At 47.1% G+C, this 101079-nt stretch overlaps 4 protein-coding genes across 7 annotated transcripts; 3 read left to right on the top strand and 1 right to left on the bottom strand.

Annotated features, from left to right (window-relative positions):
* Window positions 1-3059: 3059 nt before the first annotated feature.
* Window positions 3060-9989, top strand: GPATCH4 (G-patch domain containing 4). 3 transcript variants are annotated; one of them, XM_081335898.1, is made up of 8 exons: window positions 3060-3111; window positions 3759-3953; window positions 6732-6805; window positions 7295-7387; window positions 8663-8767; window positions 8877-8971; window positions 9077-9127; window positions 9538-9989. In XM_081335898.1, exons 2-8 carry the CDS (start codon window positions 3839-3841, stop codon window positions 9797-9799), a joined length of 795 nt encoding a protein of 264 aa, XP_081192024.1. In that variant the 5' UTR covers window positions 3060-3111; window positions 3759-3838; the 3' UTR covers window positions 9800-9989. The 3 variants fall into 3 exon arrangements, with proteins under 3 accessions (XP_081192024.1, XP_081192025.1, XP_081192026.1); XM_081335899.1 differs by lacking the exon at window positions 3060-3111 and adding an exon at window positions 3167-3394; XM_081335900.1 differs by lacking the exon at window positions 3060-3111 and having other exon boundaries at window positions 6403-6805.
* A 1425-nt stretch (window positions 9990-11414) lies between these two features.
* On the top strand, window positions 11415-21573 carry GOT2 (glutamic-oxaloacetic transaminase 2). The gene is made up of 10 exons (XM_081335897.1): window positions 11415-11598; window positions 12097-12253; window positions 13181-13309; window positions 14287-14346; window positions 14443-14604; window positions 14899-15003; window positions 17084-17234; window positions 18061-18226; window positions 18739-18889; window positions 20087-21573. The coding sequence occupies exons 1-10, from the start codon at window positions 11528-11530 to the stop codon at window positions 20207-20209; spliced, it is 1275 nt and encodes a 424-aa protein (XP_081192023.1). The 5' UTR covers window positions 11415-11527; the 3' UTR covers window positions 20210-21573.
* A 287-nt stretch (window positions 21574-21860) lies between these two features.
* SLC38A7 (solute carrier family 38 member 7) lies at window positions 21861-30617 on the top strand. 2 transcript variants are annotated; one of them, XM_081335627.1, is made up of 11 exons: window positions 21998-22028; window positions 22544-22846; window positions 23375-23573; window positions 23916-24060; window positions 25539-25637; window positions 25758-25815; window positions 27226-27340; window positions 27456-27603; window positions 27674-27873; window positions 28378-28432; window positions 28516-30617. In XM_081335627.1, the coding sequence occupies exons 2-11, from the start codon at window positions 22607-22609 to the stop codon at window positions 28616-28618; spliced, it is 1362 nt and encodes a 453-aa protein (XP_081191753.1). In that variant the 5' UTR covers window positions 21998-22028; window positions 22544-22606; the 3' UTR covers window positions 28619-30617. The 2 variants fall into 2 exon arrangements, with proteins under 2 accessions (XP_081191752.1, XP_081191753.1); XM_081335626.1 differs by lacking the exon at window positions 23375-23573 and having other exon boundaries at window positions 21861-22846.
* Window positions 30618-41170: 10553 nt separating this feature from the next.
* LOC308672665 (fatty acyl-CoA hydrolase precursor, medium chain-like) lies at window positions 41171-84610 on the bottom strand (the record flags this gene model as incomplete). The annotated part of the gene is made up of 13 exons (XM_081335720.1): window positions 41171-41425; window positions 41510-41582; window positions 45404-45553; window positions 47833-47980; window positions 49870-49959; window positions 59306-59446; window positions 64646-64753; window positions 65364-65468; window positions 68827-68980; window positions 75061-75194; window positions 75860-75989; window positions 78536-78740; window positions 84547-84610. The coding sequence occupies 13 exons, from the start codon at window positions 84608-84610 to the stop codon at window positions 41239-41241; spliced, it is 1689 nt and encodes a 562-aa protein (XP_081191846.1). The 3' UTR covers window positions 41171-41238.
* Window positions 84611-101079: the final 16469 nt, after the last annotated feature.

Raw genomic sequence — 101079 nt, 5'->3', positions numbered from 1 at the left:
CCGTTGAGTGGGGAGCCACAAGGCTTAATAGTCTCTTGTCTCTTCAACATGATCCTAAGAGACCTCTGTACTCCTGGCAGATGCTCCAAAGCCTGGTTTCCCCTTCGAGTCCAAAACTGGATGTGCAGCCACTTTTTTTATTAAGAACTTGGGTGAAAAAGTGGAGGGCCTGCTTCTCAACTTTCCTGTTGATATCAAACCAGAAGTAGAATTCAAGGTTCACTTTGAAGGGGAAAGAAATTCAGATGAAGGGAAAGGAATTCAGACCTGGGTCGATAGAGAGCTTTGAACCAGCCAGGCAGCCTCGTCTCCACAGAAAAAAGCCTCCTTGAGCACTGCCCGCTGAACTTTTATTCCCCTCCAACATTACAAAAACTCCATCAATCTCATACAACATAGGATACATAGATAATTGGATACATAGAGAGAATTTCTCAGGTGCCTATGAGATCATACAAAAACAAGATACTATATGTGAAAGCTTTATCATAGCGTTTCCCAAACCTCCCACATGCCTGCCCGTGAGCCAGGAGAGTTTGCTTTCACTGTAACTCCGAGTGGAGGTAAATTAATGGGGGTTGAGAAAGCTGAAGGCTGAGAAACCAAATTCTTGGGAAGCCAAATTCTGGCCGTTCCCACACTCTTGATACAGCTAAACTCTAAAAGACAGAAAGTAACAGAAGTGGACAGAAAGTAACAGAATGAGACTTAACAAAGATCAATGGAAAGCTCCTCACTTTCAGAGCCAAAAAAAGTGTGTGGGGGGGAGGGGCTTAGAAAAGGTTCTTATGCTTGGATGAGCCAATTTTACCAAAGGAGAGTAATTTTTCCCAGGAGCAGCTCTGGGTCAATGCCCTCCATCCATGTGGGATTCCCATAAGAGGAGCTGCAGGCCGGGGGATCAGCACACGCTTCATTCAAGATAAATACTTCTAGGTATCCTCTGCATGAGACTACAGGCCTGGGTGCTGTTTTTTGCCTAGCCCCTCCGTATGAAGGAGCAGGCTACAGAGCACTTAGAACCCTCAGGCCGAGCATTCATTAATCTTACATGCAAAATAGAACATTGGTGGAGCAGTGGGCTAATGCCTCCTTAAGTAACACCAGCTGCCTGCAATTAGTGCAGGTTCGAGTCCCACCAGGCTCAAGGTTGACTCAGCCTTCCATCCTTCTGGGGTAGGTAAAATGAGGACCCAGATTGTTGGGGGCAGTAAGCTGACTTTGTAAAAATGCCGCTTGGGGCCCCCCGAAAGCCCTAATAAGCAGCAGGCATATACATAGAATGAAGGCTATTGCTAAGCACATTGGTTTGTGCTTCTTAGATTGTAAGCTGCCCTGAGTCTTCGGAGAAGGGCGGGATATAAATGGGATTAAAAAAAGCTGTCAATTAAAATAGATGAAAAATAAGCTGCTGAATAGAGGGCTAATTCCAATGGCTTTGATGACTTCATTCCTGCAGGCTAAAGTATCGGTTGCTGTCAATTATCAGTTCTCAACAGTGAAGATGTCTTCCTAGAGGTAGGTTGGTCTTCAGAAGGGTTCCTGGACTCTGGGGAACCTTCCCTCTTTTTGGAAGCAACTTCAGTGGAGCATTCTTTGGCCTTTTCTTAGGAAAGGGAAGCAGGGAAAAGATGAGCTCCAGAGAACACCTAGTTCCTTACTTTCTTAATTATTTAGTTGATCATTTTTAATTTACTGGAATCACACATTTGGCACAAATTTGGCATGTTTTTCCCCCCATTTTGTTTATTGCCAGAGTCTTCTCCCTCTCTGGCCTAGCACTTTCCTCAATGGTTTTTCCTGTTTTTTCGGGGGGGGGGGGAATGTGGGGGGAGGAGCTGGTTGTAGAAGACTTCTGTAAACTGATGTTGAGATGCCCAGAGGGAGCAACACAGCTAAAACAGGATACCTGTCACTGTACACAGAAAGGAGAGAGAAAAAAATTCTTGTTATTGGGCTCCCAAAAGCATTGTGGAGCATCGTGGTGAGAAGATCCTTTCCCTGGGATGGGTGAACCAAGAGGGGTAAGGCAGGGAAGGAATGTCTGCAGGATTGGGCTCCTTCACAGAGATTTCAACAGAAGGAACAAAGCTCCTCTGACCGCTTGGCCTTCTCTGGAGATTTTCTGCCTTCTATAGGAGCCTTCTGGAAACCTCCTCAGTTCTTTGCCAGAGATCTTTAATTCACACAGGCAAATTTAGACCATGATTTGAGCATGTCAGCAGTTTGAAGTCCCTTTACACCCACAAGAGATCTAAATCCAGCCCTCCATTGACTTTTATCTACTGCCAATTTTCTTTGACCATTAGTAGTTCAGATTCTTGTTTAGAGGTAGCATGGAATAAATTTGTACTCATTTGAACAACCTGGGTTTCTGGTTTTTTTGAGCCTGACAGTAGTTTACATCCAAAGAGCTAGTCCTCTTTGGCAACAAAATGGAAAATAGGGTATTTTTGTGAGAGTTTTGTGTTTCTATGGGTGAAAACACCCATCTGTTGTCCTCTTAGGAAAGGGAATCGGGGTGTTCCAGAGCAGTTTTATCTTTCATTCCTTATATTGCATTATAAAGACTGTTGGATTATATTTCCAATTGATGAAGAGCACATAGCATCCTCAACCTCTGAATTTAGGAGCTTTTAAATCTGACACACTCATGTGACTGTGGAACATATCTAAACAGACAAAAACCAGGCTTAAAACTAATCAAATCAATCCAGAGACATGATTTTTCTTGAGGGGCTCCTTCAGCGCGCAAGTCCAATTATTGAGGGGGGGGAACAGGTCGCTCTTTCTCCGCTTTCCTCCGAAATGGGCGGCGAGTTTGCTGCTGGGGGTCTCAGCTGCGGCCCCTTCAGGGACCGCCCTCCCCGCCACGACTCCGCGCAGCATGTATCCAATAGGCGAGCTTATTTCGGGCGTGCTGGGGTGTCCGGCCAATGAGAAGGTTTCTCTCGGGCCTATCGCATCTTCCAGTCCTTCGAGCCAATCCGAAGTCTCGTTTCTGGCAGAATCCTTGTGACAGTCCAATCAGAAGGCGGCTCCGCAGTCCCGGCCCGCCCTTCCGGCAAGCCTCAGCCCCAGTGGGGGAGCACGCGGCGGGGAGAGGCGCGGGTAAGCCGGGTCCGCTGTCGCCGGGCGCCGGGGTCGGGGGTGGGCGGGTCCGGGCAGGACTCAGGTGCCATCCGCCGCCGGAGGCCGCTTGCTGGCTGGGAAGGATGGATGCCTGGCATCCGTCGCAGGACGCGGGCCTGGTTCTTCCGGCAGCGCAGAGATGCCGGCTGAACCCGCCACGGGTGGCCCGGATGTTGATGTTGCGTCCTCTCCTCCCTTGGGTCTCCGTCTCTCTTTCTCCCTCGCCCTCCGTGCGCTGCCTTAAGTCCGGCGAAAAATGCAGGTGGGCTGGCTTGTGTCTGTGAAAGAGGATAACGGGAGACTGCACGGTTCATTCTTGCCATTTGCTTTGCTCGGAAACTGAGCAACAGAAAAAGTGCAAATCTTTTCTCCTAGAGTTGTACAGGACTTTTCTTTAAACCGGGAACCATCAACCTCTGCCTTCTAAATGAGTGGAGGATACACTGTGTTTTACAGTTGTGCCCGTGACATAAAGCCCAGTCCCTGGTGTTGCTTTGCATTCTTGGAATGAAGAGACTTTATGTTGCTCAGGCTTTCTGGCTTAAGGTTCCATAATACGTGGCTGCATGTTACAACTCTAGAACTGAGTGCCTCTCCCTAACAGGATGTGTTTCTCTTTCCAACAGCTGGTGATCACGGAGGCAGAATAAGGATTGATCTGCCTTTAGAACTAGAGATTTTCATTGGGTGCTTAGCCAATTCAATCATGAAGAGTGATTTTCTGAAAGAGGAGAAGAAGAAAAAGAAGAGGATGGCAGTGACGACAAGCAAAGGGCTGAAATTTGCAAGGAAGCAGTTGGAGAAACATGGATGGAAAAAAGGTGCAGGGCTTCACCTGTGTTAAGTTTGCCTCTCTTGGGTTCGGCTGTCCGCACTTAAGCAGAGCAGAAACGTATTTATTTTCTTTATTAATCAAATTTATATAGCTGCCCAGCTCAGCAAAAGCAACTCTGGGCAACACCCAACAAATGGGTCGCTTGCGTTCATGTCGGAAGCACCAAGACACTTCTGGGTTAAAAGAATGAGTTGGTAACACCATCATTACCCAGGGGACACCCAGTTGGGTACTCCTTTCATGTCCCCATTTATAAGCCCACCTAAGTGCTACGAATTCAAAGGTAAAAGTTTCCCCTGTCCAGTCGTGCCCAAATCTAGGCAACAGTGCTCATCTCCATTTTTTAGCCTAGGGAGCCAATATTGTCCAAAGACACTTTCCATAGTCATGAATATAAGCTGAGGTACACGGAACGCTGTTACCTTCTGACTGAAGTGGTACCTATTTATCTACTTGCATTTGCTCGCTTTTGAACTGTTAGGAGCAAATGATGGAAGCTCACCATGTCACACAGCAGCACTTGGCTTGCAGGCTTGCTGATTGGCAACCCATGAGCCATTATTTATTTATTTAAGCATGTCATATATGGACTAGAAATATATATTAACATTTCATACCCCAATAAAATACAAATGTTAAAAAGATTTCTGTTCAAATATCAATGCCTGGGCCATCTAACCACCGAAGGGCAGTGTCGTTTGGATTAAAAGAAATCAGACACGGGGCCTGGTGGATGCCCTCAGCTTTCAGCTGTCACGATGTGATCTACAGATTATTATTATTATTATTATTATTATTATTATTATTATTATTATTATTATTATTATTATTATTATTATTTATTAAATTTATATGCCGCCCTTCTCCCTAAGGACTCAGGGCGGCTCACAACAATAAAAAATTAAAAAACATAGAATACAAAGATTAAAAAAGAATTAAACAAAGAAATAAAGGACAATTTAAGCCGATAAAAACCAATTTTAAAAAACCATGATCAGTCCAGGCCTGCTTGTTAGAACAACCATGTCTTCAGGTCATGGCGGAAGGATCGAAGGTCAGGGGCCATCCGCAGCTTTTTTAAAAAGATACAAATCCTAGTGAAGATGGAATAAAAATACTCAACTTGGCAATGGAGCATCTAAGCACGACAGTAATGAACCAAATGGAATTAATAGTTGGTGTTTACATGTTTATGCCCTTTAAAAACAGAAAATTAGAATTTGAAAAAAGTTTCTAAGTTCTGTGTTCCTTGTGGAGTATCTCTAAATTTAACTTGAATGTCATACTTTTCTATGGCTTATAGAAATTCTGGGCCAGATTTGCCATATAACATGGAAAAGTCTGATACAAATGTGATAGTTAAGTAAATAAGGATCTACGGTTAAAACAATTTTCTGGATTAGATAACTGAACTTTCCATATAATTTACTCTTGCAAATTTTGCTGAGTTGGAAGGCCCCAAAGCCACAGGAAAGTGCCTCAAACCCACTGTCCGCTGTGGCATATCAGGTGCAGATTTCTGGATTTTAATTCATTAAATATGATTAAAACAAAATCCTCTTTTTGGACCTAAGGATTAACTGTTCCTGTCATTCAAAATGGAAATACATACTAGTTTGCCTGACATTGATCATCCTAGCTAGAGTAATTCTAATTCAGGATATCCCATCTCTTTCTATGGGGGGTGAGTTATTACCCCCCGTAGATAGGGCTCGCAACTTGGGAGTCCTCCTAGATTCACAGCTTTCTTTAGAAGACCATATAGTAGCTGTGACTAGGGGGGCCTTCTCCCAGGTCCGCCTGGTGCGCCAGTTGCAGCCCTATCTAGACTGGGATGCCTTATGTACGGTCACTCACGCGCTCATGACCTCTCGCTTGGACTACTGCAACGCTCTACATGGGGCTGCCCTTGAAGACCACTCGGGGGCTCCAACTGGTACAGAATGCAGCCGCGAGAGTTGTGTTGGGAGTTTCCCGATACTCCCATGTTACACCTCTGCTCTGCGAGCTGCATTGGCTTCCAGTTGTCTTCCAGGTGAGATTCAAGGTGTTGGTAATGACCTACAAAGCCCTACATGGCATGGGTCCGGAATACCTTAGGGAGCACCTGCGGCCGGCATCAACCTCCCTCCGCCCAGTACGCTCCCACAGAGAGGGCCTCCTCAGGGTGCCACCGGTCAAAGAATGCCGACTGGTGGACCCCAGGGGGAGGGCGTTCTCTGTGGGCGCTCGGGATTTATGGAACCATCTTCCGGTTGAGCTCCGGATGGTGCTCGACCTTCGCTCCTTCCGGCGCGATCTAAAGACTTACCTCTTCGAACAAGCTGGCCTGGCCTGATGGGATGGGTTTGGGTTTTATTAATGTGTTTTAACTTTTTTATTGTGTTTTAACTTATTGTAAGAGTTGTGGGCACTCACACTTGCTACCCTTGCAGCGGTCAAGATTCATGAAGTGATGGCCATCTGTGACCTTCCCAGCCAGCTTCTAACAACAAAGTCAGTGGGGAAAGCTGATTTCACTTAACTTATGTTTCACTTAACAACTGCAGCAAAAAAATCATAGAATCAGGCCCGACTCGCCTCACACAGCAATGGAAATGCCAGTCCCAATTACGATCAAAAGTCGAGGACCACCTTCAGTTGTAGGTCTAACTCAGAAATCATACTCAGAGTTGGTTCCTTGAAGAAGATGCTGCAGGTTTGTTCTTAGGTTTATTCCAATATGTTAATAAAAAAGAGGAAGGAATGTTTTCTTTTCTTTTAGGTAAAGGACTTGGAAAGCAAGAAAATGGGATCGCTGAAGCCCTAAAAGTCAAAATGAAATGCAACACAGCCGGGGTAAGGAAGGGTTAGACTTTGAGCCAACCAGTGGGAGGAGGCGGGGGGGGTCTCAGAGAGACAGTGAAACTGAAGGCAGCGTTTCAAAAGTCACCTCACCTCTTTCAAGCAAAGCCAGCCTTTTGTCCTATGTAGCATTCACGGCTCACTTTGACTATTCCTAAGCATGTTCTTGCCTGCCAGGATTACCCAAGTAAGTACAGTCCAGCCTTGAGGATCAGTAGTTTCATGAGTTATAAAATGGTTTTGCACTTGCTTATTGGACCATAGTTTAGATTTTATGTAAAGTCTGTAGAGAATTATCTACGTTTAGCATGGAACTCCTGGTTAGATGAGTGGGGACTAACTGGAGGCACACTAGAGAATCAGGTGGGTGGTGGACAGTTACTTTCTTGTTTTAGGGTTCCTTCCAAGTTTGGAAAGTTCTTAATGACTGGAGAATTTGAAGCTTGTAGGCAAGATCTGTGACCCTGCCTCCTCCTGACCCAGGTGGGGCACGACTCAGCTAAGGAGTTCACCTTCCACTGGTGGGACCATCTGTTCAACTCATCTGCTGCCAACATTACAGTAGAAGCTGGGCAGGTAAGGGGGCACTGGCTGGTCTTGACATAGTGATAGCTTCGGTTTGGCAGTTTGCCACTGAAGCTGTAAATCTTAAGCCATAGAGTGGTCCTGTGTCAACAAGACAGGTGCTAATTTGAGAACGGGATCAACATCCAAAGGTTTATGAATTTATTATTTTTTCTCTTTTTCTGTAATATATTTTGATTTTTAAAAAAACATAAATCACAATAATTGGTGAACTGTGTGTTGTCTGGATTACATTTGTAAAACAATCATTAACAATTGATTTCTATAATCCATAATCCACATAATGGTTTTAGTTGATTTCCTCTTTTCCCAAAATATCCTCTTTTGCAAACATTGAGTTAATACAGTTCTTATTGTTTTGATAGATAACAATTAAATATATAATTTTTCCCAATATTCCTAAAAATAATAATCACATCAATATTATTTCTTTTCTATCCAGTCATTCTGGTTGCCTTATCATAGATCCTGTTACAGTCCTTATTTTAATTTGTTCAAATTCTAGGTATTCTTACTGGTTAAGATTTTCTCAAAAATTAATTACACTTAAAAATTTAACTATTTTTCTATATGAACCATCTCACACTTTTACATTTCTTAAGGAATAGATAAAACAATGAAAAGAAAGGAGAGCAAGAGTAAAAAACATAAAAAATATAGCCTCCCATAGCCTCTGCCCTCCTCCTCCTTTCTCTTCTGGGTGTGCCGGAAGTGCCGATCCTGGGGCCTTTGTCTGGCCCCAGCAGCCCTGCAGCTCCTGAGGACTCAGGGCAAGTCCTGCGCTGCGCCGCTTTAGCTCGTTCCCTCCTCCTGCGAGTCCTGTGCTGCACTAGATCAGCAGGCCGGATAAAAAGACAAGGCGGGCCGTAGTTTGAGGACTCCCGTTCTGGGACCTTCCCTAGTCAGGAGAGTCATAAGGAATGCTGGTTCCTTCTGTTGGTAGTTGAAAAGGCTATAGCCAGGGAAAAACACTTCAGGGATCCCTCCCTGGGCACATCTTTTTCTACAAGCTTTGGTTGTTGAGGTAAAAATAGATTTATTGAATTGAACATAACACACAGCAATTGAACACAGCTGTCACATTGGTTGACCATTGTGTACAGTTTATTTTTTCTGTGAAGCAAGCCAATATGTACAGAAGTCCTTGGGCTTTCCACCAATATCATCTGTGCCAGGTAAATAACCTCCAGTCCTTTTCACAAATGACAGGATGTGAAAGGCTTGTTTGGGTGTAGCCGCACCTCTGAACTTTCATTCCTTCCCCAGGATGGGGTCCAGGTGAGAAAAAAATCTGAGCGAGAGGGGCCAGTCACAAGTACAAAGCCATGGCGAGCCGAGGAGAGGAACATGCTCTACAGCCGCTTTGTGAAGGTGACAGGGACTGTGGTGGAGTACCAGTGCCTGGGAGACCCTCGGGATGGGGCTTTTCCTAGGTACTGGGCAGAGTGCCAGAGACTCGTCTGATTTGCCCTCCTTGCAGGCAGCTACCCTGATATCTGGCACAGAGGAGCCTATGAACCCCGTGTCCTCCGTAGAGCAGGAAGAGGAGAAACTAGACCTCGCCACAGCAAGGAGGTAAGGCTGAGGAGGGGTCTGGAGAATTCTGGCTCTTGTCCCACCCCACCCAAGCCATGCAAATGCTGACCAGGTTGGTTCCCCCTCCCCTTCTGTCTCTTGCAGGCTGACTGACCAGGAACTGTTCCAGGCCTGTGGGGGAAGAACAGTTCACAAGTGAGCAAGCAGGGGAGGATGGACCTAGACACAGGTTTTTTTTTGGGGGGGAAGACCCAGTGCCAGGCAGTGCTGGATGGGTTGGGGTGCTACAAGTAAAGGCAGACCCTCTGAACAGATGGAGCAGGCCTTTGTCCTAGTGACACAGGGCTTACCAGGGCTGGGGTTTACCCATTGGGTTTGGCTGTCATGCTGGCCTGGCTCCTGCAGGGCCCCCACTGAAGTTCCCTCACAGAAAGGGCAGGAGAGGGCAGCTGAGTCCCCCTGCCCCTGTGGGTCTTCCTTTATCCCGGCCCCTCCTGTGCTGTTGCCAAGCTAGGCCAGCAGCTCCTGCCTTCCAATCCCGTGAACATCAAGGCAGGCTCAGTCTCATGTCTCGGTCTCATGTCTCGCCTTTGCTGCTTCTCCAGGGGCGCTCGGCATGGCATCACGATGAGGGCAAAGCTTGCCCGGCTGGAAGAGCAGGAAAAGGCTTTCTTGGCTAGCTCTGTCCAGTGGAAGGACGGGCTAGGGACGGCCCCCAGCAGCTGCCCTGACCCGCAAGCCAAGAAATGCAAAAGAATCAAAACACGGGCTGCTACAGAGAAGAACCAGGTGGGGGGGGACTGCCTCAAGGCCAAGCCCAGGAAGAAGAAGAAGAAGAACAATGGCAAGGAGTTGAATGGGCCCTAGGGAGATGGCAGGCCAAGCGTGGCAGCCAGAGGAGCAGAACGGCTGGGAGCTTCAGCCTTGCTCGAGCTGCACTTGTATTTTCAACCTCCGGCCCTTGTCCAACAAAGGACTGGCTCATCTCCACTAAGGAGTGTGTTATGTTGAAAATTGTACAGATAAATTATTTTTACATAAATAGATAATACATCTACACAATATTGCTTAATTTTCCTTAAAGGCTTGGAAGTCAGAGGCCTCCTTTGCCTATAGATTTCTTGTTCATACTGCAAGGGGGGTGTGTGTGCGCGTGTGTGTCTCTCTTGACAGCATCTCTTGCTCCCGGAAAAAATAGATTGAAGTATCAGATTTTGAAAAATAATATTAAAATTTAAAATGAAGGCAAGGATACTAAGTTTGTAAGCCGCCCTGAGTCTTCGGAGAAGGGCGGGATATAAATGGAATTAAAATAAATAAATAAAAAAATAAATAAAATTTGACAGTAAACGTTAATGAAAAGGCAGGGGGAGGGCTTTGGGGTCACTAACCAGCCCCATGGCTGCAACTTCTCCATGACACCCCCCCTCCAAGTGAAATGGCAAAGGCAGTTCTTGAGATATTTTCAAAAGTCCAGATGGAGGCAATGCCTCATTTTGGGGAGTGGGGAATATTCCAGCGGAGGGGAGGGGAAGCTTCTTCCTGCCAGGCATGCACAGTCCTTTGGCAACAGGATAAAAGATGGCGAGATAAAGAAAAGGGTTCTTTACTCCCAGCAAGTTGGTTCCCCATGTGTTTGTGATTGTTCCCCCCCTCCCAAGGCTTTTCTGTCCAATGATCCCTCATGGTGGATCCCTTCCTAAAATAGATCCTGTCCTCTCTCCCCACATGCAATCAATTTCTTATAGTGCCCTTCTGGCATTGGGGGGGGGAGGAAAGTTAGGCCTTTCCTAGGGTTTTGGAGCAAGACCTGCTGAGATGTGGTTGGTCCCAGGGCTCCCCCAGGTTGGCCTCGGGCCCTCCTTCACCCCAGAGGGCCAGCCAGTAGCTGCCGAGGGAGGATCTTTTGAGGGGACAGGGTGCCAGGTGGCCCAACCGCAGTCCCGCTCGTGTCCGTCTCTGTCTCATGCGGGCTGCCCTTTGTCTCTGCCTCTCGGGGGAAACCAGGCAGGGGCAGAACGGGGGGAAACGAAGCAGTCAGGCAAAAGTAGCCAAGTTCTCCAGTAAAATGTTTCTGTGGCAGGAACTTTGGGAAAAGGCTGGAGAAGATTCAGTGTCCCAAATCATCAATGAAAACCGGCAAGCAGCGCTTCAGGACCGGCGGGAGAGCCCCAAATGATTCTCCTCGCTGCTCTTTCGATACAGGATCGGAGTTGCCTTAAGCCGAGTGAAGGTAAAGGAGCCGCCGCGGGTTTCTCTCCGCTAGTCGTCGCCGACTGCAGGGTTGTTAAGAGAAGCGCGGCTGCTTCCTCGATTCTTCTTTCTGCCCTTCGGCGGTCGCGCGCGCTCCTTTCGACCCGGGTGCGCCAGAGCCGCCGGCAGCCCCGGAATTCATCGGTGAAACGCGGAGCCGCCGGCAGCGGCAGCAACCCTCGAGGCCAGCGGAAGGAGCGGCGCGTGCGCGGAGCGTTGAGACGCGTCTCGGAAGGAAGAGGGTGACTGCGAGACTTCCGCCCGCCCGAGCAGATCGGGTCCCGCCCCTTCCGGCTCCGGGAAGCAGGAGGCTGGCAGGATCGCGTCGCCCCCTCCGCTGCCATGGCGCTCCTCTGCTCCGGAGGCCGCTCGCTCCTGCTTCCCCGCGTGGCCGCCCTCGCGGCCCGAGCCAGGTAAGGCTCCGGCATCTCGGAACGCGGCCCAGAGGGGCCGGCCGACCGCGGAGGGGCGAAGCCAGGCGACCCTTTTTTGTCCTTCGGCGGAGCCCGTGGCGGGACCGCGGCGAGACGGAGGGTCGCGATTGGGCGGTTGGGGGGGCGGGAGCGCCTGAGCGGCCTCCGATTGGCGGCCTCGCGGGCGGCCTCTGTGCCCTTGGAGCGGAGGCGCGTGGGGGGGGGGACGGGCTCCCCGCTGCTCCGCCCGCGGCGTCCCTGGCGCGCCGCGGCCAATGGCCAGCCTGACCCCGGCGCCTGGGCCTGCCCGGCTGCCTGCCCTTGGGCGGGCGGCCCTCCGTGCCATCGGCAGCCCGAGCGGCCAGCGGGGCAAGAGGGGTGGGAGGGTGGGCTGAAGCCTGTCGCTCCTGCCGGCGGCGCCTTTCGGGCCAGCGCGCTGGCTGCCCGTCCTTAGGCGGCCCTTGCGAAGGCCCGACCTCTCCTTTCCGGACGCTGCAGCTCCTGGTGGGCTCAGGTGGAGATGGGCCCCCCCGACCCTATTCTGGGGGTGACGGAGGCCTTCAAGAGGGACACCAGCCCCAAGAAGATGAACCTCGGCGTCGGGGCTTACCGGGATGACAACGGGAAGCCCTTCGTCCTCAGCTGCGTGCGCAAAGTAAGCGGCTTTCCCCCACCGTCTGATGGGGGCGGTTCGTCTGCATTTGAAGGGTTTCTAACTTGGCCCCCGTTTCCCAGCGGCCAAAGGCAGACCGTCGGCCCCTTCCTCCTGCGTTGCTGGGCTCTGAATGAGCGCCAGGCTTCAGGAGCTCTTCTTAAGTTCTCTCTTGCCTTGGGCTGCCTAATGAGTTAAACACGGCTGAGACAAATGGGGGAGGATTATAGCCTTTACTGGTGGAACCTAATCCAGAGACCGGGAGTGGCTTGCTCCATCTTGACCAGAGTCACAGTAGCTCTCTTAGCAGCATGAATTCTCTCACTTAAGAGCGATAGAAGCCTGAATTAGACTGGTGGAATGGCTTGATTAAATGCTCAATCTGCCTGTAAGAAATCGCTGACGCGTCACCAAGGGTTTGGTGAAGTAGTTTATGTTGCAGTAGTTGAAATGAAAATTTAAGTGAGTGAAGTATGAATGGGGTGCAGGCTTTGCACTGAATAAGTGATAATACAACTTTTCTGAGAGATCTTGCTGCCAGATTAACAAAGTTCAGAGGACAAATTTGCAGATGTGAGAAGGGGGCAGGACAATCTGAATTTAAGTGTTTGGCTTTTCTGCACTGAAAGTGTCAGGAAAGCAACCACAGATGGGCATTGGCTACTTGGGAGACGATTGCCCAACTCAAAGAGTTCAGAAGACAAACCTAGCCAAGGGAATGAGAAATGGGTGTAGCAGAATGGGCCTGAGCTAGAAAAGTGGTTACTACTTAGCTATTTGGCTAATTCTTTACATTGTATTCATAATTCTACAAACTCCCCTTTCCTCCCCGTTGCAACCCTGCTTTATTTAGAATTAAGTATTGGGTGAATATATCCAGTTGACAGGTGGGAGAAATCAGTAAGTAAATTGAATGTCTTTATGGTCTAGGCGGAAGCCCAGATAGCTGCTAAGAAGATGGACAAGGAATATTTGCCCATATCTGGGTTAGCAGACTTCAACAAGGCATCAGCTGAACTGGCTTTGGGAGAAACAAATGAGGTTATACAAAGCGGCCGGGTAAGGAGCCAAATGAAATATTTATCAAGTGCATTCCAACAGCGCTGTCTTTGCTGTGCAAGATTTGGATCATTTGTGGATGAAGAGTTGACTTCTGTAGAGAACTTAGCTGAGCCTTTGAAGTCTATTATCCCCATTAGCTCTGTTGGAAAAGGTGAAAGCAACTGTATAACCCACTGGTGACAGTGCACCTAATTTTGAAAGCACTTGGCGGGTCTAGGTCGGAGAGAGTCAGCATTTCAACAGGTGAACCATCTCCTTTCATTCCGTTTGTTGGAAGAGGTAATATGTGGGACATGTAAATGCAGTTTTGTCTGAAAATGCTGAAACTCCACATTTTCCTTACATTTAGCTTGGATGTGCCACCACAAATCAATCCTACAGTTTAATGTGATATCTTGATCTCTCCTCAAAACATACTCACAGTGACTTGTGTCCATAAAAAGACAGGTTAGCTGTATCTGAGAAACCAACTAGGAGATTAACTAACCCTTAGCTCTCCCAAAGTCAAAAGTGGACCGTTTGGAGCTGTTTGTATCGCAAGAATGGTTTCAGTTTCCACATTCCCCGCTGAGACCATGCAATCCCGCCCATTGCACAAATTAAATCACCCCAAGCAAGGGCTGTCTAGCCTTGAAACTTTGTGGTGAGTAGCTTCACTCCACTCAAGTTCAATTGATATTCTCTAGTTTCATAAAAGCAGTTGAGAATTGCAGTGGTTCTTTGCACTTGGTTGAGCATGACTGCCCTCAAAGCAGAGGTCTACAACTTGTGGCCCTGTGGATTTTCTGGAACTTCCCTTCTCCAACTTTGTAACTATTAACTCGGGGAAGGTGGATTCTAGCCTCCCTTTCCTGCTTCTTTAAGGTTTTCGGCTGCGAAATAGAGAGCAGCTCAGTGCCTGCTAAACCACAACAATCTCTTTTTTTCCTTGTTGGTATCTGGATGTCTCATGTACCTCATCTGCATCTTTTCAGTATGTCACCGTGCAGACAATTTCTGGAACCGGGTCTTTAAGGGTTGGAGCCAACTTCTTGGTGAGTTCTGATTTGAGGTCTTTAAATGGAGAGAACAGGACTCCTTGAGCCATCTAGAAGCTCTGACTCAGCTCCCTCTCTTTTCTTCCTGTTTAGCAACGATTCTTCAGCTCCAGCCGTGACGTGTTCCTCCCCAAGCCTTCCTGGGGGAATCACACCCCCATTTTCAGAGATGCCGGAATGCAGCTACAAGGTTATCGATACTATGACCCCAAAACGTGTGGCTTTGACTTCACCGGAGCTTTGGAGGACATTTCTGTAAGTTCACACTTATGGGTATATAGGATGGGAGAGTCACATGAGTGGAAAAATGTAGCCTCCAAAGCCCCAGCGTGAGGCAAGGCCAACTGAAGCTGAAGTCCTGCAGCCACTTTAAAAAAGCCAAGACGGTGTGTGGGTGGTGCATTCCGTCAGCGGGGGCTCTCTTATCCAATGCACGAAACTGCAACAATGAGAAGAGGGGTCTGTCCATGTTTTGTGATAGGGGAAATTACTCTTCTCATTTAAAGGGATCGTGATCCATGCCTTTCCCCCGCCTTCTCTTTTTAAAAGAAAATTCCAGAAAAGAGCATTATTCTTTTCCATGCCTGTGCTCACAACCCCACTGGAGTGGACCCTCGTCCAGAGCAATGGAAGGAGCTGGCGGCAGCGGTGAAGGTGAGCGGCAGGGCCAGGCAGGGGTCTCCCTTCGGCCCTTGGGGAGTTTGGCTGTGCTCCTCGGTTCTCCTCTGGGACCTGTAGGGGGCAGGGCTAATGCACTTCATTTGATTTAATTATGTTGGGATTTGGTTTTTTTAAAGCTGTAGTTGGCTGTGTTGAGAACACTACAGCTGCTCCCACTGGCTGCCCTGGAGGGTCACACTCAAATGAAGTGTGACCCTTGATTTTTACTTTACAATTTAATTTTCTTTTTGTAGCTAAAATTGGCTTTTCTTTTGTTTGTATTTATTTCTCATGTTATTCTTAATACTTTATTTTACAGTTGGAAGATTTTTTAAAGTACAACCTTGAAAGGGTGCTTTGACCTGAGACCAAGGTTTGCAGCTCATGCTGCTAACAGAACTGCTTTTGGGAGGATGGTATTACGGTTGATTGGTTGTTTTCTATCTTAACCAAGAAATGGCAGACATTTACCTTTTAGAGCTGGCTATGAAACAGAATCCTTTCCCCCTTCAGGAAGAGACAGAAGCTGAGGTCTTTTAGCAGCTGAAGGAGGGAAGAGGGGGCTGGGTGGGTGGGGAAGGGCAGTGGTGGGTGGAAAGCCTTTGAGATGGGAGCATCCTGGGCCAAGGGTGACTTGCCATTGACCCACTTGTGTTTCAGAGGCCTCTGACGATAGAAGGAAGGCTGTTGGGGGGGGGAACAACCTGTTTCGTTCAATATATGGTGCTTTCAGAACAAGTTCCAAGGACCTCTGATCGGCGAACTCCCAACTGTTTGGTTGCATTGCTGAATAGCTCAACCAGGTTGACCTCCTAGGGCAGGGGTAGGCAACCTTGGCTCTTTTATGACTCATGGACTTCAACTCCCAGAATTCCTGAGTCAGCTGACTCAGGAATTCTGGGAGTTGAAGTCCATGAGTCATAAAAGAGCCGAGGTTGCCTACCCCTGTCCTAGGGAAAGGGCACAGGTGAGACTCGAGCCACTGGTCCTGGCCGGCTCCCTGATTTTCACGAACTACAGGAACAGTGGGAGTAAAGAGGCAGCTAGAGTAATGATGCAGAGACCCAGATATGAATGTAGTGGAGCCCATATATGTACCCATGTTTGGGCCTATATAGTGTGTGTACCTCTGCTCGGTGTCAAAGCAAAAACATCCTGAAAGTTCTTTGAAGTGTTTCGTTAGTCAGAACCATGACATCCAGTTTCTGTGTAGTCTCCAACTTCCGTGTTTGGAGGAAAATTACTGAAATATGATAAGGAATCAGCTGCAGAGGAGCCTTGAGCATATGCAGATTGTCTGGATCCCTTTAATCAGGATTCGGAGCAGGCTTGGGATCAAAATTATATTGGTAGCTCTGGAGGATGATTTTTTTGCCATCTGTTGGATGAGTGATCACACTCTTCTTGGTCCTGTTGGGACCTCTCGGTGCTGTTTGAGTATGGCGAAGACCTCAGTGTCCTCCTGGATTGCCTGTTCTAGGCAGTTGTTTGGGGAAGAGTAGCCAAGCAACTGGGGTGCCAGTGTGGGCAATTGCAAGTCTCAATCCTCTCCCTCTGCTGGGAGAGGTCACCTGTTGGTTCCCGAGGAGTTATCATCAGTAAGCTAATGATGCCTTATATCTTTACTCTGGTTCAGGATACTGTGGAGGTGCTGAGCTTGTAGCTAGAAGCTGTGAAGGAGCGAATGGGGAGAAACCCGCTTAGAATAAGCCCGTGAGAGGCAAGAGCTGTTGCGCTGGGTTTGGCTCTGCTGAAAGGGGGAGATCTTGCTTGAACCACAGGTGGAAGCTATGTCCAGCGATGGCTGGTGTGCCAGTGGCAGCAGTGGGGATTAATTCTCCAAAAGGAGTCAGCAAGAGACAGGCTGCGGGGGTGGGGGTGGGGCGTTCCTGAATTGCATGCATAGGATGCTTGTGTGTTACTCATTTCAGGGCATTGGAGTGTGGATTTTTTGGGGGGTGGGGGGTGTTGCATGAAAACCTCAGGTGGTTTGTTGAGCTATCCTCTTATACAAATGGAGGGCCAGCAGTTGGGTGTTCTGCTTTAGCGGCTGCCCTTGGAAACTCTTTTTCAGAAAAGGAATCTCTTCACCTTCTTTGACATGGCCTATCAAGGTTTTGCCAGTGGGGATATAGACCGAGATTCGTGGGCCGTCCGTCACTTCATTGAGCAAGGCATTAACATTGTGCTCTCCCAGTCGTACGCCAAGAACATGGGCCTCTACGGTAAGCCTGTCTGTTCCCCCCAGGACAGCTCAGCGCTTCCTCTTTCAGAGAGGAAGGAAAGGCTAGACGGGTGTTTCTTAGGTGTCCCAAGGAGAAATGGGGATGCTGTGACTACACCACCTCTCTTGAGGGTCGTTCCCAGAAACAGGTGGCTAGCAAGAGCCTGCCTGCTGGACAGAGGGCGCAGGGGCTTTGTGTCCGTCTGCTGGGCGATTCATACCATCTGGATACAGCAGCACCCATGCAGCCAGTCAAGAGCCACATTGGGGGTCTCTCCACCTGCTAAATTGGGTCTAACCAAACTGGCTGGGATGCAGCTAAATGAAGTTGCCCACTCTCTCTAGCCTGGCTGCAGCAGATGTCTCCGTGGGAAAAGATGGCCGAGGCTTTCATCTGGCAGGGCCTGCTTCTGCCTTGGCTGCAGTGCCCAGGCCTCTGGGCCACTCAGGCATGGGGCGGAGGGGGGGTGCGCCTGTGAGCCCGGACCTTGAGCCAGCTGCCCTGTCCTCCCGTCTCCTCCTTGCAAGGAGGTTTAGCTCCTCCTTGTAATAGGGCAGGAAAGGGAGTTGCACATCCGTGCTCCTCTCTACACATAAGGCCTCCCGCTGTTTGGGGGGGGGCAGCAAAAGGAAGGGTTTGGCACTCTTCTGTGGGTATGCAGAGTTGAACCCTCTGTCTTGAAATGAATCTGAGGATGATGGATCATCTTCAGGATGGGGCTGTGCCAGGGGTTTCTCTGGTCAACGGGGCCCGGGAAGGAGGCCAGAGGGGCTGCAAAGGGGCACTGGGTGGCGTTGCTGGAGCAGGACTTGGCTTTTGTCTCTAGGGGAGCGTGTGGGCGCCTTCACTGTCGTTTGCAAGGACTTGGATGAAGCCAAGAGAGTGGAGTCCCAGATCAAGATCCTGATCCGCCCCCTGTATTCCAACCCCCCCATCAATGGGGCTCGGATAGCTTCCACTATCCTAAACAGCCCTGATATGCGAAAGGAATGGTAAGTCTCCTGGGAGGTGGAGCAGAGGCCACCTCTGACAAAGCTGCAGCTTTGCTCTGCTTTGGAGCCAGAAGCCTTTGGAGAGGTGGGCCAAGGGGGAGATCCTGTCAGGACCGAGTGCTGGGCTGCTCCTGGCACAGCTGTGAAGGGTTTGAAAGGAGTCCCTGGATGCGCCAGTGGTGGGGTGGCCTTGTCAAGTGACAGGGACCATCCTAGGGTACCTTTTGAATCTCCTTCGCCCTGGGAAAGGAACTGTCTGACTCTGATTTCCGGACCAAGTGTTTTGTCCTTACGGAAATGCCTCAACTTTGAAACAGGGCTTTGGAGGTGGGAAGAACCTCTTTCCAAGTCGGCTTGCTTCTCCTCCTGGGTTCCGAGATGGGGGGGGGGGGGGCCTGGAGAGCAGAATGGGGAACACCCAGGTGGTGGTGGTGGTGGTGGTGGAGGAGGAGGAGGAGGAGGGCTGGATCTTCTCTGCCTGCTGCTGAGCACCTTCTGGCTTCTCTGGGCAGGCTAGTGGAGGTGAAGGGAATGGCCGACCGCATTATCGGCATGCGCACCCAACTCGTGGCCAATCTCAAGAAGGAGGGTTCTTCTCATAACTGGCAGCACATCACTGATCAGATCGGCATGTTCTGCTTTACGGGACTGAAGCCAGAACAGGTAAGAAGACAGGGTGGGCTTGGTGTCCGGAGCCCTTGGGCTGCCTCAAGCCTCGTTGGGCTGCATTCAGGAGAGGAGCTTCACCACTTGCCCCCTTTATTTAGCAGCACGACCCTGGGGGGCTTCCAAGATGGCCTCTTAAAGGGACCCTTATTTTCATCTCTACCCAATTCCAGATGCTTTGATAAAGGGGCTAAAATGGGGATCTTAGGTTAGTTTGTAAATTAAGAGGCTGCCCAATTTTCTTTCATTCATTCATTCATAGGATGCCTTTATTATTTTTACATATGTATAACTCAAGGTGGCAAACATATCCAACACACCCTATTTTATTCACAAAGCCCCTATGAGGTGAGTTGGGCTGAGAAAGAGTGACTAGGCCAAAGCCACTCAGCCAACTCTCATGCCTAAGGCAGGACTAAAACTCGCCACCTCCTGGCAATAGGCCCAAAATCACCCAGCTGCCTTTCACGGCTCAGTTGGGACTAGAGTTTCCAGATTCCTGGGCCAGCACCTTAACCATTACAGCAAACTGGCTCTCTATTGCTCTAGAATCTTGAAACAGATTAAAAGAAAATGTCTTCTGGTTTTCAAGACTCAATCAAGTCTTAACGGGAAAGCCGGATATTTAATTTTAAAATTTATTAAGGTACAAGCTGGGTTTTTTTGTGTATGTAGTTCAGGAGTAAAAGATAATGACATCCCTGTTTGTGTTTCTCACAGTTGAAACAACTGTGCAGGCTGTCTACCTGCTTCTCAGCCAGGTTCAGTCGTGTCAGTTGGGGGGGAGGGCAATAAAATCAGTGAGAATTGAGGGTCTGGTCTGGCCAGAGGGGCTCAAGAGGACAGAGAGGGGGGAGGGCTTCTCACGTTCTTGCTGTGCTCCTTGAACTCCTTGCTAAAATGCCCTCAGCCTTGGTCATGGTGAATCACCTGGGCTTTTAGCTTCCATTGTGTTGTATTGAAATAACTTTTCTGCTGCAGTGTAGCATATAAATTAGTGAAAAATCAAAATAATGAACGTAGCTGGTGATGCCCAGAAACTGCAGGGTAACAGGGATTTCCCCCCCCCCTCCCATGTTGATGCTGCCCTTGCTGCAGCAAAGAAGGAAGCACTTCAGGGGGTCTCTGCTGCTTGGCTGGCCAGCCAGGTCCCTCAGGAAGGCCTCGCCCTGAACGGAACCTTTTGTTTCCCAGGTGGAGCGGTTAACCAAAGAATTCTCCATCTACATGACCAAGGATGGCCGCATCTCCGTTGCAGGCGTCACCTCGGGCAACGTGGCTTACCTAGCTCACGCCATCCACCAGGTGTCCAAGTGAACAGGGAGGATTGTCCGAATGGCTTCGTACTCTGGCTAGGCTGGGCGGAGAGTAGGAGCAGCAGCAAGTAGCCCAAGCATTTCCCTCATTTTTCACCATCCATCACTTGGCTGTGTGTGCCCTCCCCCTTCATCATTTGAGATGTCTTCTGGTCCTGTGTGCAAATGTTCTGGCATCCTCTGAGCTGGGCTGGGAGACCCTCAGACTCTTTGTGAGTGTAACCATCCCCAGGACTGCAGCTCCCATAAATAGCCAGCCTAACTTCACATGCACCCTCTTCAGTCTGCCTGCTTGGACATCCTTTTTCCAAGCTCTATGCCCAGGTATTCAAAGCAAGCTCTTGAAGGACAAGTGGCTTTTTGTCATTTTGTCATTGACAAGTGGCATTTTTTTTCATTGCCCAATAGAAAGGAGTTAGCACAATAATATTTTAAATTACTGACACTTAATTCTCAATAACACCTTAAATTGCCTTTACTTTCCTTTGGGAAACCCTCGTATGTCCATGTCCCGGAAGGGATGCTTGCGTGGAAATCCTTCTTCCTGGGTGATGGGAGTAAAGCTACTTTGCAAAGCTGGCAAAGGCTCTTAGAAAACAAAATTTGCCAGTGTTATTTTTTCTCAGCTGCTCACCTCACCAAGGAAATATTCTTTCTCCTATTTAAAAATTATGTTTAGTGCTGCTTCAGTTCTAGTAGAGTTAGTTGCTCAAAGGTATGTGGGAGAACATCCAGAGAAATGGAACATTGCGTCTTAAGAAATGTGTCAAGTAAGAAAAGTTACAAAATGGTTCCCCAGTGCAAATATTCGCACCGCAACCCCTCTACATTGCGAACACTTGTATGATGGAGCCCTGAATTTTCTCGTGTGTCTTAAGAACTGCTAAATGCTCCCCCCCCATCTGAAAGCAGAGGGCAGAAGAACGGCCCTCAACATATCAGCCAAGGAGCTTTACTAGTTGCGCACCCATCCTGTGCCTGGTTCACACCAGCCAGAGCATCTGCCTCCCCAGCCGGACTGTGTGATTGTCCCTTCAGAACCCCAAGCGGGGAGAGGCATTCTGGGAAATGGCTGGCCTGCACAGCTACAGAGATCAAATGCCTCCCTTGGCCCATCCGCCCCGTGACTCCTCTTCAAATGAATCAGTGGAACAGTTAACACCTCCATATTGAGAGCCAGGCCGCAGAGAGACACGGTAGTTGTGCGGCTGCTGAAAAACCCCTCTGGAAGATGAGCACAGCGGCCCGGTTGCCCCACCCCACCCGGGACCTGAGAGGTGGGCAGCCTGCCTCTTGTGGAGCTGCTGGGCTCCGAAGCCTCTGCCTCCCCTCCCTCTTCCTCTAATAAAGCTGCTGTACACCTGGCCCTCTGGTCTGGGATTCTCTTCAGGCCTCTTCTTTCTTGGGACGCTGCGCAGGGAGGCAGGTGGTTGTGGGCACCGACAGGAGCCACGCTCGTCTTGGACACCGAGAAGATGGCTCCAGCAGGGAAGCCTGGGCTGGCCTTTCTGCCTCGCCTCAACCTCCCTGGCTGGCCGTCCTCAAGGCTCCAGGGACCCGGGCTGGGGGGGGCTCCCAGGGCGCCGCTTGCGCTGAAGCGCTTCCCTGCTCCTGCTTTAGCGGGTTGCCCTAAGTCCCTGGGTTAGCCCGGGCCTGCGCGCGGCGGGGCCTCGTTTCAGAGGCGAAGGGCAGAAAAGGGGGCGCGGAGATCATCCAGCCCACCCCAAGGCCGTCTGGCTTTCGGGGCGGGCGGAGGGGCTTCCGTTTCCCAGCCTCCCGCGCGCGCAGGGGGTCGCGGCCGGGAGGCGCCGCCGCGCAGGGTGAGCGCTCGGGCGGGACCCGGACTTCGCCCCGCGCCGGGGGGTCCGGCCGCCTCCCCCGCGGCTCCTTTGAGCGCGAGGCTGCGGCGCGGTGAGGCGCGGGGCTGGCGGGGTCGCCTTTGGCCGGTGGGGCGTGCCGGGCGGGAGTCTGGCCGCCCACGCAGGCGCTCCTTCCCGGGCCGTCGCGGTCGGGAAAAGTCGGGCCGCCTGCCCTCCGACGCGCCCGCGGGGCAGGAGCCTCCCTGGGCCCACCCGAAGCCCCGCTGGCCGTGGGGGCCTCTGGGCCAAGGGCTCGGCCGGGCCTTCGCCCACCCGCCCCGCGGCAGAGGCCGGAGAGCCGCCCTTCCCTGCTGGGGAGCCGCAGGCCGCGCCTCGCCTCGTCCGCCGCTTGCGCCTGCCCCGAGTGGCCGCTTGGTTCACGGCAGCGGGCTTCGGGGCCCCGCAGGCGATGGGTGGGAGGCGCCGGGGGCCGGACGGGGAGGCTGAGCGCGGCGCCCGGCTTCTCTTCTCCCCAGACTCGTGGCCTGCGGGACCCTCCGAGGCGCGGCTCGGCTCCCGGGACCGGCCGGCGGGAGAAGATGGCTCGGAGCCACGTGGGCATCAACAGGGACGACGGCGACCTGGAGTGGCGCGCCGAGAGCAGCGAGCGGGCCCGGCTGCTGCAGAGCCCCGGCGCGGAGGAGCCCCGGCCCGCCTCCACCTCCGTGCTGGGCGCCGTCTTCATCGTGGTGAACGCCGCGCTTGGCGCAGGCCTGCTCAACTTCCCGGCGGCCTTCGGGATGGCCGGCGGCGTGGCCGCTGGAGTCGCCATGCAGATGGTGAGGGTCCTTCTCGGCGCTGCCGGCCCGCAGACGGCGTCACGGGGCGGGCTGGGGAAGGCTTCTCTCCCCGCACCTCGAAAGGGACGTGCCCTCGGAGGGGCTTGTCGGACCGGCCCTGCAGGCTCCCCGGCGGCCGCTCTGGCTGCCCTCCGTGGAGCAAAACTGGGGAGCAGAGTGAACTTCACTGGCCCAGGGCCTTCCGCTGCCTTCCCTTGCTGGGCAGGGCTTATTGCCAGGCCGAGGGTTCCCGAGGAGCAAGAGAAGGACGGCTCTCTTAGGCAGACGCGAGCACCAGCGGCGCCGCTGCTGACTCCCTCCACGAAGGCCCTCTGGGGTCCCAAGGGCCTGGCCTGAGATCCTGCGTGCAGCATCCATTCGTAGGCCGGAAAGCTTGTCCTGTGGGGAGTGGGTTGCCTTGCCCCCCCTTCCCTGCAAACTGTGTGTGTCTGTCTTGCAAGGGCTGTTCTGCCTAGGTGCCCCTCCCTCCTTCCCAGCTAGCCCTGCCCTCCTTTGCCTCCCTTGCAGGGGCTGCTGCTCTTCATTATTGGCGGACTGGTCATCCTGGCCTACTGCTCCCAGGCCAGCAATGAACGCACCTACCAGGAAGTGGTATGGGCTGTTTGTGGCCGAGTCCTGGGTGTGCTGTGTGAGGTGGCCATCGTGATCTACACTTTTGGCACCTGCATTGCCTTTCTCATTATCATTGGGGATCAGCAGGACAAGAGTGAGTGTGGCAGTGGACCCCAGGGGGTGTTTTCCCTGGACTTCTCCCTGGTCCCATCTTGGGCGGCATCTTTCTTTGGGCTTTGAACTCCAGACGTAATCAAGCAGGCTGACCCCCATTTTTCACCTTCCGAACCTCCTCTGAGGCTGGTGGCCTCCTCAGCGCTTCTCGTCTTCCACAGTTAGAATTTGTCCACGGTTTCTCTAAGGGAGCGTAGTTGCCATCTTTCAGTTCCCTGGTGTTGGCACAAGCACTTTTCTCGGCAGACTCATCCTGTTAATAAGGACTTGCTCGCTGGCCTGGGCCCTTGGATGCCAACTTCTCTTTTTGTGTCTCCGGAAGTCATTCCAGTCCTGATGAAGAGCTGCGCCAAAGAAGGGAGGAGTTGCTGGTTCATAGATCGCAAATTCACTATCAGCATCACGGCCATCCTCTTCATCCTTCCACTGTCCATTCCCAAAGAAATTGGGTTCCAGAAATACGCCAGGTAGCTGCCGGTTAGGGGGTGGGGTGGGGGTCTGCTGCTGGTGTCCATATCCCCCAAAGGGCCAACCCACACAGATGGTGGGCTTTTTTCTGGCCCCTCTCAGCTCTGCCTCTTAGCAACTCTGCCAGGTGCAAGAATTCTGGTTTTCTCTCTGCCAGTTGCTGCTGTTGCTTGCCTTTGGCTTGGAGGTTGCCTGTTTTCCTGTGTTCACCCCTTTCTCTCCACCCCCACCCACAAACTTGCTTTCAGTTCTGCTTTATAAAACAAACTCCAATGGGGGGGGGGCTGTTTCTTTTATAGCAGCAAAAGTCTGGATCCCAGGAGGGAAAATCCTACACGTTCACCCTGAATGCTTCCCACAGGCTTGTTTTTCTCCAGGCTGGCAACCCCTCCCTGTGCTAAGTTAAAATCACATTTAACCTAAAAAGGAGCCAGTTTTGCCTAGTGGTTAAGGCATCAGGCTAGAAAGGGGGAGACTGAGTTCTAGTCCCGCCGTAGTTATGAAGATTAGCTGGTTCCTCATGGGCGGGTTGTTGTTGTAGGACAAGGAGGAGGAGGAAGGTATTTGTATATGTCCATCACCTTGAGTTATTTAAAAGTAATAAAGGTAGGGTACAAATAAACTTAAAGATGAGAGAAGTTGCATAAAGAAGCTGTTATTTTTAAATATATTTTTATTAAACAATAATATCAGTTAAGCATATTAACATAAATCCGTAGAGAATAGAAAAAAAGAAAAAATAGGAGATACAAGAGATCTACTGCAATGAGCCTAGACAGGTACTGTCACAAACATTTGCCGTCTGTCTGAAGTGTAGCAGAGGAGAATCGGTTGCCAATGAAATAAACTATAAGAACTGTCCAAATTTGATAAACGTGGGTCCTGTCTGATGTTTCATTAATTTTAATTTTGTGATTTCTTTTGTAGCAGTTAAGAGGCACCTAGTTAATTCACAACTCTGTTATGTTATCCTGCGTTTTCCAGTGTTGGGCAATTATTATTTTGGCTGATAAATAAATAATGCTCTGTGGTTTGGTCCAGTAAATACATTTGGCAAGCCAGGCTCTGGGGAGCATTCAGTTCTCGGATGAGTGATAGCACTTACCTCCCCAAAGATTTTAGAGTATAATTTTATTGCATGACCACCACAAATAAAAGACTGGCCCTTTTGTCTTGACAACCTCTTGAGCGTTTGGAAGAATAATTTTGTTATATTTGTGCCAATCTAACAGGAATACGTAATCTTGCATTGAAGCTGAAGTCAATCAACCCGGTTTTCATAACTTTTGTCAATTTATCTCCTGTATGGGATCACCGAGATGCACATCTTAAGCTTTCTTTAAATCATTCTTGAAATCAATAGGATCTCCCTGTTTCTGATTGCAATATACATTTTTGAAATTTTGGGCATTGAAATAAAGTACATATGAAATATTTCTTGTTGATCACCACATCCCTAAATTTTGCTCACTTTCAGCTGCTTGAGTGTGATCGGGACCTGGTACGTCACAACTGTCGTCATCATAAAGTACTTTTGGCCTGATCAGGTGATCTCCCCAGAGGAAATCACCACCAGGTACATCTGGCCAATGGTGGGGGAGCTCTTGGCTGAGACATCTGCTGCAGTCTCTTCTGATCAGGAGCTTGTGGGAGGAAGGATCCGGGCCCAGCTAACCAGCTCCTCTTCGTCCCACAGCCCTGCTTCCTGGGTGTCTGTCTTCAACGCCATGCCCACCATTTGCTTTGGCTTCCAGGTAATGCTGAAGCAGCTACCTCCCCTTGCTGGTGGTTTGAATGAGTCTCTTTGCATGATCCTTGTTGGAGGGGGAGGTAGTTGCTGCTCAGGATCTTGAGGCACCCTTTAGTCCCTCTGCATCTTTTCTGTGTGTCAAACAAAGCCAGTCTGAAATGGGTTCCGGGCTGGTTGGGGCACACACGTAACTGGAGTGGCTTTTCAGTCCTCTGAATTGGATCAGATTTTTTTCTTTCGCACGATTGCAAATTAGTGATGTGGCGTGCTGGGTATTACAGCTGAATGAGTGTCTTTCGTAGCTACAACACCAGTTTTAAAGGTTTTTGGATCAGTGGTTTTCCAAAGGGCCAGAAGTGAGTGATGGGAGTCATTTTGTGTCAGAGAAAGTTCCTAGCTGAGCACAAGAGGAAACGCCTGTGAGGGTTTTCTTATGGCTTATAGAGGAAGGGAGGGTTGTGGCTCCTACTTGAGCTGACCACTTCCTGAGCAGTGATTTAGGGAAGGAGACAGATGAAAACCGACATGGTTGCGTCTGAAAAGAAAGGGCAGTTGGAGATCCTGAGAGGGCGCAGGGCGGCCTGCAGGCGTCTGCCCTGCGTGGGTGTTCTCCGGGAGTGAAGAAGATGGAAGAATTTCCCTTATGACAAAGAGGGCTTGTAAGTGGCCATGCATGATCCTTAGTCCAAGCTCTAAAGTTCTGCAGCTGGGGGGCAACGCCTCTGCCATGCCAGACTTGATCATGGCACGTCCCCTAGCCCTCCTGTTCCCTTGAGAAGCCCCCTCTGGCTTTCGTGCCTGGGTTTGCCTGTGAAGGGGGGAGGGGTTCAGGGGAGAACAGGATCCTCCAAGGACATGGAGGGTTACGCTTCCTGTGTGTGTCTGTCTGAGCTTGCCTAAAAGTCGGAGGAGCCCCTAGGTTAGCTTTAGGCTTCTGTGGTTTCACTTGGGAGATCTGGAGGAAGAACAGCTGAGCAACAGCGTTGGATTTCCCATTGAGGAAGTTGTCCACCTACTGTGGAAAAGGCTGCAATGGAATTTGGGAGTTTTAAGGAGATTAATATTTGATTATGTCAAGGAAGAGCTGCCAGGCTAAGTTAAGAAGGGTAATGGCAGTTAAAATTATTCTCAGCTACCTGATCATTTGGTTAAGGAGGATGTTTTTCCAGGAATTTTGGATTCCTAGTTGTGAATATAGGTGTTTCCAAATCAGAATCAAAATGGATGTCCATCTGCAGTGGACATTCTTAACTACCATAATGTTCACCTGAATGGAGAAAGGACTTGGGGACCTGGTGCAGCAGACTCCAGAGTTCTGGTTGGGGGTGGGGGCCCGGGTCCTGTTGCCCCAAAGCAGCTTTGCTGCCCCACCTCAGCCAGGACAGCTACCAAGCCTTCTCCTCCCCTTTTGTAGTGCCACGTCAGCAGCGTGCCCATCTTCAACAGCATGAAGTGCCCGCAGGTAAGGTCCTGGGGAGTCGTCGTGACGGCAGCCATGGTCATCGCCCTCTTTGTCTACATGGGCACAGGTAGGGAGCAGATCCTGAATCCTAGCTGCTTGTTCTGTCCAGTTGCTTCTGCTTTGGCCGAGGCCTGGCAGAAGCAGCACCTGTTGTTCCCATGGCCTTCCTCTGTCTTGGCTAGGGGTTTGTGGCTTCCTGACCTTTGGCGAGAGCGTGCAGCAGGACGTGCTGCTCTCCTACCCCTCAGATGACATCCCAGTAGCCATCGCGCGGGCCTTCATCATTCTTTCTGTCCTGACCTCTTACCCAATCTTGCACTTCTGTGGCAGGTGAGCAGGCTGGCCGGCTGGGGGATGTGGGAAGGGGTGTCTGCTGACCCTTCTGAGCTCTTCCTCCTAGAACTGTCCTGGAAGGTCTATGGTTGCGCTACAAAGGGGAAACTGTGGATGAAGACGTGGCTCAGGAGAGACGCCGACGCCTGTTGCAGACCTTCTGCTGGTTCCTTCTCACCCTCCTCCTGGCCTTGTTCATTCCGGACATCGGCAGAGTCATCTCGGTCATTGGGGGGCTGGCCGCCTGCTTCATCTTTGTGTTCCCAGGTAGGGAAAAGGTTTCCTGGCTGGCAGGTGCAACGTGGCTTCTGTTTGGGTTCCCCGCTGCAGGTGCTTGGATGGCCTGCTGGTCCAGGCTGCAGCCAGCTCATCTCAGCTCTGGCCTTGGGGAGGGAGTTGGAGAGAAAGGCGGCCGTAGCTGCCCCTGAAGAGCCACCTCATGTTCCCTGGAGCAGAAGATGAGGCCGGGGAGGGGCAGGAAGAGCTGGCAGAGGACAGGCAGGGTGTCTTCTGCACTCGGGACGGGATGGGAATCCCCGTCTGGCCTTCTGGTTGCCGCATGGCAGCTGCCCAGGGCCGACCCCTGAAGGGAGTTGATTCCCGCCTGGCTAAGAAACTTGCCCTGTGCAGCAGGAGGTCATGGATGACAAATGTAAAAGTGCTTCCTCTCAGCCAGAAGGTGCTCACTGGGATCGAGTAGACTCGATCTCTGGCCACTGTGAGACCATTGGTAGGCTGCCAAATTCTGCTGCTCTGTTTTTTCCTTGCCAGGACTCTGCCTCATCCAGACCAAACTTTCTGAAGTTCAGGGAGCTGGAGGAGCGAGGTAAGAGAGGTCCTTGGCCCTGACCCATCTTCCCCTCCCTGCTCTCCTTGTTGACTGACTGTGTTTTCGTCTCTTCATCTCAGCTGGTGGATGGTGGTCAGCTATGGGATATTCATGGTTGTCCTTGGCACTTTCATCTTTGGACAGACAACAGCTAATGCCATCTCCATGGATCTCAGGAAGTGATCCACCAACTCTACTTCATTGGATCTAGATAGTCCCCCGTGGACTTTTAAGTAGCCAAATTGAAACCCCAGTTTGGGGGACACCTTGGCATTAACGAAACATGAGCCTCCTTTTGTTTGTCTGGTCAACTCACTTCTCTGGTTTCCAGTTGTTGTTTGGAGTAAGGCTATTGGCCTTCTCCCGTGCGCCCCTCACCCAAAAGAGGCCCATGGACTTCAGCAGTTGAGGAGGACGTCTCTTCGTTTAGAAGCTCAGCTTTTCTGTTTGGACCAAGGATGGAATAAAGTGAATGTATTTGATTATAATTATTGTGACAAGAAATATGTAAAGGAATGGTTGCTTGCAAATCAGCAGGTGAAAAGTGCTGTCAGCTGTCTGACTAGCAAACTCAAAATTAAGGAATCTTCAAGGTTTTGGAGCGCCATAAAAGATAAAACTTTATTGAATATACATCTTGGAACTGAAGAAGCAAAACCAGCTCTGGTTTTCCCACGTGGAATTTTGCCTAGTTAATAATAGCTTCCCTTAACCCTCACTCACCGGGTCTTCATGTTACCCAATGATATATCTTTGGTTTGCTGTGGGAACGGTCCACTTCTCCGCCGGACATCTGTGTTAGTGACCTTGCCATTGCAGGCTCTCACGGGCTGTGAACGGCTTCATGGAATCCTATTTCCTCCCTATGTTTTCCACCCCTCCCCCCTTTTATATGGCAGGTTGATTAGCGATAGAAGCTAGCAGGCGTCTTAGTGATTCAATCTTGACAAGCGCATTGAGCAGTTTTAGTGGGAAAATGGACTGTCTTATTCACATTAAGCTGCCTTTGCTTTTTTTATCTGAAACCGAATCTTGCAACAACAACAAAAAAGGGAGAAAGAAAACTTGACTAGAAATGGATACTTTCCCCAACTAGAGATTTGGAATTTACTTGAGAGGAGTTCCCTGTGTGTAGATTCACACAATACCCTTTTTTCCCCTCTGACTCCCAGTTTCAGCATCCAAGCTTACAATTCTTATTTTCTTCGTCAGAAAGATTTTTGAGGAAATGAATTTGAAGATGTCCTTGCTTGTGATTCCTTTTTTTAAAAAAAATTGATTAATTTTTAACAATTACAATCTTTAGTGCTTAGTAAACAATGTGTTTGTTGTCTGGGTTCACTTATTTAACACTGCTTCGATATCAATCAGTTCAATACTGCACAATCCAGTGTTTTTTCCCTGATCCTTTTGTCCAAATTGTTTTCATTTTCCCTATGCAAGTACATTTCTTGCTACTATTAATACATACAAAATTCAATATAAACATCGCCTGGTGCGCCAGTTGCGGCCCTATCTGGACCGGGATGCCCTGCGTACAGTCACCCATGCACTCGTGACCTCTTCGATAGACTACTGCAATGCTCTACATGGGGCTGCCCTTGAGGACCACCCGGAGGCTTCAACTAGTGCAGAATGCAGCTGCGCGAGTTGTGATGGGGGTTTCCCGATACTCCCATGTAACACCTCCGTGAGCTGCATTGGCTTCCGGTTGCCCTCCGGGTGAGATTCAAGGTGCTGGTGATGACCTATAAAGCCCTAAATGGCATGGGTCCAGATTACTTACGGGAGCACCTGCTGCCGGCGTCAACTTCCCTTCGTCCTGTGCGCTCCCACAGAGAGGGCCTCCTCAGGGTGCCGTCGGTCAGGGACTGCCGACTGGCGGCCCCCAAGGGGAGAGCATTCTTTGTGGGCGCGCCAGCCCTTTGGAATCGATTGCCTGTTGAGCTCCGGATGGCTCCCGACCTTTGCTCTTTCTGCTGTGATCTGAAGACCTGGTTGTTTGAACAGGCCAGCCTGGACTAAGGGGTTGGGTTTATTTTTAACTATTTATTGTTAGGGCTAAATTAATTTAATTTTACTTTTAACTTTTGTACGTTGTGTTTAATTCCCTGTACACCGCCCTGAGTCCTTTGGGAGAAGGGTGGTATAGAAATTCAATAAATAATATTTTCTAGTATTATGCAAATAACATCAATTTAAAACCTCTTTTCTAATCAATTTATATTTCAAATTATTTGCAGTTAAAAGCTTATTCAATAAGAGCCTTGGTGGAGCAGTGGGCTGATGCCTCCTTAAGTAACACCAGCTGCCTGCAATTAGTGCAGGTTCGAGTCCCACCAGGCTCAAGGTTGTGGTGTGTGGGGAGAATGGTTTTGCGAACACCATAATGGTGTACTGTTTGTGCTTGCTATAATTTGCTCAGTTTTCTATTTTACTATTATGCATTAACCTGCCCGGAGACGTCATATAGCAGATCAGTGTCCATCTTTTAAGTCATAAAAAAGTATCCCATCTGTGTGATCTGTCCAACAAGAAAATGGAGGTAATCCTAATGACTGAGGAATTTACATTAAATCTGTGTCAACCGACTGGAAAGGGAAAGGGGAAAGAGAGCAATGAGGAAGAGGATGGGGAAGAGCAAAGGAGAGAGGAAGGGAAAGTGAAACAGGAAAGGGACCCTGTAGAGAACGAGGAGGGGAAAGGGAGGGGGAGGACAACGAGAAGGGGAAAGGAAAGAAATCCCTTCACCTTTCCTGCTCTTTGGGTAATTTTGTAACTACAAATAAGTGAAGAAGAATCAGCCAGATCTGTTCAAAACCTCAGAGATCCAATCACTGAGAAGGCTGCCCTCTTCGGAAGGAGCCCCAGGCAGCAGAGTATCCGGCAGGTATCCTGGCCCCGAGCGCGTAGTGGCTGGAACCTTTGGCAGCAAGAACGCCTCCTTTGGGAAGCGCGATGCAGCGTTCAGGCTAGAATAGTGGGTGGCAAGAGAGGACTTGGAGCTCTCCTAGTGGGCAAGTTTTGGAACCGCTGGACAGAGCGAAGAGAAGCGACGAGTGGTGATTTTGAGACGGGGATGCGTGTGCCAAATGCAGAGGGCCCTTTCTCCTTTGGCTGTAATAGGGAGGAAAATGCACACCTGCCCGCTGGCTTTTCCGCAGCGCTCTGGTCACCTATCCAGATGAGGCCCTAATCAGCACAAGAAAGCAATGAAGCAGGAATGGGTAATCTTTAGAAACCAGAAAGTGTGCCAATCACCACCATGATGCCAAATCATGAGAGATCATGTTTCTAGGTTCTTTGTGAAGCAGTGCTGATCTCCCACCCCAGCTTCTCAGGGGTGCTGCCATATGACCCACCTTTGCCACATAACTTGTGGGTTCCCCTCTGGGACCACCAGTTGCTGAAAGAGCAGCCAGAGGAGGCCTCAGAAGGGAACCGATCAGCTGGAAGCAGCCCCTGCTCTCCCTCCATGAGGCAAACGGCATTGCCTCCACACGAAAGAAAGTCCTTCTTGAGATAAAGTATTTATTTATTTATTTATTTATTTTAATTCCATTTATATCCCGCCCTTCTCCGAAGACTCAGGGCGGCTTACAAGCTTAGCAGTAGCCTTCATTCTATGTATATGCCTGCTTATTAGGGCTTTCACCCCCCCAAGCGGCATTATTACAAAGTCAGCTTAATTGCCCCCAACAATCTGGGTCCTCATTTTACCTACCTCGGAAGGATGGAAGGCTGAGTCAACCTTGAGCCTGGTGGGATGCGAACCTGCACTAATTGCAGGCAGCTGGTGTTACTTAAGGAGGCATTAGCCCACTGCTCCACCAAGGCTCATCTCAAGTAGAGCAACCTAAGATTTAGCATTCGGTGGGAGGGACCTCTGAAGTCGTCAAAGAAGGTGATCTGATGACCAGTAGAAGTCCTCACATCTCATGTTGTCTAGCTTTGATAAGTACCTTAGGTACAGAGAACAGCATCCAAAATGATTAGGGTGCTGGAGGCTAAAACATATGAGGAATGCTTGCAGGAATCGGGTATGTCAGGTCTAGTGAAAAGTAGGACTAGGAGGGACATGATAGCCGTGTTCCAGTATCTCAGGGGCTGCCACGAAGAAGAGGCAGTCGAGCTATTCTCCAAAACACCTAAGGGCAGTACAAGAAGAATAGATGGAAACTAATCAAAGAGAAAAGCAATCTAGAACTAAGGAGAAATTTCACAACAGTGAGAACCAATAACCAGTGGAACGGCTTGCCTTCTGAAGTAGTGGGTGCTCCATCACAGGAGGATTTTGATAAGACACCAGACAGCTATTTGTCCAGGATGGTAGTGGGGGTCTTGCCTGTGGAGGGGGTTGGACTAGAAAGTTCCCTTCTAAGTTCCCTTAGAAAGAAATTAGTTTCTTTTAATGTAACATTTGGAAACATTAGATTCTTTCTTACCATAAATGTACTGCTCTAGATTAATAAATGTTATTAATTATTATATCATTATGAATTCAATTAATGATCCTATCATCTTCACTGGGGCTGTCAATTTCTGATTTGATTGTAAAAGTGTTAAAAGTGTTAAATTCAGAAATAATTTTATGTCATTTCTAATTCAGTGTTACTTGTAAGAAAATGTGTTTTCCCTTTTTCTTTAACATCTGAGTTTACACTGTATAAGTTCTGAATATATTCCATTAGGATTGATGGCTCTGCCTCTATGCCCTAACAAGGGTCCTTCTCCCCTTTTATTGCCAAAGGGAAACTCATGGCTGAAGACCCCACTGGGCTAATCCCTTGCCCTCCCCACTCCTCATCCTTTTCTCCTTCTCAAGTTACCTGAGTCTTTGATAGTAGAAGCTGGGTTTGGTTTGGTTTGGTTTGCAGCAAAATGTCCAATATTTAACCTTGACCCATAAGTGTGCAGACAGTGGCAAACACATCTTGAGTGGGTCTCTTTCTTGGCTGAGGTCTGAGACAACTGCACAGCTAAATGTCACGTACACTTCTGAATACCAGACAAAAAAAGGTGATGCTAATGCCACAGCTGGACATCAGCTGCTCACACTGATCTTTAAGTCCTACTTGTGCAAAGTCTGGGAAGGGGACTAGCAGGGCCCCAGTTGATTTTTGGTAGCCTGGCAAAGGCCAAACACCAGCTATTGCTGAATAATCAATGAAATACGGGATATAGGGATAAATTAATAATAATAAATAAATAAATAAACCTTTATTGTCAAAGTACAACATGTGTACATTGAGATTAGCTGAGCCTCCCCCTGTGCTCTCTCTCCCCCCAACACACAGTGACCACAAACCCTCCATCCCACCACACCATGTGAACCAACTACACCACACACCGGCCTCCCAAGTCAATTCTGCATAAGATTATGTCCCGTTTAAAAGCCTAACAGCCCACGGATAAAAGCTATGATAGTCAAATAACATGTGACACCAGTTTGGGAGTACGCATTAAGTACCTGATGCAAAATGACTGTTCTTGTAATAGAAGAAAAGGCAGGAAGTGGAGTTCAGAGTTCAGAGAGTGATCACTTTGAAGTCATTTGCCACAAACTCCCCTGCAATATCGCGTGGTCGCACAGAGAGACAGACACTTGAGCTGGGTAGTAGTTCTTTATTTGGATCGTGAATGAAGCTGGGGCAAAGGGGTTTACCTGGCGTCTCTTATACCTGCCCAGGTGAATGGTGACCAATAGATTTGAACCTGGGCTTCCCGCCAGTGCAGGTGGCCAATGGATTTAAACCCTGGCTTCCCGCCAGAGCTGACCATGCCTGGGGCTGTCAACGACTCGCTCTATTCAGGCTTTCCCGCCAAAGCGGTTATAGCCTGGAGCTGTCCAGCCCCCTGCTGTGCTGGTATTTCCTGTGTGTGCTTAACAGCATACACTACACCCCTTCCCCCATAGTGAGGACTTTCCTCCGTCATTCAGTTTCCATAACTATATACACTTATTTACAATATTTACATACACAAGGTTACAATTGACAAACCTTGATTGTTCTGCCACCCCCCTAAGAATGCACATAGTCTGCGAGGTAGCTTGGCGCCTTGTGTGGCCTGCTTGATCTTCTTGGGACTAGTTCTCCTGGTGGTGTGGTGTTGTGTCTCTGCTCTCCTTCCTGTGGCTCCTGTTGTGGCGGATTGTTGTGTGTTTGTGTGTGTGATTTACTGGGTTCAGGTGACTGTCTGTTTTCTCTGTCATTCTCCTGCCTGGGGTAAGGTTGCCACTGAGCCCCTCTGGTAATCCTCCTAGGTGCTTGTGTTTGTGTTGGCTCTTGTGTTGGCTCTTCCTCCTCAGCCCCTAGTGTGTCCTCTACCACCCTTTCAGGAGCCCTTTTCCTCAGCTGGTCCAGGTGCCTCTTCCAAAGGAGTCCCCCCTCCACCCTTACTCTGTAGGAAAGGGGTCCTGTCTGTTCTAATATCTCCCCTGGCACCCATGGGTGACCTGTGCTGTAATTCCTAGCCCAGATGTGGTCTCCTGAGTTGAAGCGTGTTTTGATGTTGGGGTTCCCGGTGTCTGCGGCTACCCTGTCTGGGTGGAGCCTATCTAATGTCGTTATGAGGCGTCTCCCCCATCTGAGTTCCGCTGGGCTTTTGCCTGTGGCGGTGCAGGGTGTTGCATGTTGGTGAAGAAGGAATGTGGCTAGTCTTTGCTTCCAATTTCCCTGGACTATGCGCTTGAGAGCATCTTTTGGTTGTCCTCACAAAACTTTCTGCCAATCCGTTACTGGCAGGGTGGAAAGGAGCCGAGGTGGCGTGCCTAATCCCCAAGGTCCTCAGGAACACCTGGAAATCCGAGGAGGTAAATTGTGTTCCATTATCTGACACAATTACATCAGGCAACCCATGTGTAGCAAACATCCCCCTTAGTGCTTGGATGGTTCCTGCTGAAGTCATATTGCTCACGGGCACCACCTACAACCATTTGGAATGGCTGTCTACAGCTACAAAAAATGTGTGACCTTGGAAGGGGCCTGCATAGTCTATATGCACTCTGGACCATGGTGAGTGTGTTTCCTCCCACTTGTGGACTGGTGCATATGGTTGTTCTGGCCATGTCCTTTGGCATGTATAACACCCCGCTACCAGTGCTTCTATCTCCTTGTCCAACCCTGGCCACCACAGGTAGCTCTTTGCCAGAGCCTTCATTCTTACTATCCCTGGGTGTCCTTCGTGTAGCGACTGGAGAACTCTTTCTCTGAGCCTCGTGGGAATGATGACTCTTGTTGTTGTTGTTAGCTGCGAAGTCGTGACTCTATTTCCCCACAAAAGGCATCCCTTGTGTGTGGACAGTTCATGCCTTCTGGTAAAGTAGGCAGTGAACTCTTGCCCTGGTGATTTGTCCTGCCACCCACTGCTCACCCATGATTGTACCCTGCTCAAAACCTTGTCCTTGGGGGTCTCTGTGGCTATATCCCTTGCATTGAGGGGGCATTCTGGCAGTTCCTGCTGTGCTGGTATTTCCTGTATGTGCTTAACAGCATACACTACATCCCCCCTCCCCCAATTCCATTAACTCTTCTCTAGCACCAATTTTGTATTGACTGTTAGTCATCTAGATTCTTGTCTATAGGCTGAGCAATAAATCATTTGGAACTGCAACCTAACTTATGGTCCTGATTCCTTGTACCTGACAATCTACAAAAATTTCCTCAATATTTGTAAAGCCTCTGTTCCCAAGAAGGATTTGTTCAAAATATACTCATGGCACCCAAGTGTGGGGAAAAGAGGTTGTTGTTTCTACAGAACTGTAAGAAGACATGCTAGTTTGTGAAGAAATATATTGTATACATTTTAATCTCATGAGCTAGCTGAAGCTGTGCTAGAAACCAGTCTTAACCAGAATTTATTTTTATTTATTTATTTATTAATGGGACTTATATCCCACCCTATCTCCCGAAGGACTCAGGGTGGCTAACAACAATAACATATAGTAAGTACAGAGATTAAGATAAAATTAAAATTAAAGTCATCTGTGCAATAAATTAAAATTAAAAATTAAAAATAAATTAAAAATTGTAAAAATAATTAAAATGCCTGTCAGTCCAGGTCAGCCAGGTGGAAAAGGAATGTTTTGAGGCCGCGGCGAAAGGACTGGAGATCTTGGTCCATCCGAAGCTCAGGGGGGAGCTGATTCCATAGGACTGGCGCTCCCACAGAGAAGGCCCTTCCCCTGGGGTTCGCCAGCCGACATTGTCTAGCCGATGGTACCCTGAGGAGGCCTTCTCTGTGTGAGCGTACTGGGCGATGGGAATTCGTTCCCGGTAGCAGATGGTCCTGCAAGTATCCCGGGCCTAAACCATGTAGGGCTTTAAAGGTAAGTACCAGCACCGTAAATCTCACCCGGAGGGCAACCGGTAACCAATGCAGCTCATGGAGCAGAGGTGTTATATGGGAGTATCGGGGAGTTCCCATCACTACCCGTGCAGCCGCATTCTGCACCAGCTGAAGCCTCCGGGTGGTTTTCAAGGGCAGCCCCATGTAGAGAGCATTGCAGTAGTCTATACGGGAGGTAACGAGTGCGTGGGTGACTGTACGTAGGGCATCTCGGTCCAGAAAGGGGCGCAATTGGTATATTAGGCGAATCTGGGCAAATGCCCCCCTAGCTACGACTCCAATATGATCTTCAAAACTGAGTCGTGAATCTAGGAGGACGCCCAGATTGCGTGCTCTATCAACGGGAGGTAACATCTCTCCTTCTATAATCAAAGATGGAACCTCTTGGACTAAACGAGATGACGGTATGTAAAGCCACTCAGTCTTGGCCGGGTTGAGCCAAAGCCTGTTCTTTCCCATCCAAATCTGTACCGCTTCCAGGCAACGGGACATCACATCGAGGGCATCACTGGGTTGGTTCGGGGTGGAGATGAAAAGCTGGGTATCATCAGCATATTGATGATACTTCACCCCGAAGCCACGGATGATCTCTCCCAGCGGCTTCATATAGATGTTGAACAGGAGGGGCGAGAGCACCGACCCCTGAGGCACTCCACAATTAAGGGGCCTAGGGCTTGACCTCTGCCCCCCTGCTAACACCGTCTGCGAACGGCCCGAGAGGTAGGAGGAGAACCACCGCAGAACGGTGCCTCCCACTCCCAACCCCTCAAGACGACGCAGTAAGATACCGTGGTCGATGGTATCAAAAGCCGCTGAGAGATCTAATAGGACCAGGACAGAGGAATAACCTCTATCTCGGGCCCGCCAGAGATCATTCACCAGCGTGACCAATGCCGTCTCCGTGCTATACCCGGGTCTGAAACCCGATTGGTACATATCCAGATACTCAGCTTCCTCCAGGACCAAAGAGAGCTGCCGTGCCACCACGCTCTCAACGACCTTCGCAAGAAAGCGAAGGTTGGAGACAGGACGGAAGTTGTTTAAAATAGCTGGATCCAATGCAGGTTTCTTAAGGAGGGGCCTTACCACCGCCTCTTTCAAGGCGGCAGGGCAGTACCCTTCACTCAGTGAGGCATTGATAACTGCTAGGAGCCAGCCTCGTGTAACCTCCCGAGATGCATAGACCAGCCAGGAGGGACACAGGTCCAACAAACATGTGGCGGCATGTGCTGATATGATATTACTTCAGGGACAACCCCTAAGAACTGGTAGCCATAAAAGGTAATTTGTAAATAAGGAAAGGGGGTGATAGAATTAGAGTAGTGGGAGATGTAATCAGGGGTGAAGATAATGGGTAGATTGTGAGGGCATGAGTACTCAGCCAATGAGGAAAAGGTAAATTTGTAACAGCAATGGGGAATATAAAGAGAGAATATTAATGATTTAAGGTGTGTCTACTGTGCCTGCATGTACATGAAATACCCTCTTTGCAAAGGAGTACAAATAAATTACCATTGTTTTCTATTGGAAGTTTTGGCTGGTGATTGTTTATTTCAACTAGACAACAAATCCCACAGAAGGATATCTAGCAGAGAGAGAGAGGTCAGAGAGTCAAACTGGCAACTGTAATGGCAGGATCAAAGTCCTGCCTTTGTTTTTTTTTAAATCCAAATTGTAATTTACATGCAGATGGGATACAATCTGTTCATAAAAAAATAAAACACAATCTGCATGCAAAGGCATGTAACAAAAAGGTGGGTCTTCAATCCTTTTGTCACAGACCCTCTCTTGCCTTTCTTTAGCCCCAGCATGACCCCCACCAGGGGTTGGTGGTGCCCACTCGGGTATAGCGTGTCAAAGGAACACAGAAAACCCCCACCCTTATTTAACCCAAATTTGGAATTTAAGCATGTTGTATGCACTCAGCTACTAAATAACAGGGTTCTCCTGGAATCACAACTCCTTCTCGAGGACTAGTGGCCATTGCAGCTAGGAAAGCCTTTGCACAGCTTTGTGTGGTGTGCCAGTGGCAGCCTTTTTTGGATCAGGACTCCCTGTGGTCAGTCATTCAGTTCCTGGTCATCTCATGGTTAGACTACTGTAATGCACTTTACATGGGACTGCCCTTGAAGAGCATTTGGACACTACAGCTGGTGTAGAGTGCAATAGCGAGGGTCAGGGCTTTTTTTCTCATAGAATGCTCAGAACGGTGTTCCGGAACCTTTTTTTTGCAAAAACAAACAAACAAACAAACAAACAAACAACCCAGCTCCCTTATTGGTTTTCCAAAGTCTATTGCAGGGCTAGCAATCTTGGCTCTTTTTTATGACTCGTGGACTTCAACTCCCAGAAATCCTGAGCCAGCTATGCTGAGGGGAAAGGGAGAGGTTTCCAAGCTGAGCCATGCTGGCTCAGGAATTCTGGAAGTTGAAGTCCTTGAGTCATAAAAGAGCCTGCACCAGAGGAGGACATTAAAATTATTTACAGGATTACTTCTTTAGGAACTAAACTTTTAGAATCTAAAACAGCTAATTCAGAAAAGCCAACAGGAAAGAACCTCACATTTTTCATCTGCTTCTGTCTTTTGGAAGATAAAATTAGATAACAAAATAATCTATTTCTTATGTTAACATCTCTGCAATGAAATCAAAGATAACAGGAAAGAAATGAGAAACATTTTTCTCAATGTAATATGTCTAATTTAGCTGATTCTAGAAAAAAATAGTATCTTTTGTACACTCTTGAAAACTATTTTGAATCTAAAAATTTCTTAAGAATGAAATATTCTTAATTTGGACTTTACTTTTACTGTTTGGTTGTGTGTTTTGAAAAATAGATTATTTAGAATCTAGTTATGTTGCACTTCAGTCTTTAAATAATTAACCTAGTATATACATAACAATATATGTATATGAGTCCTTGCACAACTTCACATTGTGCACCAGTTGTGGCCTTTCCTGGACCAGAATTCCCTGGGCTCAGTCGTTCAGTTCCTAGTTATCTCATGGCTGGACTACTGTAATGCGCTCTACGTGGGGTTGCCTCTGAAGAGCATTCAGAGGCCACAGCTGTGCAGAGTGCAGCAGCGAGGGTAATTTTGGAGGTTCCATCCTGTAGGCCCACTGCTCCGCGAGCAGCTGCATCAGCTGCCAGCCTGCTTCTGGGTGCAGTTCAAGGTGTTGGGGATCCCCTTTAAGGCCCTTCGTGGCCTGGGGCCAGGACACCTGAGGGACCGTCTCACCCTCTGTTGTTGGCCTCTCCCACTCCTGCCGGCAGAGGAGGCATGCTTGGGTCCCGTCAGCCCAAAGGGTCTAGGAGGAGGGTCTTTTCTGGAACATCTTGCCCCCCCATGTGAGGTTGGCCCCCAACCCTCCTATCCTTTTGTAAGGGCCCAAAGACCTGGCTGTGCCAATCAGCTGCCCCACTGGGGGAACAGCACAGTGGAGGTAGTTAATAACAGATCCCACCTGCCCCCCCCATCCCTGCCCTCCCCATGTCTCTTTGGATTTAAGGTTTGATTTTAACATTTTATGTTTTAACTTAGATGTAACTGTAAGCTGCCCAGTTACCCTATGATCAGATGGGCGGTAAATAAACAAAGTTTATAAACAAACAAACAAATAAATGTGGATATCTTTTTATGACTAAGTCACCCAGAATTTTGTCATAGAACGCTCAGAACGGAGTTCCGGCACCTTTTTTGGATGGAACCTTGTAGGGTAGGCAAGGCGGGTTGTATGACGTGTGAGTTCCGGCACCTTTTTCTTTTACAAAAAAAACCCCACTGGTTATAAGTGTATTTAAATAAATAAAGTCCAGCCTGTTATTGGTCAAAAATGGGATGGTTAAGATGGGTTAAAGTTTTAATCTATTTATATTTTGAAACCAACAATTGGCAAAATTGTAAACAAAACAAAAGATGGGTCATTTCCAAGATAAGTTGTTTGTTGATTGCTAAAAGATGAATTAGAAAAATTCAAAAATCAGTTATGAAAAGAATATCTAAGGAGACAATAAGAACTGTGCATAAGGTGTTGCCCTTCTTTCCTCTGGAACCTTCCTGCTCTCTTCCCCCTGCACAACTTCTGGTCCTCCACAAGGCCGAAGATTGTGTTCGGACCTCCACCAAACACCCCTCAGCATCCCTCGGCTACAGAGCTCCATCCAAGGAAGTAGCCACAAGGAATCAGGGATCGTATGGATTAAAGGAAAATTTGTATTCATCTGCACTGTCGAAGATCTGTTTGAGACTGACTGAATATGACAATTATTATTTGACTGCTTTGAATGCCATTAGCCTCTAATATTACTTAGATTTATTAAATTGTTACAAATAACACTCATTTCTGTCTGAACAATGTTTGTTTAATAAGCTTTACTATGCAGTTCAGACAAAACTGGTGCTGTACAGATCTCAAATCTGTTCTGCTGCAAGAGAAATAAAAAACAGCATTTTACAGCTCCGGGTATGTTTTCTCTTCTTCAATTATCGTTTTCATTTTTTCAGGCAGGGCCTTTAACCAAAAGTCCACAAAGGTGTTTCTCAATTTCTCTGATTTCCTTTGTTCCAAGTTTAATTTGAGATATTCTTCATTGAGACCATAAGATGGCCATTCCACCAAACCTTCGCCATTCGGATTCCTGGAAATAGCAGAGCCAAGAATTCAGTTTAAATTCAGCATACTGCCGTCAAAATTCAGTGTTTCAAAATAGCCAAACTCTCACCCGTTACGGGCAAAGTTGCTCCAGTATTTCATGATTGTTCTGCTAAGCTGTTTCTCCTCCTCTGTAACTTTACCTGTGCAGAGCACACAAGAGAAAAGACTTAGTCATTCTATGCATAATCTAATTAGAATTTAAAGTCTTTAACAGGATTTCCACCTATTATGGAGAAAGTTTACCAGCAACTCCCATCTATCTGCAATGATAGCTAAACTGATTTCCCATAAAGTGAACTTGAGATTTTAGATGTCAGATTCTGGGGACACTGACAAGCTACCCCAGTTAGGAACTATTCTGCAGGATGGGATATGTCACTTGGCCTGATGAATGAACCTTTATTATCAAAGTACTACACGTACACATTGAGATTGGCTGAGCCTCCCTTTGTGCTCCCACCACCACAACTCACAGTGACAACCAACCCACCATCTTGTTACACCATGGGAGCTAATTGCACAACACACCGGCCTCGCAAGTCAATCATACATAGAGTTATTTCCCGTTCAGGAGCCTGAGAGCCCATGGATAGAAGCTGTTCTTCAGCCTGTTTGGTACGGCTGGCTATACTCCTGTATCTCCTACCCGATGGTAGGAGAGTAAAGAGATACCGTCCAGGGTGTGAGTCATCCCTGAGAATTTTCCTCACTCTTCCAAGGCAGCGAGCCCTGGCGATGTCATCCAGTGGTGTCAGGGGACGGCCCACAATGTCTTGTGCTGTGCTCACCACCCTCTGTAATACTTTCCTGTCTGCAGCTGTCAGACCAGCATACCAAACTACAATACCGTACGAGAGGACGCTCTCTACAGTAGACCGGTAAAAGAGGGTCATTAGCCAGCTGTTGTTTTGTTCTTCCGCAAGACCCTGAGAAAGTGGAGTCTCTGATGTGGAGTCTCATCCAATGGGATGTTATTTTTGTGCTGACAGCCTTGTCATACAAAAGGAGAATCTTAAGGGTCCACCAAGATCATTGATCTGTGCAATCTGAACAGGTAAAACAGAATCTTGCTAAATCAGTCCAAGGTTCTCCTAGTTCTGTGGGGGCGAACCTATGGCACGCTTGACACAGGTGGCACGCAGAGCCTTTTCTGTGGGCATGCGCGCCATCGCCTGAGTCCTAGGCCTTCACCTGGGTTTTAGAAAACATTTTCGCTTTAGGCCTCCACCGCCATGTGCAAAAAAGAGAAAAGGTTCAATCAATCAATTTTAATTTCTTGCAGGGAAAAAAAAAGATCTCGCAAAGTTGGAATTGGTTGATTGAACTTTATTTTTAGTCCCACACAGTGGCGGAAGAAGTGACACATTGGAGCTGGAAAGAAGGTACCGTGTGGGGTGGAGTGGAGCAGTGGAGGCAGGGCGCTCCATGCAAGGGGCGGGGCGGGGCCAGTGCATGTGGAGGAGAAGCAACATGGCGGCACTAGCATGGTAGTAGACCAGTTGCTTCCCTCTCCCTGCCAGACACCTGCCGAAGCAGCGCAGGGTAAGGTTGCCACCCCCGCCCCCGCCCTGATGCCCTCGCCTCCCCCAAGTGTTTTTTTTTTTTACTAACCTGCCTTTCAGCTGCATTCCGTTTCTCCATTCACTTCTCAGCCTTCGCCACGTGCTTGTGGGACTATCGGTAAAAAAAAAAGTTCCATCAGTCTTTCTAACTTCTTGAGATCTCGCAAGAATTTAGAAAGTCTGATGAAACTTTTTTTTTACTGATAGTCCCACAAAAATGCAGCTCAAAGGCAGGTTAGTAAAAAAACGCTTGGGGGAGGCGAAGGCATCTGGGCGGGGGTGGCAACCTTACTCTGCATGTGGGAGGAGGGTTAACAGTGGGCACGGGGGCACAAGAGCAGCTGCACAAAGCAGGCGGAGGGGAGGCTGGGCAGATTGTGGGTGCCGCTCACCTCCGCGCTGCTCCTGCCACTGCTGCTGCTGCTTCTTTACCAAAGCGACCCAGCTATCCCTGCTGCCGCTGCAGTTCCACCCAGCTCTGCCCTGGGTGACTACCTTGCTCACGCCTGTGATTGGCCTCCCTGCTGCCACCGCCACCACAGTCCCGCCTGGCTCCACTCTGGCCCCGAGCAGCGCCTCTGCCCTGCACGGCTGCCTCACTCACACCCTTGATTAGCCTCCGCACCACCACCACAGTCCTGCCCAGTCCTGCCCAGCTCTGCTCTGGCCCCAGGCAGTGCCTCTGCCTGAGCGGCTGCTCCGCTCACACCCGCTCTGAGCCCACGATCGGTCTCCATGCCACTGCTGTCACCGCCGCAGGATGGTGCAGAAATCGTGCAACGGGAGCATGAATCCAGGCAGCTTGGGCGAGAAGGTGGGATTCGTGGGGCTGGACCCCGCACCCCTAAGTCCTGCTGTGACGGGGCCCTGCTGATTGCTGGCTCTGAGGGTGGCAGCGGCGGCAAAAATGGCTCGATCCTCAGCAACCCCCGTTTGCTGCCTCCTGCCCAATGCCGCTGCCATGAGCTTGCGGAACCAGGTTGGGGTGGTGGGAGAAGAGCGCTCTACAAGGGTTGGGTCCAACCCTTGCCTTGCTTTCTGTGCCATTCTGGGACTGGGCTGGATTGGGTGCGAAGCCTCCATGCTGCTTCGTCCCCTGCGGACATTGGGAGCACCCACCCCACCTACCCCTCATCCTGGGGCAGCTGCTGCCATCCCTTGCTCTCCAGCCCATCGCTGGCCGGCCCGGCGAGCCAAGCTGGAGGGAGTGAGATCCGTGGCTGCCTGGCTCCTCCGCCTGAGGACGCATGCAGGGCGAGGCGCCGCTTGGCTTGTTAAGCCACGGCCTGGCCACAGGAGGAGGAGGATGGAGGAGGAGGGCTGGCCGGGGACAGGTGCAGCATTGCCCATGGGGGGGGAATCTGACCAGCCCCAGCCTGAAGGGGGGGAGAGGCTGAAGGAGCCTGAAGGGAGGCATCCGGGTGCGCCCAGTTGGCCGGTGACAGGCTGGAGAGTGCCGGACAGTGGCAGCTGCCCCAGGACGAGCGGTAAGTGGGGTGGGCGCTCCCAATGTCTGCAAAGGAAGAAGCGGCGAGGAGGCTCCGTGCCCAGCCCAGCCCAGTCCAGCCTAGCCCCAGCACAGAAAGCGAGGCAGCAGCCCCACGTGCATCCCTGAGCTCAAGCGTACCCCCGCCCTGCCAGGCAAGTGGAGATGCGGCATCTGTGGCAGAAGAGTGCAGGCGGGCAGCGGAAGGCACGAGGAGCCCCAATCCCAGCACAGCCCCTCCCCACTCTCCTCCTCCCCCCGTCGGAAGAGCTGCAGGGCTCAGGAGCCTTCCCCCATGCCCCCCAACCCCCCCCCAGGGAAAAAAAACATTGCGAGACACTCTTCTGTTTTAACTTTTTTTCCTTGTCAGTTTTTGGAGTTTTCATCCTGCTTTCGTGAGACGGCAGCATTTGGGAGGGGGTGTAGCTGTCCTCTTTCCCCCCAGCAGCAAGACGCTTTCCTGCCCACTGCCCCACCTACCAGAGACCCCCTGGATCTCCCCCAACCCTGCCTGGCCCCCACAGGCATCCCTCTCCAACTTTGAGCTGGCTAGGCCCACCCAGTCTGCCATGACCACCATAGCCACGCCCACCCAGTGGGCCATGCCCCCCCCCCGGCAATACATAAGTGGGTTTTGGGTTGCAGTTGGGCACTCGGTCTCTAAAAGGTTCACCATCACGGTCCTAGTTCTTTTTCAAACATGCCAGCAATAAATATCTGGGGCTAAATGGCTTCTTAACAAGCTGTAGTTAAACTGTGAATCACTGATCGGAATAGAATCAAACTAAGGCTGATCTTCAAACCCCTAGTAAATGAACTGGTCTGGATATGATTTCTTCCCAGGCAAAGTTTTCCACAGACTTGGCTGCCCCGGCCTCTCTCTCCCTTTCCATTCAGCTGATTCAGTGCTTACTAAGTAGGGCTGAGTGGCCTCTTTGGAATGGTCCTCCAAATACAAAGCCGACTTCATCACCGTGGTCTGCCTTTACAAAATCTGGCTTTGTATCTTTGAATGCTGTGGGACGATGCTGGAACTCATAAAAGTAGACTGGAGCACCCGAATCTAAAACATGAGAAGCAGAGAAAGCATTACGGCTATGCAGACACAGGAACCATGGGACGTGTGTTCAGAGGGAGAGAAGGAACATGACAGCTGTAATCCGCAGACGTGCATTAACAGGCATGATGGTAATTTTATATAATGTTATATAAATTAAATTAAACGATTATATATAAAAATACTCCACTCAGATGAGAGTATCAAGCAACTAGTGTTGCCTTGGAAGAATTTTCCAGCAGTCAAAAAAATGGATGCCTGACCGGAAAGGATTTTAGGAAGCCCAGGTCTGAACATGCTCTGCTACCCTCACTGGGCCGGGTAGAAGGTGATATTGCCCTGGTCTGTATGATCGTCACTGCTTTGTACTTTGTGATGATGCACAGCAAAAGGACTTCTTCCCCAGTTTGAGCAGTTATTCTAAATCTTTATGTCTACAGTCTCTAAACTAAGCAAGAGAAGTCCTCCTTTAGTCTATTCTGGACTATTTAGACTTCCAAATTAATCAAAAAATGAGCCTTGGTGGAGCAGTGGGCTAATGCCTCCTTAAGTAACACCAGCTGCCTGCAATTAGTGCAGGTTCGCGTCCCACCAGGCTCAAGGTTGACTCAGCCTTCCATCCGTCCGAGGTAGGTAAAATGAGGACCCAGATTGTTGGGGGCAATAAGCTAACTTTGTAATAATGCCGCTTGGGGGGGGGAAGCTCTAATAAGCAGGCATATACATAGAATGAAGGCTATTGCTAAGCACATTGATTTGTGCTTTAGATTGTAAGCCTCCCTGAGTCTTCAGAGAAGGGCGGGATATAAATGGGATTAAAATAAAAAATAAAAAATAAAAAAAAGCAACTCAGGTGGATCTGGCTAAGGCGGAATCGATTCTCTTTTCCATTTTCCCACACTGTCTCTACACAAAGTGCTTTAGAACTTTGGCTTTGCTTTGATTTATTCAACTATGACCAGGGTTGATTCATCTTATTAAAAAGAATATTTGTTTTAAGTGGTATTTTGATGGCCAAAGCATTTTTCTGCACTGAGAGAGGCATTCACTGCCAGAAATGCATCCACAGCTTCCAGTTGATTTTTTTTCCAGAGAAATCTGCAAAAGCAGATTAGTTTATCAAGGACTCAGTGCCCAATGTGCCTCCTTGATTTGGAATTTCTTCTGGTTTGAGAAAGAATGCCAGGCACCAAAACCTCCTTACTAGCTCAGCTCATGTCCCTCCAGGTGCAGAACGGTGGTTTTCCCCTCCTGATTTATTACAACAGAAAAAATGCCACCGACTGAGTGCTGAAAAGGGTCAGGGTCCAAACTACTTCTAATCTCTGACAAAATGCTTCTCAAAAGATGGTTAAAGTGATAAAAATGACAAAAACAATCTATTTTTTGTAACCTTCAAGTTAGTTAATTTTTAAGTTATTTTGCCACAAAAAGCAGATAGAAATTCTGAACTGAGTCTCCTGGTTACCAGTCGCAATCACAGGGGAAAAAAAACCCAATTAGGAGTACAGATAAAAACCATAAAAGAGGAAGAGAGGGCTCCACACTTCCAAAGTATCTAAAACTAACACTGATTGATGGACACCAATTCACGCAGCCCTTGCTGTGACCATAGCAGATTCCTCTTTGGTAATTCCAACAAGTTAGGCTTTATCAATTATTATGGCTATTTATAAAAAAGGCTCCATGATCAACCTGGGAAATTAATATCCTATTGGTTTGTTGCATATAATCAGCAAATTATACCTGAGCACTTTGGGACTGACTGGTGACCAAAAATACCTTTTATTTTTATTTATTTATTTATTTTAATTCCATTTATATCCCGCCCTTCTCCGAAGACTCAGGGCGGCTTTACAAACTTAGCAGTAGCCTTCATTCTATGTATATGCCTGCTTATTAGGGCTTTCACACACACCCCAAGCGGCATTATTACAAAGTCAGCTTAATTGCCACCAACAATCTGGGTCCTCATTTTACCTACCTCGGAAGGATGGAAGGCTGAGTCAACCTTGAGCTTGGTGGGATGCGAACCTGCACTAATTGCAGGCAGCTGGTGTTACTTAAGGAGGCATTAGCCCACTGCTCCACCAAGGCTCTTTACAGATGAAGAGGCTGATTTTATAATTGGCAGACCAAGAATGGACCATTCCTTGGTTTTCCAATATCTAGTGGAAAAATGTAGTACTGAGCCCAATGGGGCTTTATACAAATCCTTTCACTTTTGCCCTATTTCTGCTCTATTTCTATTTTAGGAAAACCTATGGCTTTGTACATTAACTCACCTCTGTGGTATCTTGCTGTTTGAAGAGAAGGTATGACAAAGATGGCATCTTCCATCATTTTTTGAAACCGATTGCGTAATTCTATACCGTCTTCAGTGGCTTCCAAATACTTATCCAATATCATCTGCATAACCTCAGGTGGGTAATTCTGCCAAGAAAAAAATACAGCTCTTGAGAAACTGACCACTATTTTGCCTTGGAACAATCACGATCACCCGATGTCTCACATAACAGTCAAATGGCGGTTGGGGTCATAAGCCTTTTGCAGTCACATTATTTTCCACTTAGCTTAGAGCTTAGTGACCAGCTTTGTTGCCATGCAATATCACAGCATGATTTTATTTTGATTTCTAATTTTTATTCTTAAAGCTAAGCATTTCTTAAGCTCCAATTAAAAAGAATGGAAAGCTACCGTAATTAGTGACACATAATGTGGTTAGCCACCTTCTGAGGAAATGTACATATGAATGAGAAAATGTATAAATGTTGGTTTCCAGGACAGAAGATGAAGGTAGAATTCTTGAAAATATTGTGTCCCTTGATTATTAGAGACAGTCAGTTGTGCTGAATGCAGCCCAGGATGGATCTGATTGGCTGCTTACCAATTGTCAAGAATGATTCGCTCTTTCACCTGGTTTCTTCTCCACTCTCAACTTGACAACAATTGGGAGGGGGTTGGTTGTAATGTCTGGGGTGGGAATGGAATGCCAAGACTCCATCCGCACGCTGTGAGACCCTGCTCCCCCCTTCAAGGCCACGCTGTACAGGTGCCTGACCGATCCAGGCAGTTCCCATAACAACAGTAGCGTAATCGATTGGGCAACACAATGGACTGGGGGAACAGCCAAAGGGGAATTCAAGTTTAATTATGGGGATTTTGTGTGGGAAATCCAGAGCTGGTTTTACTTCTTTTGTGCCAATGTAGTTTATTCAATACAAGTGTTACTTTTGGGAATGTCCCAGGAGTTCTTTTCTTCAATTTGCTAGCTGGACATTTGACACCAATATTGGAAGTAGGCAAGTAAAAACAGAGACAAAGTTCCTGATACCAATAATAGGCAGAGTATATAAAGTCTTCAGGTGTCCACAGGAATGACACAAAGATTGGGAAAATTGCTGAAGTTTCTTTGAATTTTTGTAGCTTCTTGTGAGCAGCCTGCACCATTCTCCCAATTGTCTGCCTTTTTAGACCAAATTATTGTAATATATTGCAGCCTGCTTCTAATTTAAAATATGCTAGCAGCTCTGTAATCTTATTAGGCAATGTAAAAGATTAATAATTCAGCCACCCTTGACTGCTGGAGTGGGCCATCACATCCCACCTCTGCTCTGGGTGAGAATCCCAAAGAGAGACTTGCTGCTGTCCTGAGGCTAGGCTTGGCTTGGCTTGGCCTTGTTCAGCCATTTTCTCCCTGGATTTCCTTGGGGGGGTGTCCTTCAGGAGCCCTCAATTCCATCAAGGGCATTTGGGGAGCAAATCCTGATGGCAGCAATTAAAAAAAAATATTTTTAAAAATTGCTGATAGGATGTTGAAGTACCGAGCTATTAAAATCTTTTATTGTTAGTGATAATGCAGACTTTAATTATCCAACTGGAATAAAAATATCCCAAAACATCAAGTGATTAACAAGAAAAATATACAAAATAGATATCATGGCTGAAACACACAGCTGGTCTGCAATCCCCTCTTTAGATCCTTCATTATAGTCAATTTATCTTCATCCCACAAAATCCAGCTCACTCAGGACAGATTTTAATTAATTAGACTTACATGGCTTCCCATCTTGCCAAGCCATTCTATTCAACACAATTTAAAAAGAAGTAATAAATAACAAAACTAACAACAGCAAAGCAGAAGAAGGCTGGCCAGGCTAAATCTGTCAGCAGTAGTTGAAAAGCTTCCAGTGGCCGTGGCCAGGAGAACGGCCGGCCAGGCCCTCAGGGCTGGCTGAAGGATCAAGCCATGCACAAGGCACCAACTAGCATTCACACGAAGTGAGCTTTATGAAGAAGGTAGGAAATGGTTTGTCTGATACCCAGATAGAGGCCAATGGCTGGAACGCTGCTGCAATCCTTTCCCGATCCATGCCTTCTACGATATCTGAAGAATTTTTTACCAATGGAGACTGAAATCCAAAAAAGACGTTTCAGAGTATCAGTTGAACTTAAGGAAGCACAAATTATAAAAATTATAAAAACTGAGCTACTATTTGGTAAAACTGTAAGTAGACACAGTGCAATAAGCGCTTAAAATCATTCATATAAAAACAGTTTATAAACAAGCTTGAGGATGATTCTCAAAAAATGAATGTTTTTTAAGTAAAACAAGCTAATAAAAGAATCCTGGCATGACATTACTAAAGTGCAATGCATCCACCCAACGGTGAGCGCCTTGCCCTCTGAGGCTGCCCCTGCCTGCCCCACAAGCAGGCTTTGCGCCCCCTCCATGAAGCATGGCCCCTGGAATTGCCACACACACACCCAGTCACCCTGCCCCACCTCTGCTGGCCTCAAAACCATTCCAGGGTGTGCCCCTGTCCGCCTGGCGTGTGTACTGTGTAGTTCCTTCCCCCACCCCACTGTGTTCACTATTTGGCTTCCCTTTGTTTTTGTTTTTAAGGCATGGTGTTGTTGGAAGATTGTGCAGATTCCGGGGGAGAGAGGGGGGAGGGAGGGACAGAGAGACAAGGCAGTTTGGATCATGCAGCCTGAGTGTGAGAAAGAGGGTGACAACAGCTCCTGCCTGGTGGTTCCCAGAATATAAGTTTAATAGTGCAAACCATCTGCTTTAGTTCAGCAAGATTTCTGTCTATGGGTAAGAAATAATAAAGGAAACAGCTTAGAAGAATCGCAGTGTGTCTGTCTTGGTTTTGGAGCCTGACATGCTGACCCTTTTTCATTTGGATTCTACTTCTATCAAGTCATCTTTGAACTTTGTAAATCCAAATCAATCGGTTGGTCAGCCTCTGGTCTGGACACCCTGTGCTGGACGTCAAAGAGCTGACTTATCCTTCCTTGATGTTGCTCACTGTCACCTCTTGGACCCTTGGCCAAACCCTTCCCATGAGGCTTTGCATCTTTCCCTTTCTGTCTTCATACAAAAAAAACCTATAGCCCAACATACAAAAAAAAACCCACTGCAAAAGACATACTAGAAACAAAAATTAAAATAAGCAAGAAAATGGTCAGAGAACACCTATCTGATCTTGATAAATATAAATCATTGGGACCTGACAGATTACATCCCAGAGTTCTAAAGGAGCTGGAAGATGTTATCTCAGAACCATTGCACCATATCTTTCAAAAAAACACCAGGGAATTACCTGAGGATTGGAAAAGGGCTGATGTGGTTCCCATGTTCAAGAAGGGAAAGGAAAAAAAAACAGACCCAGGAAACTACAGACCAATCAGTTTAACATCAATACCTGGAAGATCCTAGAAAAGATAATCAAAACGCAGATCTGCGAACAACCAGAAGCAAACAAAGTTATAACTAGTAGCCAGCATGGGTTTGTTAAAACACATCATGCCAAACAAATCTGATTTCATTCTTTGATAAAGTGACTAAACTAGTAGACAAGTGAAATGCTGTGGACGTAGTGTAGTGTAGTGTAGTGTAGTGTAGTACAGTACAGTACAGTACAGTACAGTACAGTACAGTATAGTATAGTAAGGCATTTGATAAAGTAGATCACAACCTACTCCTTGATAAACTAGAAAAAGGTGGAATAAATAACATCACCACCAGATGGATCTGTATCTGGCTGACAAACCGTACTCAATGAGTACTCCTCACTGGCACCACATCCACATGGAGAGAAGTAAGCAGTGGGGTACCACAAGGTTCCGTCTTAGGCCCAGTACTCTTCAATATCTGCATAAAATGACTTAGATGAGGGAATTAAAGGAGAACTCATCAAATTTGCCAAACTGGCACCAAAGTGACAGGAGTAGCCAGCATCCCAAAATATAAACTCAGGATCCAAAAAGATCTAGACAAACTTGAACAATGTAAAAGCAAAGTTTTACATTTAGGCAGGAAAAACCAAAGGTACAAGCACAGATTGGGTGAAACCTGGCTCAAAAACAGTAACCGTGAGAGGGACCTTGGAGTCCTAGTGGACGATCGCTTGACCATGAGCCAGCCGTGTGCAGCAGCAACCAAAAAACCTAATACACTCCTGGGTTGTATAAACAGAGGCATAGAATCAAGATCACATGAAGTATTAGTACCACTTTATAAAGCCCTAGTAAGACCACACCTGGAATACTGCAGCCAATTTTGGTCACTATATCACAAAAAAAGATGTTGAGAGTATTCTGGATCGAGGCTGTTGTACTTTAATTAATCTCTTGTTAAGACTTCTATGGTCTGTATAAACAGATATCATTAACATTAACATATCTCTCCAGATAGTTTTGAACTCGTAGAGACACCTTTTATCATGTAGAAATACCTTTATTGCATGTAGAGTTGAATACAGTAGGTGGATGCATTCAGATGACTTTTGTACAGCATTTCCAAGATATTTCCAAGGTATCTCTAAGGTTAGAAAATGGTAGTATTCCCAGGAACTGCATATTGAGTCTGCAAGTTACCCCATGTTTGCAGGTAATGGAGAATGAGATTCTCTAGGGACAAAGGAGGACGAAGTCCATCCCAGAAAGAGGAGGGAAAAGGAAATACATCATAGGGTAGGAGGGTCTGACTGCCCACATTGTGATTTCTCCACACGGCCACGTGGTGGCAGCACACTCCCCATTTGGTATTACATAATACCATTATATAAAGACGTATATATGAGTCCTTCGGGAGAAGGGCGGTATACAAATTAAATAAATAAATAAATAAATAAGTTAATACTATTAATGTTACCATGTACGGTGTGGCTTTAAATTACATGAAGGCATTTTATTAAACTTTTGGGACATTTATCATTGGCATACCCATTTAGTTTAATGAGTGGAAATGTCAGCTTTCTATGTGGAATGAAATTGGCCCAATAAAACAAAATTTGGTTGCTTGTAGAAGATTATTTTTAAGAAGTTGTCAAACAAGGTGGAAAAATTTACATTTGGAGTTTAATATGGATATTGACTTGAAACAAATTAAATTTGAAACTTTGTCAGTGAACAGATTACTTTTAATTTACCTTTAAGTTAAACCCAATTTAATAAATAAATCTGATTAAACTTCACACTGCAGGTCTACCTTTACATCTGACCAATACATAATTTTTTAATAATAATAATAATAATAATAATAATAATAATAATAATAATAATAATAATAACAACAACAACAACAACAACAAAACAACAACAACAACAACAACAACAACAACAACAATAATAATAATAATAATAATAATAATAATAATAATAATAATAATAATAATAATAATAATAATAATAATAATAATAATAGTTGGAAGGGACCTTGGAGGTCATCTAGTCCAACCCCCTGCTCAGGCAGAAAACCCTATACCATTTCAGACAAACGGCTGTCTTCTTAAAAACTTCCAGTGTTGGAGCATTCACCGCTTCTGGAGGCAGGTTGTTCCACTGGTTAATTGTTCTAACTGTCAGGAAGTTTCTCCTTAGTTCTAGGTTGCTTCTCTCCTTCATTAGTTTCCATCCATTGCTTCTTGTCCTGCCTTCAGGAGCTTTGGAGAATAGCTTGACTCCCTCTTCTTTGTGGCAGCCCCTGAGATATTGGAAGACTGCTATCATGTTACCCTTCACCCTTCTCTTCATTAAACTAGACATACCCAATTCCAGCAACCATTCCTTATATGGTGGAGCCTTGGTGGAGCAGTGGGCTAATGCCTCCTTAAGTAACACCAGCTGCCTGCAATTAGTGCAGGTTCACATCCCACCAGGCTCAAGGTTGACTCAGCCTTCCATCCTTCCGAGGTAGGTAAAATGAGGACCCAGATTGTTGGGGGCAATTAAGCTGACTTTGTAATAATGCCGCTTGGGGGTGTGTGTGTGAAAGCCCTAATAATCAGGCATATACATAGAATGAAGGCTACTGCTAAGCTTGTAAGCCGCCCTGAGTCTTCGGAGAAGGGCGGGATATAAATGGAATTAAAATAAATAAAATAAATAAATAAATATATTTTAGCCTCCAGTCCTCTAATCAACTTTGTTGCTCTTCTCTGTACTCTTTCTAGAGTCTCAACTTCTTGTTTACATTGTGGTGACCAAAAGTGGATGCAGTATTCCAAGTGTGGCCTTACCAAGGCATTGTAAAGTGGTATTAATACTTCACGTGATCTTGATTCTGTCCCTCTGTTAATACAGCCTAGCACTGTGTTGGCTTTTTTGGCAGCTGCAGCACACTGCTGGCTCATATTTAAGTGATTGTCCACTAGGACTCTGAGATCCCTCTCACAGTTGCTACTATTGAGAAAGGTGCTACCTATACCAGTGATGGCGAACCTTTTAGAGACCGAGTGCACAAACTGCAACCCAAAGAGCCTTGGTGGAGCAGTGGGCTAATGCCTCCTTAAGTAACACCAGCTGCCTGCAATTAGTGCAGGTTCGCATCCCACCAGGCTCAAGGTTGACTCAGCCTTCCATCCTTCCGAGGTAGGTAAAATGAGGACCCAGATTGTTGGGGGCAATAAGCTGACTTTGTAATAATGCCGCTGGGGTGTGTGTGAAAGCCCTAATAAGCAGGCATATACATAGAATGAAGGCTACTGCTAAGCTTGTAAGCCGCCCTGAGTCTTCGGAGAAGGGCGGGATATAAATGGAATTAAAATAAATAAAAATAAAATAAATAAAATAACGGTAGTTATAAAAATGCAAATACACGTTTGTGATTGCTGTTGTCATAAAACACCTAAGATATAAGTAATAAACCTAAGATAGACATAAAAACCTGAGAAATATAAAATAAACATGTATACATATGAGGTATAAAACCTGAAAGATATAAATATCAGCATGAGATATATGAGGTATAAAACCTGAGAAATATAAGAAATAAACATACGTCTCTATAGGACATAACTCCTGAGATATATAAGTAAACATAGTGCAATAATAAAAACTGCCATTTCAGGCTGAGGGTTTGCTAGTTGTGTTCAAGACCTGAAAGATATAAAAGAACATGCATATATATTGCAACAATAACAATTGCCTTTTCAGGCCTCAATAGTCTGTATCACTTTTCTTCTTGAAGTCAGGATTCAACAAGGAAAAGCGACGAGTTCAGTCTTCAAGGGCAAAAGCAGGGCAAGTTGTGCGATGGTCTGATGAAAGTTTTTGGTGCCCTTCGATTCTTGAGGTCGTTGGTCCTTAAACAGAACAAGGTCTCTAACTTGAAGATAGGGTAACGGTGAAACATTGGTGACTGGAGCGTGACTTTGTTGCTCCCCACCATGCTGCTCCCCACCATAATTTGAAGCAGGGTTGGATACAGGTGGTTGCTGTGGATTGCCTGGAAGTGGATCAGGATGCGTAGCTGTATCGTGTTTGTCGCTATCGCATTCTGTGCACTTGACAAAGGCTTTACAATTTTTAGCAAAATGACCATATAAATGACCATATAAAGCATAGCACCTGTAGCATATTCCAAGTTTTTGGAGGACCTCTTTCCGCTCTTGTATAGTCATTGCTCTAAGCTGATGACATTTTCTAAGAGGGTGAAGCAGTTTGTGAATAGGACAGTGATGATTGGGATCTTCATCCCCACCACCTGAATCAGTCCATTTAGGAGGAGATGGTACAGGATGTGAGTTGCCACCACCTGAATCACTCCGTCTTTCTTGTAGACACAACTCCATGTGAGTCTTTGTGTTGAGCTGCTGTGTTAACATACCTTGGTGATGGTGATGGAGCAGGCACACTGGATTCAGGGTAGTTGAAGCTGGGGTCATTGTTCGTCCAGGCATGGTGACTGATGAACCTGGCATGGTCAGAATGGTCTGACCCCTCACTCCTTGATGCCAAGGAAACTTGTTGGGCCCCTTGGTTGTGGAGATTCTCTGGTGAATAAGGATGAGGTACACCAGGATAGAGTAATGTTGTAAAAGCATTCAGCTGCGGTGTATTCTCTAAAGCTTGTGCTGGCTGTCGATTCAACCGTTGATCAATGCTGTAAGTTACGTCGTTGGCAAGAGGTGGTGCAGTTTGAAGTGTTGGTGCACCTGCTTCTGGGCGTTGAAGAGGTGCAGGCTTTTGCAGGCTCGGGGTCTGTGTGCTGTCTGTAAGAAGCACAGCTGACGCACCTGCTTCTGGGCGTTGAAGAGGTGCTGGCCTTGGCAGGCTTGGGGCTTCTGTGCTGTCTGTAGAAAGCACAGCTGACGCACCTGTGTTGCGTTGTTGAAGGGGTGTAGGCCCTTGCAGTTCTGTGGTCCCTGAGTGGTGAGTGGGAAGTGCAGAGAATGCACTTGTGTTGTGATGCTGAAGGAGTACAGGCATTTGCAGTTCTGGGGTCTCTGTGATGTTTGTAGACAGTGTGTAAGATGGCTCTGCATCATTGCAAACATTATGCTTTAACACTTATTGACTGGTGTATTCCATCGGATCTTCCAGTACTATTGGGATGGAACACTCCACATTGGTGTTTTTCTTTGCTGCCTGTTCATGGACCTTCAGCTTTGCCAGGGCAGCTGCTCGTTCCTTTTCTATTTGCAGAATTTTCATTTGGGCTTCCTCCTTTGCTTGACAGACTTTTCTCTGGGCTTCCATCTCCGCTCGATGGGCTTTCTCCTGTGCTTCCATCTCTGCTCGACGGGCTTTCTCCTGTGCTTCCATCTTTGCTTCCTGTTTGGCAAAGGAAGCATGTACTTTCTTTGCTTCTAGGTGTGCACGTGCCTCTGCCAACTTGTTACTTATTGTTGAAGTCCTGGAGCAAGAGGATCTAGTAGAGCGTACTGTGACTTTAGTTGATGTGGTTCTATGGGATCTGGTCTCCTGCGGTTCAGCAATACAGATTTTTGCCTTATTCTTTGCATCTTGCACTAGGACACAGGTCGGCAACCCGCAGCTCCAGAGCCGTATGCGGCTCTTTAAGCCGTCTCCTGCGGCTCCCAGTCGCCTGGTGCGCGTGCACCTCTCCGAACGGGCAGTGGTGTGCGCGCACCTCTCCAAACAGAGAGTGGTGCCGCCTGTTTGGAAAGCTGCTGCGGCCCGTTTGCAGAGCTGCTGCCTTCAAGGTGGTAGCTCTGCAAACGGGCCGCAGCAGCTTTCCAAACCGGCAGCAGCAGGTATGCAAACGGGTGGCGCCACCGCCCATTCGGGCGGAGGTGCGCGTGCACCTCTCCAAAGGTTTGGAGAGCTGCGTGCGCACCTCTCAGAACGGGCGGTGGCGCTGCCCTTTTGGAAAGCTGCCGTGGCCAGTTTGCAGAGCTGCCGCCTTCCTCCAAAGGAGGTAGCTCTGCAAACTGGCCGTGGCAGCTTTCCAAACCGGCAGCAGCAGGTGTGCAAATGGGTGGCACCACCGCCCGTTCAGGTGGAGGTGCACGCACACCTCTCCAAAGTTACCCCATGTTTGCAGGTAAGGGACAAAGGAGGAGGAAGTCCATCCCAGAAAGGGGAGGGAAAAGGAAATACATCATAGGGTAGGAGGGTCTGACTGCCCACATTGTGATTTCTCCACACAGCCACGTGGTGGCAGCACAGAGAGTCTGGAAAAAAATTCAGAGAAGAGCAACTAAGATGATCAAAGGCCTGGAGACAAAAATGTACGAAGAACGGCTGCAGAACCTGGTTTTGGCTAGTCTAAAGAAAAGAAGAAATAGGGGAGACATGATAGCAGTATTCCAGTATCTGAGGGGCTACCACAAAGAATAGGGGGTCATGTTATTCACCAAAGCACCAGAGGGCAGGACAAGAAACAATGGTTGGGAAATGATCAAAGACAGAAGCAACCTGGAATTAAGGAGAAACTTCCTGACAGTGACGACAATCAACCAGTGGAACAGCTTACCTCCAGAAATCACTGGAGATTTTTAAAAAGAGACTAGACAATCACCTGTCTGAGATAGTATAGGTCAGTGATGGCAAACCTTTTAGAGACCAAGTGCCCAAACTGCAATTCAAAACCCGCTTATGTATCGTCGGGTGCCAGGTGGGCATGGCCCATTGGGTGGGTGTGGCCCATTGGATGGGTATGGCTGTGGTGGTAATGGCAGACTGGGCGGGACTAAAAAGTTCAATCAATCAATTCCAACTTTGCGAGATCTTTTTTTTTTCCTGCAAGAAGATGAAATTGATTGATTGATTGAAACTTTTTTTTGCACACGGCAGCGGAGGCCTAAAGCGAAAAGGTTTTATAAAACCCAGATGAAGGCCTAGGACTGGGGCGACGGCGCACATGCCCACAGAGAGGGCTCTGCATGCCATCTTTGGCACACGTGCTATAAGTTTGCCACCACAGGTATAGGTTCTCCTGCTTGAGCATGGGGCTGGACTAGAAGACCTCCAAGGTCCCTTCCAGCTCTGTTCTATTCTCTTATAACAGCTTCTGCCCAATTTGTATACAAACTGGACAGGCGATCCAGAAGTAAATAATATTCAGCTACACCAGCATCTTGTTATTTTTCAATATTTTTCAGAATTTATTACTTCCTTTCATCATTTTTTTCCTGGCACCAAACATATATAACATTTGTTTCAATTCCCCTATTTAACCTAACATTCTTACACCTCTGAGGTCCCATCCAAGTCTATAATTCTATGCTTGAGTCATCAAAAGTCTCTGAAGCTCCTTCAGCCATTCTAGGCACCTTCCTAGTCAGTCTGGCCTGGGTCATTAGAGTTAAAACTTTTTTTCTGATCTTGTCAAGGGAGAACAAATCGGACAGAATTTTGGGATAGTTGGCATCTGTAGGTAGTCTGGGAAAACAGGCATCTGAGGCTTAGCAACTATTGTACTGGTAATATTAGAATTAAAGCACCTAATAAATAATTCCCCCATTATATTCAATTAATTGCTTTATTGGCTTATTTCTAGATATTTCTTTTAATCTACAGTAAATGCTGCTTAGAGACAAGTGTGGAACTGAGTGGCTTTATAAACCTAAATGAATTGTCATTAAAATATGCTGCAAATATCAGTAGCCTACACGAGTGATCATGGATATCTTTTCTGAGTTAAATGGAAATTTCATCACTCCAACAAAACCAGTTGTGACTTAATTTTCCCACAGTGCACTGAAGAGAGTTTGCCCAGCATCTCAGTGGCAATTAGGCTGCAAGTAGCCTCGACTTCATTCCTGCAGCATCACCGTCATACTTTTCCCACGAGGGAAACCACATTCTCCTTTTTTCATAGGGGGATGCATTAAACAAACAAACACACACACACACAGCAGCTCTTTCCTACTCAACTCAAGATTTGTTTAAGAAATGCCGAAAGTAGGAAAGACAATGTTGCTGGGCTATTTTCAAAATATTCCCAAGCTCTTAGAGTTACTTATTGGGGAGTAAAGTATACTGTGAATCACAAAAACTTACTCCATAGAGCATCCATCCATACTCATTATTATTCACCCCAATTAAATATGGGACAGCATGAAGCTCCTTGGAGGCCAATAGTTCCTCTGGTGCTTTTAGAATGAATTCTCCATCAACGACTGCAGGGATAAGGTGAAGTTCCTGAAAAAAAATGTTACAATAATGCAAAACTGGAAAGGTACAGAGATGTTCACTTTGAGGCTTACTAAAAATTAAGAAACTTAAACTTCTGCTATCCCTGAGGGAGATGGGTGATTAAGAAACAGGAGAAGTCACTCAATCAATCAGTGTCTGCCTACCTGCCTCTGTATAGGTTAAACTTAAAGCAACCTGGCCCAAAGCTGCAGAGCTGCGGTCTGAGCCCAAAGATCTCTTCCCAGGTATTACGCGACGTTTGAGCTTTGCACCTGTCCTGCTCTCTCAAGGGGTCAGAAGGACTTTATCCCCACATTGCAGATGTGGCACAATCTTCTAGGACCCAGATGTTGAAAGAAAGGGCGCTTCTTTCTTCAGCAAGGGGCAGGGAGACTGTGACTTCATTATCCTTCACATGTTTTATCTTTATTTTTATTGATTTCATTTAAGGTCTTTGATCGTGATCGGAGTCATTAAGAACTGGGCAGCCTAAAGGTTTTGTGAATGATTATTATAGAGCGATCAGCAGGCTCTGAATGCTGCAGACCAACCCATACCACACCGACCCCTGGAAGAAGCTAGAGCGAGTGGTAAAGAGAAAACAGAAGATACCAAAAACAAAAAACAAACCGCGTGAGCAGGGTTTCAATGTAGGAGAAAGTGGAAGAAGACAGCAGAAGCCTGGATGGTTTCATAATATTACGAGAAACCACAAGATGAGAAACCACAAAAAGAGCATGCACACGAGACAAAGAGGAGACGTGTCTACAGGTAGCTTAGAACTTTATTGCTGGGGTCAGGAAAGCTTTCAGAATGAGCTGCTTGCAAAGGGTGTTAAGAAAAAGGGTTTTTTGCTCCTAATTAACAACAAGTTGTCTAATAGACTGCTTAAACCTTTTTTTTTTACTCTTTTTATTTGAACTCAAGGATGATTTGGAAATGCGAGACATTTGGTGTGATACATGCAAGAACTATTTTTGATCATAGTTTAGTTTGGTTGGAGATTATTAAGGTTAATAGAGATAGGCGCTTTTGGCGCGTAACTGAGAATTTGTTTAGAAATTAGAGAAAGGTTGGAGAATGTAAATAGTAGGTGAAAGTTTTTTTTTCTTTTTTTTGAAATTAATATGAATAAGGACTGGGATTAAGAAAATCTATTTTGAGTAAAGCTCTTTTTTGTTTTCCTCTTTTTCTTTTTTACCTCATTTGTAATATTAATATTGTTTGTATTCATTTTATATGAGCTAGAGGGAGATAGAACTAAATTGCTGATAACATAGGGGTGCTTATGTTTGTTTTTTGATTTTATACCCTGTATTTAGCTCTGGGAAGTCGGGGGGGGGGGGAGGAGGGATTGGGGGAGAGGGATAGGGAGGGTTAGGTAGGGGTGGGGAAGGGGGGGATTAAAGTCAAAATGTATTGTAAAACTTTTTAAATAAAAAGAAAAAAAGAAAAAGGGGTTTTTTCATCCCTTAATTTGAGCTAACAAGAAAAGAGAATGCAACTTATCTCCTATTTTGATTCAGTTTTCTCCAAAATACAGTAAAATGATATGTTCCACCGGAAAATTGTGAAGAGCAGTTTGTTTGTTAGAAACAGGGTCTGGAGGACCTCCTTTGATTGAGTTTAAATCATCTGAGTTGGCAGTTGATCACCAGGTCCTGATCACCTGGCAGAATCTTTGAGAAATCCCAGAAAATCAGAAGGAGTCAAGGGACTGAAATGGCACAAATATCCAAGAAATTCCAGGAATTCATAGACATTTGATGCCTGAGAAAAGCAAATCATAAAGATTTTGACTGCAGTTGACTGCAGTCTTTTATTTAACTGCCTGCTGAATATCTATGAAGAGAAACTGGGTCGGAAGAAGATGCGTCTGGTTTGTAAAATTGGAGGAAGAAAGATCAGCAACCTGCACGGAGCTCATAACACTGCTCTGATAGCCCCAAATCCAGAGGATCTGCAAGCCTTAGTACTAAAAGTCAAAGAGCACACTGGGGAAAAATGGAACTAGGATTAAACATTAAACTAAGAACAAACTAATGACAGGTTTGGCGACCAACCTTAGTGTCTGGACTGCCATCCTCCTGCGCTTCAGCCTGGCTTCGCTGGATGCCAGGTGGCCACAGACTAAGCAGGGGGGGGGGGAGCTGTGGGAAGAGGAAACAGAAACTCCTAATCCTGCCCCCCCCCCCACATTGGTTCACCCTCCCAAGGCCAGAGGCCTCAGAGTGGAAGGTCAGGGCTCACTCTCCAGCCCGCCAATGCAGGGACTGTTACCAAAACAATTCCTTCCAATGTAACTGGACAATAGGGAGAGAACAGGGGGAGAAATGGAAAAGGGCAAGTTAATTAGGGAACCTTCCTGCACAATGCTTTATTTGTGGCTTTGCTGTACTGTAACCACTTGGCTTTTAATAAAAGTATACCTTTCGCAGAAATGGAGTCAAGGGTCTTTCTCTCCTAGGAGCCCAAGTTGGGGCAGGTGTGACACTTAGAACTGACAATGTGAAGATATTGGTGGATTTTCTTCCTTTAGGATCAACCATCAATGGAAAGGAAACAGCAGTTAAAAAGATACACCATTCTGTCCCACTAGGTAGGCAAGAAAGGCTAAAACTACTTTTACTGAGGTCGGCTGCAACAACAGAATCTTGCAGGTCTCATTGCGTTGTAGATCTCCCCTTCATCTAGTTAGGGAATTAGAGAGGTGTCTGTCTGAGCCACTTGCAAATATCATCTGGATGTTCTGGACTCAACATGTTTTACTCCTTGTCACCTTGGCATTGGATCCTGCATATCTCCAGCAAAATCACCTTACTTATTTTATGCAACAGACTAGCACTTGGTAGGATAGCAATGAATGCTTTGGAAAAGATATTAGGATATCAGGATGAGATTTTATCTACAAAGATCAGAATTGTTCAGGCAAGGGTATTTCCTGTGACACTCAACCAGGAAAGGCGATGAGTTCAGTCCTCGAGGGGCAAAAGCAAGACAAGTTCTGTGATGGGTCTGATGTAAGTTTTTATGGTGCCTTGCTTTGCAACCTTTACTTCCACCTTATGTACCTTCCCGTCATCACTGGGAATGGTTTTCACAATGAGACCCTTGGGCCAGTCAATTCTTTGAGCTTTTTGGTCCTTGAGCAGAACAAGGTCTCCAACTTGGAGATTAGGCAAGAGGTGATGCAGTTTGAAGTGTTGGCGCACTTGTGTTGTGGTGTTGAAGAGGTGCAGGCTTTTGCAGTTCTGGGGTCTCTGGGTGGTGAGTCAGGAAGGCGTTGTTCGTAGGAAGTACAGAAGATGGCTCTGCATCGTTGCAAACATTATGCTTTAGCACATATTGACTGGTGCGTTCCATCGGATCCTCCACTTCTGTTGGGATGAAACAATCTGGATCGGTGCCTTCCTTCATTGCCTGTTCATAGGCCTTCAGCTTTGCTCAGGCAGCTGCCTCCTCCCTTTCCATTCGCAGAATCTTTATTTTGGATTCTGACTCTGCTTGGCGGGCTTTGCTCTGAGCTTCTATTTCAGCTTCCTTTCTGGCAAAGGAAACATGTACTTTCTTTGCTTCTAGATGTGCACGGGCCTCTACCAACTTGTCACTTATCGTTGAAGCCCTGGAGCGAGAGGATCTAGCAGAAAGTACTGTGACTTTAGTTGATGTGGATCTATGGGATCTGGTCTCCTGCAGTTCAGCAATACAGATTTCTGCCTTATCCTTTGCATCTAGCACTAGGAAATCTCTTTGCTGGTTTATTGCATCCATCATGGTTAGTACTGCTGAGGAGTTACCTGTATTAAAGTCTTTCAAAAAGGCTGTGTGTTTTGCAGACAGCAGCTGGTAACGTTCATAAGCTGCAGATAGACGACCTATAGAGTCTCTTAATTCAACAGGATTATCATTAAGGCTCTGCAAAATTGACATGCAGTGCACAGTTTTGTCCCATAAGTCTGACAGATTACTGGAAAATTCATCTCTAGTTGCCTCATAGTTTTCCCGGAGTTTCTGGGTTGATCTTACTGTACGCTTGGATTTTACATCAGAATCAGCACACTCAGCTCCCTGAATGTCTGTGTGGTCAGAATCACACTGCATCTGTGTTGATTCAACGCTAAAAGAGCGTTCTGAGTCTTTTCTAGACGTTTTTCAAGTTTTGCAAAAAAATAGGTACCGTCTCTTTAAGCAGACGAACTGTAGTTTATATAGGGTTTATAACAAGGTTCAGTGTACAAACAGTTTTCAGCTTTGCACAGGAAATGCTATTAAGCTTGTGCGAACATGTGCTTTTACAAGATGGTGGATTGCACTGAGCTTGCTTGCAGATAACACACACACATATGGATTGCAGGCAGTAGGAATTCAAACTGTCTTTTGACTATTCTGGATCAGACTGTCATTTAATGATTTATCCCCTTGCTAAGACCCCTGTGCTTGGCCTGTATAGGGGGATATTATCACTGTTAACAGCCCTTGCCAGATAGCAGAACTCGTGAAAGTACCTTTATCATCCAGAAGTACCTTTATTTGCATGCAGAGAAGATTACAGCAGAGAAGGTTAGGTAGATGATGCATAGACGGTATTTTCAAGGTCAAAAGACAGTAACGACCCACAGTGTCTGCATGTGTATCTGCCGGTTATGAAGGAAGAGAATCACCCAGGGAGAAGAAAGAGGAAGTCCATCCCAGAAAGGGGAGGGGTGTAAAGGCACATGGTAAGGAGATGGAGGAAATACGTCAAAAAATAGGGACAGAATAGGGAGGGACTGGCTGACCAATTTAGCATGCTGTAATTTCCCCCAAATAACCACATGGTGGCAGCACACTCAGATTACCATGTTCTGGACACGAAGTAAAACCCTGGCTTTCCAGAGATGTCCATAATGCTGACGTGATGGAAGGAAAGAGAAGAGGATGACAGATTGGATTTATTTACAGCAGTGAGGGGCGAACCGTTGGAGGATCAGAAGGGCCACATTGGGAAGATCACCCAGAAGTTCAGCGGTATCCATGCAGCTGCTAAGAGTTAAGACAAACGTAATGGTTCAGGGTCAAGCAAGCAAGCAGCTTTGTTAACAGATTCTGGAGGTTGCACTCAATGATCTTAATGGCTGCTTTCAATTTGCAGCTTCTGACTTTTAGTGGATAAACACCCTGTCAGCAGAATTGAGGATTCACAATTGTATACCTTCCATTTCTTACCAGAGGTAACCTGGAAAACAGCAAAAGTAGTTCTCCTTCTGTCTTGTTCCTTAAGCAGAGCAGCATGGCAGGACTGGTGGTCTCACAGTCGGCAGCAGATGCCACTTTCTTCAAGATGGAAAAAATATGCAGTTTAAATGAGGTACAATCTACATTTATCAAATAGGGATACAAGGGCGTGGCCCTGCTTGCAGAATTCAAGGCACAGTGCTGATTTTGCCTTTTCTGAACTTCCACATCCAGTAGCTTGGACTTCTACAAAAGCAGGACCTGACCTCCTTGATTGTATATAGGAGGGTATTCCAGGGGAAGAGGCTGTTCAGAAAAAGCAACATCACCACCACCCCTACACACACACGTACCCTTAGAGCCGCCCCAGGTACCTCTAATCACTGCTGGGCCTCATGTGAGCAGGAAATGTCCCTCTGCTTCTAGGGACACGGGGGAGAAGTTGAGGCCCCCCCAGCGGCTGGCAGCTGGGCAGCAATCAAAATGCAGGGGGGTTATAGACACAGGCTATGTGAGTATGGTCTGAATTTGTCCATTTTTGGACCATTTACTCCTTGAACCCAAACCATTTTGATGACTATTTGACATATGCCTGATCTGTATCTCTTCCCCAGTTTTAACAGTTCCATAGCTTGCTTTTATTTACAGTAAAAAAAGCCAGGTGATTATTGGGATATCAGAGTGCAGTTCTCAGTCAATGGTTACTTACTTTCGCAAGGACTTCTGGATGCTGGAGGAAGAAGCCAGGAAGTTGGACACTTCCACTCTCAGAGATCGCTCTGTGAAACAAGCCCTTGGACAAGGGAGATAAAATCTACCCGCACAGACAGGCAGAAAAGGAAATAATATTCCATCAACTTTTGAAAGGGCCTTAATAACAATATATCAAGCTTCTCTTGAACAAGGAACTTGGAGAACATTAAAAAGGCAGATCATCTCTGGAACCGTGGTGCCTATGGGCCGATGGAATTGGGCATGGAAGTCTGTGTGGTGGTGTGCTTTTAAAAAATGCTCGGTTATTACCCAGAATAAAGCCAGTTAAAGGGGGGAGAGAAATTCTCCTAAACTTTAATCCTGAGGTTTGACCACACTTGGCTTAAACAGCAGAGTTGCTTCGATAAAACAAGGCACACTTTCATATGCCACAAGAGTCTGTCATTCAAGAGCATTTCAATAACTGCCTGAATATTCAGATTTCCGAAAAGGCTTTTTTTGTCTTTAGAGTTTGCCAAACCACCAGTTCAGTGCCTGGGTTGCTTCCGGCTGATCAGAGTTGTCTGCAGAAAGTGCCACAAATCAGGCAGAAAGCAAGAAACCTCATACCCTCCAGTCCCTCCCCAGAGTTTTTACAGCCAAAGTTTTCTCTGGTAATTCCAATTTGCATAATGGGCTTAGTCAACGAAGAAGCAGCTGCATACTCAGCATCCCAACTGTGTTTAGTTTTAACCCTGCTTATGGTTTTTGTGGTTTAGCCTATTGCCTGTGGTTAAAGTAGAGTTCTGCATACTGCAGCAGTCAGGCTAGTTTCGCACTCAAGTCATTTATGTTGTGTAAACCCAGCAAGCCTGAGCAAGGAACTTATTGGTGTTTATTAATTCATGTACTAGAATCCATCTCATAGGGTGGAGGCATAAATAAATAAAACTGGTAAAATCTTAAAATAAACTTAATAGAACAGAATAACTGAGTTGGAAGGATCTTTGGAGGTCTTTTAGTCCAACCCACTTCTGGACAAATGGCTGTCCAGTCTCTTCTTAAAATCCTCCTGTGATGGAGCGCCCACAACTTCTGAAGGCAAGTGGTTCCACTGGTTAATTGTTCTCACCAAAGAAGTTTCTCCTTAATTCTAGGCTGAATCTTTCTTTAATGATCTTCCAGCCATTACTTCTTATCATGCTTTGGAGAACAGGTTGACTCCCTGGTCTTTGTCACAGCCCCTCAATTTTTTGAAGACTGCTAGCCTGTCACTCCTGGTCCTCCTTTTCACTAGACTAGACATACCCAATTCCTGCAACTGTTCTTCATATGTTTTAGCCTCCAGGACCCTAATGGTCTTTGTTGCTCTTTTCTGCCCAATTTCCAGTCTCAACATCTTTTTTATAATATGGTGACCAAAACTGGATGCAGTATTCCATGTGCGGTCTTATTAAGTTTTTATAAAACAGTACTAATAATTCACGTGACCTTTATTCTATCCCTCTGTTAGTGCAACCGAGGATTGCATTAACTTTTTTGGTTACTGCCTCATACTGTTGGCTCATATTTAAGTGATTGCCCACTATGACTGCAAGATCCCTCTCACAGTTACTGCTAATTTGTACCTGTACAGTTTATTAATCTGATTATTAATAATAATCTGTATCTATACATATTATTAATCTGAAAAGAAAGCATTAGAGGCAGACCTTACCCAAGAGAGACAAAAAGCTTTAAAAGAAGGAGCAAAGGAAGCTGAAGAAGTAGAGACCAAGCTGTGAAGGACACAAGAAAATTAAACAGAGAGAGAGCTTCTGGTTAGATAAGCATGTCTGGAGGATAGTCTCTTACTAGAACTGTAACCCCCTGCATTTGATGAAGAGAAGGATGAGGGGTGACATGATAGCGGTGTTCCAATATCTCAGGGGCTGCCACAAAGAAGAGGGAGCCAAGCTATTCTCCAAAGCACCTGAAAGCAGGACAAGAAGCAATGGATGGAAACTAGTCAAGGAGAGACGCAACCTAGAACTAAGGAGAAATTTCCTGACAGTTAGAACAATTAATCAGTGGAACAACCTCCCTCCAGAAGCTATGAATGCTCCAACACTGGAAGTTTTTAAGAAGAGACTGGACAGCCATTTGTCTGAAATGGTATAGGGTCTCCTGCCTGAGCAGGGGGTTGGACTAGATGACCTTCAAGGTCCCTTCCAACTTTATTGTTGTTGTTGTTGTTGTATTGTTGTTGTTATTATTATTATTAATCATCGCACAGTCAGCCAGATGTTCAGACTGGATTTGGCATTTTTATCTACCTATCGAGTTCTTACCAAGGACCTGGGATAGGCAGATATGGATGTTTGATGGTATTACAGATATCGTTGCAGGATGGAAGCAGTTCCTAGTAAGGCTGCCTTTTGCAATTGACTAATGGCGAATTTGTCAATGCCAATGGTGTTCAAGTGGTGCTCCAGTTGTTTTGGGATTGCACCCAAGGCGCCTATTACTATTGGTACTACCCTTGCTTGCCTTTGCCACAGTCTTTCTATTTCTATTTGTATGTCTTTGTATTTTGTTATCTTCTCTGGTTCTTTCTCGTCTATTCTGCTGTCTCCAGGTACTGCCACGTCCACTATCCAGACTTTTTTGTCTTTCTTATCGACAATTGTTAAGTCTGGGGTGTTATGTTGCAGGTGCTTGTCTGTTTCAATTCTGAGGTCCCAGAGCAGTTTAACTTTATCATTTTCTATGACTTTCTCTATTTTATGATCCCACCAGTTCTTGCTTACAGGCAAATGATATTTCTTGCAGATCTTCCAATGCAGCATTGTTGCTACTTTGTCATGCTGCTGCTTGAAGTCAGTCTGTGCGATCTTCTTGCAGCAGCTTACCAGGTGGTCCACTGTTTCTTCAGCTTCTTTGCATAGGTGGCACTTACTGTCTGTTGCTGTCTTCTCAATTTTGCCTTTGTATGCATTTGTCCTTAAGGCTTGGTCTTGTGCAGCCAGAATTAGTCCCTCAGTCTCTTTCTTCAACTTTCCTGCTGTTAGCCATTGCCAGGTCTTGTTATTATCTGCTTTCCCAGCTATTTTTTTTAATGTACTGACCATGTAGTGCTTTGTCTTCCCATGCCTCTATTATGTTCTTCATTTGGTCTTTCTTGCAGGCCAGTTTGGTCTCTCCAGTAGTCAGTAAGTCTTCCTGATATACTAATTTCAGTGCATCTTCATCATTGTCCTTCAGATGATATTATTATTATTATTATTATTGTTATTGTTATTGTTGTTGTTGTTGTTGTTATTATTATTATTATTATTATTATTATTATTATTATTATTATTATTATTATTATTATTATTATTATTATTATTATTAAAAGCTTTCAAACTAATTATGAATGTCCATGGCCCAAAACAAGGGATGGGGTGGGACACACTCTGTCAAAGGTCTTTCAGCTGCTCATAACACCGCATACCCACCTGAGCCCCTACGCTGAATCCTCCGGCAGACTCTCCAAATATGGTCACGCAGGAAGGGTCTCCTCCGAAAGCCTCGATATTTTCCTGAACCCATTGGAGAGCTGCTACTTGGTCCAGGAGTCCCCAGTTTCCAGGAGCTTCTTGGGAGCCAGTGCTGAAAGGAGAACAGCTCAGTGAAGCCAATCAAGAAAAGGATGGTGTTGAGTTTGTTCTGGGTATTTCTCAACCAGTTATAATACTGAGGAAGAGTATTATAACACCTAGATGCAAACAAAGTCATTACTAAAAGCCAACATGGGTTTGTCAAAAACAGATTATGCCAGACAAATCTTATTGCATTCTTTGACCAAGTGACAAACTTAATGGACCAGAGGAATGCTGTGGATATAATTTACTTGGACTTCAGTAAGGCATTTGATAAAGTAGATCACAACCTACTACTTTTTTTAAAAAAAACAACAATTTTTATTAGTTTTTCAATTTACAACCTATATATCTAGAAAGCATCATGGTACCTGGGTAGTCATCAATTGGATAACAGAGTTTTCAATACATAGTTCGGGTTACATTATCATAGCATCCATCTCTATTTCCCTCAACATTCAATACAACATTTTAAAATAACAGATTACAAGAATAGCATGGTCAATTAAAAAAGATTTTGTCAGTCCAATTTCAATGAAGTATATCTATATCGTGTTATTAGATTTTATCTAATTTTGATGTTAATTGTAGTATCCAAGTTTAACCTTTAACATCCCAAATAGTATTCAGAACCCAAAATTTCCTTATTTTATCACACCAAAGATTGTATCATCTAACATACACCCAATAATTAAATAGCTAACTTCTACCTAATAAACATTGTTTGTTTCATATCCTGATATTTCACAAGTTATCAATCAAAGAGCCTATATTTATCAATCTACTTTTACTTCTACATAACCAAAATTTTAACATCAAAGATAGGATTCGTAAGCCAATTTTCCATTATGTCAATATATAAATTTATAATATTTGGAATAAGCCTAATAAGTACTTAAACACATTTTAATACTATCTCACAAATATTTTCTATTTCAGATCCTAATAAGTCACTAATTACTAACAAAATGACCTATAATAGTTCTCTAGGAATTCATTTTTTAAAATCTAACTCTAGGTTTCCTTTTTTGCCAGTCGGGTTTCCAGACCAAGGGCTTTAAATTGCCAAGTAGGTCTTCCTTTGCTCGCATGCATATTATTTGCACCAGAAGAGGCCATCCAACCATCAGCGATGTTCAAAGGTTGAACCATTTATAGTTATTATATTGTTGCCATGTTAATTCCATTCTCTTTATTTGCTCTGACATCTCTGTCTGCAGTTCGGTCTGGCCAAAAAAGAGGAAAAGATTCTGAAGCCCAGGGACAGGAAAGTCAGAGAACAAAGAGAGTTGGGGGCAGCAGAGCATAAGCACCCAAAAAGCGAGCCCAGGATCCTGAAAGAGTACTGGGATCTACAGGATGTGTTTAGTGTGAAAGGCTCTGACACGCTCCCGCACCATTGCCCCACAGACCGTAGGTTTGAAATCTTTCCCAGGGCTAAACTCCCAAAGACTAAACTTTATTTAATGACTCCACGTGAGCTAGAAGAACTTAATGCTTTCACAGACAAAAACCTAAAACATGGATTTATTCAACTGGGGAAGCCGCGAGGCCTTGTTCTGAGTAAAGAAAGATGGCACTTTTCGTCTGTACACTGACTATAGAGGCTTAAATGCGGTGTGCACAGAAAATGTCTCCCACTACCTCTGCTGAAGGATATGTTGGCACATTTAGCCAAAGGCAAAATCTTCACTAAGTTAGACTTGCAGGAGGCTTACTACTGAATTCAAATCAAGGAGGGCGACCAATGGGAAACTGTGTTTAAATGCCCTCTGGGATGTTTCCAATTCTGGGAGCTCCCTTTTCGTCTGCAGGGGGCCCAAGTGGTGTTCATGCAACTGATCAATGAGGTGCTGCATGATTATTTATACAGAGGAAAGTTGGTGTATTTGGATGACATATTAATAATATATATTGAAACTATGGAGGAGCATGTGAAATTGGTCCTAAAAAGCTCCAAGCCACCGATCTGTACGTAAAACTTTCTAAATGTGAATTTCACCAAGATACTGCATATCAAATGAAGGGGTGGAAATGGACCTAGAAAAGATGAAGGCAGTACTCAAGTGGGCCCCTCCCTGCACTAGGAAGCAGTTGCAGAGCTTCCTAGGCTTTGCCAATTTTTACCAGCAATTCATCCACTCATTTGCAAGGATCGCATTGCTGATCACCAGCATTTAAAAAAACTAAATGTGAGAGCAAACCAAAGCTGAGTCAGCCACTTAAGTGGACCATGGAGTGCCAGGCAGCGTTAGAAAAACTCAAATGGCTGTTTGCTGCGGAGCCTGTGCTGAAGCACCCTGACTCAGCTGCTCCATTTGTGATTCAGGCAGACGCGAGTGACATAGCTGTGGGGGCTGTGTTATTGCAAAAGAAGCCAGAGCTTGCTACAACCATGCACATACACCTCTAAAAACCTTACCAAGACTGAAAAGAGATGGGGGTAGGGGAGAAGGAGGCAAATGCAGTGCAGTGGGCTCTGCATACTTGGAGGTACTTCCTAGAAGGGGCAAAAACCCCGTTCAAAATGTGGACTGACCATAAGAATCTGGAATCCCTGAAAACTCCATACAAGTTATCACCTAAACAGGCTCATTGGGCTCAATACTTTAATCAGTTCATTTTTAGCCTGTGCTATAGTCCAGGAGGAAAAAACTTTATTGTTGCTTCAATACAATAGTATTAAGGCTGAAGTGGTTTGGCCAGTCATCCTCTCAAAGCAGCCAGCAGCCCCAGTAACTTGTTGTTGTTAGTTGCGAAGTCGTTTCCGACCCATCGCGACCCTATGGACAATGTTCCTCCAGGCCTTCCTGTCCTCTACCATCTTCTGGAGTCCACTTAAGCTCGCACCTACTGCTCCAGCCACCTCCTTCTCTGTCGTCCCCTTCTTCTATTGCCCTCAATCTTTCCCAGCATTAGGCTCTTCTCCAGTGAGTCCTTCCTTCTCATTAGGTGGCCAAAGTATTTGAGTTTTAGCTTCAGGATCTGGCCTTCTAAAGAGCAGTCAGGGTTGATCTCCTCTAGGACTGACCGGTATGATCACCTTGCAGTCCAAGGGACTCGCAGGAGTCTTCTCCAGCACCATAGTTCAAAGGCTTCAATTCTTTGGCGCTCAGCCTTTCTTATGGTCCAGCTTTCACTGCCATACATTGCAACTGGGAAGTAACTACTAGGGCCCAAAGGAAGAGAGAGCCTGAGATTCCAACTGAACTGTGTGAGAAGCTTAAAGAAGCGATTAAGCTTGATGAATGCCTTGCTGCCCATAAGAGTGACTGCACCACGTGTGATGTAGTGGCTTGGGATGGAGCCAAACTGTATGTACCCTGAAGCTTGAGAAGCACTGTTTTAAAAGGTGTTCATGACTCTAAGTCAACAGGACACTTTGGATTTGTAAAAACCCTCTACTTGGTTAAGAGACAGTTTTTCCTTGAAAAAAGACATTGAAAGCTATGTGGCCAGCTGTCCAGTCTGTGCTCTAGCAAAGAGACCACCTGGGAAGCCTATGGGGCTTTTGCAGACTGTGGCCAGCCCCCAGGCATAGTGGAAAGAAATATCTATGGACTTTATTGTAGAACTATCTGAAAGTGGGAGGAACACTGTTATTTGGGTTATTACTGATCTTTTTTCAAAATAGGTGCATTTTGTTTCTTGAACCCAAATTCCCTCTCCAGAAATGTTAGCTAAACTTTTCATGCAACTTATGTATAGGTTGCACAGTGTCCCTGAAAATATTATTTCAGATAGAGGAGTGCAGTTCACGTCACAATTTTGGCAGGAATTATTTGAAGCTGTTAGGAACCGCCCAGGGCTTGGGTTCCTCCCATCATCCCCAAACTAATGGGGCATGTGAGAGGACTAATTTGGTCTTGGAACAGTACTTCAGGTGCTACATTAATTACCAACAGGACAATTGGCTGACCTTTTGCCTTTTGCAGAGATTGCATATAACAATTCTGTGCATAGTAGTACAGGGTTCACCCCTTGGTCAGAACTTTGTAGCTATGCCACAGCTGCCTCAAGAGAAACCTCAAATACCCTCCTTAATGGAATGGATAGCACAATTCCAAAACACTTGGCCCGTAAGGCACAGGAAGATACATGTCAGGCACATAAGAAACAAGCCAACAAAAAATGTGTGAAGCCAAAGATTTTAAAGTGGGTGATACAGTTACCTCTCCACAAAATATTTACAGTCCACCCAAGAGTCAAAGAAGCTGGGTCCTAAATATGTGGGCCTATTTCCCATTGTTAATTAACCCAGTCACTATACAAATGGAGTTGCCTAAGAATCTTAAACATATTTACCCTGTGTTTCACTGCAGTTTATTGAAACCTGAAACTGTGTCACCTCTTCGCCCTGCATTTGACACCCCACCTATACCCATTTTAACTGAAGGAGAGCAGCATTTTGAAATTAATAAAGTTCTGGATTTGAGGAAACACAGAGGGACGATCCAATACCTCATTGTGTGGAAACACTTTCCCCCTTTGCAATCCTAAACATGTCTGGACACCTAAACTCCTTCAGACCTTTCACAGAAAAACGCTGGCTCTTCGGCTTTGAAACGGAGATGAGCACCGGCCCCTAGAGTTGGAAACGACTAGCACGCATGTGCGGGGGAACCTTTACCTTTACCTTTAGCTTTGTTTTACCTGTGTATCTTTTGTTTTCTTGTTCTATGGCTAAAGCTTCTGTTATGGGAGGGCCGAATGTCAGCCTGCATCTTTGCTTGGCGGTGTACGTGTGTGTGATGGGTACTTGGGGAGGGAAGCATGCAGGAGGAGACAGTGGAAATTTTTCATGAAACTTTGCAACTGCCCACCTGGACCTTATCACCTTCAAGGCCAATTCTCCTAGCTTCGGTATGCAGAAAGGAGAGACAGTGCACCTGAATCAGAGACTTCCCCAAAACATCTGCCAATGACTGAACTCTGGTTGCCTAGCTACAAGTGGGGTGGTTTCTAGGGTTTGTTTCAATTTGATGCTTCTCACGTTTTTGCTTCGGGTAGCAATAGCAATAGCACTTAGACTTATATACCGCTTCATAGTGCTTTACAGCCCTCTCTAATCGGTTTACAGAGTCAGCGTTTTGCCCCCAACAATCTGGATCCTCATTTCACTGACCTCAGAAGGATGGAAGGCTTGAGCCAGTGAGATTTGAACTGCCAAACTGCTGACAGCCATAACTTGGCTAACTTAACTGTATTCACTTCTTTCCTAGTAAAAGTACCTTTTTTCTAATTCTATGGAGCCAAGAGGTTATTTTTTCCCCTAGGAATTGGGTAGAGATGCCCCTGACAAGCACCTTTTCTAACATATTTTATTAAAAGGCATGAACTATTTTGAGCAGTAAAAAAAGCACAGGCTTTTCAATAAAATATGTTAACTGAAAAAGACACTGCCAGAAATTCTGAATGTTGGGGAAGCTTTTCTACAGAAATATAGTGAATGCCTTCAGAGCAAAGCTGTCTTTCCTTTTTCTTATCTTGTTTCTAAATGTAGTCCTCATTCTATCATTCTGCTTTCCCTTCTGAACATGGATTCCCGACTGTTAGATTCTCTATTTCCTCCTCACACTTTTCTGTTCACAAAGCTCCTCTATGAAAACCACTCCCGGTGTTCGTTCTTTTAATTTTCACAGTTTTTTTATTTACATAGATTTATGCTCTTCATGATCAGGATGACTTAAATAAAAATGACTAAAATATTAGAGAGACCACAAAATCATTCATGCAGTAAATTTCATATAGGAAAACCACAGTGGTATAAAAAGACATCAAAATAAAACAGGTAAACGGGGTATGCAAATGTTCCAAGTTCCAAATAGCTATTTTCCAAGCTCTAAACAACCACTCTGCTTTCAGCAATTTTTAAGTAAGTTCCCAGGCGCCAATCTTTCAGCTTTTCTGAAAACTGTCTTTGTTATAAGTAGATTAATGATGGAAAGCTTTAGAGCTATGTCTACAAGCTTTATTCTGCAGGCATTTGCAAACTACAAAAGTCAGCTAAGTTGTCTGTGCCTGAGTGGAGGAAAAGGGCTAACTGGATGCAGTTTGGAATGTTTTCTTAGGTCTTACAACTTATTTTACCTGAAGAATCCAAGAATCCCCAGCCGATACTGAACCACGACCACCACCACATTTCCATAAGCAGACAAGGCTGATCCGTCGTACAATGAAGCCCCGCCAACAACCAGGCCACCTCCAGGAAGCCAAACCATCACCTAGAAAATAGATCGGAAAATTGACCATTGCTGAAGCTATTGATTTGGCAAAATTTTAATTGTTTCATCTCTGTGCCAACATTTAATTGGTTAATTAATCTGTGACTATGTAGGACAGACTGGGAAGAAGCTAACCACCACACTGTGGTCAGGAGACCCGAACTCATTGGTAGCCTCATACTGCAATGAACAAGGACACAAATTCAATTTTGCAGCTACTAAAATTGTTGGACGAGCAGGCACAAAAATGGCTGGGAAGTGACTGAAGGGAAGTGACTGAAGCCTGGGAAACAGACCCCTCATCAGTCAACAGGCTGATTTACTACCAGCCTATCAAGTACTTAAAAGGCCAGGGCTGGGTAGCACAAGTAAAGGACAGCTAATGACTTAAAAGCCTCCATCATCACAGCCCACTCAACATCTAAATAGCCACTTACAACAGGCCCTGTGTACAATAGTGCACACAGAACAGCACACACACTGCTAGAAAGAAGTTCCTTGAGGATAGGCTCCAGCACGAATCCAAAGCTCGGAAGACAAAACCTCTGGTCCTGGTGACCAACCCAGATTGGATCTTCCTATTTAGTCGGGGTTAGATGCCTCAGGGAATGTGTGGCATGCAAGAAAAACTAAGTAAAAGACAAAGGAAACTGAATTTTACCTACAGGCAATTTAGCCTCCATGTCTGGGGTGAAAATGTTCAGGTAGAGGCAATCTTCAGATACCATCAGGTTGGGCAGCGTTACATTCATGATCTTCTTTAAAACATCCACCCATCCCAGGTCTTGCAGGCACCTTGAGAATACACAATACAGAAATGTGCCTGTCGGCATCAGGAGCGCTTTGGGGTCTCAAGGGTTAACTTGGGCAATTGCCACCCTCCCCCCAGCATCACTTCTGAAGGGAGAATATTCAGCCACTTTGCTAGCAAGAAGCAGGCATCTCTACAGGGGGGGTGTTGTCTTGACAATACAATCCCTGTCTCTCCCACCATTCACCTAGGCTCTGGTGCTACTCCCAGTGACTGAACTGGAAAAGCTGGTTTTGGATGGCAGCCCCTACCCCAGCCAGGCAATTACTCAACTTCATAGCTCAGCCATTCTTTCCATTGCAAACCATTCAAACAAGGCTTGGCTTTTATTGAGAGAGACCATTCCAGCCCCACCCAGCCCTATTTTGAGATGCACAGGAATGCATTGATATGCAAAAGAGCAGAGGCCACTGCCTGCCTGGATGGTGATCCACCGATACCGCAATACATCTCTCGTAAGGTATGTTGTGAAGGGCACAACATCTCTAGAAGACTTGGCTGGCTTTCTTGGGAACCAGTAGAACGAGAGTAGCTACTATACACTTCTTTTTATATGTTGTCATCACAGTCATTTTTCCATTCAGTTTGCAATATTTGAAATACACCATGTTTTTTCCCCCCACCCGCTCCCTCCAATTTCCTTAACACTTGTCCGGCATGGATTAACTTTGATGGAATTGTCAAAAGAGACTGACTTGGTATTCCACCCTCTTTCCCCACTTGCACAGGAGGAGCTTGCCTTTTGCTGCCATTGTGAATTAAAGATCAGGTCGTGCATAAGATTGTTTCCTAAGACTTCTCGCCATTGGCATCCAGCCAGGCACATCTCTCTTCTTGGGTAGACTCATGATGTCCATCTCATCCCACCCACCCCTGGAGCAGTTTAAAGTTATCCTTCATGGTCCCAGGGAGGAAGTCACATTTTTCTGCCCAAAGCAGCAATTTAGTGTGATGCAATTTGATGCAGTTTTACTGGATCAAAGGCTGGTGGATTGCACTTGAACATGTCAATGACAAGGAACCAGTACACAAAGCTTCCTCCAGCCCCTTATTTTTGAAAGTTTACTGCAGCCAATGATTATTTTTCAACAAGGTGGTTGGGAAAAAATCTCAGCTTAGTTGCTTTATTGTGTTCAGAGTTTTACACTGTGGTGATCAAAACTGCATCCAGTTTTTCCCATGTGGAGCTGTGGATGCCTCCTTGTGAGACCAAATCGGGCTGGAATGTCCAGCCTTTTGAATTTTAGCCATGTTCCTGTGACAGAATTCACCTCCCTAGTTTTTTCCCCCCCTTGCTAACAAAAGTTAAATTTTATCAGAGGGAATATGAACTGTATTGGTGTACATAATGTACGTATAAAATATATGCAACTGCATTGGATGTATGCATACAAAATATTTATTAAACAGAGTTTAAACTAAAAAAAACTGCATTCAGTTTTGGTCACCAGAATATAAAAACGGTATTGAGACTTTGGAAAGAGAGCAGAGAAGAGCGACCTAGAGACTAAAACATATGAAAAACAGTTGCAAGATTTGGGTTTGGTTAGTCTAGAGAAAAGGACTGGTGGGGGGGCATGATAGCAGTATTCCAGTATTTGAGGGGCTGCCACAAAGAGGAGGGGGTCAACCTATTGGATTAGATGACCTCTAAGGTCCCTTCTAACTCTATCGTTCTGTTATTCTCCAAAGCACCTGAAGGCAGGACAAGAAGCAATGGATGGAAACTATTCAAGGAGAGAAGCAACCTAGAACTAAGGAGAATTTTCCTGACAGTGAGAACAATTAATGGCTTCCCTCCAAAAGTTGTAGCTGCTCCATCACTGGAGGATTTTAAGAAGAGATTGGACAGCCACTTGTTTGGAATGGTATAGGGTCTCTGGCTTGTGGAGGGGTTGGACCAGAAGACCTCCAAGGTCCCTTCCAACTCTGTTATTCTGCTATTCTGGTGATCAATTGAAACATTTTTATAAACAGATATTTTTGAAATGTGTACAGCTGTTCTGTTTTTCCATTGTTTCAACTCCAGATGCTCTAGGGGTTAGGGTTAGAGCCCAGGGAAGTTGAAGGAGAAATACAGGGATGGACTTCATCCTTCAACAGTGGCATCCTCTCTCCATCCTTGGAGGAGACACTGAATTACAAGTTTTCCCCTTGTTTTTCATTAAACATAAAGGAAAAAACTTGAAGAAAAAATAAAAGTAAACTATGAGTGAATAATGAAGAGTAACGGAGATTGTATCTTTCCCATATCTCATTGTAAATAGTTGTAAATAACTCAATGTATTCTGTTGTTGGAAAGATTAAGAATCACTGCTTAAAACTGAGAGAAACATCTAGGACCACAGGGTTGCCACCATTATGTGCATCAGATACCCCTGATATGCCAACTGGGCTCAGCACATTCCTGATAACTTAAATTAATTTAAAGCGTTATGTTAAAATATGAAAATGCAGTGCAATCTATCTGAGGTACAGATTGAGCAGTTCTGATTAATTTCATCATTCAACCATTGAAGGAAGACCTTACAGTGGGGGGTGGGATGTGGAGTCTCTCACATGGCTCCAGGGTTCAGCTGGTTGTGGTGGGGAGAATCTCAGGGATCCAGTTGGAGGTTTGGCAAATGGGATCCCAAGAAAGCTCTTCACAAGCTGGTCCATGCCCTCCACGACAGCCAGTTTGCCTCTCAGATGTCCATACTTGGTAATTACCTCCGGGTGGTCCTGTCTTTCACCTAAAAATTCAAGCCCAGATATAAGGACAAGAAGCATTAAATACATATAAATGGATGACCTTCCTAGTTCCTTCTATGTTTTAATTTGCTCAGCAATAAGCTGAACTGCAAGATCAGAGTGACTTCCTCACTTAGCATCATTTTACTACAGCTATTGCAACAAGGCCATCTTCCTCTAGCCTTCTTTTCCTCAAGATTGGAGAAAGATGGTGGCCAGGGGCTGCCCTTCGTGTGGGGACAGACTGGGAGATGAGGTGGAGATGCAAGCCAGCAAGGCAGAGGGGGACAACCACTTCCTCCAGGATGGCTTTTTGCTGTTGGGGTTTCTTAGTTTTTAAATGTGTGACATCTCTTCCATGGCTTAATTTTCGAAACATCTGAAGGAGGGCAAGAACCAACAGATGGAAGCTAATCAAGGAGAGAACCGACTAAGAACTAAGAAGAAATTTCCTAACAGTGAGAACAATTAATCAGTGAATCATTCTAGGTGCATAAGGGCCCATTTGGGGACCTGTGTATCAGCCTCAAACTGTACTTCATTTCTTTAATCACACATAGCTATAGTTCCCACAGCTGGAGTGATGCCCTCCAGAAGCTGAACAAGATTTGCTGAAAAGATGAGCATATTTTTCTGGGAGATAAATTGCTGCAGCAGCTGTAATCTCTGCTCAGGTCCCCCATTGCCGACACTGCAATGAAACTATCTACAGACAACTCCTATTTCTCTAGAGCCACTGGAGGAGATGTTTTGGGGTTTGGGGGAATCTGCCCTGTAATTATGCTGTTGAGAGTTCATTATGCCTGGCTGAAAATAAATCCTTCTTCAACCTGGGTGAAGGTAATCCATGCACACAGCTTGGATTATCCAGGTTGCCTGTAGTAACTTCAATCTGGTGTTCCAGATGATTCAGATTCCAAAGGACACTTTCTTTGTGTCTGGTAAAACCAGAAGCCAGAAGCCAGGCTATGATGAGCCTAGAGCCCTGAATCTTCAATTTACCGTGAATATCCATGGGGAAAGGAGACTGTCCTTCAGAATTAGCAGAACAGGCCATTAGGGAAGAAGGTCATCTTCAACCAATATGTCATGCCCAACCACCATGTCTATTTCAGGCATTCTTGTCTTAAACCTAATTTTGGAATAGTCCCTTGGGGCTATAGGTATGGATTGTAAACCTATTGTTTGCATAGACACAGAGCATTTTTCTTTATTTATAAGTCTTGCTTGTGCTCTGTATAAAATTTGGACAAGGGTTTTAGCCTTGAATAAATTTTGGGCCACAACTTTTGCCACACAAAATTAAGTAACTTAGGATCATTTTCTTCAATAACTAAATGAACAAGTCTAATGTTTTTTTACTCATTTGTTTAATTGGGTTCCTTTAGTTTTTGAACTTGTGTGGAAAATAGATCCCATTTTAGGTCATTTTTATGGAGAAATAGTGAAAATTCAAAACGGTTCACTTTTAAGTGTTCCTGTATTGGGATTCCTATTGCCAATTCCCAATCTTTGGGGTTGGAAATGCTGCATTAGATTCTGCCCTGAGCAGGAGCTTCACTAGATGACCTTCTACTCATCTTCTCACCAACCTGGATCAAATGTGGAATGTAGCCTCACCCACTCCCGTTATAGGATGGCTGACTGGAATACTCGCTCAACTGGCTGCTCTCTATTGGTTGGAGCCATAAATACTATCAGAATTCTAGATTTCCTTTATTGTATAAATTTGTCTTGGCAAGTGCCAGGATCTGGAGGCCAACATTGCACCCTGTGTTGAGTAACGCAGAACTTTGTGGTCATCTGGGCATTCTGCATTGATGCACTTAATGGCAAACCATCACGGCACTTAGGTCCCAGCCTGACCTGCTGGTACCACTTTCTTTCCTATTTTTCCTTGTGCACTTTGATAAGAATCTCCTCCTTTTCCCTTTCGCTACATCTGGGAAGCACAGAGAGGTCCCAGGCTGGGTGCTTGGCATGAACAGCCGTCAGAGGAGGAAGCAATACAGGAAGAAAGGGGGGAGAGATCCGGTCTTGTAGCCATCTTGGCTGGTGGCCGAGAAATGGCTCCAAGCAGACTCAGAAGGCCTGTTTGCTCTCCCCAAGCTGTGGGATAGCTATTCTTGTTGTCTGAGCTGCCTGATATAGTGAGGCCCTCACTAAAGTCTGGCTGTGCAGATGTCACAGGAGATTGTGTTTCCCTCTTAGTACTACCAGACTAAATCTCTTTAAAAAAACCACAAGTTTTATTGGTTTTTCAGTTAAAATCTATGTATTTAGAAAGCATCATGGTGACTGGGTAATCAGAGATTCAGTAACAGTGTTTTCAGTACATAATTCAGGTTACATTATCAAAACATCCTTCTTAATTTCCCTTAACATTTCATACAACCAGTTTAAACTTAATAAATTTCTAGAAATAGCATGGTCAGTTAAAAAAATTGTCAATTCAATTTCATTGAGATATATCTATGTCCTGTTATTAAATTTTACCTAATTTTGATTTTAGTTATATTTAAATTTAGCCTTTAACATCCCAAATAATATTCACAACCCAAATTTCTTTTATTTCATTACAGCAAAAACTATAGCATCTAACATGTACACAGTGGCTGAGTAGCTATGTTCTACCTAATATTGTCTGTTTCACATCCTAATACATCACACGTTACTGACAGGACCACAGCCTATGTTCATCAATCTACAACTATTTATACACAACCAGATTCTGTTTTAAATTTTAGCTAATTCTTAATTCTTAAACAGAATAATCAAACATCTTTTAACATCAAACGTGGGATCTGTAAACCAAATTTCTATTATGTCAGTGCACAAATTATAATGTCTAAAATAAGCCTAATAGATACATAAACACATTCTAGTTCTATCTCATAAACATTTTCTATTTTAGATCCTGATAGATCACTGATTACTAAAAGGATAGCCTTTTAAATCTAACTCTGGCTTTCTTTTTTTGCCAATCAGGTTTTCAGACCAAGGCCTTTAAATTGCCAGGTAGGTCTCCCTTCGCTCCAATACATATTATTTGAATCGAAGGAGGCCATCTAGCCATCAGTGATCCACAAAAACCAAACCATTTGTAATCATTATGTTGTTGCCCTGTTAGTTCTAGTCTCTGTATTTGCTCTAAAAACTTTATCTTCAGTTCCGTCTGGATTCCTCTTCCATCTGGGTTCATCTGCTTTAAGTAGAGAGTCTTATCCAGTTTTGTAATTAGTGCTTAGCTATCCAGGCTTTCAGGAAACTGTCTTTGTTGTTCTTCCACATCCTCTATGTTAGCATCACTATCTTGCACATAGTATACTTCTAAAGTTATAGGCTCTTTTGATGGAATCAAAAGTTGAGTATTAAGTTTTCCCATAGTTTGTTGTTGGTCCTTAAGGTTATTTGCCATAGTGATATTTCCTTGTACTTTTAGAGTTGTCGATTCTTTGGATAGAGTCAAATTTTTTGTATTAGTTTTTTTCAATATCTTGTTGTACCTTGTGTTTCTCTGTCTCAGTAGTAATTTGTTCCAGTTTTGTTATATTCTGAGTTGTAAATTCTTTAGTTGAAGTCTGGGTTACAGCTTGTAAATTGGAGTTGGCACCTAAATTTTCCAGCCTGGAGATAAACATCTCAGAAACTTTATGGATTGTTTCTAATATGAGCTTATAATCAAGTGAGGTTTGTGGCTGATCAGTCTCCATTTTGAAGTAGTGGTAAATAGTCCTTAGTGGAGGCTAATTTTTAAACAAAACTCAGTAAATGTTCACCTCCACAAGCCTTGAGTTCACCTCCAGCTGTTTCAGGTTTTTATCTTTAGCTAATAATGTCAAGGGCAGTTCCAAAATAAACAGGTTTATTTGCCAAAAAGGCCACAAGATGTCCCCAGCATACTTAAAATCTTTTTCAGACAGAGTAAATTTATCAGTTTTGAGTACTTTTAAGTAACTTTTAAGTAGTTCTTTTCTCTCTTTTCTCCCTTTTTTTAATCAAATAGACAAAATAGCCAGTTTCTGTAAGGATAGGAGTTTTGGGTCACCAAAAATAGAAAGGAAGTAAGTTGAATTAAATAGTATTATTCTGTTCAAGGTTTCCTTTTTTCTCCCGGCGTGATCAAAAGCCGTCCTTAAGGAGGGTGGGGGGAAAAAAAGCTCCCTTCCCTCTCTCCTCACTGGGGGAAGCAAATTCAAGGAGCTTTTGGCAGGAAAAAGTAGACAATTAGGAAAAGAAGAAGGCAGTTTTCAAGTGCTTTCAAATGCTTTGTTGTAATTTTGGCTTTGGCAGGAAACAGCTGAAACAATGGGCCATGGGAGTGGCCGATCCTTTCTTCATCAGTTTGGAGAGTTGCTCCAAGATGATGGGAGGGCCACCGCCCTTCTACCGCCAACTGGAGAGACCTCTCCCCCACTCGTCACCCCTCTAGGGCGACTTTCGACCCCTTTACAGGGGTACCTCAATGAAGAAATCCAGACGACGTGGGGAGCATTCCCTCATCCCGTGCCAAAAACCAGAACCGGAAGCCCAGACTAAATGTCTTTATAGCGAAAGCACCAAAGCCACTTCTAGTGACAGGTCCACCATGTACGCAGCCTCTTCAAATGGGAAGCTGTCATGGTGCAGAAGCTCCCTTTAGTGGTGGGGTGAGAGAGCCACTCCTCTGGTCACTGGGGGATGCTGAGGGGCCAGGCCAAGCACGGATGCCAAGACCCGTGATTCAAGTGGTTGCAGGATAGGAGAAGACCCTGGGCAAATGGCTGCACTCAACTGGCCACAAGCAAAGCCTCATCTTTAACTAGTCAGAATGAACCACACGTCAACAAGCAGATGGTGGTCCCAGCTCCTCCTCCAGAGATGCTGGTTCTTCTCTGAATATTTGGGAGGCAGGACTGAACTTTTGATTGTAAGGAGGTTGATACTGCCTTCAGCATATCAAAAATTCCTTATGAAAAGAAGCAACAAATATAAATTGTGATAGAATTTGGTTGTGAAAAAAATCTGTTTTCAACACCCACTTTTTGTTCAGCCAGATAAGTAAAATAAGTAATAAGTAATTCATATTGTAAACATGATGATATGCCTTTCCATTTTTCTCAGAAATGTTGTTCCTGCTTCAGATAGTCTACCTGTGAGGTGATGTTTCCAAACTTTAAAAAAATTTTTTAAAGCAAATTCATAGAGGGAAAGCTTACCAATATAATAACAAGGAATAAACAGAACCTTCAGCAAGGTTCTATGTTCAGAAAGTCTGTCACACACACACACACACACACACAAGATAGGGCTTCCCCTATCTTGGTTGATCCTAGAAATACAAATCTACACTTGCAACACAATATACCAAAATATTTTGCTAAGAGTCAGACAGCCTATAAATTTGCTTTATAAGCAAATATTTCATACATTTTGTCTTTCAAAAGGTTCTCAACAAGAATAAGTATCTACTAATAGCGGAATGAGCCTATTAATTTTGTTCAACTTTTATTTAATGAGATTGGTTATTATTGGCAACTGTGCGTAAATTCACAAGATGGACTCAGGCTATACAGGAAGCAAATGTTGCATTAAAATCTACAGTTTTTAGAGAAGGCATGTCTTAAAAAATGAAAGTTGGAAATAAAGGACTCTTCAGTGCAAAGCTGTGATCAGACAAGCAACAAATATTAGTTAGATATGTCGTGCCAGAAGTTTCAAAAGAGAAAAAGAATAAAGTCATGAAACCAAACACCTTGCGCTCTTTTACATTCCCCGAAAGGGACTTTTCTAAATATATTCCTAATCAGCAAAAGAAGCTCCATTTACCCTCAGTTGTTATTCCAGCAACCAACAAACTTTCAATCACGATTCCAAACAGCCAGCACTTCATCTCTGCTGAAATCCACTCGCTTCTCTCTTCAAAAGCACAAAGGTCTCTGAAGAAAGTGCCAGCAAAGGGTGTGTTTAAAAAGAAAAAAAAACCTGCGACCCACACTTTCCCAACATGAAAAAAGCATCAGGAAGCTGTCCAGGTCTGCCAACTAAGCAAGAGTTCAGAGCCTCATTTTTTATTCAACTGGATTGATGCTGATGCTCTGACCTAATCTGAAGATATTGAAGCCACACCAACTGATACACCTGGCTGAACTGACAATTTCAAATTTGCTCCTGGATGCTATGCGAACCCCAGAATGCCACCCATTGGACCCAGTGGAATGGAAGATAAAACATGGCAATAGTCACAGCTCCTCCTAAATGCCCTTTAAACAATAGAAAGCCCAGCTGTCCAAATGTCATAAAGGAAGCACTGTTTATTCTCCCTTGCTGCGCCAGTCCTTCCTTCCTTGCTTGTATTCTTTAAAAGTGTGCTTAAATGGAATACTTTTATTTTCAATACCTATCCTAGACACAATCAAACAACCTCCACTGCTAGGCTGAGGTATCATCGTGCACACAATCTCGGCTGAAGAAGGAAGCCGAATGCTGGAGGGAAGCCTCATCCAGGGCTTCTCCCAGGCTGGACCTCTCGGAATGGATGAAGCTTGTGACTCACTGAGACCCAGGTGGTCCACAGGCTTCGGGAGGAAGGACTGGGAAGGAAGGGCCAAGGGGGTGACCCTCACCTGTGGTAGCTGCGGAGCCTGTTGACAGGAGTGACAACCGGAGCTGGAAGAGCTCAAGGATGACGAGAAAGCAGGTGGAGAACCCAGCCATGGTGACCTGATAATGGAGCAAGTCATGAGATTCATGATGGAAGCTCTCCAAACCATCAAGGAACACGAGTCCTTTGCCAAAACCACTGCCAGAAAGGCCTGGCAGGCCCAGGTGGAGGATGATGGGAGAGCATCGCTGAAAGCCGCCACTACCACAGCCACAGGAGCAGCACCAAGAGGACTATCAGAGCTGCTGCCCCAGATGGGGCTCCCCCGACCAGGGGGAAGAGTTGGCAGACCCCACCTCTCAGGGTGAAGTTTCATGGAGACCCCCCAACAACTGGGGTTCAAGGAAGGGGACGAGTGGAAAACTGGCTTTAACTGCCCTTTGGGATGCTTTCACTTTCAGGTAATCCCCTTCAAGGGATTTGAAAAACTTAAATGCTTGTTTGTGGCCAAGGCAGTGTTAAGACACCCCAATCCGAGTGCTTCTTTCATTATTCAGGTGGACGCTAGCGATGTAGCCAAGGGGGTCATACTGTTACAGAAAAACAAGCAAAGGGTTCTACAACCGTGGGTCATGGTTCCAATAAATGAGACAGTTCAAACAAAATGCAGGCATTGTTTATCTAAAAAGTCTTAATAATGAAACGAAACATCGGCACTCATGGAGGGATGCCAGAATCTGAAATCTCCTCCCCCAAACCCATTGTAACACACACAATCCCCGCGCTTATCTACATGGCATAAATCACATTATCCAATTAGTTTTACATATGAAGTTTCACTTCCCATTCTGTATGCAGGCTTTTCTTATCTTCTCAAAACATCCGGCTGATGTTTCCCCCCAAAGTGAAGCAATTCAAGGTTGACTCAGCCTTCCATCCTTCCGAGGTAGGTAAAATGAGGACCCAGATTGTTGGGGGCAATTAAGCTGACTTTGTAATAATGCCGCTTGGGGGGGGGTGAAAGCCCTAATAAGCAGGCTACTGCTAAGCTTGTAAGCCGCCCTGAGTCTTCGGAGAAGGGCGGGATATAAATGGAATTAAAATAAAAAAATAAAAATAAAATTAAAGTAACAGGCTGTCTCTTATATTGTCAGTACAAAAATATGTCAATGTTTGCAGCATTGACATCTGGCCCCCCTTAGAAAAAGGACAGATCCTGTAATGTAAACAAACACAAGTTAGGAGCTGGCTTTTGGTTTGTTGGGGTGTTTCTCATAAAACTTTTTGATAAGTCTGTCAGATTTCACATCAGTAGATTTCACCCAAATGGTTTCAGACAATTGGTATCCCTTCCATTGTACTAGGTACTGCAATTTTCCCTTAAAGATTCTAGAGTCAAGAATACATTTCACTTCACAATGGATCTGACCCGCTACTATGAGGGGTCCAGGTGCTTTCTTAGGGGGAGGTCTTAAAGTGGAGGGTCAAAAAGGTTTCAGTAAGCTACAATGGAACACCAGGTGAATTTTTCCCAAAAGTCTGGGGAGTTTCAATTTTACTGTGACCGGGTTGATTTTCACAATGGGGAAAGGCCCCAAGAATTTCGGTCCCAATTTCTTGCTGGATAACTTGAGATGTAAATATTTAGTTAACAGATAAACCTTTTCCCCCACTTGGAATGTTCTCTGGGGAGCCCTCTTTTTATCAGCCTGTTTTTTAATAAGTCTTAGAAGTCTTTTTAATGCCGTTTTTGTGTTTCTCCAAACCTCTTCCCACCCCCTCACCCACTGATCAAGTGTCTGAGAAGCGAAGGGCACCTGAGGATACTCAGGCATCGGGCTGAACTCTTTTCCTGTGGCTACTCTTGACAGGCATGTAGCCAGTGCTGCTGTGAACAGAATTATTGTAGGCCACCTCGGCGAAAGGGAGGAGGTCAGTCCAGTTTGTCTGTTGGTAGGAAACATAGCATCTAAGGTATTGCTCCACCATTTTGTGAGCGGATTCTGCAGCCCCATTGGTAGCTGGATGAAAAGCAGATGATAAGCCTTGGGATGATCCAATTAATTTAAGGAAATTCCTCCAAAATTTCGCTGTGCACTGCACTACTCTATCTGAAATTATTTGCTTAGAGGTGCCATGCAGTCGGTAGATATGTTTCAAGAACAATTTAGTCAGTTGTTGTGCAGATGGGAGTCCTTTACAGGTGATAAAGTAAGCCTGCTTCAAAAACAGATCTATCACAGTCCAGATGACAGTATTTCCTCTACTGTTGGGTAGGTCTACAATAAAGTCCATAGTTATTTCTTCCCATGGTTGAGAAGGGTCAGCTACTGACTGCAGTAGCCCAGGGGTTTTCCCTGGAATTCTTTTCATGGTGGCATATACAGTACAACTCTTGACATAGTTTTCCACATCTCGTTTTAGTCCCGGTTACCAAACTTGCCAGCAGATGAGGTGTAGAGTTTTTAAATATCTGGTGTCCAGCCTGTTATACATCATGGCTGTGTCTGAGAGCATTGAGATAGAGGGTTTCAGGTGGATACAATTTCCCCCCTTGAATGCCAAACCATTCCTGCATGTTAGGGAGGTTTGATTATCTTTGAACCATTGATCAGTAAGGAGCTTTCATTTTATCTTCTTCACTCCCGGGTAATCAGGATTAGGGGTTCTGCGAGGTGTGAGTTGTGTTGCAGGTTGTGAACTGGGGATAATTGCCTCACAGACCTCTTCACGTTCACTTTTGTACTGTAGCAGTTGGGACAGCGCATCAGCTAGGAACTTTTTCCTTCCCGGTATGTACTTTAAAGTTAAAATGGTTAAAGTACTGTGCCCATCACACTTGCTTTGGGGACAATTTGCGGGGAGTTTTAGTGCCTCTAAATTTTTGTGATCTGTCCATACTTCAAAAGGCACCTTACTCCCTTCTAAATAGTGTCGCCAGTTTAGTAGCCCCCACCTAATTGCGAAGGCCTCCTTCTCCCAGACTGTCCATATCCTCTCGCCTTCCGTGAATTTCTTAGATGTGTAGGCACAAGGTTGTAGGACTCCACTCTTATTCTTTTGTAGTAACACAGCTCCAACTGCCACATCGCTGGCATCTGCTTGAATTTTACAAAGGTCTCCCCGGGGCAGGGGTGCTTTAGGACCGGTTCAGCTGCAAATAGTCTTTTTAAATTCTCAAAAGCTTTCTGACAACTCATAGTCCATGCTAGTGGTTGGCCAGGTTGTGGTCTTCCCCCTCCCTTACCCATTTTGAGTAGTTCTGTAAGGGGTAGAGCAATCTCAGCAAAAGAGGGAATGAATTGACGGTAGAAATTGGCAAACCCTAGGAAGCTCTGGAGCTGTTTGCGAGTTTTGGGGGGCTGCCATTCAATTATTGCTTTCACTTTGGCTGGGTCCATTTCGATGCCCTCGTCGGAAATTCTATAACCAAGATAATCTAATCGGGTTTGGTGAAATTCACATTTCGACAATTTGACATAAAGTTTGGCATTCAATAGTTTAACACTTCTCTGACCAGTTTTATGTGGTTGGTCATATTCGTACTGTATATCAGAATGTCATCAAGATACACCAGAACCCCTTTGTATAAATGTTCACGTAGGACCTGATTAATCAATTGCATAAATACGGCTGGGGGCCCCTGCAGTCCAAATGGCATGACTGAATTGGTAGCTTCCCAAGGGGCAGTTGAAGGCCGTGTTCCACTCATCCCCCTCCTTTATTCTCACGCAGTAATATGCTTCTCTCAGGTCTAACTTGGTAAAGATACTCCCCTTCGCCAGGAGGGTTAGTAACTCTTTCAGGAGGGGGAGAGGGCATTTATTTTCCACACTCACAGCATTTAGGCCCTTATAGTCTATGCAGAGACGAAGAGACCCATCTTTTTTTTCTTTGAACAACACAGGGGCTCCCACAGTAGACTTGACCCATTCAGTGAATCCCCTCGCTAGGTTTGTATCCACATATCGCTGCATCTCCTCCATTTCAAGGGGGGGACATAGCGTACATTCTTGGTCGTGGAAGTTTGGTCCCCAGTATATGCCGGCCACATGATCACGGAAACGTCCTCAGACAAGCGCTGGCTCTTCAGCTTTGAAACAGAGATGAGCACCAGCCCCTAGAGTCGGAAACGACTAGCACGCATGTGCGGGGGAACCTTTGCCTTTACCTAACAGTTCAATGAAACAATCATTGGACCAGTGAGGAGGCAAGGTATCGCATTCTTTCTCACTAAATGCCTCTACTAGGTCCCAGTACTCACTGGTGGCTCGCCTGGTGGCCATGAGGTAGCCATGTGCGTTTGCTCATTGGGTGGGCTAAAATCCCCTGTAACATCTGTTGAATCAATGGGGGGATCGGGCCCTATGAGTAGTCTCACAATCCTTTCTCCCACCAGATAAATGGTTTCCATTTGTCCAACCAGGCTAATCCTAGAATCACAGCCTCAATCATTTTTGGAGCCACCAGGAAGCGAATAAATTCCCAGTGCTCACCTATTTCTAGGATTAGGATTAGGATTTATTCAATTTATATGCCGCCCTTCTCCCTAAGGACTCAGGGCAGCTCACGATAAAAATTAAGAGACATAAAATATAAAAATTAAAAAAGAATTAAACAATGAATATAAGAAATACGGGACAATTTACAGAATAAAAACCAAATTAAAAACCATGGTCAGTTCTAGACATAGGGGCTCCATTAATTCCATGAGTAAAGTCCCTACCATCAGGGAGGCATCAGCTTGCTCGAACCTCACAGGTTTGGGGAGCAGTTTTGCTCGTATGCCCAGTTTCATGGCAAATGGCAAGCTAATGATGCATCGGGAGCATCCAGAATCAATTGGCACCTTTAAATCTACCTGCGTACCTGACTTAGGGATTATGAGCTTGTCAGGTAGCGAGAAAGGTGGGACGTGTTGGCTCACCATTGGGTCGTTCTCTCCGTCATTGCTGTCAAAAGAGAGTAGAAGGGGGGTGGGTTCAGCCTGAGTTCCGGTGTCCTCCTGCATGGGGGATGTGACCTGGGCAACAGGTTCCTGCGTCATCCAGTTTGATTTCTCTCACATTAGCCGCTGTGCAGGTTTCTTTCTTACTACTGGACCTGGTCTGTTCTGCTGTCAGGGGAAGGGGACTGGGCATTTCGCTGCTTGATGACCCTGCTGTCTGCATCAGAAACACTTAAATGCCAGGCCTACAGGTGGCCTGGGTCTTTCAGCCATCACAGTAGCTGGAGATTTTGGTGGGGGTGATTGCCATTCAGGTTGTTCTGACCTCGGTTCGGCTTCAGTGAGGAGAGGCTTCTTATAGCAGGCAAGCTGAACATCTAATTTCACCACTGCCTGGTATCATTCATGCAGCTGGTCAGGCATAGCTCGATAGATACATGCCTTAGAAAGGTAGTCGTCTAACCCTTCTCTAAAAAGATGAATTATGGATTGCTCAGGCCATCTCTCTATCTGACCAACCATCTTTCAAAACTCCCGCATGTACTCTAGGGCAGGCCAGCCAGCTTGCTTTATCTTATGGATTTGTTCTTCCGCTTTGAGGGCAATGGAAGGGTCCTCAAATCTTTCCTTCAGCCCCAGGAGGAAAAGGTGGGGGTCCTCCAACTTAGGGGTCTACTTGTTATATAAATTGTTCAACCATTCGGATGCTTCTCCCTCTAGGCTGGACACAATCACATTTACCATAGCAGCTGGGTCCAGATAGAGATGACCCCAGCGATTCAAATGAGAGCATACTTGGTTGAGGAAGAAAATCAGTTTCTCTGGGTCCCCATCGAAGGTTGCTCTGAAGGGTGGGCTCATCATTGGTTGCTGGGGCCCCCATTGCTGCGGCCCCACCCTGGTTGTTGGTTAAATGGTTGCTGGGGTCCCCACTGCTGTTGTTGTGTCTCCAGTTGCTGCTGGCCCCACTCTGGTTGTTGATTTAATGGCTGCCAGAGCCCCCACTGCTGCTGGCCCCACTGGTAGTGTTGTATGCTCAGGGGTTGCACATTAGGGTCCTGCTGCTGCCACCCTTGCTGTTGTTCTCCCACCAGCTCTTGATCTCCAGGCTTCTGCACCAACCCCAGCTGTTGCAAGGCTTCTATTAGCTGGGGCAAGCTCAGAGGTTGTCGGCCTTTCACTTGTGGGGGGTTTCCCAACCTCCCATTGCTGCAGAGGCCCCAGGCTGGGGTCCTCTGTCTCTATGGGTCTGGAGGGCTTGGCAGGGGACTCCTGGGGCTAGCAGGCAGTCTGGTCTGCAGATAGGATTTTCCACTCACCCAGATTCTCAGTGGTAGATGGTCTGGCAGCTCTCCACCATTCTGCTTTTCCAGGCTCCGACAGTACAGTCTCAAGGCATGTGCAGTCTCCACTGGAGTGGTTCCAGCCTGACGACCAGCTAATCTCTGCTAACTGCTTGGATTCTGCCCCCAAATGGGAGTTCTGCAAAAATTCATCTTCCCACAGCATGCTGTTAAATTTTGCTTTGCACTAGGTAGACTTTTTTGCCTAGCAATCCAGGAGTTAATCCTAAATGTCTTAAGGTGCCCTCTGGAACACCTTACCAACCGAAATCCGGATGGCCCCTGACCTCCGTACCTTCCGTCGCGACTTAAAAACTCTCCTGTTCCAGCAGGCTGGCCTGGCATGATAACGTTAATTGGGGTCCCAGTTTGTGTTCATTAGTGTTTCTTATTATTTTATTGTTCGGTCTGTATACCTTCCTTCCTCTGTACACCGCCCCGAGTCCCTCGGGAGAAGGGCGGTTTATAAAAACTAATAAATAAATAAATAAATAAATCCATTTCCTTAAGTAGTTCTTCAGGTTCCCATTTCAAAACAGGAGCCACTGCTTGTGCTATTTCCCATTCCAGATTTTCTTTAGGATTCTCTTTGAGGCCTCTGATACGCAAAGCAAACTCCATGTTCTTATATTCTGATATAGTAACCTCGTCTTCTGTTCTGTCAATCTTGGCCTCTGCTCTATCAAGATGTAGTGATTTATTTTTCCAGGAGATCAACCAGAAATTCTATTATCCAGGCTTTTTATCGGGAAAAATTTCAGACTGCAGGCCAAGATATTATGATTTTAAAGGAGATACCTTCAAAAATTCTTAGAAAGAGGAAAGACTTTGCCTTTTTGTCTGATGAGCTTAAGAAGCGACAAATCCAGTTCAGATGGGAAATACCTATTGGAATTTAGGTTTAGGTTTTATTTAGGTTTTATTTAATTTGTATACCGCCCTTCTCCCTGGGGACTCAGGGCGGTTCACAGGGCATATATAAATAACAATACAAAAGTTAAAAAAGATTAAACCAATGCCCAGTTAAAAAAACAATAATACAATACTAAGAACAACAATTTAAAACCCATATTCCCCCATCAGGCCAGAACAGCTAATTCAAATAAGTGGGTCTTCAGGCCGCGACGGAAGGTTCGGAGGTCTGATGACATCCGGAGCTCCACCGGCAGTTGATTCCATAATGCCGGAGCGCCCACAGAGAAGGCCCTCCCCCTGGGGGCCACCAGTCGGCATTCCCTGACCGGAGGCACCCTGAGGAGGCCCTCTCTGTGGGAACGCACAGGGCGGAGGGGAGTTGACGCCGGCAGCAGGTGGTAAATTATGGTAATTGTGGTAAATTATGCAGGGACCAGATACAGATTGGATACAATCTTAAAAGCAAAAGATTTCTACACTAAGGTCCTGAAAGCAGGTTTACCACTATCTCCCCAAATTAAAAGAACAGAAGCTAGACAAGATGATAAACAATTGAGTGAAGGGGCAATGTCATTGCCCCTTGAGGAGATGCAGAAGCCGGAGGCCATGGAGCAGAGTTTGGCATTAAAGGAAGATCCAAAAGAACAAAGGATGACAAGAGCTTCATATAAGCGTATGGAAAAAGTGCAAAAACAAAAGCCTGTAACTGGTCCAGCTACGCAAGATGCGGCCGTTTCAGAGCCTGTGGGAGGAGCACGTCCTAAGAGAGCAACAGCTGATCTTCAGGCCATGTTCCAAAGGCTCATGGTCACCAGAGATGGTGAAGTTCCTGACATGGAATGTTAATGGGTTAAATTCACCACAGAAAAGAATTTTTTTATCTGAAACAACATAAAAATGACATTGTTTGCTTACAAGAGACACATATTGCATTAAAAGATCGAAAATATTTGATTAATTCCCGATTGGGAACACATTTTGCATCTTTTGCTCCGGACAAGAAGGCTGGAGTGGTTATTTATTTAAAAAAAGACTTTTCGGCAAGATTGATTGAATCGGATAAACAAGGGAGATATGTTAGTATTGAATTAACATTACAAGGAAAGAAAGTTCTTCTTATTGGATTATATGTTCCAAATCAACAACAGCAAAAAAAATTTAAATTTTTACATCAGAGACTAATTGAACTGGATTACAAATCTGTTATGGGGTTTTGGTGCCATCTGAAGACAAGAAGGGATCTTCTAAAAACTTTTTTAATTCAAAATTGCCTAAAGCTTTTTTTATTTGAAGGAAGATCTGGAATTAAAAGATGTATAGCGGGAAAGGAATATGAGAGACAGAGATTTTACTTTTTTTTCGGATAGACATAAATCTTTTTCCAGGATTGACTTCATTTTGATTACTACTGATCTTTCCTCTTCGGTTAAGAACATTAAGATTTTTCCTAGGACAATGTCTGACCATAGTCCTGTTTGGTTGGAGTTCTTTGCTGAAGACGCTAGTAGGAGATCCTGGAGGCTGAATGAGAATTTATTTATAAATGACTTGTTCTTGCAGAAATGTAGAGAACATATGAAAGAATTTTTTGTCACAAATATGCATAAAGGTACCTCGATGGAAATGGTTTGGGATGCTAGTAAAGCGTATATGAGAGGGGTTTTGATTTACCGTATATACTTGAGTATAAGCCGACTCGAGTATAAGCCGAGACCCCCAATTTCACCCCCAAAAACTGGAAAAAGTTATTGACTCGAGTATAAGCCGATCCGCCGTTCTGCAAGCCTCTGCCGCCAGCAGAGGCTCGATCCGCCATTTTGCAAGCCTGAATACACAGGAATACCCTGTGTGGCCGCGGCTCTCGGGGAAGCCCTGGCTGTCCGCTTCCTCGCTCCACGCTGCCATTCGGGGCCCGCGCGTTCCCCGGGCAAATCGCGGCGCCCAGCAGGCGAGGAAACACGCCCGCTCCAGTCGCCCCCCCTTCCCTCAGGAGACGCGAAGCAAGTGACCGCCCGGAGCTTACCGAGGACTTGCGCGCGGCTGAGGCTTCGGTGCTTCCAGGATCGCGCGCACCTCCCCAAACCTCCCCAAATGTCGGCAGGTCTCCGTTCCTCCTGCCGACGTTTGGGGAGGTTTGGGCGCCTCCCCAAACCTCGGCAGGTCTCCGTTCCTCCGCGCAGACCTGCCGACCTTTGGGGAGGTTTGGGCGCCTCCCCAAACCTCCCCAAACCTCGGCAGGTCTCCGTTCCTCCTGCCGACCTTTGGGGAGGTTTGGGCGCCTCCCCAAACCTCCCCAAACCTCGGCAGGTCTCCGTTCCTCCGCGCAGACCTGCCGACCTTTGGGGAGGTTTGGGCGCCTCCCCAAACCTCCCCAAACCTCGGCAGGTCTCCGTTCCTCCGCGCAGACCTGCCGACCTTTGGGGAGGTTTGGGCGCCTCCCCAAACCTCGGCAGGTCTCCGTTCCTCCTGCCGACCTTTGGGGAGGTTTGGGCGCCTCCCCAAACCTCCCCAAACCTCGGCAGGTCTCCGTTCCTCCTGCCGACCTTTGGGGAGGTTTGGGCGCCTCCCCAAACCTCGGCAGGTCTCCGTTCCTCCGCACAGACCTGCCGACCTTTGGGGAGGTTTGGGCGCCTCCCCAAACCTCCCCAAACCTCGGCAGGTCTCGGTTCCTCCTGCCGACCTTTGGGGAGGTTTGGGCGCCTCCCCAAACCTCGGCAGGTCTCCGTTCCTCCGCGCAGACCTGCCGACCTTTGGGGAGGTTTGGGCGCCTCCCCAAACCTCGGCAGGTCTCCGTTCCTCCTGCCGACCTTTGGGGAGGTTTGGGCGCCTCCCCAAACCTCGGCAGGTCTCCGTTCCTCCGCGCAGACCTGCCGACCTTTGGGGAGGTTTGGGCGCCTCCCCAAACCTCCCCAAACCTCGGCAGGTCTCCGTTCCTCCGCACAGACCTGCCGACCTTTGGGGAGGTTTGGGCGCCTCCCCAAACCTCCCCAAACCTCGGCAGGTCTCCGTTCCTCCTGCCGAGGTTTGGGGAGGTTTGGGCGCCTCCCCAAACCTCCCCAAACCTCGGCAGGTCTCCGTTCCTCCGCACAGACCTGCCGACCTTTGGGGAGGTTTGGGCGCCTCCCCAAACCTCCCCAAACCTCGGCAGGTCTCCGTTCCTCCTGCCGACCTTTGGGGAGGTTTGGGCGCCTCCCCAAACCTCCCCAAACGTCGGCAGCTCTGCGCGGAGGAACGGAGACCTGCCGAGGTTTGGGGAGGTTTGGGGAGGCGCCCAAACCTCCCCAAAGGTCGGCAGGTCTGTGCGGAGGAACGGAGACCTGCCGAGGTTTGGGGAGGCGCCCAAACCTCCCCAAAGGTCGGCAGGAGGAACGGAGACCTGCCGAGGTTTGGGGAGGTTTGGGGAGGCGCCCAAACCTCCCCAAAGGTCGGCAGGAGCAACGGAGACCTGCCGAGGTTTGGGGAGGTTTGGGGAGGCGCCCAAACCTCCCCAAAGGTCGGCAGGAGGAACGGAGACCTGCCGAGGTTTGGGGAGGTTTGGGGAGGCGCCCAAACCTCCCCAAAGGTCGGCAGGTCTGCGCGGAGGAACGGAGACCTGCCGAGGTTTGGGGAGGTTTGGGGAGGCGCCCAAACCTCCCCAAAGGTCGGCAGGTCTGCGCGGAGGAACGGAGACCTGCCGAGGTTTGGGGAGGTTTGGGGAGGCGCCCAAACCTCCCCAAAGGTCGGCAGGTCTGTGCGGAGGAACGGAGACCTGCCGAGGTTTGGGGAGGTTTGGGGAGGCGCCCAAACCTCCCCAAAGGTCGGCAGGAGGAACGGAGACCTGCCGAGGTTTGGGGAGGTTTGGGGAGGCGCCCAAACCTCCCCAAACCTCGGCAGGTCTGCGCGGAGGAACGGAGACCTGCCGAGGTTTGGGGAGGTTTGGGGAGGCGCCCAAACCTCCCCAAAGGTCGGCAGGAGGAACGGAGACCTGCCGAGGTTTGGGGAGGTTTGGGGAGGCGCCCAAACCTCCCCAAAGGTCGGCAGGAGGAACGGAGACCTGCCGAGGTTTGGGGAGGCGCCCAAACCTCCCCAAACCTCGGCAGGTCTGCGCGGAGGAACGGAGACCTGCCGAGGTTTGGGGAGGCGCCCAAACCTCCCCAAAGGTCGGCAGCAGGAACGGAGACCTGCCGAGGTTTGGGGAGGTTTGGGGAGGCGCCCAAACCTCCCCAAAGGTCGGCAGGAGGAACGGAGACCTGCCGAGGTTTGGGGAGGTTTGGGGAGGCGCCCAAACCTCCCCAAAGGTCGGCAGGTCTGCGCGGAGGAACGGAGACCTGCCGAGGTTTGGGGAGGTTTGGGGAGGCGCCCAAACCTCCCCAAACCTCGGCAGGTCTGCGCGGAGGAACGGAGACCTGCCGAGGTTTGGGGAGGTTTGGGGAGGCGCCCAAACCTCCCCAAAGGTCGGCAGGAGGAACGGAGACCTGCCGAGGTTTGGGGAGGTTTGGGGAGGCGCCCAAACCTCCCCAAAGGTCGGCAGGAGGAACGGAGACCTGCCGAGGTTTGGGGAGGTTTGGGGAGGCGCCCAAACCTCCCCAAACCTCGGCAGGTCTGTGCGGAGGAACGGAGACCTGCCGAGGTTTGGGGAGGTTTGGGGAGGCGCCCAAACCTCCCCAAAGGTCGGCAGGTCTGCGCGGAGGAACGGAGACCTGCCGAGGTTTGGGGAGGTTTGGGGAGGCGCCCAAACCTCCCCAAAGGTCGGCAGGTCTGCGCGGAGGAACGGAGACCTGCCGAGGTTTGGGGAGGTTTGGGGAGGCGCCCAAACCTCCCCAAAGGTCGGCAGGAGGAACGGAGACCTGCCGAGGTTTGGGGAGGTTTGGGGAGGCGCCCAAACCTCCCCAAACCTCGGCAGGTCTGCGCGGAGGAACGGAGACCTGCCGAGGTTTGGGGAGGTTTGGGGAGGCGCCCAAACCTCCCCAACGGTCGGCAGGAGGAACGGAGACCTGCCGAGGTTTGGGGAGGTTTGGGGAGGCGCCCAAACCTCCCCAAAGGTCGGCAGGAGGAACGGAGACCTGCCGAGGTTTGGGGAGGCGCCCAAACCTCCCCAAACCTCGGCAGGTCTGCGCGGAGGAACGGAGACCTGCCGAGGTTTGGGGAGGCGCCCAAACCTTCCCAAAGGTCGGCAGCAGGAACGGAGACCTGCCGAGGTTTGGGGAGGTTTGGGGAGGCGCCCAAACCTCCCCAAAGGTCGGCAGGAGGAACGGAGACCTGCCGAGGTTTGGGGAGGTTTGGGGAGGCGCCCAAACCTCCCCAAACCTCGGCAGGTCTGTGCGGAGGAACGGAGACCTGCCGAGGTTTGGGGAGGTTTGGGGAGGCGCCCAAACCTCCCCAAAGGTCAGCAGGTCTGCGCGGAGGAACGGAGACCTGCCGAGGTTTGGGGAGGTTTGGGGAGGCGCCCAAACCTCCCCAAAGGTCGGCAGGAGGAACGGAGACCTGCCGAGGTTTGGGGAGGTTTGGGGAGGCGCCCAAACCTCCCCAAACGTCGGCAGGTCTGCGCGGAGGAACGGAGACCTGCCGAGGTTTGGGGAGGTTTGGGGAGGCGCCCAAACCTCCCCAAACGTCGGCAGGTCTGCGCGGAGGAACGGAAGCAGGCAGGCAAGGCGCGGAGGTCCGGAGACCTGCCGACGTTTGGGGAGGTTTGGGGAGGTGCGCGCGCACCTCCCCAAACCTCCCCAAACTTCGGCAGGTCTCCGGATGGCGGTGGCTTGGGAGAGGTGCGCGCGATCCCGGAAGCACCAAAGCCTCGGCCGCGCACAAGTCCTCGGTAAGTTTTTTTGTTGACTGGAGTATAAGCCGAAGTGGAATTTTTCAGCCCAAAAAGTGGGCTGAAAAATTCGGCTTATACTCAAGTATATACGGTATATGAATAATGCTTATAGGCGTAAGCAAGTGCAAAAACGTTTAGATATTGAGGAAGAGATTAAAACTAAGTTGAAAAAGTTCATTTTGAATCCATTGGATAATAATTTAAAGATCTCAATACATTTATTGAAAGAACAATTTACCGTATATGCTTGAGTATAAGCCGACTCGAGTATAAGCCGAGACCCCCAATTTCACCCCCAAAAACTGGAAAAAGTTATTGACTCGAGTATAAGCCGATCTGCCGTTCTGCAAGCCTCTGCCGCCAGCAGAGGCTCGATCCGCCATTTTGCAAGCCTGAATACACAGGAATACCCTGTGTGGCCGCGGCTCTCGGGGAAGCCCTGGCTGTCCGCTTCCTCGCTCCACGCTGCCATTCGGGGCCCGCGCGTTCCCCGGGCAAATCGCGGCGCCCAGCAGGCGAGGAAACACGCCCGCTCCAGTCGCCCCCCCCTTCCCTCAGGAGACGCGAAGCAAGTGACCGCCCGGAGCTTACCGAGGACTTGCGCGCGGCCGAGGCTTCGGTGCTTCCAGGATCGCGCGCACCTCTCCCAAGCCGCCACCGTCCGGAGACCTGCCGAAGTTTGGGGAGGTTTGGGGAGGTGCGCGCGCACCTCCCCAAACCTCCCCAAGCGTCGGCAGGTCTCCGGACCTCCGCGCCCTGCCTGCCTGCTTCTTTCCGCTGCGGAAAGAAGCAGGCAGGCAGGGCGCGGAGGAACGGAGACCTGCCAACGTTTGGGGAGGTTTGGGCGCCTCCCCAAACCTCCCCAAACGTCGGCAGGTCTCCGTTCCTCCTGCCGACGTTTGGGGAGGTTTGGGCGCCTCCCCAAACCTCCCCAAACGTCGGCAGGTCTCCGTTCCTCCACGCAGACCTGCCGACGTTTGGGGAGGTTTGGGCGCCTCCCCAAACCTCCCCAAACGTCGGCAGGTCTCCGTTCCTCCTGCCAACGTTTGGGGAGGTTTGGGCGCCTCCCCAAACCTCCCCAAACGTCGGCAGGTCTCCGTTCCTCCGCGCAGACCTGCCGACGTTTGGGGAGGTTTGGGCGCCTCCCCAAACCTCCCCAAACGTCGGCAGGTCTCCGTTCCTCCTGCCGACGTTTGGGGAGGTTTGGGCGCCTCCCCAAACCTCCCCAAACGTCGGCAGGTCTCCGTTCCTCCGCGCAGACGTGCCGACGTTTGGGGAGGTTTGGGCGCCTCCCCAAACCTCCCCAAACGTCGGCAGGTCTCCGTTCCTCCTGCCGACGTTTGGGGAGGTTTGGGCACCTCCCCAAACCTCCCCAAACGTCGGCAGGTCTCCGTTCCTCCGCACAGACCTGCCGACGTTTGGGGAGGTTTGGGCGCCTCCCCAAACCTCCCCAAACGTCGGCAGGTCTCCGTTCCTCCTGCCGACATTTGGGGAGGTTTGGGCGCCTCCCCAAACCTCCCCAAACGTCGGCAGGTCTCCGTTCCTCCGCGCAGACCTGCCGACGTTTGGGGAGGTTTGGGGAGGCGCCCAAACCTCCCCAAACGTCGGCAGGAGGAACGGAGACCTGCCGACGTTTGGGGAGGTTTGGGGAGGCGCCCAAACCTCCCCAAACGTCGGCAGGAGGAACGGAGACCTGCCGACGTTTGGGGAGGTTTGGGGAGGCGCCCAAACCTCCCCAAACGTCGGCAGGAGGAACGGAGACCTGCCGACGTTTGGGGAGGTTTGGGGAGGCGCCCAAACCTCCCCAAACGTCGGCAGGAGGAACGGAGACCTGCCGACGTTTGGGGAGGTTTGGGGACGCGCCCAAACCTCCCCAAACGTCGTCAGGTCTGCGCGGAGGAACGGAGACCTGCCGACGTTTGGGGAGGTTTGGGGAGGCGCCCAAACCTCCCCAAACGTCGGCAGGAGGAACGGAGACCTGCCGACGTTTGGGGAGGTTTGGGGACGCGCCCAAACCTCCCCAAACGTCGGCAGGTCTGCGCGGAGGAACGGAGACCTGCCGACGTTTGGGGAGGTTTGGGGAGGCGCCCAAACCTCCCCAAACGTCGGCAGGAGGAACGGAGACCAGCCAACGTTTGGGGAGGTTTGGGGAGGCGCCCAAACCTCCCCAAACGTCGGCAGGTCTGCGCGGAGGAACGAAGACCTGCCGACGTTTGGGGAGGTTTGGGGAGGCGCCCAAACCTCCCCAAACGTCGGCAGGAGGAACGGAGACCTGCCGACGTTTGGGGAGGTTTGGGGAGGCGCCCAAACCTCCCCAAACGTCGGCAGGTCTGCGCGGAGGAACGGAGACCTGCCGACATTTGGGGAGGTTTGGGGAGGCGCCCAAACCTCCCCAAACGTCGGCAGGAGGAACGGAGACCTGCCGACGTTTGGGGAGGTTTGGGGAGGCGCCCAAACCTCCCCAAACGTCGGCAGGTCTCCGTTCCTCCGCGCCCTGCCTGCCTGCTTCTTTCCGCTGCGGAAAGAAGCAGGCAGGCAAGGCGCGGAGGTCCGGAGACCTGCCGACGTTTGGGGAGGCGGCCAAACCTCCCCAAACGTCGGCAGGAGGAACGGAGACCTGCCGACGTTTGGGGAGGTTTGGGGAGGCGCCCAAACCTCCCCAAACGTCGGCAGGTCTGTGCGGAGGAACGGAGACCTGCCGACGTTTGGGGAGGTTTGCGGAGGCGCCCAAACCTCCCCAAACTTCGGCAGGAGG

This window comes from Vipera berus (genome assembly GCF_964194415.1).
Source record: "Vipera berus genome assembly, chromosome: 10".
In the NCBI taxonomy this organism is placed as follows: Eukaryota; Metazoa; Chordata; class Lepidosauria; order Squamata; family Viperidae; genus Vipera; species Vipera berus.
Note: the sequence above shows the minus strand (reverse complement) of the source record. Positions and strands in the feature narration are given on the sequence as shown.

Bases quoted from the DNA above. Each gene is read 5' to 3' on its own strand.
- SLC38A7 (XM_081335627.1), top strand. From the start codon at position 22,607: ATGGCTCGGAGCCACGTGGGCATCAACAGGGACGACGGCGACCTGGAG. The intron at 22,847-23,374 runs GTGAGGGTCCTT...CCTCCCTTGCAG, and splicing joins CTGGAGTCGCCATGCAGATG to GGGCTGCTGCTCTTCATTAT. The intron at 28,433-28,515 runs GTAAGAGAGGTC...TCTTCATCTCAG, and splicing joins CAGGGAGCTGGAGGAGCGAG to CTGGTGGATGGTGGTCAGCT.
- GPATCH4 (XM_081335898.1), top strand. From the start codon at position 3,839: ATGAAGAGTGATTTTCTGAAAGAGGAGAAGAAGAAAAAGAAGAGGATG. The intron at 3,954-6,731 runs GTGCAGGGCTTC...CTTTTCTTTTAG, and splicing joins GAAACATGGATGGAAAAAAG to GTAAAGGACTTGGAAAGCAA. The intron at 6,806-7,294 runs GTAAGGAAGGGT...CTCCTGACCCAG, and splicing joins TGAAATGCAACACAGCCGGG to GTGGGGCACGACTCAGCTAA.
- GOT2 (XM_081335897.1), top strand. From the start codon at position 11,528: ATGGCGCTCCTCTGCTCCGGAGGCCGCTCGCTCCTGCTTCCCCGCGTG. The intron at 13,310-14,286 runs GTAAGGAGCCAA...GCATCTTTTCAG, and splicing joins AGGTTATACAAAGCGGCCGG to TATGTCACCGTGCAGACAAT. The intron at 17,235-18,060 runs GTAAGCCTGTCT...TTTTGTCTCTAG, and splicing joins CAAGAACATGGGCCTCTACG to GGGAGCGTGTGGGCGCCTTC.